Raw genomic sequence first — 144,179 nt, 5'->3', positions numbered from 1 at the left:
GTAGACCCCAGGAGATCTCTGGTTTTGGTGTTCCCGAGGCTTTACAGTCCACTTTCAAGTCTTTGCCAAACGGTATTTGCTTCTTCCTATCGAGCTTAGACTCTATTTTGGCTGGCTTCATTGATACTGTGACCCTCATAAGCTGAAGATCGTCCCCAATTGTGCTTCGGGCTACACAGGTATACACTCCAGCATCTTTATCACTTACTGAGTTAACAGCAAGAGTTCCATTATCCAAGACTTGAATTCTGTTACCCATCCTGGAAAAATGCATGACAGATATTAGCAGATTACAACAAAATAATAAGCAGAAATTTGAGATCAAGTTCTTAAATTAAATATTTCACCAGTATTTACTTTGTGAAAATTATACATTTAGTTTTGTTTTTGCAAAGTTACAAGATTTGTTTTTGTAAAGCTTTGTTTTTGCAAGTTCCCTAACATTAAAATATCCAAAAAGGTTTGACTTTTGTATATTTTTACCTTAACTTATGTTTTCTGTACATTCTTTTTTTTTGGCTGTTATATGTATTTATGCAACTTAGTTGAATTTTTTTACCTATGGCCTTGGTCAAGAACAGTTTTAGATGGTAGCTTCCAGATAATTCTTGGTTTTGGGTCTCCCGTTGCTAAACAGTTAAGTCTCAACTGATCCCCATAAGACAACTCTGTCATGGTTTGAGATGTCTTCATTATCTGGGGTGCAGACTCTTGTCTTTCAACTGTCAGAGTCACCACCCTTCGCTCTGAACCGGTAGAGCTGGTTGCAATACATTCATACTTTCCATTTTCTGCTGGAGTCACATTTTTTATGAACAGTGTTCCATTGTCAAACATTGATATCCTTTTTTCACTGGCCTTTTTGTTAGGTCGAACCACCGATCCATCATGTAGGACCCAGTGAATAGTTGGCTGTGGGGTGCCATGGCCTGTGCAAGGCAGCCACAAATTTTGGGTCAAACTAGCTTTCAGCTGTTGACGTTTTTCCTCAACAATCCCTGGTGGTGCTGAAACTACTTGCAGTCGTACTGTAGCTGTATCAGCTCCGGCCGGATTACTGGCAATACATTTGTAATAGCCCATGTCATAAACAGTCACATGTTCAATGACCAGAGTCCCTTCGGAGGATACTGATGCCCTCCCTCTCTCAGTGTTTTGCCCTCTCAGTTGGGTTCTGTTTGCCAAGATCCAAGAAATCACAGGCTTAGGCCGGCCTTCAGCTTTACAATTCATCTCGACTTTGTTTCCTGTATAAGACTTCATCTCTCTCAGTTTTGGCTCTAGGATACGAGAGGGGTAAGCTACCACTGAGAGGGTGACGAGAAGTTTATCTGATCCGTAATCATTTTCAGCAAGACAGAGATACTGGCCGCGGTCCTTTATGTTGACATTCTGGATGGTCAAGGTACCATTGCTCAACACTTCAAACTTGCCCATTGTTTTCTTGATCAGAATTGTATCTCCTAAAGGACAAAAAGACCACAAAACAATGAAACAGTCCCCTCAAAATAATCTGAAATCCAGCCAAAATACTCAAAGAAAACAACTGAACAAACACTGTTGCTAAATACTGTACCTATCTCCATAGTTTTTTTTTTTTTGCAAAGCATTATGACACTTTAAAAATAACAACTTGCTTTAAAATAAATCATTTTCCATACAAAGAATTACTCATTAATGCTTTTAGTCACACCTGAAAAGTGATTTGTCTACATGACTCTGGATGTGTGTTTGTCATGCAGCTGAGAATGTCCTTATTTCTTTGTATTTTTTTTAAGAAAAATTATAACAGAATATGAGATTTAATCATACCTGTGGTTGGAGAGAAGCGTTTCCAGGTTATAACTGGCTGTGGGTTTCCAACAGCCTCACATGGCAGGAAAGCATCTGAGTTAGACAAAGCAGTAAAGCTTGCTGCATTTCCCCCAATTATTCGAGGCTTTCTTGGCATGGGCTTTGCAGTGGGTTTTAGTTGACCATTTCTAGGACTGTTACCTTTATTGACAGTTAAATGATTATAAGCAGAAGAAATGGTTTTGTGAATTTGTTTGCTGTATGGAGAACCAATGTCACGTCCTTTCTCTGCTGTAAAAATGGTAATTGAGTCAAAGGCAGAGGATTTATCTACACTGCCTCTAGCATTATTACGTTTTGTTGTAGCTGGTATCAGTGTAGTAGTAGGGTTATATTTTGATGAGGTCATAAAAGGAGAATTGGCAAATAAACCACTAGACGACCAGTCAGATTCACTATCCAAGTCTGTGTTTTTTGATGTTTGATCAGTAGCAACAGGTAGTGTGTTACTGTTTTTTTTCTTAGATGGTGTGCGCATGGGATTGTTAAAGATAGATTGTTGATGTTGTGTGGTTTCCTCAATTATATTTTTCTTTGTTGTAACATCTGTAGTTGAAGCCACAATTGTCCTAGAATTAACCTTTGTGAGTTCAGGTTTTCTGAAGGGCCTCCTGCCCTGAAAGGGCCTCCTTCTTCGCCCTTGTTGTCGCCTTGTCCCATTAAGCCTTTGTCTGATTCTAGGCAAATTATCAGGTAATCCTCCAGACCCCGATGATAAAGTTTCATCAGGATTTTCAACTGAATGTTGTTGAACAGTAGGAGGAGAAAGTAAAGAAGGTATTTCTAGTGTTGTTTCAGTAGTGGTGGAAGACCTGATGTAATCAGGTGACCTTGTGGTAGTTATAGGATGAAACCTGGGACCTCGGGTTGTAAACTCAAAATCTGCAGATTCTAAACCTTCAAAGTCATCATCTACTGAGCTCTCTTTGCTCTGTGTGCGTATGGGTGGTGGCAGACTCTCAAGTATGGCTGGTGAGTTTGTGCTGGTGCTGTACACAGCAGCAGGGGTTGTGGTCACTGATGTAGTTTGAAGTGTATATGAGGTTTTTGGTGTCATGGATGGTCTCTTTAGCCTGCTCAAAATCATTTCTCTTTCTCCACTTCCAAACAGTCTGTTCCATGGAATTCTTCCACGAATAACCTTAGATGTCTTTGTAGTAGATGTTGTGCTGGTAATTGGTTGAGCTGTTTTCGTAGTAAAAAAATAATCAATTGTAGGGTTGATTTCAGGGGCATCAGCAGATGATATATCCTCATAGGAAACTTGTGAATTAGACTCAGTATGGCTGAAGGGACTCTTTGAAGTGGTGTAGCGATTTGTGTCAAAAGTTGCAGTTTTTTGTGTAGATGCAGGTCTCTCTGTTTTACTTTGAAAGGGATTGGAGGAAGCTGGTGGAGTAATGAGTTGCACCTTAGCAGTCACTGTCTTCTTTTTGTCATCATCACAGTCACAGTCTAAGAAAAGACGAGAATATGCACAAATTTACAGATATATCCGTACAGTAGATAGAGCACATTATCATACACAGGGCACAAACCAAATTGTGGCAGACACTGGAACAACTCACCTGTGGTTAAGTAAACTGAAAGTGGCACAGAAGTGTTTTCTGCCTTCTTTATAGTTGGCTGTTTAAATCTGTTGATGAAGGATTGTATGTCAGTGATCCTGTTAGGTTTTATGATTCTCCTGCGTCCATGAAAGGTCCTCCTGCCGCTTTTTCCTCGGCTGCTCTTATGTGGAATTATACGGATCTGCTGTTGGGAGATTATGGTGGATCCTGCAGGAAGCTGTGGAGATTTTATTGTCTGAGTAGTGTGGAAGGTGATCTTGTCTCGCTGGTTCTCTGTGGTGGCAATTGCTGTGAATGTAGTCTGGCTTTCTGGGTCTGTGTGGATGATGAGCTCCATCGGGCCTGGACCATCATTTATTGGAGTAACATTGGGGTCTGCAGGTAAAGACAGCGTGGATGTCTCTGTCTCTGTAGATTGTTCTCCTGAAAACCTGAGTTGAGTTTCTTGTGCAGTGTCTGTAGTAGAATGTTTCGGAGTGACTGGATCCACATTAGGGTGTATCCTGGTGTGTTTTTCAAGTACATAAAGCTCTGTCTCAACATGACTTGGCTGGTGTATAAATTTAGGGTTTTTTGATGTAGAATCTGACTGCATATATGTTTCTGTTGTTGGTTTATTTGTATTTTCTTTTTTTTCACTCGAAAAAATGTTACGACTGAATCCATTTCTGTCATCAAATTGCTGTACCCTTGTTGCTAAAAATTCTCTTTCTCTTTTCTGTGTGTTTGTTATTGTTTCTGTGGTTGGTTTCACTTCCCATGGCACAACAACAAAATGTTCTTCTTTATGACTTTCCCCAGAGCCGGTTTCATCATCACCTGAAAAAATTGTATGTTTTATCATCTCATTCTTTGCACTAGTCTTTAAACTTGATCCATCATGAGCCTTTTTCATATATTCAGCAAATTTGTGTGGGTCTACTCTTCTGGAAGCTTTATGAAAAACCCTACTACTCCAGATGTGTCTATTACGAACTGTTCCCTTCCTTCTCTGTCCTAGTCTACCTGGAGAACTTTCTCTGCCCTGCGATCTCAGCCTTGGGTAAGGGCGATCTGAGGTGATTGTCTTGGATTCTTGACTAGTTCTCTCAGCTGGACTCGAGGAGGTGAGCTCATTGAGGTCGGCTATATGTTCTGCCAAGCTAGAATCCATCTTTACCTCCATTACCATTCCTGATCCCTCACTGTCCAAAGCTGTTGTAGCATCAATCTTTTCTTTGGAAAGTATCACCTGAGACACAAGCAGGTCAACTCCTAGATAATTAGCAACCAAACACCTGTAAAATCCTCGATCTCTTTCTGTTAACCCTTGAACTAACAGTGTCCCATTTTCAAACATCTTCTTATTCCCTTGAGTCTTCTCTAGCACTGAGTGGTCAGGTAGAATCCATGAAATTGAGACCATAGGACTTCCAAAGGAGCTGCAGTCAAATACAAGATTTTCACCAATTGACTTTGAGATTTGGAGGCCATTAACCTCAAATTCTTCCACATCAGGAGAAAGAACTGTCACTCGAAATATGAGGATATCAGCATCCAGGTAGTTTGTAGCAATGCACCAGTAGAGGCCAGTGTCTGAAGTATCTGCACCTCGAAGAGTTAGCACCCCATCAGCAGAGATTATGATCCTTCTGTCCTGACTCGAATAAGGAGCTCGGATCTTACTTCCATCTGGTAAAATCCACTCTATCAGAGGCTTTGGCTCCCCCTGGATTTCACAGCTTAATTGTGCCACACCACCTAAGTTAAAAAGTAAAAATATAAAAATAAACATTATTGCAGTATAATAAAAGATAATCTTGGAAGTCTAAATTTCTCTGTTTTGAAACCACATTGACACATATTTTCAGAATCGCAGGTTATTTAAATAATAGACAGATGTCATATCGGTGATCAGCTTGTTTACTAAGAATTACTATTTGATTCCCACCTGTAATGACAGCATGCTCAGTCTTGGTTTGATTGTCTCGTTTAATCATGGTCCAGGAATAGCGATCCTTTTTAGATGGTGTGCTTTCAACATGTAGGTTGACTACAGACTGATACTTAATGTGCAGAGCTGAGTAGGTGGTAGTAGTACGGTCAAGCTGGAGGCTCAGTTCCCCCTGCATTAACCATGCAGGAGTGGCTTTAATCTCAGCCTCAATGTTTGTGGTAATATCCTCCTCTCCACCCTTTATCTGGATATATCTGTAGACTATTTGAGGTGTGCTGGACAGCATTAAACCTCTTTCCAGCCTCATAGGAAAGTCACTGTAGGTGGCCAGGATCTGCCATATCTGTTGGATTTGGTCATAGTCAGTGTTACACACCAAATATGTAGTTATGCCAGTGGTAAGCATGGTGACATTGTTTTCTTCTTCAATGGTTTGAGTAAGGCTTTCGAAAGCACTGGGCCTCTGGACGGTGCAGGATAGACTGGCATTGTTGTGAAACTCATCAGCCAGGTTAATTTGTATAGAGCCTAATGGGGCAATAAAATCCTTAGAGGAAACCGGAGTGTAGTCCCCTTCCTCCAGACTTATGTTTTTCTGCTTTAGATGGGGTTCGATCCAGGGTCTGTTACAAGTGAAGGCATCACTGTGGAGCTGGGACACAGATCTGTTGTGGTAAGGGGCAGGATTTTTACAAACAGGACACAGCTGGCCTCTCGGATATCTCCTGTCTTGCTTGCATTTCAGCACACCTGGAAACAATTACCAAGTGGTGTAGAGTTTAGTTGTCTATGGGGAGAAAGAGAACACTTACAGTTTTCACATTCTAGGCCAGCCAAATCAGAACTGGACCTTAAAATATGGGAAACAGGAAAGAATATCTCCATGGTACAAAACAAATGAGTTATGAGTTCACTTTTTTAAAAGCCAAGTCAGAAATAAAAGGTATAACTTTTGTTCTATATCTTTGGCTTTTAAAGACTTGATGAAGAGTTAAATATGTTTTCCTGTTGTAAAGTTGCTTACATCAGTTTAGAAGAAAAATGCCTTGAAAACCATTCAGAAATGTGACCACAAACATCTGTTACATGCCAACTTGGCACTTTGTTTGTATAAATAAATTTGACACAGAATGTGTTGTCAAAGCTTTTAAACATGTTACAGCTAAGCATATCTCCAAATACATCCATACACTACTCACCAGCATGCTTCTGTGCCCACAGTGAGAACCACTTCATACGGCAATCACACTTCCAAGGGTTGCCGTGGAGGAAAAGGTTCTCCAAATGACTGCAGCCTGAGAAAACATCTGCTGGCAGAGTGGTCAAGAGATTGTCTGACAAGTGGATGGTTTTTACTGAGGACACTTTAAAAACCTGGCTGTGTCTCAGTGTGACAAATGTGTCTGCGTGGAGCTGCTGGAGCTGGTTGCCTTCCAGATGGACCAATTGCAACTTAGTTAAGCCGTAGAAAGCCTCTGGGCTGATAAATTCTATGTGGTTGTGGTCCAAGTGAAGTCTCAGTAGACTGTCCAGGCCTTTAAATGTCTCCTTGTGGATTTCTTTTATTCTGTTGTGTGACATCTTTAAGACCTGTGACAAAACAGTTAAAACAAAATGACTATTAAATGAGATCTCAACACATAAAAGGCTTTTTTTCTTACACAATATTATCAGTTGTGTTCCAGTTATTTATCTAAGTCTGGGAAAGTACCAGACGTATGTTGCTTAAAGTAGGTCTTTCCAGTAAATAAATAAAAATGAAAAATCTTACTTTTGCTAGAAAATTCATACAATATTTCTCTTTCTGAAACTGAAGGTCATAGGTTGCATCCATGCCCAAGGGAAATTGAAGACGCTCTATTTTACATTTTCTAGTTTCATGCAGATAAACCTAGTGTTGTCCTCTTTTGCTTATCTTATTTAATTTATTATAATAAAATAAATTTTGATTTGAAACAAAAAAATGCTAGAAATGAATTAAAATATGAGACAGTAAGAGATTTCTCTCTGCCAGTAACATGGATTTCATCCTCATAATACATGTGTGAATGATGTGCTTTCCTATATTTGTGTTATAATGTACAAAATGTTGAACTAAAATACCATATATGAGCTCTGAACTCTGGTAATATGGCTGCAATATGTTTTAGTTTTCCTGTACAATTAAAAGTTTTTCTTTTCAAAAGTGAAAACAAACAAAAACATCATAGTTTTACCTGTAAAGACTTGAGGTCTTTGAAGGTTCTGTCTTCAATATTGTGTATATTGTTGCTGTGCAGCATCAACAGCTCCAAGCTCTCAAGCTCCGAAAGATCAGTTTCTCTCAGGAAAGTTATACCATTGTACCTAATAGCAAAGATATAAAAAGGACATTTCAGCTCAGTTTCATTACTTTCACTTTTGCTGAATGTGTAAAGGTGTCTCAGCAGATGTTAACAAACAACTAAATGTTTTATTTCAAGTCTTAAACACTCATGTAAGGGACTTTAAAACATCTGCTCAGGTTGAGGATGGGCAGTTCCAGTTGGCAAATGATCTACAAAAATAAATAACCCAGCTAAGTCAAGAGTTGAACAGTCATGAGTAAAAGTCTTACATGGCAAAGTGTTGGAGTTATAGATTTTATTGTGTTGTGTATTTGGCCATAGTTTGCCATTTGTATGGTTTTGTGGTTCTGTTATTGTCTTAATTTGGTCTGATCTTGAACTCCCTCAGTCTGTTTGCCAATTTGTTTCGTTCAGTTTTTGTTTTTTTGCTTCTTTTTCACACCAAGGTCATGATTTCTGATCTTCACAATGTGTTATTACTTTTATTTCTTCAGTATATATTGTGTTTTTGTTGTGACTTTTCAAATACTCATTGTTCTTTTGCCTGTTTAGTTTTGGTATTATTTGTCTTGTTTTGGTGTGCTTTATTTCATTTGGTTTATTCTTGTAAATAAAGTCACTGGGTTTCACAACTAGCCTGACTGCTGCCTCCTTGCTTTGCATTTGGGTTCATTCCTCGTCAAAAATCTATCTCTTACATGAAAAAGTACAATCTGTATTACAAGCTTCAGGAAAAGGCTCTGACTTGAACTGTACTACTGTTGAAGTTTTACCTCTCTGACAGGTAACAACAGGCAGGGCGTTACAAAACCACATTGTCCTGAGGGTGTGATTATACTAAAATTAGCTTCAAATTAACTTTAATTTAATTTTAACATTTTTTTACATTTCCTTTTGTATTTGTTTTTCACTTGTATGAACTTGTAAAGCGCACACGTGTTACCAACAGCAGTAGTGTTGCTGGCCTTACCTATTTATGAAATAACATGCCCACTGTTAATTGAACAAAACAGCTAGTCAGTTAGTTTGTAATTATATTTGGCTTGACCATATTTTAGAAAGAAGTCTAATCAGTCTTCAGAACAGATGGGTATTTAAGAGAATAACTTTTTAACCAAAATATTAAAAAATGTTTGACAAGAACAAATCTTTTACCACCGTCAGTCATGTCTAGACATAGTAATTATATAAACAAGATAAAATCTTTTTTTTTTTGTAACAGCCTCACAAGAACTCCAAATAAATTAGTTTAATATAGTCCCTCAGTGCTTGTTTGCACTTGCAAAGGAAAACACAAGAAGCACCTTTCAAGAGTATGCCACGTGCCCACTGATCATGAGTAGTTCTCGAGTGTCTACAGAACAAGAAAGCTCTTTTATTAGAATTGGGAGGTCAGCCACAGTGGCAACATTCTATTAGTTGTTTTAAACAGATGGTCTGGTCAATTTTGAAGTAATGTTGATTTAAATAAACATCAAAAGTTGCTACCTTATTAGTCACAAAATCAGTCATGGAGCACAGAGTGCGAACAAAAGGGCAAGAAGAAAGAGAGGTAGAGACCCGAAGGCCACTGGAGGGTTAAAACAACTCTTCCTCAAAAGTGTCCTTTCAGTGAAAAGGGAAACCACATTACCAAAAATAAAACCTCTACAGTTTTGCATGACACCAATTGTTTAGTTTGCCGCTGTTTTCTTGCAAACTGATACATTCATTAGCCTAGCCTGGATAAAGATTTCTGCCCTTTCCTTCATTCTCCATGCTCTAACTATTAATAACTACTTAACAGAACGTTGCAAAAAAAAAAAAAAAAAGACCAGACTATCCCTTTATCCCAGAGCTTGAATCAGTGTTAACATGTTTGTTAAAATGAAAGTATTTCTTTAAATTGTTAAAACAATAGTTGAAAGTGTTCCACCACTGTAGGAACACTTTGCATAAACATTTTCATTTTCATTTTGGCCCTGTTAACCAAAAATGTAGCAGCTAACAGTAGTTTCTTTGTAATACTGTTATTATTAAGCTACTTGTAGTCTGTGGTTGAAACTATAGCCTTGCTATGCTTTATATAACAGTCAGTGTAATTATTTTTCCTTATAGTTTGCAGGTGTACAATCTCCTAAAAGCTGGAAAATACCTCACCCAAGATTGATTCTTTCCACAGATGGTGAGAAGCGGTCAGGTACCGTGGTCAGGTATTTGAAGGTGCAGTGCACTTCAGCGGGAACATGACAGACGCATGATTTTGGGCATTCGGCGCGCGACAGCTGCACAGCAGTCAGCAACATCAGAACCATCAGCAACCACCCCCGCAGGTATGAAGGTCTGCTGTCACACACACTCATTGTGCACGGGGCACTCATGTGGATGGGGCTTCCGTAAGGGGATACTACACTTTGAGCTGAGCCATTAATGAAACCCACCTGGAGAGAGAGAGAGATGACAAGTTAGTACATTTTCTTCTAAGGTGAAGAATGTTGTTGCATACTTTACCTGAAGGGATAGGTCAGATCATTTAAAGCAGTGGTCTCCAATCCTGGTCCTCGAGGGCCTCTATCCTGCATGTGTTACTTGTTTCCCTGCTCCAACACACCTGATTCAGTGGTTAAATCACCTCTTCATGTTCTGCAGAAGCCTGTTAATCACCCATTGATTCAAATCAGGTGTGTTGGAGCAGAGAAACAAAAAAAACCATGCAGGATGGTGGCCCCCCGAGGACCAGGATTGGAGACCACTGATTTAAAGTGACATTCTGTGGAGGGGTTACAAACATCTTATTTGCTGTAGATAGTTCTTTGAAAGACCTCAGTTTGGATAAAGAGTAGTAATTTTGAACCCAACGTATGAGCTAACAGCAAGTCACAGAGGGGTCAAGACCAAAATAGATTGCTGCCATCTTAAAACAACTCTGATAAAAATCAAAATCACAGGAGTTCATGCAAATACTATTTATAAATCTTTAGATTTCTATCAATTTTATATCACACAATTAGTTACATAAAACTTGATGTTTTTATGCACATGCTATAGCAGGAGCAGCAGCTAGATATAGCACTTATCATGTTTTTGCAGAAATAATTCTGTGATGCAAAACTGACCGTTCAGACTAGCCGTTAGTTTGTTATTTCAGTCTGATTTAAGATCTATTTCTCCAAACTGAGGGCTTTTCAAAAAAGCTATCTACAGCAGGTAAAACAACAATTGTTCATAATCTTTACACATAGCAAGAAGCAACAATATTAAAATGACACTGCAAATGTATACTACTGCAGAAAAAAATCACAAATGTAATACTCTTTAAAGTAAAAGCGTGAAAGTATCAATGCCAAAGTGTATTGAAAAATGCTCTAATGACTGTTAATTACTATACCATTGACAAAATTCTCTTTAACGTCTATAAAAGTGAAAAAAGGTTGCTGCAAAGGATTATTGTCATACTGATTATGTTTGTTGTTTTACTGCAAATTGTTGAGATGTTTACAAACAAACCATGTATTTAGGCTTAGATTTTCATATGTTTTCTGTCTACACGTCATGCATTCTAAAGAGCTAACTACAGCTGTTTATATCTGATGACAGAGAAGAGTTGGAAAGTTGCATAAAAAAGAATAAAGTTCAGATGCTTCATTCAGTATATAATCTCCGCACTGCAGTATGTAAACTTAGTTACATTCCAATATGCATCACATTGCTGAAGAATAGAGTATAATTTATGCAGCTGTGAAGTAAATTTAAAGTCAAAAGTTTACATGCACATTGTATGAGAAAGACAAAAATTATATTTATTCGAGACGTTTAACTTCAAAAGAGCATAATGTAGTTTCTCTCACCTTAGCTCCACAGTTGCATGAGGCAGTTTTGCTTTGCATAAATTGATGCAAATATTCCAAAGAAACTGTTTTAGTTCCACAGCCAGTTGCAGCGTTTCTCCAGTTTAATGTTAGATGAGTAGTCCACTGTGTGTGAAAAGCAGATCTGGGACCAGAGTCATTTCAGTGTTGGTGCCTGCAGCTGAGTGCAAACTTCGGTCTCCTCCACCCCCAGCAATCTGCTGTAATACAATCCTGAAACAACTCCAGCTATGAAACGCTCAAGGAGTCGAGTTGCATAAAAAAACACTCATCTGATTGTGTTAATGGCTAATAAAAACACAAAATTACTCCACTGCTTGATTTATTGTGGGGGAAAAAAGAGAATAATCAGCTGCTCACAAGAGTAAAATCTGACACTGAAGAAGTTTTAGAAAAAGGTTATAAAACTGTTTTGGAAAAAAAAGAAGCAAAGATTCATTGAACAATAGAAATGCTTTTGAACAATTTTCAGTTTTTCATTTGCTGCAGGACCTTTCTAATCAGAACTACTTTTTTATTCAGTTTAGATTTTGAAGCTTGCCAGAACCAGATTCTAACCTGATTAAAAACTTCACTTTTCCATGATGGCCAAATGTGTTACAGATGATCTGAACGTCAGATGACTTTCTTCCTTCTTCATAAAAAGGACACTTTACTGTTGTAATTTGTTGTGTTCTTATTTTTTTTTTATAACTACTACAAATAAAGCTGCATTCTTTGCTCATGAGGTGGTGCTTAGCCACTTTTTTAAGAACTGTTTGGCAGGAGCCAAGTTTCTTTGTTGTGTAAACTTTCCCTTCACATTGTTCGATTCCTTGAAATACTCATGTATACAGCCACAAACGATTACGAACAGAAATCACATGACATGAACAACAGACTGGTGTTACACGTCTGTGATGTATTTCTATTTATTTTTTTGATGTCGACTTAGTGTTATAAACAAAATGACCGCACTGTAAATCCCTTGGTTGAGGTTTTCTTATTAATAGAAACAGAAAGTATTGAACAGATAAATACTTCCTCATTCATGTTGAATGAGGCTTGTTTACAGCTGAGTTAGAGGGTTTTTTAATTCATTATTGTCAGTTCTGACTAAATAATAAAGAATAAATAGTCTGTGATACTCAGCAGCTTCTACAAACATTGATGAACTGGTTATGAAACGACTCAAAATGTAGCTTGGTAATAATTTTGTAGCTACATTATGAATCATTACCTTGCAATTTATTGGTCACTATGAAAACAATATAGCTTTTTTTCCCCCTTTTTTTATACATTTGACCAAAAATAATAAACCTTGCTGTTTTAGGCTATTTATAATACGTGGGCTGGTAATTTATCAGCTACTTTAGGCCACAGGCAAGGTTGGGAAGCATGAGCTCTGGCTTGTGTCATTGATGTTTACTTGCACATCTGGGTAACACACCAGCAGATGTTGACAACAACACTTCTTTTCTCTTTTGCTTTTTGTTTTTTTTTCCACACTCTCCTCTCTGACTGAAAAGTAGTCTGGCTTTTTGGAAAGAAAATCAAACAAGATGAAGAGTAGCTAAAGACTAAAAAAGATGGGTTTTTTTCTCACTTTTCTCATTTTTCTCACTCAGAACTTTTTATGAAACTTCTTTTTCCAAATCAAAAAGCGCAGATAAGCATTCATTGTCTTTACATTTAAAGATGGAAAAAAACTCCCCGAATTTCTGGTGACATACATCCAAAACTGTTTGTTGTTTCTCTTTCATTACCAGGCGAGCGTACCACCTCCACCAGCATGTCACAATTCATGATGGAAAAGTAGGAGGAGAACCTAAATGCAGCAGAGGCAGAGGACAAAGGACAGAATAAATTTTAAGGATGGAAAACACAACTAAAGATAATGCAATAGCAGGATTAAAAAAAAATAATAATAAAAATTTACTAAGGCGTAAACTAAACAAGTGCTATGGATGAACAGTCGAGGGAATGATGAATGAACAAATGAAACAGAACAAATGATGATCAAACAACAGCTGAGTGGCAATTAGCAAACAAAAACCAGACATGATGAGACAAAAGTGAACAAAAGATTAGGATGTACCAAAGTAAAACAGGAAATAAAGCTAACAGAACCAAAATAAAGACAAAACCAAAAGTACAATTTCACAAAGAAAAAATAAAAATGACACAAACCTTAAGTCTAAACCCTGTAAACCATCACGTGGTATAAGCTTTTTTATATTAGTCCATGTCATATGGGACATTTTTTGTTATGCAGGAAAGGAAATTCACATCAACATCAAAATTGAATTGTGATGAACAGCAGAACTTACTGGGTAAAGGTCATCACAGATTTTTTTAAACAATATTGCCCTGAAAATTCATGTCACCCCAAATCACATTGTAAATACGATGCCTTGTCTCATTCCCAAACAAGACACTACAAGTCCCAGAGAAAATGTAAGAAGGTGTTGAGTATTATGTGACCTTTTTCGGTCTACGTCAGACATACTTTCTAACTACAACTGCAGTTGAGTGTCTGTGCTCATCTTTCATGACTTATACAAACGGGACCTAATTCAATTATGCAGGATTTTTTTTTCTTACCCCAGTCAAATTGGTTTAATCTGCTAACAGAGCAGAATTTTTCTTTAAGGCAGACACATAGCACAGTTAATTATGTCTTGATCCAAGTCATCATTACGGCAGAGTTAAGCCTCTTGAGATGGAAAATTGCAGTGATAAGAGGATTACAGGGTGGAGGAGAGAAGATGTTGGGACAAGCATAGCTTCCAGCAGGTTTTATGAGAGTGTGCATTGTTATGTGGCTCGAACAATAATGATTTACTTTCTTTGTGAGTCTGCTGATCCAATAAATAAATAAATAAATTAAAACATCTCCAGTCCATTTGCTTTCTTGCCAAAGAAACCATTTCCCTTTTGACTTTAATATAATCCAGACGAGTCATGTTACCCTTCAAGCTGCAATACTTAAAATGCTCTGAGGGTAAAAAAAAAAAAAAAGATGCCCTACTGTTTAATTCCTGTGCTTGCATAAGCATAATTTTAGGAACATAAATTGCTTTTTCTTTGACGTTGATCATTTCTGTCTGCTTTCAGAGTGGGTTACAGAGAGTGTGGATGTTAAAATTCACAGCTAGCTGGTAGGATCTGAGGAATCTGTAGACACATACAGCACTGGCTTCACTGCTTGTTTATGACTGAAGTCTCTTCTCTGTGGGAGGTGACTGACAGGAATGAAGTTGTTCTGAAAAATACCACCTGACACGAGGCCCTTTTTAAGTCGGCATTTCCTGAAAATGTCACTATATCTCTTTCATTGGGCGAATTATTTATCTACCATCTTAACCAATAAAATAGTTCATCTATAGCCTGCCACAGTTAGCTTGCAAATGTGTTTGTAAGTCTGTGCTGCCAGTTTGTTTCACAAAACAGTAAATAAACAAAAGGAGTCTTTTCAACAGTTTATAACTATTAGCATCTCAGTGACTCATTAAGTGAAAAAAAAAAAATACAGAAAAACAGAATTTGAGGTTTGAGTCCACATTTGGAACTTGTGAAAAGGAGGAATTCAAAAATGCAGGCCAAGCAGAAACAGGGACAAACAGCCGGGAGATGTTTGATTTATCTTTGAAGTTAGAAGCAGGAGAAACGAACACTGTTGTGTTCTTAGGTGTACACAGTGAATGCATTTCTGTTCTGTTCTGTTGCTGTTATTACTTCTTGTCACTAGGGTGCATTGCTATGACAGCATAGGGCAGAAGATTGACCGAGGTCTAGCTATTCCAGTACGTTAGTGATGGGAACGGCAGTTCTTTGAAGTGTACTGAATCCCTACAATCAGTTCATTGAAAGGATTCGTTCAAAAGATTTGTTCACCAAATCCTTCAGTTCATGCTATTTATTCGTGCAGTACATGAATAAACAGCGCTACTTCCAGCACAGCACTAAGCAAACGAATCACTGCTTGGTGGTAGTTTGTTGTTTTTGCGAATGCGCGAATCGGCAGTGTGTTAAAGAGTAAGATACAGAAGATACAAGACAAAATCTAATTCTGGATTGATGTCTGGCATAATGGCACAGTTACTGTAATAAAGTTTGTGAGTTTAATCCTATTTTCATTACAACCGCCACAACAAAATTGGGTTTGAGTACTGATTGCTTCAGACAAAGATCTAACCATTGGATGCCAAGTGGATGCAGCAGTTAAAAATGCTGCACAGATGTCACCTGCAAGTACAGTCCCACTTGCACCTGTACAGGCTGTTTATGCTCCAAATTCCCGTTTTCAATGGAAAAGAGGGGCGCGAACAGCTCAAGCACATGCAGCTCCACTCCATGTTAATTTTAAACAGGCAAGTCAAAAAGAGCGATGTCACTGCTTTAGATGTGGGTCAGATACACACCTTGCAAATGACAAAAACTGTTCTGCTGTTTAAGTAAAATGGATAATTGCAAGAAAAAGGAACATCCAAGTATGCAAATTACTTGTGGCTGTTTTAGGAGAAGTGATTGTTCCTGAGTTGGCAATACTGTGCGGTAATGATGTTAAACATATGACTGCAGCGTTTGATAAAATCACATGCCAAATGAAGATCAAAGAACCACAAGGAAAGTCCCAGGTCCTGAACTTAATTGTAGACACTGGAGCTTCTGCAACTATTTTACCAGAAACTGTCTACAAGCAACATTTTGCATTATGCCTATCGGCAGAACCCAAAGTTAAACTAGTCACATATACGAAAGGTGACCTACCTCTCATTGGCTGCCTCCAAGCTACAGCACCTTAGTAAATCAAAACAATAAAGTTCTTGCACCATTCTATATGGTGAAAACTGAACCACCACTACTGGGCCTGGACCTGATTAAAGCACTGCCGATTAACATAATGGGTGGAGAAGTGACTTTCATTAAAGAGGAGGATACAAAAGAACCTTCCACTGACACAAAAACATGCAGGGTGAATAATACTGATTCTGCTTCAGCCCACCGTTTTGGTTGTGTTAAAGGGTTTGTCCACAAAGTTCAAATAAACAACACGGTGTAATCTGTATGCCAAAAACTGCGATGTCTGCCACTCAGCCTACTTTCAGCATCGCTCAAGCACTTACTCCAAACAATCATCCACTGAACCAGTGGACACATTTGAATGGGGGAGTCCTCTAATGGTGGCATGAAAACGCAAAGGAGACTCGATACTTTGCATTGATGTCTGTGAACCTAATAAAAGTGTGACAATGGACTGTCATCCTCTGCCTCTTAATGGGGACTTGTTTACAAAACTGGCTGGTAGCACACATTATAGCCAGATTGATTTAAGCTCAGTTTACCACCAAAAGCCCACCTCCTTTATAATACATTTATGACTGAGTTCCTTTTAGACCTGCTTAAGCACCATAGGCTTAACAAAGCATGACCTCTACTTTTTATTATGAATTATACCTTTTCCTCAGTTTATAAACTTAAAAATAATTTGTGTCTGGAACTGGATTTCAGATAGACACAAATGCACAAAAAAGTTCTGTCTGGGTATTAACTTACACATTGTATATGTTGATGTAAAGTTCAGTGCTTCTGAAAGTTGAGTCACTGTTATTTCTTTTAAACAGTAGTTAAATCTGAAATTTGTAAAAAAAAATAAATTAAAATAAAAAATCAGAAATGCTACAGAGGCTCTCAGAACCATATAATCTGTTTGGCCTTAACGTGGCCATTGCTGATTTATTAACCTGTGCCATTAAATCTGTCAATCAAGCTATTGTTAAGAGTTAAGGACAAAGCAGGATGCAGTTAATAGCAACAAAATGCTGAAGATTTTGATTTAGATCATGCTGCTTGATGAGTTTACGATGGATCTCTGTTTTCCATCTCTGAGAGCTGCAGGATCTTCCCAATGCAATGCGGGTGTTTGAGAATGAGTGTTGAGAAAACACAACCAGATGGTGTTTGCCTCATGAGTAAGAACAGACATTTAAAAAAGACTAGAAGGAGATGCCAAGGTATTTATTTCCTCTCAGTTACCACTTCTTCCATGATGGATACTGCTTTTGCAGAACTCTGTTTGGTTCTGGACAGAGTCTTAGTTGTCAGTTTCTCTTGTTCTCTAGTTTTTCAGATTGTGTTGCTTCATAGTGCATTCTAGGCAAATGAGTCAAGGCTTTTGCTCTGTTTGCTTGCATACACTGATTAAAATGAACAATAATGTTAAAGAAAAACAAACAAAAAACTGAAAAATAACTTTCGTTCAGGATGATTTTGAATAATTTATAGGAAATGCACAATAATTTCAATGTCAGTCACGCTGAATCCTGATGGGTTTTCAAGGTTAATTGAAAATGTTCTGATTTGAAATAAGTTTTGAGGCTCTGCTGATCTTATAAATAATCAGTAATGCAAATAGCTGTTTTAATTACAATAACATTATTTTTTTCCCTTTTTTAACAACTGAAAGATTTGAAGCACATGTTTATCACAATTGTTTTCTTATCTGATTCATTTTGACAACCCAAAAGTTAAATTTTAAACTACAGAGAACAAATAAACCAGAATAGTTTAGGTATTTTCACAAAATATATCAAACCCAGTTATGAGTGCAATATCAAGTTATCTAATAATTAGTTTATGTGACATGCATATGCTAATGTATTCATCAGTTATCATGCTTAGAGACCTGTCATACTTGAGTATTGTTGACGTATGATGTTTGTTCTGCTGATTATGTGCAAAGAGAAGAGAAGGAACAAAATAAACCTGAACATGTGCACAAGCAACCTCCTGATAAACATGGGGTGACTGTATATACAAAAGGTTGCACATATGGGGAAACATAAAGATTTTAATCCACACTCGTCTTTATGAGATGTAGTTTTTGTGCATTCATGTATAATTGTGCAGGTTTTATTGTAGGTTCTTTTTCCATAACATTCTTAAATTGCTCAATTCCGTATGACTTTATCTCGAAATATGAGATTGGAAGCCAAGGATTACAGCCCTGGAGCCTCTCAGGTAATAGATTTATAGTTATAAATTTCCTTTCTGTTCTTTTCACCCCATCTTTGTTCATGCACCCTTGCTTTATTGCTGCCTGGAACTTTTGACTCAGTTTCTGAAATTATGCCAGATATTCTTATTGCACAAAAAAGAAAAAAAACAACAAGCTATTTTTAAAGAAATGTTATTTCCCCTTCACCAGTTTTACTGTATTTGTGTTTCTGCAGAATTGAGCATTCCTTGTTGTCAAGTTGTCACAGTTGGACACTATGAAAAACAGCCTTTTATGTTTATACTTGTGTTGCGTTTTTTGAGGCCGGTGGTTGATGTGCAGCGTGCACCACCATGCATGTGCATGGTAATGTGTCTGACTTCATGCTGGTATGTGTAAACATCCCACAAATACACTCTGTCATTCAGGCGACTTGTAAACTCGTTTGTTTACTGCTTTGTTTATCCATGTGATTGCAATGATCGGGTCACCGTAGCAACCCAGTTCTGGAGCATCAATCTGACGGTGCAGATTCCACAAATCTTTGTCACATTTGAATACAACCAAATCAGATGCAGGCGAGCAATGAAACAAATTACAAACCTACTGAGAAACAAAGTCGCTTATTTGGCTGTTAGTTTCAGCCGATAAATATCCCTTATGAGTTTTTAATTGTTTTATCCTTGTCCTTTGGTGAACTTGAATAAGCACATTGGAGTTACAATATTGTGATTCCCTATACTCCTATAGTTTCAAACTAATTCTGACCCTGAACTAATGTGATTACGGAATTAAGATCACCAAGCCTTTTTTCCCCAGTAAATTTAATAATTGTGTTGAAATGTAATGTATGTAATGTAAACAAAAAATAGTTCCTAACATTTCATTTTGAAGCATTTTATCAGCTGACAAATATAACATGCCAGTAATATTATGTATCCCAAGTAGATTGCATGAACTTCAAGAAATGCATTCTTTATTTAGAATTTTCAAACATCAAATAAACAGGACTAGCTTCTAAATTAAAATTAGAAAAACAAGCGTGTTGGTTTTTTTTTTGTCCCAGAATGACAGTGTACCATATATACTAGTCTACATGTTTAATCTTTCTCCAGTTAAAATAAAAGAGGTGCCCATATTCTATTTGAGAGAAGAACAAAGAACAAAGAGGACAGATTATGTCAGAAACATGTAAACCGGCTGCTATATGACATAAAGATGTAATTACGAGCTTCTCTTTTTGATAATGAGTGGTTTTAATGATCAAAACCACAAAGCCCTCTGGTGTGAACTCAGCAACTTCCTGTCATATGAATCCTTTGTAACTCTTACTGACCCTATGTTGCAGCCACAGGCCTTGTTAACATGAGCTCCAATCAAAAGGTCTTTAATGTAAAGCTAGAAAACAAATGTTGGATGATCCAGAGCTGCAAAAACCCATAAATGCCCTCTTAGCTTTTTTTTTTTTCTTTTTTTTAAATTCCGGTTATTAGTTGATCTATAATAACGACAGTAAACACGTTGCATTTCTTTAGCTCTTTCAGAGGATCTCAGAGTTCTGCTGTTAGTCACATTTCTCTTTCATCTGTGCACCGAAAGCACATGTGAGTTGATTCAGTAAAGAAAAATTGTCAGTAATGAAAACCAGCTTCAGCTTTCTCTCAGTTATGTCAAATTAAGACCACAACAAAAACGTGGGCAATCCAGCACTTTGTAAGATTGAAGAAATTAATTTAAACTAAATGAGCATGTTAAAATGAAAAGCAATGGGGTGTACGTTAGACTGAAAACTGGTTTAGGAACAGTATGGTTCCTTTAGGTTGACACTGCAAATGGAGTAACAAACATAGATAAGTTTTTTTTTTTTTTTAATTTAATTGGACTTTTTTTTTTAACTCTGGATGTACCACCATCCAGTGGACAAATCGTTTGTTGCTGCTCATAATGATTTATTAAATCTCTTTGATTAATCTAGATTTGTTTGATATTTGAATTCTTGGTAAATCAGCTAAGACATAACTCAACTATGAAAGGCTATTCCAAAAATCAGAGTTTTGATTTAAAATCTTCAGGATTTAAGTTGAACTTTTATTATTTTAGATATTTGCTGAAACGGATAATTTCCGTGAACTATTAATGTAAAACAATGAAACAAGAATTCCTTGAAGGAATGCATATCTCCCACCACCTGGCATGCCAAAGTTTTAAACAAAGATTGTGCCCATCCTGCTCCTTTGAGAATATGTGTTGGAGATAACTCTCAGTTACTACCATTCTACGATTGACCTCAATAACTGTAAAAGTGAGTTACAGACAGCATTGTGTTTGCTAATTATGATTAGCTGTGGCGGCCATCTTGAATAGAGCTCACTCCAAAAGTTAATCACTTGTAGATGTACATCTAATGACTGAATGAATCATCAGAAAGAAAACAGAAGTATGTTTCTGTAAGTGTAAAGGTTTTAAAGAGTTTAAAGTTGATACTAAATTAAATTCAAATTTTGATTTAGTTCAGAAATCTTCACAAAGAATCATCCACCTGTACATTAAATCAGCCCTTCACAGTCAGAGACCCCACAGGGACTCTGATGATGCCAGAAACACAGAATCAAACATGTGGCTCAGTGAGCTCATTCAGACCCATGAGAGTCTGTTTTATCTGTATTCTTTGTACTCGCCAAGGAACAAATCTAAGGGCTTTGTACATCCAGAAATCTGGAAATGTGCAAAGTTGGGGGAGATGAGTCAGACTGTCGTCCTCTCTGAACTTCTTCACCTAGCTGAAACATAATCTGCTCAGACATTCAGCAAACAGGTTATTATGAGTCACCCTGCTGCACCTTTCAGCTCTGGAAGTGACAGAAAAACATCAATTAACAGCAAACACAAACTTCCACGATTCCATTTGCATATGAAAACCTCAATTTTCTTCAAATACAATGAGTTTGTGAAGGATTAAAATGAATGAAATATACTGGACTGCAACTTTGCAAGTTTGTGTTGTTGATTTAAAGAGGAAAACAACATTTTTAGAGCAAATTCATTCGTGAAATGGGTTCTCGCTGAAATACTGAGCCTGGAAGACATCCTGGAATTGGAAAAGGAAGGAAAATGTGTCAAAATATTTCATGGCTGTCTGTTTTTCTTCCCATATACCTTGAAAAGCAAAATATAATTTGTCCCAGGGGAGTAATTCTGCAAAACACTCACCTTGTCAGTAAGTCATGGCTTCGGCAAGCGAAACAACTCAAACATTTTTTTGGTCCATGCTGGGAATTTTGCAGTTTTGGTGAATTTAGATTAGCTGAATGTCATTATACTTACTTTCACTGTGTTCTTGCAGTATATAATTGACTATAGTCTGCAACATTTAAATCACAGACAAGAGAAATTTTACTAAAGGAAGAGTGAAACTAGAAAACTGAACTAGCAGAAAATGCATTTTCTTCTTTGTGTCTAAGCCATGTAGTTTTAGCTCTTTGGTGTTAATACCTTCGAAACTATTTTGAATTTATACTTAAATACATAAAATCCCCTTTTTTATTTCAGAAAGACTTTGACATGTGCACAAAACAAAGTCTGGGTACTGGAGACATTAGAATTTTTTTATTTTTATTTTGCTAAATGTCTACGTTTTGTGATGTTTTCTTAACCAGAAGACATTTCTGTTTGGGAGTCTGTATCTATGTAGGATATATCTTACGTGTCAGTAACATATTGACTGTGATTCAAAGGTTTCTGACATCATTTAAGGCTGATTTACACACATATTTGATCTTTCACCTCCAGGGGTTAGCTAAACAGAGCACCATTCAGTTTCAGGGACCTTAAGTGATTCTGCAGACCTGGAAGTCTGAATGAGTTAAGATCATGAGGCTGAAAACTGCTGCAGTTCACATACAGTAGCACTGAAACAAGTTGAATAAAACATAAGATGCATTTTGAAAATTTGGCAACTCCATCCTCATGAATTAACATTTTACTTTTTTAAATGTCTGACTGTCCGATGAATGCACTTGTTGAAACTAAAATGTCATGTTGGAAAGTAAAAAAGAATACATTACTTCGGTGAAACTGACAGGAGACTGATCCGTTTAAAAATGTTGTCTAATACACACCCTGAAACTGAGCGAGAAGATGCTGGGTGTTGTGTTCCTGTCACTGAATGACCTTGTTTATCCAACGTGCATCCATGTGGGATTCAAGAGTAGAAAAGAGAAACTGTGCTGAATATTCTGAAGCGCCTCACCTGATCTGCATCCTGGTGGTATTATTTGCGCCTTTAGGCTTTTCATGTGAATTGTTTCAGATAAATAATGCACTCTGAGCTCTTCTAGGAAAACAACAAAGACCCAAACAGATGGCGAGACAGTCGTAAAGATGATCTACTACTTTCTATATTAACATCAAGACATGATTTCTTCTAACCTTCATTAAATCTGACTATTACTAGTAACAAGTTTTACCTTTGGAGATGCAGGGATTTGTCTGTAAAGCTGGAATATTATATAGAGTGGGTGCATTAAGCTGCTGCAGCAGTTGGTTTAGGACAGAGCACCATCTGCTGGAGGGTACTTCAATAACTACAAAAAGACAGATTTGTCATCTTAGAAAAACTGTGTAAATTAGAACAGTTTAATACATTTTTTTAAATTATAGCTTTTATACCAAAAGGCAAGAACTTAAATAGGACTAAAACATATAACAGGCTAGAAGTTGTTGTGAAGAGTGGAATCTGTTTATTGCACTACTTGATCATCAAATATTATTTGATCTTGATCAAAGTCACTGGGCCAGGCAATGTGCTTCAACTAATAATCCAAGAAATTAGTGGATAATTCTGCCTTTATTGAACCCATACAATAAACATTCCAAGTGCCTTTGGATTTAATAACCAATGAAACCTCCTTCGGCTGCAATAATCTTCCTTAAGTGCTTCCAGTGGAGGTGGATGCACAAAGTTCAGGAGGAATGTTGGACTCCTTTTTATAACAGAACTGAACTTCAGCTCAGTCTCATCCTCAACATGTCTGTGTTTCTGCTGTGAACTATTTTGCACTGGTTTTCAACCTGTTTGGGTTACTCCTGGATGCTTTGTTTTGGTCAAATGTTATTTTTCCTGTCAAGAATAATTGCAGTGATCTTTTTACTTTGCTTTTTTGATTTAAGGAAATCTTCAAGTCAAGGGTTTCACGTAAGAAAAAAAATACATTCTCTTTGACTTCACCTGCACTTCTTAGCATCCTAAACTCAAATGCTAAACTTGGTAAACCTAGCTATTTAAAAAAAAAATGGCACAAAGGCTGTTTGCTTAAGGTGTTTTTATGACCAACTGTTGGTTCAGGTAAAAGTGACCCATATAAAAAACTGCAGGTGGAATATCTGCTTTAGCTGTCTTCCACCCAACTAATGTGGCTAAATCCTCAATCCTATCTGTTTCCTAATCTAAACTAGTCATTTTACTACCTAAACTGCAAATAAACAACAACTGAAAACAAAAATAAAAGCAAAATGTTTCATGCAGTCTTATCATTTAGCATTCCTTCAAACGACTCTGTTGGAGTTTTTTAAAACATGCATCCATGTTGCTACTGAGAAACATGTTTGTACCATGCTTAACGGTAAAGATCAACAATTATTAGGACATTTAGGGTGAAGAGCTCATAAATCATACCTGCTACAGCATCCACTTGTTTAGTATGCTGACTTTAGCAGGACTTAAGACATACTTAAGTGCTTAAATATGGCATCTCAGAGCCAGAGCAGGTAGTGTGTCTCTGGACTCTTGTTTGAATGTGGAGTTGATGCACATGTAACCAAAATCATTAATAATTATCAGAGTTTCAGCTCTACTCAAACAAAGGCACCATAAAACAGCCATTATTGGATTAAGATGGTTTGTTTCTAGGACATTTATTGCTGGTATAGGTCATCTTTCCCAATATTGTAATTGTAAGCAAACATGCTTGGGTGCCTTTGTGTCTGGTGATAACAAAGAGGAACTTTATGTGGTAACGGGGTGAGAGGCCAACATTCCTTATGAAATTTGTGTTACATAGGCAACAACTGATAAAGAGCTTACCATCTGCTGTTTCCTGCACCCAGTCCCATGATCATGAGATAGAATAATAAATCTAAAGATTCCTCCAGGTGTTTTGGTCTCAAACACCCGAGAATAGGTCATGATGAACTTTAACTCCTAAAATTGCTAATGAAATGCTCAATTTGTCTCATAGAAAGCACAAAAAAAAAAATCAAAGTTCAAATGTTTCATATATAAAACAAAGTGAACTAAACAACAATTACTTAGATTTTAGACAACAGAAAACGTCTAATAAATAAATTCATTATTGGTTGTTCTGAGCTGCAATATTTTATCAGGAAACAGAACCGATTAGCTCCTTAGAATGACAGAAGATAAAAAATCCATGTGACTATTGTTGACTCATTAAATTAGAGAAGATCAATTAAAGATAATTGAGTTTTATTCAGCTGTTCTCCTGTTTTGTTACACAAATCTAACTTCAGCAGGCTATACTTTTTACCAGTATAGCAATAAATTGTGCATCTAAAACCAATATTAAAGCTATGCTACAGATCTTTTAAAGTGGGGTTCTATGGAAAAGTTGCAAACAATGAATATCTTATCTATTGCACATAGCTTTTTGGTTTTAAATGGTAAATGGCTCGCACTCGTATAGCACTTTATCTAGTCCAAGGACCCCAGTGCATTTTACACTATATTCAGTCACATTCACCCATTCATCCTCACATTCACACACTGATGGTGGTGAGCTACATTGTAGCCACAACTGCCCTGGGGCAGACTGACAGAAGTGAGGCTGCCATCACACCAGCGATGCCGAAACCTCTGACCACCACCAGTAGGCAAGGCAGGTGAAGTGTCTTACCCAAGGACACAATGGCTGAAACAGACAGAGCAGGGGCTCAAACCGGAAACAGGACAAAACCCTTCCTCCTGAGCCACTGCAGCAGTCCACTTTAGTCTTGACCCTGCTCAGAGTTGCTGTGAGCGAGTCACTTTTGTGAAAATTAAACTCAATTTCTACAAACTGAAGCTGTTTGCAGATATATAGCAGGTGAGATATTTTTCATAACCTTTCACCAGAACCCCATTTCAAAAGATTTGAACAATTACATTCAGAGTCACACTTGCATCAATAAATCTGTCATTCCCACTTTATTAAGGCTGTGGTTTCTGGTTTAGGTATTTGGCACACTTCACTGCTGTGGATCTTTCAGACCTGACAATAAAGACCTTTCTTTTAGGAGCTTACAATGAAGGGAAATTTATATTATGCAAAAAAAAAAAAGAAAAAGAATTTTTGTTTTTATTAATGTGAGTAATCACTTGCCTTGGGCTCTGACTCCCAATAACATCTTATAATTACCTTCACTTAACACATTACTTAATTGTGTTGTGCGATATTAAAAATGTCAAGCGTTTCAAAACCTTTCAAAGTTTTTTTTCAAACTTTATTTTCATACATGAAAGGTGGACTGATCACCTATAACATTATGACCACTGACAGGTAAACTGCAACAAATCTGTTCATGTTAACACACATTTTCTTAGTGATAAAACCCCCCTACATTCTGCTAATCACATAGTGGTCTGATATTTGGCACCTACTGGTGCATTTCTTCAGAGCAGTCAGTCTCCCCACGTGACAACACCCTCCAAAAATGCACCAACTGAATAACTTGATGTCAGTGGTACAAGCTCTGAAGTTTTCTATTACAAATTAAGTTGGATTTACAGAACTGTGCAAATGTTTTAGCTTTAGGAGGTGTTGATTTTTTTTTTTTTTTAAATCAACAGAGGGGTGTCTTGCTTCCTGTCTGAAAACATTGTTTTGAAAACTTGATCTTGTTGTAATGATGTGTCTCATCTTCTGTTATGTTGTAGATTTTATCATTTGGCAAAGACAGATATTCGAGGTTATTGGCCAGAGGGGATTTATCTTATTCCACTGTGTTTCTTATAGAAACAAATGATGTTTTTGCTTGTGTGTGCGCGTGTGTGTGCCTTTTTTATGTTGTCTCCACCCAGAGACTTATCTTAATTAATCTAATAGTACACACATGAAATCATTTTATGAGGTTTGTCTTCAGATTTTAGGATATTTAATGATAAAGTATTAGATGGAGCTGTGGTGGCTCGATGGTCAGTGCTGCAGTCTTGTAATCCTGAGGCGGCTGGTTTGAGCCCAGGTTGTGTCAGGAAGGGCATCCGGTGTAAAACCAAATATTTTGTGTGAAGTTAGCCGAAAGAAAAACAACAACCATGATAAAATATTACTTTTAGCCATTTCTCATCTTTGCATTTTTGTAAATATGAGATCATTTGACCTCGTTTTTATTCATCAGTTTCTATTCCATGTTTCTTTTTTCTCTATCTACATCATTTTGTTGGTGTAATTTAGGTGGTGGGAAGAAGCTGCATTTTACTGAGAAAAATTAATAAATTTAAATAGCTTAAGCAATTAAGATTCTATAGATTACTTTGTTTTTGTCAAAAGTAACTGCACCCATAGCTGGTTCAAGTAATCACCATACCATCTCTTGTTTCTTAATAATTATATCAAAAGTTTCTTTTTTTCCCACTCATATCAGCCTGAATTAGCAGTCTAACTTTGCTTTAGCAGGGGGGCTCTGCAAAAAAGTTTAAATGTTTGCAGCTCCCTCTCATTACTGGCAGGAGAGGTCTGGAATGAGTTTCCTAATCATAAGAATTTGAGCTGCCTTTGTAGATATCCTAATCTCAATAATATGTGTTGCAGAAAGGAATGAAATGCATCCTGTCTGGAACATTTGTATGTTTGGATTTACGTCGGATTAAACAAAGAATTTAATGGATGAACACATTTCCACCCACTCCTGTGCACAGACTCCTTGTTTCTGTCTTCAGACCTTTTCATATCTGCTTGAGTTATCACACTCAGCAGGGGGCTGTGCTGCCACGTGCCGCAGCACTGCACAGCATGTCTGTATGTGGATGAAGACAGCATCCCCACCCACTCGTCCTCTGACACCAGTTCTCCCCGCTAACGAGTCACAAAGACTGAAGAGAGCTCTGTGAAAGATTTACAAGCAGGCAGAGGTGGTTATCCTCAGAAGCTGAGGGAAAGCTGGTGGTTGGAGGCAAATCGGAGGGAGGGAATTCCGAGGAGAATCCCTAAGTGTCTGAAGTATGATTTTGCATTCATAGAAGAGATTTAGTATTCTGCTGCTCAGCAGTAAGCAGTCTCACAGAGGCAGATTTTTGCAGATTACATCTCTATCTCGGTTAAGTTTGATGGCTGGTAGAGGGAAACACTTCCCTGATCCAAACCACCAACCAATTCCAACTTTCAACTTGGTGGAAAGAAAGTTTTAACAGGTCATTACACAGAGGTTAACTCTCGGTCACGTGGAGACATGTGGTTGAGGATTCGGAGGTGAAGCATGCAGAAAAATCGGACTACTGTACAGCACACAATTTATCTAATTCACTTAAAACCCAGTAAACCAGAGAGGCCAGAGAGCTTTAGGGTTTGCCACTTACTAGCAATGCACCTGAAACCATTAAAGATAACAGTTTACTGGGGAAATCTTAAACTACCCCTTTGTTTTTTTATTATATTCTTTTCAATAATGCTAAATAACCCAGTGGCACAGTTTAAAGAAACAGTGAATTTAAGTGAAGTTTTTTTTTACATGTATTGGTGCACCGGTTGATGTTGACAACCTGGCTTAGAATAAAACACCCCGAAAGTAGAACCCCACAGGGCTTCCGAAACTGATATGAATGCCATTTCATGTTTTTTGCTTGACCTGCCACATGACACTTGAAACATATCTAAACTGTAGACTCACATCTCGATGAACCTGTTTGACCTAAACAAAACAACTGAGGTCATGGCTTGCACCTCTTTCAAAAAGTAAATGTACAACCTCTTTAATGGCAATCTGCTCAGGTTACAGGTAATTCTTCCTGCAGCGTTCGAAACGCGTCAGAGTCAAATTGCTTTTGCCTGTCAGTCCAGCCGGGGAATACGACACCAAACGTATAATTAGCTTGAGCTGCCTTGCGACCGCAGCTATTTATCTGCACTTTATCTGCTGTCACTGTTAAGTCAGGAGTCAGGGATACTGACATCTTCTCTTTCAAATCAGCATGAGTCACTTAAACCAGAAAAATCACAGGAGCAACTGCAGGTCAGTAACAGTATCTACTGCATGATTGCATTGGGCGCTCTGCTCTGGAATAACATTTCTTGAAAAAAAAAATCAAAGACCAAATTAAGGACTTTTATACATATTTACTAAGAAATATATATATTTTTTAAAAAGAGCATTTATGCCCAAAGTTTTTATTACTTTGTACAACTCATTCAGCATAAAGAGGGGCCTCTAGCCCCCTCTTGTTGTGGCCTAAAGATACTGCAACTTAACAGAATGTTAACTTTACACAAGCACACTAACAAAAGCATGTTAGATCCAGCACTGTCACAGAGAAAAAAAAAACATAAATTAAAACACCAACAGATTTTTAAAAACTCTGGTTTCTGGTGGATCCGTGTAGACAGGAAATCCGTAGTTTTTCAAAAACGATGGATTTCATGCATGCCCACTATCCCTTTGTGCCCCAGAAACCCAAGCAAATTTGTTGCCATTTTTACTGTTCCTTCCCTGCTTCATCTTGAACTTGTTGCTGTCAGACTCTGGATTTTGATCATGTGCAGAAATGGTCAACAACTGAGAGGAAACTGTAAATAGTATAAAAAAATAAAAATAAAAAAATGGGGGCAAATCTTTATGCAAGCAGGTTCTTTGCCCGTAATTTGACTTGTTGGTAATATGAACGGCGTGGCATGGATCTGTCAGCTTTTAAGACTGTGTGGATGGAGAAAAAAATATAATAAGGAAAAAAAAAATAATTCGAAGTAATGCACATAGCCTGAAAGTCCCATGAGCCACGCGCTCCAGAAGTAGACTTGTGGGAATTGTTTATTAATTTTTGCCATTTAGGTCAGTAATAATTGTGTAGGTTTAAAATAGTTGTTGACGACTGTTGCTTTAAAATTGCTAATGACTTACCATCATGATGCAGGATATTCTGGTAAAGAGTGATAATCTTCAAGGGACAGTTTCTGAAAATTAAAATAAAAAAATAGACAATGACTAGTCTAAAGAAGGCATATTCAGCCATTAATGAGAAACATATTCAAGGTTTAGATGCGCCTGGGTTTGTTTAGACTGGGCTGTAATGTTTCAGCCCTGTCTCACGCGCAGGAGTGCAATTACGCGATCAGGAAGCACCTGTGGGGGAACAGCCTGAGGGCCAAGGTGGGACGGCTGCTGCCTCGTGAAGGCGCCAAACGTGCGCGCGCGCGCACGCTCCCTCCACACAGCGGTTCGTTCTGCCGCTCCACGAGACGGACATGCTGCGCGGCAGGCGCACAGACATCGACGGCGCAGAAAAAAACGCTCCGAATATGCTCACCGATAACCATCAAATGACACCAAACCACGTGCCGGAAGATTTAACTCGCCTGGGCGCAGACACCGCTCTGAGCTGTGTGCGCGCGCGCGCCGGACTGACTTGGTAACAAGTGCAACTCTTTAACAGTCCGTCCGTGTTCGGACCCCGCAGACCCACTGGCTGTAAAATGAGGTTGGGAAGCATCATTCTATTCGTCGCGCTCTGCTCCTTGACCGCTTATTATATTTATGAACCAATTCCGGAGGAGATAGAGGAGAGATGGAAACTCATGCTGACCAATTCGTTCTTCAGGACTCTCAGTCACCTGGTAAGACAAAACTTTACTTTTGTCTGTTTTTTGTTGCCCTACTAGTGTGGATATTTACCTCTGTGCAGACACTTTGTGTTTTCCTTCAGGCTTATTTACTTTATAAATAAGGTTTAAAGTTTTATTTTAAGAAGTAACATGTTCAAAGTGGCATTTCTAATGTTTGTTCTGTCGAAACAGGTAAGAATACAGGTTGAACTTTGTTTTTTGCTGATGTAGATATACATGCTGGTTACACCAGATTATGTCAGATGCTAATCCATGAGTTGTATAGTCCTGCTCACCTGTTCTAGTTATAGATCCTATTAAAGAACTCACCTCAGTGTATGAGCATTAGATGCCTGTGCTTTGCTGAACATGATGGTGCAGCAAATACAGCTTTGAGTTGGAAAGTTGTTGTGCTTTAGATCATTTGGCACAAGTTGGGCTTTGCTGTCCGTCTTGATCAAAAGCTTTTTAAGCCATGCAGCGGCTCAAAATGTTACAGCTGTTTCTAACAAAGCTGAACAAAGAAACATGAAGTCACGGCTGCCTCAATCATAACTTTATCTGATTTGATTTTGAGTGATGTTTTTGATGATTGTAATGATTCTACTGATGTTTTTATGATGTAAAGCACTTGGAATGCCTTGCTGCTGAAATGTGCTGTACAAATACATTTTTACTTACTTACTTACTTATTCTAGATTAATATGAACCCCTTTGAGACCCTATATCAGTAAATGGGAAGCCACCAGGGAGAAGCTGTGGTGCATTTACAAAAAGCTCCCTTTCGTGTGATGTAGCGACTGATAAATGTCCTCTTATATTAACCTCTGAATATCCAATTGATTTGACTGGATCCTGTTCTATGAGTCGTATTTCTATTTATGCTTAACCAAACCATCAGATCACTGCCTTTGAAACTGGAGGAATGCAGCAGTATTGTTTTTTTTTTTCAGACCTAAGGACCAGATGACTGCGATGAGTTTGTTGGGGTCACAGTAAAAGTGGATCAGCTGATTGGGTCATCCCCCCCTTTTTTTTTTTTCTAAATAAACCTTCAGTTGTGATTTCTCAATCTAGATAACCTTAGGGGAGCAGCTGACATTCTGTTAAGCAACATTCATGTGACTATTAGTGTTTTCTATTTGCATTTTAGACCTTTCTGTGTTGCAAATAAACTGTTGTTCACATCGACTGTTTTCATCAGATAAACTGGATTGCAGCTTTTTTTTTTTTTTTAATATTTAGTTATAAAATGACAAAATCTATAAGACGATCCGGTCCACCTTACATCCTTTCTGTTTCCCCTCTCCAGGCAGACCTGAGTGAATTAGTGGGCCTGAAGGACTACATGGATGTAATGTATGTCATTACTCTGATAGAAAAGGTCGTACCTGTGTCCGATGAACATGTCAAGGTGACAGAAGAAAGGTTTGACGGAGTGGAGGTGGTGCTGTACCAGCCAAAGCACCAAGGTGGTGATGCTGATCTCCGGAGAGCCGTCATTTACCTGCACGGTGGAGGGTGGTGTCTGGGGAGTTCCCGTAAGTTCGCAAAGTCACTTCTGCGTTATTATGGTGAACCACAGCTCTGAGTTTTACAGGGAGATGACTCGATAAGCAACATGTAGAAAAGAATCTTGCATCGGTGGTGTCACATTCATATAAGCTGATTATGTTCTTTCAGGACTGCATGAATCTGTTACCTGGGGTCGTTTTTATTCCTTTAAAATCACGTATTTATAATCTGCTTGTTTTTTACAGGGATGAGTCCATATGATCTCCTGGCAAGAAACATTGTCACTAAGCTGAATGCAGTAGTTCTGTCTGTAGAGTAAGTATTAATAATAATTTACAGCTTTTTGCACAAACATTTATGTCAAAATACTTTTGCTCACAAAACGGCAAGTTGAAAGCATTACATGTGCTGAATGTGGGTGTATAAAGGGTCTTATTGAGCTACAAATCTTCCTCCTTTTTACTTTCTGCCTGCCTTCTTTCCGTTAAACATGAACCCTCCAGTTATCTGCAGGCTAGATTAAAGTGATAGTACAGATCTTTTGAAGTTCTGAACAGTTAATATCTTACCTGTTGTAGATAGCTTTTGGAATAGTCTCAGTTTGGATAAAAATATTTTTTCTGATCAGATTCTCAAGGTAATGGCTTGTTGGATTAAGTCAAGATCTAAGTGGATTTGCTTGTGAACACTGTTTTATAAGCATTTATGTTATTGTTATTTTGCAATACATGTTTTATTCTGGTAGATATATTATGATATTCCTGCCAGAAGTGCTGCTGGCTGCAGTGGACGTGCCAAAGCTAGTTGCGCTTGCAAATAATCATAGAATTCAAGGTGCATTTAAAGCAAAAACACTCTCCAATGTCATCAGTAATTATTAAATTTTTCTCCAAATATTTCATTGTCCATCCCTACTGTAAATTAAAGTATAAGACTATTTGCACAAACTGCTATGAAATGTTTGATAATGGAGTTTTTAGGGGGCAAAAATGCACTTTTGCCTGGACCTCATTTGGAAAGATCTGAACTATCCTTTTTCAAAGCGATGAAAGCTGCTCACATAGATGACAAGTTTACATTTCAGACCCAAGGTTTCTCAATCACAGCGACTCATTAACCTTCCCATTGTTGAGTCTGAGTGCCTCAGTCTCTGGTTGTGCTCATATGTTTTATTACCTGATCTGGATGAGCTGAGTTCCTGTCTGCATTCTGCCCGAGTTTCAGACACGTTCAACAAGCTCAGCATTTGTAGACCTGACACCAACAGGACATAAATCAGTGGGAGACAAAATTTCAGTGAATATCAAGATGAGATATATATTATACAGCCAACTTTCAGCAGTTTCTGTAATATAAAAAATAAATTATTTTTTATGTTTCTATAGAAATAGAAATAATGATTGAATCAATTGTTTATTGAATTTTACAAAATACAATCAGTGTTTTTATTTTAAATTTTAATGATATCATGCTAATACTGTCCACTGGCTAATTTTATATAAAAATGACACCTTTTTTAATCATCTTTTAAAACAAAATAACCTTTGAAAGAATAACTTTGCCCATTATAAAAAAAAAAACATTGTTTAATCAGTCTTTGAAGTTTAAGTTATGCTTTAGTTTACAATCAGTTCTAACCTTGAATATGATGATCATCATCATGTTTATGTTTCTGGGCTCAAACTGTTGTCTGTACACAAACCTTCAAAGCTGGTTTCATTTATGCCTCAGCTGTAATCTTTTGTCTTTGTCAGGTACCGCCTTGCCCCCGCTCACCACTTCCCTGTGCCGTATGAAGACGTTTACCGTGTGGTCAAACATTTTCTCCAGAAGGGGGTGCTGGCTCAGTACTCCGTGGACCCGGAGCGTGTCGCCGTGTCGGGGGACAGCGCTGGAGGGAACCTTGCAGCTGCCGTCTCCCAGCAGGTACTAATTTATTTAGGCTTTAAAAGAAAACAAGTCACCTGTATTTTACTGGTTCACATAAAATGATATTAGCACAAGATGTCAAGAGACAATGAGCATGTATTTGAAAAAGAACATTGTGTTTCCTGGAGCCACAGGATTGTTTATTCTTTGCTTTTACGAGTGATCAGCAGCCATTTCTCAGATTTGACAATGTTATAAAAACTTTTATGTCTATTTTAAAATTGCTGGCTGCTCTTAAATAACATAGATGTGCTGTTTGTCAGTGTTTAACTCTCAGAAAGTAAATTTGTCATGACCCTGGCTTGAAAAGAAACCTCTCAGTTCAAATATTTGTCTTCAAAGGATTTAAATTGGAGTCGATATGTTCCTGATAAGGTGGTTGCCGAATCAATATAACAACGGTAAAAACAATTATGAAACCTATGATGATGAAAGGAGTTCTTTCTATGACAATGCAGAAGAAAAAAATCTTCCTATTGTGTGCAGTTCTGGGTAATAAAGTATATTCTGAATGTTTCACCTTCCTAGTAAAGTTTGCACACAGCAGTTTAGTCTCCAGCATTGCTGATAAAGCATTTTAGCTATGCTACAACTTAATAGTGCAAAGAGAGGGTTTTTTTTATTTTATTTTAGGGACGCGTAAAAATAGAATTACAGAAACCCCAGTGCACCAAATTAACTATGATATGTCAAGTGGAAGTGCTCTTTTAGAGTCCTTTGGCACTCGGTTGCCATTTCCACAGCAATCAGACCATTATGTTATCATCAATATTTAGAGAAATAAAAAATAAAAAATTGGTAATAAAGCATTAAATATCTGTTTTGGTGCACTTACTCTCACTTCACATTATGCGGTTGGTGCCAAAGAGAAGTCTAAAAAGTTGTATTTCCATTTTAGAGGCTGGTATTTCAACACATGAGCTCTGTGGAGGCTCATAAAACGAGAGGGGAGAACTCTCAGCGGTGCGGTGGACAACAGGCGCATGAAGAGATAAAATGAGGGCTCAAAGAATAATCCTTAGCAGGGCAGGGAGTTCTGAAGATAATCTCTTTGGAATTTAATTTTGTAATAGTGATCTGGGTGGGTGTTTTGGTGAATTCTCAGATACTTTCCCTGACCTTTGGTACAGTTCATACAAACATGTTGCTTGTGTTTTACCGCGTTCATGTGTAACTAAAGTAGAGCTGAAAGCGCTAATCAAATTATCATCCTAATGCAATTATTTTAGATCATACATGGAACGAGAATCTAATATGACACCGCAGGCAAGCAAACTGATGTAAGAGAGTTTGCTGGTTCCTGTGAAAACTAGTGAAACAAGTCATCCAAAAGCAGTGCTGTTAATAAATACTAACCCAAACAACTCAAGACCTTGGAGACTAATACTGTTCTCCAAATCAGACTAGATGCTCGTTGGTCTTTCAAAGTTCACATACCAGCCTCATTTTGGTAAGAACAATTCCCTCCATCACCTTTACGTTCCATAAAGCAAATACACATCTGGGCTCCACAGCTACAACAGCAGAGGGTCTTTAACTTTAATACGAACCAGTTGAGGCTGCTTGGTGAGGAATGAAAACGACCCCTTTGGATCTGCACTACTCTTAATGGTAATATACCTGCAGATTGCAAAGTACTGTGCATAAGTTTTGAGTCAGCTGCCATTTTTGTCTTTAGGAGTCTCTTTGTAGATGCAAAAATAATGTTTTTGCCTGTTACTGACACTACTGCATGACACAGGTTAAGACCAGTTAATCTCTTCAACGGGGTGAAATCTTCTAAAAGATTATAGGTCAACATTATGTAGCACATGGAACAGAGAGACTAATTCCTCTGAAAGTGGTCAATCAAAAATAATGCAGGGTTTGTTCTAAAAACATGTGAAACAAGAAAAAATAGACAAAATAAGTCCTAAACTTTTTCTTAAGACTTTGAATGATGAAAAAAGCGTACAGAAGAGAGTGAAGAAATGTCGACTGGTTTGAGACTTTTTGCACAGTTCTGTAACTGATGCTGAAAAAAAGTTTAAGCAAAGATCTTGTGCAGTCTAGTAGCATGAGGAGTATGTGTTGGAACTAAAACTCTCAGCCACTACCACATCGAATTTTAGTTGATTCTCAGCACCAGAATTATTTTATCTTCTCTATTTTGTCCTAAAAACCTCTAAAAATTGGTTTATCAATGACCATCCAGCCAGTACAACATAGTTCAGAACCTTTTGTTGAAAACTATGCTGACAGCTATTTGTTTTTGTTGCTGAGAATCATCAGACTAATTTAAGTTAACTTTGGAATATTACCATGCTTTCAGTTTCTTTTTGAAATGGCACCAAACTATTTCTGTCCTTTTTCATAGTTGCAAAAAGAGCCTGTACAGCAGATCAAGTTAAAGGCCCAGGCACTTCTTTACCCCGTGCTGCAGGCTCTAGACCTCAACACGCCGTCATACCAACAGAATCAGGACATGCCCATTCTGCCACGCACCCTCATGGTTCGATTCTGGAGTGAGTATTTCACTAGAGACAAGGCCTTGTTCAGAGCCATGATGGCCAACACCCACAACAGTCCCGAGTCTTCCAGGCTGCTCAAGTTTGTCAACTGGAGCGCCTTTTTACCAGAAACGTACCATAAAGAGTACAACTACAGTGCTCCTGCAGTGGCACAAGGAGCCGGAGGGGAGGCAGCTGGTATGGATGGACCTTCTCGGTCTTTCTCTGACCCGAGGGCATCCCCCCTGTTAGTTCCCGATGCAGATTTATTCCCTCTGCCCAAGGCCTACGTCCTGACATGCGAGTACGATGTTCTCAGAGATGACGGGATCATGTACGTTACACGGCTCCGCGCCGCTGGAGTCGAGGTGACGCACGAACACTACGACACGGGATTTCACGGAGCTCTGATGTTCACCGTGTGGCCAACTGACTTTCTGATTGCTCGTCGCATGACAGACAACTATATCAAATGGCTCAAAGAAAACTTGTAAAAACTCTAGACTACATTTAGCTTTCCAGTGGCACTGATGTTCGGTCGTGTGCAAATGTTAAACTTTTTCTGATGTATGTCTTTGGCTATGCTCATTTTTGTATGTAAATATACTTAGTTTCTTTCTTTTTCAACTCATGCATTTTGCTACATACAGTAAATACAACCAAAAAATTGGATTTATCCTCCTAAGACCCAAACTCTTGCTTGGCATGCATTTTAAAATTCTCTTTGCTATTTGGAGTGATTGGGATGTAATGTGAATCAAGGAATACTAAACAAAATGTGATGTCCACATATGTGGACGCCAGGTTCTGGGAGGTAATACCATCTTTTTATTAGGTTGCTTGAGCACAAGACAATACATTTTTCATCATCCCAGCATTGTGTTTACAAGCAGTTTTTTTTTTTTTTTTGTAAAAATCTAACTGTAGACTTTTGTTATAGAAGTATGAATAAGATGAAGTTTAGCAAGTTTAGTTTGTGCTGTAAATTGCTTCCACCACAGGACCTCATTGACCCAGTACTCATTGTACCATTTCTGGCACCAGCAGGATGTCAAATGACCCCTTCAGGCATTTAAAGAATAATCATAAGTCTTTGTAAAGCAGGGAAGGATTTTTGGCCAGAGTCAGCATTTATCACAACGTTCCACTCTTGTTGAAACAGAAGATTTTTTTTTGGGAAGAGCTTAACTAACATCAAGTCATACTTTTTGATTGCAAATCAAAGATTGGCAAACGGAAGCAATATTTGATGAGACTTCTTTGCCTTCTAATCATAACAAATCAATGAAATTTGATTAAATACATTCCAACCCAATAGTCCTAATAAATAAAATGGACTGCATGTTTTTGTTAAAGTTAGATGAGTTTTATGTAGTTATATGGTAAAGAGAGGTCTAGTTTTTATGAAGGGGTTTGGTTAAAAACAAAGCTTTGGAGGTTTATCTTTACCACTAGCTTTAAATATGTTGACTCCCAGAAATTACTTTTGTTTGGACAAAATATTGGTGTATATTGAGGTTTATGTTTATATTTACCAAAATATTTCATTTCAGACCAGCTGGCGGCATATAGACCAAGACAAATTTCTAGCTAAATCTTGAAATTTGTAGCTTAGAACAGAATAAACATAAGATCATCTCAGATTTGTGTATTTCAGACTAATCTGTTTGTTTCAGTCAGCCGAAAAACATCTTGATGATGTTTTGAAAAAAAATGTTTAAATTAATCGTATTTTATGAAAGTTTATTGGTTTAATTTTTTGTTTTTTGTCAATGAATGAAATCGCCCTTCTGCTTTTCTCATTAAACCCAGTCTCATTTGACTTCATTTTAAGATTTCATGTTACATTACAATAAAATGACTTGACCTTTTGCTGCTGATTAACTGCATTTTAAGCACATTTTATTTACTGAGAGCATCCCATATTATAACAGAAGATTAGATGTTTCCTGTTATGGCGAATACAGCAAGAAAACAATATCCTAAATGGATGGATTCAGGCTTGTCTATTTGGTGAGTGTTGGATAATTTGAGGGATCACGACAAAGGTGAGTACAGTTAATGGCCAAACATAAAACAGACTTTGCACCAAAATCTACCCCTAAACACATTCCCTACCCAAGAGGTTAAAAAGAGCATGCTGAAAAGCTGTATAAATGCAGAATACATATACTAGATTACTTGAAAAGCAGTATTTATCAGGAGACGATAAAAACGGTCATGCCGGGGATTGGTGGTGGTGTGGTGGATGGATGACCCTAATGCTGTCTGGCAGAAGAAGCAGGAGATAAGACCAAAGTATTTGGACTATTATGTGTCATTTGATGCCTTTCATGCCAGAGTTTTAAACTAAGATCATCTTATGATAAGAAATGAAGGAGTGGGAGCCATTTTAGTGAAACCTTGAAAGTAACGTTATGCACAATCTCACACAACATCGCAAGATCTCCCTTGACCTGTTGGTGCTCGGAGGAGTATGTGTATCTCCAAATTTTACTCATTTATGGCTATTTTGGTGATGGCTAAGTTTGGTTAGTCGCGGTAGCCATGTTCTATGGGTTTAACTCTAAAATCATTCACTTACAGATGCATCCAATGAGTACTTTCTGAGATTTTTATTAAAATCTGTCTCGTGGATCATGAAATATTTTAACAGATGAAACAAACACTCACACAGACTAGAGCAGAGGTGTCAAACTCCAGGTCTCGAGGGCTGCTGTCCTAGAGGTTTAAGTTTTTCTGCTCCAAAACACCTGATTCAAATGGTTTAATCACCTCCTCATCAAATCATCAAGTTCTCCAGGAGCATGGCAACAAGTCATCCATTTGAAGCAGGTGTTTTAAAGCAAGAACACATCTAGAACATGCAGGAGAGCGGCCCCCGAGGAATGGAGTTTGACACCCCTGGACTAGAGCAAAAACAATATCAAAGATCTGGCAATAAAATAAGAGCATGTAGGTGATGTTACGGTTAAGTGAATGTAGGTAAGCTGATTGGAAACGAGGAGCAGGAGTTGAAATGGTAAGCTAAACAGAAGATTATCTAAGTACATTTGAAGAAGGATGGATTAGTAGTTAATTTGGACTAATCTTATTAGAATATCACCTAAAATGTATCGTAGTACTGTGGGTTTTTTGTTTTTTTTTTCCCTTTTTGGCCTATATGCTTTTTATTATGAAACTTTTCACACAAATAACATGATCTAAAATTTCATCTTGGCTGCTTCTTTTTGCTTAATCCATGTGAGAAGCCTAACTCAATGCTTTGATGAACCTAGATTTGTCTTGACATGATGAAAAGCAAGCATGAAATCTTGTTTGCTTTACAAAGCTCTGTAACAAGAACTCAGAGCTTTAGCTGTCATCAAAAATCAATAAGGGCTCTTTCTCTTTGCTGCAACAAAAACATGTTTTTGTATAGAGCATAAAATCTAAAAGTATTTCTTTTTATTGCTGAACTTTAGGGAAGGGGAAAAAGTGCTAATAAGTAAAAGTCAAAAGCTGCCAAAACAAAGGAGTTATGCAGCTAAAGTTGTATAACATTCCCTGGTATGAGACACAGTTTGCAAAAACATGCCTACCAATCAGTTAAATCCCTATAATCCTCTGTTCTGAGCCATTCATCCATGTTTAGGTCTTGGCTGAAGTCCTGACACTTCAGTTGAAATCACACAAAACTCTTCTAAAAACACGGAGGAGCTTTTTTTAAAAAACAAAACAAGGAAATATGCTGACTCACTTTAAAACATAATCAATATTTCACTTCAACAAGCAAGTACACATAGATGGTGAACAAATTCACTTTTATTTCTCCAGTGATTAAATACAATATTGTGAATACCAGAAATACCAGAATAATAGGGGTGAGGTAATCAGATTACAAAAAAATATTGCTAAGTAACTATTCATCATTATCATTTGACTAAATTTCATGACACTGTTTAAACGTTTCCTGAACATTTGGCAGAAAACTTCACTTTTTGGTTTTATTCTCAGGACTTCTATAGCAAACAGCATGATGTTTTGTTGCGCTGCACATCATTTCATTTCACCGTGTACTGTGTCTATAGCTGAAATGACAAATAAACCAGACCTGACTGGAAGTGAAGTAAAGTAAATATGTTTTGATGAAAAGGGAGAGTAAACACCAAAACCGAGGCGCAAATGGCCCAGAAAACAAGAATAAAAGGTAACGCTTGTCGAGCTGTCACTCATAAACAGAATAACAAAGAAAGCGTTCAGGGTGATTGAGGTCCTGCTCACAAACTGCAGTTTTCTTGTGTTTTGACCCCTTTTTTTCCAGTTTCTCAAATTCAAAATGCAAATATATGGAAAGTCTGTATCCTTAAGGCACAGTATAAAATTTTATTGCAGTTAAAGTAGTGACAATATGAAGAGAGAAACTGTTAAACAATCAGATGTCTAACATTTGTTAAATAAAATGACATAATTCTTTGACTGATTTATCACAGCTGCTAGATTAGATATGTTGCAATGCTATTGTTGAGTAGCAAAACCAAATTTTTACCCTAAATCTAGTCAAGTCAATGATAATGGGTTGCTAATGGTGGTTTCTGACTCACAGATAACAAAATGTCATCTAAAATAACAGGACTAAATCACATTGCAGTTTTTTTCGCAAATCTTTCCACATTTAATAAAAAAGGAACAATCTGCATGTTAGTTTATGATGTTACTTTAAAAGTGATACAGTTTAGTATTATTTAAAAATTTACAATTGTTTAAGGAACCACGAGATTCATAAACACACTTCATTCATTTGCTGATAAAAATGATAACTCCTTTTTTACCAGCTGATAGGACAAACAACAGGTTCAAACACAGTACATATTCGATGGCTTTTACTTTTATACATATATAGTTAAATGTGCATCAATAAAAATACATTATACAGTATATTTTAAAAGTATAAAAGTTAAGACACATAGGTAAAAAACTGCATAGAAAGCTGTACACATGGTGATATATTAACATGCTGGTTCGTATCAATTTTTGTGGGGTTTTGTGGAAAAGCTATGAGCAGTGAACATCTTACCTGTTGTATATCTCTTTGAATCTGAAGCTGTTTGAGGAGCTAACGGCTAGTCCAAATTCAACCAAAATTTAAAAATTAAGGTGGACTGCTGCTTTCCTAAAGCAACTACAATAACAAAGTACTTTTGTTTTTTTTGTAACGTTCTTTTATAAATCTTTCCATTGCTGTCAGTTTTGCACATCACGATTATTTCTGCCTGAAGTGCCCCAAGCTGCACTGAAAGTGCTACAGCCAGCTACTGCTGCTAATTTACATTTCCAAAGAGCCACAGAGTTTTATGTAAATAATCATCCGTCCACCTATTCATTCGTCATCCTTCCATTAATCCGCCACTGCTCCATTGTAATAATCATGTAATGAAAGATTAACAGTAGTGTAAAGATTTATGAAACCTCATTCGCACAAATCAATAGAGATATAGTTTTAATTATGGCTATTTTCAGATGCCAGTAATCCACTTTGGTCTTGGTCCCATTTGGACTAGCCATTAACTGATCAATATGGCCAAAATTATACTCTAAAAATGAGCTTGTTCAAAGAGCTATATACAATAGTTAAGACAGTAAATGTTCACAAGCTCTTCACAAAATCACTTTATTGCAGGAGTCAGGCTGATTCTCTGCTCAGCTCTTTGCTTCTGACCATCTTTCTGAGTTTGGACATCAGAAGCGTTCTGAACTTGTCGCCCATGAGGAAATAAAAGACCGGGTTAATAACGCTGTGTAAAAAGGCCCACGGACGGGTCAAGATATATGCGGCCTTTATGTTCATCTTTGTACACGGCTGTAGTCCTGACCACGGCTGCCAAGAGGCAACTCTGACATTTCTCAGCACATGGTAGGGAGTGTAGAGAACCAGAAACATGACTGTGGCTGATGTGACGACTCTGAGAGGCCTTTTGTAGGATTTCTGGCACTGAACAGCTCTTTCCTTCTCATGAAGAAGATGTGCAATTTGTTGGGAAAACATGCACAGCACAAGCAGAGGGACAATGTATCCAGTCAGGGTTAATCCCAAGGTGTAACCGAGTGGATTGATGCTCCCTTTTAGGCTACCAAAATCCTTGCAATGGCTCCGGCTCTGGTTCTGGTTCTTTAAGTCTTTGATCATCAGTCCCACCATTGGAGCAACTTCCACGTTGACGGCAAGCCAACTCAGCACGGTCATAACTATGGCTATGCGGGGCCTGAGCAGGCAGTGGTTCCTCATTGGATGTTTAATGAGCAGGAAACGGTCCATGCTGAGCAAGACCATGAAGAGGATGGAGGAGTAAAGGTTGACGTGCAGAATGTAGCGGTTGATGACGCAAATGTAAGGATTGGTTACTTTGCTGTCATTTGCATAGAGGTAGGAGAGTTGTGGCAGAGTGCAGAGAAAAACAAGGTCGGAGAATGCCAGGTTAAAAATGTAAACATTACAGCTCTGCCACTCCCTCAGGCAAAACATGTAACCGAGTATGACCAGCAGGTTGCCAGGCAAACCAAGACAGAACTCCACGGCGTAAAATGGAGACAGGTAGTATCTCTCCAGCACTTTGTCTATCCCCGTGCAGTTGAGCGGCTGCCCCAAAGAAGTGTGAAGACATGAGAAAATACAAGAAGAAGAAGAAAAAGAAGAGGATGGAATCATAAGTAAGGAGACAAAGAGAGAGAGAAAAAGAAAGACAGGTGAGTCATGGTTAAAACAAATTATTTTCAACTGTAACAAAAAGCTTTTCTATCAGCAAATTATGTACAAATGTCAAAATCACAGATTTCCACTTTAAATAAAACATAGATTATTGATTATTCTGAAAACAAGACTTACCATGGTGCGTTTTTAGTAGTTTCTGGTGCTGTAAGAAAGAGTGCGACCATGAGCCAGTGGCGCCACTATTTGTACACTGGAAACAGTAAACAGAGAACTGAAGGTAATACAGCCTCAGCTACGAACATCCGACCATTAGAGCCCTTCCTTTTATGGTTATATCACACTCTAGCGTCCACTGTAATTTGTATTTACAGTCTACAGATTACACCCATACAAACTTAATGTCATGGTTTATTTAAATTTCTTCTTTATTTAACTCCATTACTGTCTTGTTTAAATGCTCTTTATTTTGTTGCTACATATAAGCTATCAAAAACACTTTAATGTAAATCTTTTTACATCATCACAAAGCACACATGATTACCTTTAGCTGCATACAGACTGCAAGGGTATAATCTCATTTATAAAATCTCTTTCTTAAGGTATGCATTTCAACTTTACTCTGACTTCTGTTCAAATTTGATGAAAAAAAAAAAAATCCTTACCTGAAAGGAGTATAGGAGTAATCTTACAAAGATGCAGCGTCCTCTAGAGATTATTTTGGCTTCTGACGATACTTCTCTAACTGCAAAGGATCATACAGGATTTTTTTTTTTTTTTTTTGCTTTTTTGGTTCCTGTTCTGAAATAACCAGTGATGTATTTCCCAATCTTCAGCTTGTGGTTTTTATACACAGCTTCACAGACCTTTTTTTTTTTTGTGCAGCATCAGCTCAGTACTTATTTAGTTTGTTGGCTTACTTATTTATCTGAAGTGTAGTTTGTACGGTCTTCACACTTTATCATTTCTGTTTCACAACCAACTCTTACTTAAATGAGATGGTTGATAGGATATATATGATCATACTGAATCATCTGCTTTTTCACTTCCTGTGGTTAAATTAATATTTTCCTGTTTACACTTCTAAGTGCAGGCTTACTCACACATAGAGTGTCTACACAAAGTAAAGGTGACACAGATCGCTGTAAACACAAACTATTTGTGCCCACAGACCGTCTCTATGTTGAACAAATATGCTCAATACGCATTGTGCACCATTTAACCACACACAGATAATAATATATCATGTGCAGACTCCAACCTTAACTCTCTATTCAAAGCAGTCTGTGTTTACTTATGTCTTCTGTGTACTGTGTATTCTCATGTCTAGCTTACTCGTGTTCACATAGGTTTAGTTTTCTCCATACATAAGTTCAGTAATCAGTTTTTTTTTATTCATGCAATATGTTCATGTGCAATATGTGCTTAGAAGTACAAGAGCAGGTGAAACCAGAGTCAAATTCCTTGTATGTGAAACACATATTTGGCCAAACAAACCTGATTCTGATTATAAGTCAGCAGTGCCCTAAAGATTGAAACTCCAATCCTTTTTCAAGCATCTCACTCTGACACAAAAGCTGCTTCCTCTTTTTTTTCTTTAATTAAACATACATATAAAACAGCTTCAGTATGTGCTGATTTTTTAAGCTACACTACACTTACTCTACTTTCTGTTCCTTAGACTTCACGATGGTTTGCAAAGCCTTGAGTCTAAACTGCTATGCTATAGGGAGTGTATTTTGCAAGAATTCAAGATGACAGAGGAAAGTTTAATCCTGCTTGTTATGGATTTGTCATTTCTATAAGTGGGAATTTGTGTTTTATGCAAAACAACAACGACAATAAAAATCAAACCTAAAAAAATGTAATTTACACAAGTTTTTGAATTTTAAAACGTCTTTTAAATCCCATATGGCCTAAAAATCAACTTGTAAGGTAAATGTATGCTTTTCCGTAGGCAAACAAATTGTGAGACGGTTGTTTGATCAAGTCCAAGTGATAATATGTGAGGTACATACAGTAGGTTGGAGTATTTACTATACACCATCATTTGCTTTGTGTAGTAATACTGTATGAAAAATCCCCCTCTGCATTTAGGACTCATATTTGCTCTCCACTCCAATCAGAACACACACACACACACACACACACAAATGGCAGAGTTTTGTTCTGCGGTAAGCATGGTTACAAGTCAAAACTACCTCTGACTAGCAACTAATTTATCTTCAGAAGTAGCTGGGTTAATTATTATTATTTTATTTTTATTATCCTTTATTTAACCAGGCAGATAGGATCACAGGAAGGTTGGGGCCTGAAGGCAGCCTAAGATAAAATGATGAACTCACATTTGTGTTGAGTATGGTGTAAACCATTACGTAAGTGTAAACGATTGTTTTAAGTTTCCATATCACTCAAGTTACGAACAGTTCAGCTGTTCCAGGTAATGTTTTTCCCCTCACCCAATCACATTTAACAGTGTCCTAGCTGGATGGGTGAAAGACTATTTCCAAATGATTAAAAACCTTAACGAACCACATTTATAATCTCACATCTCACATTGCTGCTGAGCAGTTTTGACACTCTTGTTTGGAAAATGTTACTTCAGTCTTCAGGCTTGTGTGGCCTCATTTATGTCTAGTTCTTGTGGATGCTTCCACATTTGTTTATATGTATCTGAAGTCTGAACTTTTGTTGAGTCATTGTAAAACCATCCTTTTCTGCTTACTGTTATGAGATCTGGAATAAGATGCTGGACGGACCGCTATGTTGTTGCAGGGGAAGAACAAATGAAGCATTTAATGGCCAGCTGAAAAGAGCAAAACTAAAACAGCTGTAGAAGCATTAAACAGGCGCGGCTCTTAAAATCAACTGAAAATCCTTCATTAAGACAAAACAGGAAGTGAGGAAATAACAACACTTGTTTGGTGGTAAACTAAATAAACATGGCTGACTGAGCTACTGAAGGAACTAATGACAGATGAACCCCATAAACCAGATGTTTCTTTAGCTAACCAAGAAAAGAAAGTAAAAAGAGAGCAGGAAACAGTGCAATTTTCATTTAAGAAATGAATTACAAAAGTACATGAGGAAATCTGAAGCAAAAAGTTACTAAACAAAAGATTTTTTTTTAGGAAAATGCAGTGAGATGACTGGGTGCTTAATGTCTGTTGAAATTTGTTGAAGTCGAAACTGAATTGTTAAAGTAACAATGATCAGAGCGAAAGCTAAAATGAGCAAAACAAAAGCTAAACCCTAGATTTAGCAAAGCAGTACGTATAAGCTAAAACGCAGAAAACACACTAAAAGCTAAAACCTGAAAAACAGTAGCTAAATAAAACACGAAGCAAGTAGGCAAAAGAAGCTTTCAAAGAGCACAATGTTTTTCAAGGATTAAGTTCTCCATTTCAATGAAAAGAAAATTGTACATAAAATTAAATATTTAAAAATGATATGAATACATGAATTGAATGATACATGAACTGTTAAAAAAGCTGAAATATGCTGAAGCAGTTACAGTCCAGAAAACTAGGAAGAAACTATTAACAGGAAACCAATAGTGTGAATACTGACTCATTCACACCAAAATTCAAAGAAGAACTGATATTTATCAGTTGTTCTGTTGTAGATTCTCTGGTGTGATTGGGATCAATTCTCAATAACAGAACCCTAAAGGGACTCCCCAAGATGGAGAGGCTGAAAAAAAAAAAAAAAAACTTGACTGAGATTTAATCTTGAATGTCAATTTAATTACAAGTAATCCCTAATAATGCGAAAGACTAGTGACTTTTTAAGACTTCTTTCAGTTAAGTCCTACACTAAAAGCTAAGTACAAAAGAGAAACAGGAAAACCTGTTGCTCAACCGCCTTTATCGGCGGTTTCAAGGCCTGCCATATTGTAAGCAGTTTACTGATAACTGCTGCATGCTTACGCATCAAGGTTGCATAAAACAAACAGAATTACTTGTTAGAACCAGTTAAAGCAATTTTTTTAGCTGCACCTATTACGATTCCTGATATGATTTGGCGGCGCTCCGGCCCTCTGTGATGGGCGGAGCCTAGGATCTATGGTGTCAACGATTCCTTTGTTCCGGGCTTCTCGCTGCTTCATCCGTAAGATGTTGTAGAGTCCCAGCGCTGATCTTGTACTGTCTCTGCCTTATTAGAATAAATAGTTAAAATACTAGTTGTTTTGTAGCATCATCTTTAAAGGGTAAATTATCTGAGTTCTCCCGTCTCTGGGATAAAAGGACCTTAAGTGAGCCGAGGGTGGAGCGTCGGCGAAACTTCCCAGCTTCATGATTGCTGCAGATCATCCAAGAAACAATAATAAAAACAAAACAACTGGACTCCTGTTCTGCAGTTGAAGTCGTTTCGCTTCCTGTCCAGAGAGCTCTCTCAGTTCAAAAGACTGGCGAGTGTGCAGTTCCAAGCTTTTCAACTTCATTAGATGTTCCATTATGTAAGCTGGATTCACATGCAAATTAAACTCAGTCCTCTCACAATGGAGGATCCTTGTTTGCCCGGTTACATGTATGAAGGTGTGAATTAGAATGAAAATGACTCGGTCTCAGGCCTATTGCTCTATTGTAGTTTTTCGAAAGCCTAAATCTGAGACGGCCTCCTCCTCTGTTTAACGCTGGTTTCTCTCTTTTTTGACGTAAACGGCTCTGTTCACCTCCCTCTCAAACCATCTGTCTTCTTTGTTTAAATGTGAACATTTTGGTCCTCAACAGAGTGCCCGTTATCCTTGAGGTGTGGGTGGCTCGCATGTGTCGAGCCATGTGTCTGTGGAGAGGCTGTCGAGTTTCTCCAAGATTCACCAGCGTGTTGCAGATTCTCTCTTTCACAGCGTGTTAACGAACGCTTTTTTTTTTCTTCATAAAAACATCTGCTTTTTTTAGAAGCAACAACGCTTGTTGAGTATCAGCATTTTTCCTTTGTTTGAATACTCTTTACTGTAAAGAGCCTAACAAGAAAACAGTTGCTCAACGTTGGTCAGTAACAGGAAGTAACCGATGACTCATAGGAGTTCTTCAAAAAAATTTCACGTGAAGTCCCTGAATAATAATAATAATAATAATTAAATAATAATAAATAATGAACAAGTAAAAGCTATATAGTGTAAAAAGTTTGATGTGGATTCCAGCAGCTATTAGATGAGTTTGAGTTTACAGCAGGAACATTCCCTTTTTAAAATACTTTAAAGTTTATTTAAGTGCTTTAAAAACTTTGGAAACCCAACAACACTTTCTTTGTAAGTGACTGCGCTACCATTTTAACTGAAATAATAATCTTAAACGATTTGTTCTGCTTTAAATACCTTTACAAACTCATTGAAGAATCCAGTGATGTAGCTTCATTAAAGACCTACAGTAGCTGTTAACGTTTAAAGTGGGGTTCTGTGGAAAGGCAATGAACAATTAAAATCTTACCTTGTTCTAAAATGGTCTTTGAACAACTTTTGTTGAATTAAACCAAATAAACTGAATTTAACTGTTTAATTCTGGCCAGACTGACAGAGCTAACAGCTATTTCAAGCAGAACCAGGATGCCGTCTTAGGCCTTAAAAGTTTATTGAGGTTAATGAGCACTAAAGTGATTTTTTCCATGGCCGTCAGTTTTGCGTTACACACTTCTTTCAGCCGAAATATTATTATATTTCTGTTGGAAGGCTACACAAGAATGCTCCAGCTAGCTCTGCTGCTAATTGCCCAGGCAGAAAACCACCAAACTGTTGTTGTGTATATAACCATGTAATGTGAAACTGACAGTGATGTAAAAGTTTAAGAACTGGTGTTTTTTTAGGAACCACTATGAAAGTTTGAGATCAGAAATATTAAAGGGTGGCAGCAATTTATTTAGGTCTTAGCTGTTAGCTGATCCGTCTGGTTTAACTGGTTAAATTAAATGTTATTCCTTCAACAAGTAAGATATTATTTGTTCATAACCTTTGTCAATTCCACTTGAGAACATGTGTACAGTCACTTTAACTTCTTGTATCACGAGTTTAACTGGAGGCGGATTATAGAGTCCAGATCTGATCATTATTGTTTATGAAAATACTCAGTGTGAAGAGCTTTAATTTAGTCATTTAAACTGAATGTTTTATATGGTGATGTTTTTAGTTTTTTGCTACTAATAAACTAAAATATTTCTCAGTACAGCCCATTAAGCGTTTATATTATGGACTACATATCTATATTTTATTTTAATTCCATAGTGTTGCTGTCTTGACATCAATCTCATCAAGTACTTTTCCCGGGGCTGCAGAACACACTGTGATTTTAATTGTGTAGATCCTGAAAGGGAGCCTGGAGTGTATTTTGGCAACAAAGACTGCAATGTTTGCTAGTCTTCAGAAAGCACATGATCTACAGCTGAGAAACATGTGAAACACAGTCTTCTTTTAAATCTGGGTCTGTTAGTGGTTTGTTTGGTTTTGTTACTGAGCGATCAAGGGTTATCTCGCAGCAATCCTGTGTATTAATACTGTTCAGATTTGTGCTAGTGGAGGCCAGCAGTGGGGCAAGACTAATTTGATGTTGACTTTGGATGGCTTATGATATTATAGCATCATTTGGTTTAGTTAAGAAAGATTTGACCCTCCTCTTTGACCTTTCCAATGGCCTCTCTTCAAGTTATACAAGTTTAGTGACAAACTTGCTTCTGGTTAAATGAGATATTGTCAAAATTAAAGTCCTAGCATTCCTCAAAAGAATTTTTAGATTAAAGTTTTGGTTAAGATTATCTCATGCTGAGAAATGACTGAGTTATTGCATCCACTGGTTCACGAGATATTTTGCTAAAAAACAAATGGATGAACACACCCACACAAGGAAAAACATTAACATGACGTCGTTTTGTGTCCTATTATCACAAAGTATTAGATAAAATCTGTGCCACGATTTACAATTTAATGTAAAACAACACTGCCCTCTGGTGGTCAAGAAAAATGTTGCAATTTACAGTACTTTTTAAAATTATTATAAATTAAAATTTTACAGTGTTATTGACATTATTATTATTATTATTATTATTATTATTATTATTATTATTATTAATTGTGGTACATGATCTGATCAATTTTAAAAAGAAACTTGAAGAGTAATTGTAGACAATACAATGTTTTCATTGCAGAAATCTAACACAATGAGGAACTGTATGAATATATATATACATGGATGGTGCATGTATGCAGATCATATACTGTAAGTAGTTCAAGAGTAAATTTCATCTACCAACAAGCATCAAGTGAGGCACATTTAATCCAGTAGAGGGCAGTGTGGTCAAAAAGTAAACGTTACAAGTCAAAAACTCCACCTATTTAAAAAATAATAATAATAAAAATTTTATATATATATATATATATATATATATATATATATATATACGGCAAAACACATTATTTTAAATCTCATATTTTATTTCACTGAATAAAATAAATCAGGTGATAGAAGCTTATTAAATGAAACATAAAAATGAAATGAGTGCAAGAAAATGGGGCAAACTGTATCCACTAGTTTTACTTCAATGCTTTCTCTGAGTTGAGCAAACAGTTCTAAATGTAACCTGACATACAGTCACACACACACACAGAAAGAGTGAAACAAGAGGTAGTGAGTGAACTAAAAGAAACCAAAAATCCTTCTGACTGATAAAATTAGAATATATTATTTCACCTGACAACATGAACATCTAACGCCATCCTGCAGTGTGAGTATGCTTCGTATACTGGCCCGTTGTGAGCGAGTGAGTGTTCCCATTAGCCTCTGGAACTTCTGCTGATGTCCTACTTCTGGAAGGTGACACACTTAGAGCTTTATCACTGCAGCGCTGCGCTAATTATCAACACGCTTCACATTTGACAGTGAGTTAACTGGATCACAGTCCGATGTAGTTTGGCTCTTATGAGTTTTTAATCTCTGTCAAACAAGACAAGGAAAAGAAATTTTGAGATTTGATCTTTTTGGTTCAAAACACTAAAGTTAGTAGCATATAGGTTATATTTATAATTCTCTTGTGATGCAATCAAATCATCTAAGCAGTTTTTGTTTTACTTTTCTCACTCATAGTCTGTTTATGTCTTTAGCATCACTTTAGCTTACTTTTAATGTCTTACCCAACTTTACCCTCTTTACTGTTTAAAAATTCCAACAAATCAAAATGCTTGTATAGATTTGAACTGGGTGTTGCTTTAATAACTCATTTGTTGCATTCTCAGGGGGAGGTGAGGGCTTCATCGTGTCCCTTTTCATTCAACCTAAACCCAAAACAAGTGCAACAATCTGATGTACATGTTTTCTCTGCGGCCACTAAAAGTTTCCTTGGGTCAGGTTTGATTAATCTGTGATCATTTGGTCCAAGTGAAACTTAATATTTTTGCTGTCAAAATATGCAAACGTTGTTGCTAAGTTCCCAATGTTGGAACCTCACATTATGAGAGTCTGAATGTGGCTTTTAGAAATTTAAATACATTTAATATTACCATTTATTATTTCTAATAACTGTAAGAAAAGATGCAAACAGTAGTCCTAAATTCATTTAAGAAATAATATCATGGTTGTTGGAGCCGTTTGTGATGTTATTATGCTCTTTGAAAAAAAAAGAGGCTAATTATAGCAGCGTTTGTAGAATAAGCAGATGGATAGAAAGGGGTTGCACATCTCTGCACCTGTTATTATGTGGGTCTAAAGCTGAAAAGTTTGGGAAATTTTATACCTAAGTTACAGCCTCACTTTAGAGACAAAACTAGTCAGGAATACTCTGATTTATGAGTCTGAAGCACTTTATTGTCAGGTTTCCTCAGCTGTTTGGCCAAGTTCAGAAAAAAACACCACAATCTGCATTGAAATACACCATCTGACATCATTAATCTCAGGTCAGATGGTACATTCATTCTGAAAGCACTTACATTTAATTTTCATGGTTAACAGGGTGTTGTGTACATAAACAATGACAAACACCAGCAGAGAGCTTTTGTCAACCTCATTTTCGACCAATAAGATGTATAACCTTGGGTAACTGATACTTGTGAAAAAAAGGGGTTTAGGACAGGTGCAAGGACATTTTACAGATTATTAAATGTGTTAAAATTCAGCCTATTATTCACAAGGATTTAAAACAAGATCCAAAACCAAATTTTTATTAAACCTTTTTATTAAATTGGGCTCCTTCAGACTTATTAAGCTAACTCGTCATATTAACAGGCTTCATGGTATTTTACAGCTGAAACTGACAAAGTAAAGAAGATGTTCTGCCTTTGAAGTAGTGCAGTCTGAAACTCTGGCACGTATTTCTGGATGTGGGTTACAACCAGAAATAAAGTTTGTTATTTTACACCTGTGTGTACAACTCTGTGGTCTGTTTAGTTCTATTTATATCACATGAACTTTGTTGAAATTACATTTTTTTGGTGGACCAAATACCTCAACACTCATTGCTTCATTTTCTATCAATACCAGGGCAAAAGGAAGAAAACAAAACAGAGACAAAAACTCATGTCTGCATTTAACCAGTTTTAAAATGTATGCCATGTCACCACAGCATGACGTGGTAAAAAGAGAAATCAATAATAAAACTCTGCTCTGTGATTACCGTCACTGTCTGATGGCTTCTGTTTCAGAAGTTCTGGGACTTCTATTTAAGTCTACTGGACCTCCACACACACTGAAAGTGATGCTAACAGAGTGTCTTGTGAGTTGAAATGTGATACCAAAGAATTCAGACCATCCATTCGTATGTGACGAGTTGGAAGCGACTGAGTTGTTCCTTTGCAGTATGTAATCATAACCCTGGGACCACCATGTTATCTTGGACGGGGGGAGTCTAGAATTTATAACCCCTTTTTGTATGAAACTGCCTTTTCTTTACCTTTTTTTTGGTTTTGTATTCTTTGATATATTATAGATTAATTTCATTTTCTGTCACAGCTCTTCCAGAAGCTTGTTTTACATGTGCTGCTGGTGTTTGCTGCGTCAGGCTACCTCAGACTTACTGATATGATTGCCTCTGCTGTATACAGGGACAAATAGATTCAAAACCGTTGTCCGGTCAGCTAAACGCCAACCAGTCACTGGACACGCTGCAGAGCTAAGACTTCGCAGCCTCAGCGGGATCTAATATTGAACCCCGTCCATGTTTTCCCATCAGCCTCTAATAGCCAGCTCTCAGGGTCATTGGAGCACAACTAATGTCAAGCTGTGCTTATATCCAGACACTGCGCTAAGCTCATACAAACTCCCTGCTTTAATGCTGCCCTGCTATGTCTGAGGCACAAAGTAGATTTTCAGATAAGGCTACCTGATAAGGCTTTTCAGTACTTTCTCATACAGTGAACTGTCAGAGATGCAAGAAGCAGCTGCCGTCTTTGACTTTCCATCAAACAGTAGCTTTTGCAGATTTTGCCACAAGCTACACAACTCGTTTCCCGCTTTGCAATCGACGCAGCAACATCTGGGTATAATTTTGCCCGATCATGATTTGAGATCATGTGCCAGGTGGCAGTTGTATGTGTTCTCTGCAGGAGTTCATTTCCAAGCACCTTCACACGCACTTACGGCACACACCTCGGGGCCTTTGCAAAGGCTTCTCTGGTTTCATGACTGGCATCACCAGGTTTTTACGGATGAGAGCATTACTGCAGTGAACAGAAAAATAATAGTCCTCCTGTTCTGAGTCTTGAGTTGATGACATCATAGCGCTGCTGACGGGGAACCTGGGAGCTGTGAAACAGGTTCCATTATGTGGAGCACATTGTAATACGCTCACTGAGAAAAACAAAGTTAAGTACTCAGATGGAGTGGTGGGAATGAAATGAAACTGCATGGGTTGAAAGGTCATGTGACTGAATTGCATTGATCACAATATCAGAGAAAAGGGAGTTGGCAGTACAGGCACACTGCTGGTCGCATGTCAGTGGAGTGTGGCACACCCTCAGGCCTGGATACGAGGGGTGATTTGGTGGGGAACAGGGTTGTATAGTTGTTGTAATCACCCTTGCAGCAGTATGATCCAAAACTGTTGTAAATGAACCTTTGAGACCTGAAGAATTGGCATTGGGTTGAAGATCACCTCCAAGCTGATCCCACACAAGCTCAACTAAGGAAAGTTTGATGGACCTGGCTGATCATGGGAAGGCCTCAACATAGATGCACGTGGATCAGTGTTTTATTGTTGAAAGACTCTAACAGGGTGCTGTCTCAGGAAGGGTAAGCAGGATGTCACTGATGTAGCATTGTGCTGTCAGGGTCTTCTGAATCACAACCAGAGGTGACTTGAAGTTATCCCCTATGGCTCCTTACACCATGATGTCAGGAGTAACACTCGTGTGTCTCTCCACTGCATTAGTAGTGCCCAGGCCTCCCTTGAAAAACAGATCTGTGATCTCAATGGGACTTGGCTGGTTAAATAAAGGTTAATAAATTAGTAGGATTGGTGTTCTCTTCTAGACGCTGCTTTGTGCGCACACAATGGTCATCTGGGGTTAAGAGGAGTTGAGATTTATCGCTGAACATGATATAAGACCACTTGTCATCAAGTCATGCCGCCAGTTATGACCCCACTCCAAACTGAGCCCCTTTCTGCTCTGATGTTAGTGATAACCTACCCATAAAATAAAGAAACATTACTGTGGCTGATGCAAGTCGTCGAGACATGGAATGATGTAAAGGGTCTAATATCTGTGCCTGGATGGCAGACCTAGATGTCATGGAGTTCTGTAATTCTTGGGGCACAATACAAAAGTCCTCTCTTGGTGTTATTTATTTTGGATGATCAGAACTGTCATGTGTGGGAGCCCTTATATACCCATCATTTCCAACATCAGGCACCTGTGGACATCCCACAATGCCACCAGGCAGCTTCATGCAAACTCACAGTGTGATCCCTCTACAAAATGCTGGCAATGGAGACTAAAGCATCTACAAGGCATGTTGTGTGTCAGTTTTGACTGACTGTTGGACACTCATGCAACTGCCTGATAACACTTTTGTTCCACTCATGATGCCATACCCTCTGTTGTCCGTTTTAGATATGTCAGTTCTTTGTAAATTGAAACATTAACATACCCATGGTCTGCATGTGGACCGAATGACATCAAAACCAGATCATTCCTTGATTGTAGTTTAGCCAAAGTTTTGGAGACACTTTGCACTCTGTAAACCTCTGTGGTGAAACATAATTAAGCGGTAAAGTGCATATTACATTTCAGAGGTACTGTGACTCGACATCAGCTCTCATATCATTGAATTACTGTAGGTTTGAACTGGCAGGTCTGATATTGGGTGACCTATAAGCTTTCAGTTTCTTTTTTGTTCTCTTTTACTACTGTTTCTTTTACCACTGTTTCTTTCTGGTTTCAAGATTCTTCTTCTTCTTATGCCTCCTTAGTGGCCTTTGTTTTGCTCCTTCTCTCCTCGCTGCAACAGTCACAAAGAAACACGTGTACGGTTTTGTCAGCTACATTGTTCGGACCAATGGCCTGTCACACGAGCAGCCTCTTAAACACTGTCAAGCTGAGGAGGGGGAAATCCCATAACACGTCTCAAGATCTTTTAGTAGTCTGTCGCCACAAGACATGAGCTTTTGATAGCAGCTCACATGGGAAACATAGCATTTTCATTTGGATCTCTTTCTAAAACACCTGTAAAAGAAAAGAAAAGACATGAATAGCATGATAAACTAATAGCTGATCTGAAAATAAAATCAGCTGAGTTTACAAAATGGTTTCTTACAGCAGCTCAAAATCAGAACGCATCATCATGCCAGAGGTGGAGAATGATGATTTATCTCTATGGGGTCTTTGACTTCCTGGTACTCAGTTGGCCGGGCATTGTTAAAATGATCAACAGTCCTCCAAAATAGCACACCCACAGGAATTTGTCTGGCTCTGCTCAGTTTTATAAAAATAAAGACAGGAAATAGGAGAGTTTCATAGGAGAGAAGCGTAACCACTAAAACGTTAAATATTTGTGCTGTGGACAAGTCGAGTATCCTGTGTGTTTAGATGGGATTTTTAAGAGGAATACAGTGAGAAACATACTGTATACCATCAGTATGTGGAAGTGTTTTTATATTCATCCAAGCAGCACATTCAATATTTGCTTCTTCAACAAAAATCTTCATTTTTTTGTTTCTCTCATATTTTTTGTAGCTTGGTCACTCTGCCCTTCTTTTGTTTTCACTCTCCTGGAGATGATTATAAGTCACGTGATGCAAACATGTCAACTTTGTGCCCCCGCTTCACACAGGCAAGAAACAAAGTCAAATGGTGCACAGTCCCTTATTTCCATTCAGGTTCCTCCTCATCAGATCTCTCAGCATGTAGACAGGGCGTAGGTCTCGCTCGCTGACGTCATGACCCTGTTTGTCTCACGGTGCCTCAGATTTCAGCACCGCAAGTCAGATTAGCCTCATATTGCCTGGCAGACTCTTAGTTCTTCAGTTCTGTTGCACAGCGAGTGGGAGTCTGTGTTGGATATGTGGTCAAAGAGGGATCTAAACTGTGTGTATCTAAATTAGATTTTTGCTCAGATGCAGTTGGAACGAAGCTGCACAGACTCTGTTCTCTCTGTGCTCTTTATTCGCTTTCTAATTCAAAGCACAACCTTGTCTGTTTGAAAATATTCAACCAAGAAAAAAACACTGCTTAGAGTTTTTCACATTTTGAATATTAATGTCTGCCAGATTAGTTGTTTGGGACTGAACTAAAAAAAAAAAAAAAACGTTCTATGGATTATAACAGGGGTATATTATAGAAGAAGAATCTTGAATCATTTTGTTTTTGCTCTTGTGCAGCTCGACATTAGTTATTTTTTTTTCTCTACTTACATTCACAAAAACATTCCAGTAATAAGGTTAAACAAATAATTAATTTTACCATGTTTAATGATAAAATACTTGCAAAACTAATGACAGTGTTGTGAGCTGTGGTGCTTCTTCGTGTTTACTGCTAAATGACAAACGTTATCCCTTCCTACAGCTACATCAGGGAGAAAAATTCCTGGAAAAAGAACAACATATACAACAGTAATCCCTGTCAGTCATATCTTAAGACCTAAATAAGTCAGTGTAAGTCTGTTCCCCTGCAGAGATCCAGCCCTGTGTGGCGTCAACTCTGCAGGCAGTTTTACAAAAATTGTATTTTCTTTGTTGCTTCCCTGGAACAATCATTCACCTCCTACTCTCTTCCTCGTTCACTTGCAGCTATTTTTTCCCCCCACATCTGGTTTGCCTTTTTTATGCCCAGATGCTGCCGTGGTTATTATAATGTTCTTTTTTTAAAACTTTTGAATTAACCTCTATGACCTCAATTCTAAGCACAGGGATGTAAAGAGATTTGCTCCCTGGTGCCACTTTTTAAACTTTGAATACTAAAGTGAGCAGAAGATGAAGTGAACTGCAAAGAACTGCTCATGTAAAAATGGAACATTTTTTAATTTTTATGTAAGATTTGCATATTATTTATGCTTTGTGAGAAATGAATTTAAGGACTGAAGCATCATTTCAAAAGCCGCACACCTCATTCGAGTATTTAGCAGAATCTGACTTAAAGATGTGTGATTTTATTTAGAGCTAAGGTTTGTTCAGAACTTGTAACCATAGTTACTTGTTTAACAGCTTGAAAGATTGTAGAAGCAAAGTCAAGAATCCCGATTGGCTCCAGAACATTTCTCCCAGAAGATGGAGCAGATTCTGGAGTGGAGACGTATGATCCTGTGATTCGGTGTGTGACCATCTGCTCCGACAGAACTTTCATGGAAACACCATCAGAAAACTGACCTTAAAAACAGGCATCAATAACATCAACATCAAAACAAGCCTTGATGCTATCATAAAGGAAGCCATTTGGATGACGAAGTTATAAAAGTACTTTTGACCATTTTCTGTGGAAAAGATGAAAGTTGAAGAAGGATGGAAAATAGAACAGGCCAGTAATCTCAATGACCCCACAGAATTCTGAGTAGGCTAAAGATGCCACCGCTACTATATGCCTCTTACAATTTTCTAACCTGTGGTCAAAAGGCAGATCATTTTTCCAGTGAAACAAACTTTTTGCTGGGAGAAATGGTGAAAATCTCTCAAACAGTAACTGAAATACTCTCAGCTGCAACAAAAAGGGTTCACAGGCTATGATATTTGCCAAAGGGGTTGAAGCATTTTCCCTGTGGGCTTTCCAAACATTTGCTCAGGGCTTTTCCTTTTTTTTAAATGTTCATACTGTAAAAGATAGAAACCGAAACATAATTTAGGTTAAAAACATATTTGAACTTTAGCTCACTGCCCTTGTTGAAAAATGAGGTCATAGGTTAGCTTTTAACATAAGCTGAGCGTGGAGTTCAACTTGTGGTGCCACTGTGTGCTCAGGTACTGTACAGCCTGGGGCTTATTTATGTCTGCAGCATTCAGCCTGTAAAAAATCAATTATCTTGTTATTTCACATTTAACACATAAGCTAAAGCTGTAGCTTAAAATCATTTTAGCGAGAGCTTCCAAGGAAAAGTTATGAACAATTACTTGTTGTATATAGCTTTTTGAATGGATTCACTTTGGAGAAATAGGGTTTAATTCTGACCGGAATAACAAATTATTGGCTGGTCTGAATGTGGCAAAGACCAAAGTGGGTCCCTTTAAAACATCTAAAGTTTAAAATTCATAATAGGTCACGCAAACACAATGTCAAAAAGCAAAAACAAAAAAATAACATTCCAGCAGAAATAATATGATACTTTTGCTGCACATGAAGTTTTACACCTAGCTGCAGCTGCTATTTGTGCTTGCAAATAACTAATAAAGAGTCCACGTAAATAACAGTGTTATGCTAAATTGACAGTGATATAAAGATTTATGAACTAGCATTTATCTGAACTGCCATAATTTTTTTCTAAATAGGAGAAGTTAAAGACGCCAGCAATCCACATTGGACTTGTCCCACTTGAGTTAGCCGTTAGCTTGGTCATTCTGGTCAAAATTAAACTCTAATATAAATGGAGGTTGTTCTACGAGTTTTCTACAACAAGCAAAACATTAATTGTTCATAATCTTTTTAGAAAAACTCACTTTAAAAAAATCTGAACTATCTGTTTAAGCTTTTTTATGCTTTTGTCCTGTGACTGAGTAAACACTTGCACATCAGAATACCAAACGAATCAGACTAGCCCTGATTATTTTATTTGCATGGTTTTTATGATGTTTTTCCTACTTTCTTTCTTTTTTTTCTCTTAGGTTGCTTTTGTTGTAGCACACACACCTGGATTCCTTTGAAAGTCTGCTCTGAAAGCACAGTGATGACAGATCTGCTGCGGATAGGCAACATGAAGCACAGAAGATAAAAATAGTCGAAAAAGTGCAGGGATTTTTGATCTGATTCTAAAAAAACATCTCTATAATAACCTGAGAATTGATATTCATGGAAAAGGAATTCTAAAGCAACCCAGCACGGACAACACAAGTTAGATTTTGCCTAACAGATCTCAGTCTTTTTTTACTTTTGTCATTTTTCCTGCTATCACTTTTTGGGGCAGAGATCTCCCACCTAAGCCTTTTCGTTGGTCTGCTGACTCTACAAACAGCTTTGCAGCATTCCTGAGCAGGAGTCACGTCTCCTCCTCACCTCTGCGTACACATAACACCTTAGCTTTCAGAATCTCCGATGTACGGTTTACAGAAACCTCCCTGGAACGTCCTCGCCCCTCTCTTGCTTTGGTCTGTGTTTAACCACAAGCCCCCACACGCTGCAGCCTTATTCTGTCCTGCTCTGGGTTTTTTTTTTTTTTTTATCTGTTCTGTGTAAACAGTGTGCACATGTACAAGTGTGTGCATGGTCAGCCACATTCTGTGTTTATATGAGTGGGGATGGAAGCATGCTGGTGGTTGAAGCATTGTAAACACGTCTTGAACGGATGTCTGGGTGTGTGATGTCATCCCCCTGAGCTCCCCGGGCCAAGTTCAACACGCCACACATGCAAACAGCAACAAGGGTCACAGAAAAACACATGACCAAAAACAGACAATCCAACATTGGCTCTTGCATCAGTAGTCTGGAGCAAACATCATTAAGCTAAGAACCGTGACTAGCGGAGCAAAGAATTGAGTTAGCCTGGACAGTCAGCTTTCATCTAGACTCATTAGCTCACAGCTCATTCTTAGGCCTGACGCACAACCGTCCCCCCCTCAACCTTTTCTTCTTCTTCTTCTTCTTCTTCTTCATTGGTTTGTAGTTTCCTTCTTCCCTCCTTGTGTCTACATCATCTTCTCCTCTCTCTTGTACACAAAAAAGGAAAAAAAAACAAAACACTATAGACTCTGCATAGTGGAATGATTACTTGTGAGCTGGTGCTGTGGCAGACGGGTTTCAAGTCAGTGACTCACTGTGAGCAATTGGTAACGACTGAGAGATTGAGCTGTAGTCAAGAAGCAGAGTGCTTGGCAGCCTCTCTTACATCGAATGGGACAAAGGCAGACAAGTATTCTGCTGGTTGGCTGGTCCGTCTTACAAGGCTGTGTTCGGGGACAACATTTGTTTGTCTTGTGAAGTTAATGAACCAAGTTTGAGAAGCCAGCGCAGCCTTCTTTTCTTCATGTCTTTTTTTCTCCCAATGCACACACTGTATGAATACGCATGTACTGGCATTACTTCGACATAGGCAAACAACAAATGCATGCACACTCTGTTTGTGTGTACATGAATAATTCAAGGGCCGTACAGTAATCTCAGAGCTCACCGAGAGGCTGTGAGGATTTTCGATCAGAAACAAAAATATGTGAAAAATGATTTAGATTGTTTATTATTTCATACCTCTGTAAATAAACTTATTGTATTAAGTAAAAATGGGAAAGAAAGCGGAGAACATTTTTCTACTTGCTAGTTTTAGCAAGAATTTGATTTTACCAACAGCCTCCAATCCACTATGTCCAACAAACAAACAGCAAGATACATAAAGGTTAATAGACAACCTGACAAAGAACTAAGAAAAAACAATGAAGATATGTGCTGAGAATCGTGATAACTGCGTGTCAACAGGTGTGCTGATTACTAATGGGTTAAAGGTGGTGTGAAAGAAGCTGGAAACAAGGACTGGAGAGGACAGCTGGTGGAATAAGCATAAAAAACAGGACAAAATTCAACTAAACAGCCAAATTGTCAAACCCATAACAAAACATAAGAAACTCAAAGAAAGATCAACATAAAAAACTCCACAAATACCCAAATTATGACATATTGATCATCTAAAAATCATCTAAAAGTAAAATATTTTAGATTGTACTCAAATTTCTTTGCCAAGCACTCAACGTACCTGACTGTTAAAACAGGTTAAAGATTATTTTACCACATTTTATAGTCAGTCCTATTCATTTTGCTTTTCAAAGAGCTCAGCTGTGACTTTGACTTAAATTCTGTGTGGTATTATAATGATTTAAGCTGTTCTTTTTCACTCTTAATTCAATGCTTGTTTTACTTCAGTCAAATCAGAACTGTGCTCACTAGCACACATGGATTCCCCGAGGCGGTATGGGTAGGGTAGTCCCTCAGACTCTGTGTCTCAGGGTGGGTCTGAGCTCTACGCTGCCTGTTGGTGTTCTAAGGGGATTGGATATGCTCTGCTAATGCTATTAGTGCTGCAGCTGGGGATTACTGTCTCCCAAGGAAAAGAGGGGAAAAGAGTGTAAAAAGTGAAACATCATTGATTTGCAAGTTTGTGCAGATAATCAAGAGAAGCGGGGGAATGATAAAGGATATTCATTGAACACAACAGAAATATAAATGAATGAATAAATAAATAAATAACAGTTCTTTTTAATTTCCTTTCGGCTGTTACACAACTCCAGGGATTCGTGTTAATTGCTCAATTAAGATGTCCAGCACCTTTATGAATTATGTTTAGCAACAGAAAAGATGCACAGTACACTAGATTTTTGTTTCAGAGATTAAATCTGATTAAAAAACGAAATTGAAACACAAGAAGAGGACAATATTTTCTTAAAGTCCAATAAAGTACTAAAGGAATAATTCAGACCTTTTGAATTGGAGTTCCAGGGGTGCTATTTGTATTTGCAAACAGCTATCAGAGTCTGTATATAACTGTGTAAAGGGAAACTGACAGCTGTGTGAAAGTTTTTAAAAAGTAAATCACTATGCTTCTTTTTAGATTGGCATTATTTCAAGATGGTGCCCATTCATTTCAGGCTTGGCCCTGCTCAGTCCAATCAGAATCAAACTCTTTTTTTTTTCTAAATTGAGGCTGTTCAAACAGTTATCTACATTAGGTAAGACATTAATTGTTTTTACTCCACATCAGGGGTGTGATATGTAAATGCTTTAAGGAAAATACTGACAAAGCAAACTTATATTGAAAAGACAGCAACTGAAAAAACAACAACAAAACAGCACTCTTTTGTACATTTGTAAGAAGTTGCTTCTGGCAAATATATTGCATTTATCTTTTAAATAGATAAAGAAATTGCTTTTTATGTATTCAGTTGAATAATTTACATCAAACCTTTTTTAACCAAACACCATATGAGACTGTGTTAGATTTTGACTTGATGGTTTTGCGCTTTATAAAGATTTCATGTATTCCAAACTACCTGGTGAGTCTGATTAATGCTTTCACAAACAGCACAGTTGTGTTACATCTGAAAACGGATTGACTCTTTGGTCAGTGTGAACATCCAGTGGCTGCAGTGGAGTATAGAAAACACAAGGAACACATTTAACCTCTTGTACCAAGAAAAATATGAGTTGAGCTGTTTTACAGAACACGAACTTTGTGTTTATTCACCCAAAGGATGCTAGAGACACATTTTAAGGTCAGATACAAGATTACAATGACCTTTTGACTCAAATAAAACTGAATCTGAAATGCTTTACAGGAACATCTGTAGTGGCACAAAAGGATCGAGTTTGTTCAGCAAAGAAAACAGTTTCTGTCTGAAGAAAACAGTTTCTTCTTCTTTCCCCTCCATCCATTTTCTTCTGCTTGTTGCAGAGGCAACAAGTTCAGGAGGGAAACCCAGACACCCCTCTTCCCAGCAACACTCTTCAGCTCCTCCTGGGGGGTCCCAAGGTGTTCCTGTGTCAGCAGGGATATGTAATCCTTTGAGCGAATTTTGGGTCTGCCTCACGATTTCCTCGCAGTGGGATGTGCCTGAAAAACCTCTGACACCTTCATTATTGCTGTAAAGTCCCCCATCCATTGATCCTTTCCCCACCTCATCCTACCACCATGTGAACTATCCTCCCAAGCACTTGAACTCCTCCACTTGAAACAGAGACTCACAGTTTCTCCGGTTAGGTGTTAATGCCATATTATATTATTTAATGTCAACAGAAGTGAACAGAAGTCAGCCTCCCTGCTAACTTGTTGTGATGGGGCAGAATTTGATTTGTTGAGTGTAAAAGGTAAATACTTCTATATCCAGATGCCATTTAACTGTGCATGTATTGAACTTGTCCTCTAAGTTGATTCCAGGCAATTTATTTTGTCCATTTTACCAAAGGTTGTCTGTACAAACTCCCCCAAATAGGTGAAAATGTGGCACTGAATGGACAACTAAAACTCATTTCCTTATTAGGCCTTTGTCTTCAAGAAGCTGTTGACAGCACATTCAAACAAGTGAGCATGCTCTGTTTGGTCTATTTGTCTTCTTTTTAAAACATCATATCATTTCTGTGTATAGAAGTCCTGCTCCTCAGACCCTCTTTGGGTCTTTTTTTTGTATATAATTGCTGACAAACACAACAAACATCCCAAATTTATGTTGAGCGTTAGTCCCTGCATATTAATCCAATACATCATAAAAAGACCAATGCTGTTAAATTTCTAATTTTATGCAACTTCACTAGGCTGTTTTTTTTTGCTAACATTCAACATTCCTCCTACAAATAATAAATGTAAGCTCATAAATGACTAATTTAATGACGTAATCTTGAAAAACTTCAGAATTTAGCAACTCAATTTTAAACATAGAAAATACATTCTTTTACTTAGAGCTTGATGTTGCCTGTCACATACTGTAAGTTTACTGTAAGTTGCTTTGTGCATAATTCATCTTTTGTTATAAAATCTTTTTATGATTTAGATTAGATTTTTGTATGAAGTGGCAGGTACACACAGGGTCTATACAGTACAGGGATATTGAATCCTGACAGCTGAACAGAGTTTCTGTAGGTCAGCACCTTTTTTTTCTCTCCTTCTCAGAGTAATCTGGTGTCTTTTTCACAAGCTAAAGCAAACATATGGACTAGTAAAGTGTTTGTAGTGCGAAGACATGATCTTCTCTGCCCACCAGTACATTTATAAACCAACCCCCTAAAGAGCAGCGTGTGCCTTCAGGGAACAAAATTCTGACTTTGAATTATGAAACAAGTAATGAAGAACTGTTCTAAATCATTAAACACTCCCTGCACCACATTTGATAGATGACATATCTTTATGAATGTATGCACATGTGTGTTACATGCTGAGGACTTGCGTTCAATGCCAAAATCACTGAACTCTTTTTTAAAGTGTAATCAGACAGAAAGGGTTGCTTTTTAATTTTTTTTTCACTTAATTTATTTTACAATTTTTCCTTGGGATAATTCTGGGTAATTCTTTTAAAGGTTCGGTTTTGCCAGTAAAATTTCTAAAGCAATATAAGTTGATCATACGAGCTTTATATTTTCACGGAACCACATTTCAAAATACCAAAACGGCCCCTTTAATTTTTACATATGCATTTCTAAATGACTGTATAAGCCAATTTGTTTGCAAAAGTGTGGGCATTCTCTTTGGCTAAAGCTTTCCTAGTATGTCTCAAGTATACCAGGAAAATAACAGTTCTTTTGTTTTCTTTTTACTTTCCAGCCCTTCACCCTTCTGTCTTACAGCTCCAGAATCGTTTCTAATGTTTAACAGACTCTTCAATATTCATTACCTCACATTATCTCCCTCCTAATGTCTCACACATTTCTACATCTTTCCACTAGCCATGATGAGCCCAGAGACTGCTCTTATGAATATTTACGAACAGCATGTTACCATGGGAAATCTGCTGAGATTTGTTCACTCCCACTATGTTTACTGTGGATGCACGCATACTTCTGTGGAATTTAAACTGCATTTGTGTGTGTGTGTGTGTTGTTTTTCCAGTATTCTGCTCCTCGAGGCAGCCTCAGGTATTAGATCAAACCCCTGAGAAACCCCAGTGTTATCTGAGATGTCAAGACCTCCCACGTCTTATACGTTATGTACTGTACTCCACATACAAAGTGTTTTAGCTTCCCCATAAGTCAGTTTTCCTCACTTCTCATCTACACTTTTGTAGACTTAAAAACTGTTTTTACAGGATTACTCTTTAACTGTGCTCCACAATGTCCTCACAACTGTTTTTTTAACTATAAGGGCAGATATTTTCGTTGTGTCCCTATTTTACCTGTTAAAATATCTAAACACTTACAATATAACTTCAACATTAATGTAAGAACTCCTTGAAGTTCCTGTACTGTTCATGAGTTGATGATATGCCACATTTTAGAACAGACATATGATTTGTGTCAACAAGTGGTTGACAAACAAGTTGTTGATTTTCTGTTGTGTGGCTTTCTGATCACTTGTTTAAAAGTTAATGATCAAAAACACATTGTGTACTATTAAAAAATAGTACACAATAATTTCACAATTATAATGTTTTTGTGTGTTTAATCAGACTGCACACATATTGTTTCTGCAAAGATTTACAGAAGATTCACTGATCCAAACTTCGAATGGGAAGAAACTGTTTAGTGCAGTGATCATCAACTGGTGGCCCACCGGCCATGTCTGGCCTGCGAGTTCACTTCATTCGGCTCGGGAAGAAATAAAAACAATATTAAACCAAATGCAATTCAACAGACTAATCAGTTCACTCATCCACGGCATGTGATCAGGTGCCCCTTAATATGACACTCAGCCTGCCATGGTGATCTGGCTGTTTAGCTCAGATAGAAGCTCTGGGGGAAGTGTTAAAACACAGAAGACTTGTGTGTGAGTCCAGCTTTCAGGCTGCTTATTCTTCTTGATAATCTTGGCTTACTGCATTAGTTAACTTTCATAAGAGTTTTTTTTTGGCAGTTGTAACAGGAGTGCTGCTTCATGTCTGTGCCTCATGTAGCTTGTAAAAAAAACATGGTTATTGATGCTTTCCTTCAGGCAATAATGTTGTGTAACTCGAAACTCTCATGTTAGTTACTTCTGTGGTTATTTTTATATATTCATGTGCATGTGTTTGTTTGTCTGTTAGCAACATACATCATGAATCAGTGGGCGGACTTCCTTGAAACTCTCAGAAAGTAATCAATGGATGTGCCACCACAACTTTGAGTCAACCTGATTCAAGATGACCACCACAGCAAATTGATTTTAGCAAAAAGAAAAATGTCTATATCTTAGTCAGTTTTACAGATATTGAGCTAGAATTTGGTGTGGTAGTTGCCGACAGTCATCCCCAAAACATGAATGGGGCACTAATAAGTTGTGCAAAATCTTTGGCATACAAGGCGATATGCATTCTTTCAAGGAACGACGTTTCCCAGCAATTAACAGGGCAAGTAAGAAATAAATTTCTCCATCAAAACAGAAAAAGTGAAGCCTTTGAAAAAAAAAAGAATCAACAACAACTGCAGGGCAAATGTCACTTACTTACAGCAACCATTTTTTTCTTTTAATAAAAGAGGCCATTCAAAATTTACCTGGAAAGACGTCTCATTATATACTGGCCCCACGCTGTCTGATTGGAGCCAATTTAACAGATGACCCCTGCTTCATACGGCCATTTTGCGCATCTAAATTGGTCCCAAATTGGATCCCTGTTTAATGCATTTTAAAAACCTCTTTTTGATTCATTAGCTTCAACTTTCATCAGAGAAGCTGACTTGAAGGTTTGATTGATGTTGTGTGGTGAAAGTTTTTCCAGCTCACAATTACGACTTTTAACATTTCTCTACAAGCATCTATTTAGACTGTTAATAATCAACCCTTTTCCAGTAAAAATACATCTAGTTTCTGTTTTTTAGGCCATAAAGTGAATTAAATGCAACTCAACACCTTTGCCTCCAGCTGCACCCTTGGATCCATAACCAAATTAGCCCCACTCTCTACCTCTGATTACCTCCCTGCTGCTTGACCCCAGCTAACCTTTGACTTTGCTCAAACACAGTAAAAAAAAAGTAGCTGCAATCAATAACATGAAGCCCTCAGGGTGACTGCTTAATCAAAAAACTAATTAAGTGTTGCTGCGTTGGACAGAGCTTGTTCCTGATCACCAACTCGGAGAAGATTGGCTCGCCAGGTTCGTTGAAAATGAAACCCATGTCTGAGATAAAGTGTCTGAACACAAAGGAAGATACTCATCTTTTTGGTCATGAAATGTCTCCTTGCATTTAAAAATAATAATTTCACGTACATGTTAACATGATTATAAACACGATGACTTTCATTGATAAGGTTAGGTTAAATGTGACAACCTTTTGCCATCCTCTTGGTTTTATTTAGAAACAGTAGGTTGTATTTATATAGTAGGTAGGTTTATCTTTGAGTGATTATTAAATTTCTTTGCACACTCTACAAATTATTCATTTTGCTTAATCTTGTTCCACTGGCAATAAGAAAAGAGTGCGATGCCTGATTTAATTTTAGCGTGACTAATAGAACTCTAAAATGACATAAGGTCTCTTGATTATCGTTAGCACGATACTGAGAGGAAGGTTGAGAGTCTGCATCTGAGAAATTATTAAAGAGAATTCAGTCCTGTGATGCTTGGAGATTCTGTTTGGTGTGAGACCTTCTGTGCAGAAACATACTGATTAGAACATGGACATGAACCCCTCACCAGTTCCAACTCCAGCCCTCTTTTTAAAGATAAGGGACAATCTGTTTAAAAATAAATGGGTTTTTTTCAGCACACACTGTACAAAACGATGTCATGATCAACTACATAGACTGCACAGAAAATGTGTGAAAAAGCAAGCCAAAGTTTATAAAAATTATTTGAAAGAACTTGAGAAAACCTGAAAAAAAATACTGATCAAGATCACTTTGAAAGTACACAAGAAAGTCCGGCTCCTTGGATTCAAAGTTGAAAATTAAAGTCCTGGGATTCCTCGAAGGAATGCATATCGCCTGCTGCTGTTCATACCAGAGTTTTAAACTAAGATCTTTTTGGGTTTGGAAATGATGAATTTATAGCCAGTTTGGCGAATAACGTTATGCGCAGTCTCCTGTGATTTTGCAAGATCTGATCATGCTTGAAGTATAGTCAGTTTTGTTTTGGCTAAGGTCAAAAAGCTGGTGGGGCCATCATGAACTGGTTTCAAGTTGTTGATCTTCATCCAATGATTACTTTCTGAGAGCTTCTTTAAAAACAGTTCAGTGGTTCATGAGATATTCTGTTAACAAACAAACAGAGCTGACGTCAAAAGTTAATGCCAACATTTTTTACAAAGATGTTTCCCAATTTGTAAAGCTCAAACTATGTGTTGGGAATGACTCTCGGCTACTATCATACCAAATGTTAGCTAATTATTTGTCAAATTTACCAAGAGTCATTTTTATGTGGACCAATGACATTTAGCTGTGGTGGCCATCTTGAATTGGGATGGCTTCAAAAGGTTTTTAGTTGTAGATCCAATGGTGAATTTCTGAAAGCTTCTATAAAATCTGTCCAGTGGTTCTTGAGTTATTTATTTAGTTATTTATTTATATTTACCTATTTGGTTTGTCATTTTTGGGTTTGCTAAAATAGATAATCTTTAATCATCCGTTGTAGATATACATCTAATGATTGCTTTCTGTGAGTTTCATTAAAAATCTGTCCACTGACTCATGAGATATTTTGCTAACTCTACAGACAAACAAGCACACACACAAACAGGCAAAAAACCTTATTGCCTTTTGGCTTTTTAATAAAACAGGCAGCAGGTAAAATGAACCTTTTACACTTTTTGTCTTCATTTATATGTTTTATGCGATATGGAAGACATCAGTTACAATAAAACTGCTTGTGTTTTAGTAAGAATTCTTTTGTGCATCCATGATGATTATTTCTCATTACAAAGCCAAACTCAGATCTACCAACTGCCAGCTTTCTAACAAAGAAACATGTTTAGTTGTTCCAGTTTCTGAACTTCCTCCGTGATTGTGAATGTGCTGTAACAGTTCTCCTTTTACTGACACTAGTCTGCACTTGTCTATTTGAACACACACTGTGTTGGAAGTTCAGGTAGGTTTCATTTTGACCAAAGCTGCACTGACCTTTGCAAGCTCTGCTTGTGAGGGGTACAGGTTGTGCAAAAGAAACCTGTAACCATATGGTAATCAGTGGGGGTTGTTGAAACTGCTGCATCATACAATTACCCATATATCAATGCTAAATTGAGTCTATAGGCTTGTGAAAACACTTCTGATCATCACAAAATATCTGAAAACGATTGCTTTTTAAAAAATAAGTCTTTATCATTATATTATTTCTTACAGTCTCATATTTTTGCCAAATAATTCTACGCAAAAAAATAAACATGAACAACTTGAGATTAAAGTTCAGTAAATGCACTCCTTTAAATCAAAATACACTTAGGTCTACTACCAGTAAAGATTATTAGATAAATGCATTATGACACTACAGCTGTGCTTTAAAAAAATACCCAAATTTAGACGAACAAAAGTCGGAAGGCTGTAATAATTACAGCAACAGTCCCGCCACCATCATTATGCATCAGCCTAATCAATGGTCATTGCGCTTAAGGGGGGCTGGTGTGTCATTAATGAATAGTTCCAATAAGTGGTGTTTTTTTGTGTATGTGTGTGCATGTGTGTGGGGGTGTGTTTGTGTGTGGGTGTGCGACGGTGTGCATGTGTGAGTAGTTAATGTTAACGTCACTAATGAGTAGCTGAGACACATGGAGCCTGTGGACACCTGCTACTGCCATTAGTCCCAAAGAGCAGACTAATCACACTGGCTCTCAAATTTGAGCAAGTTATTCAGTGTCCCTCAGATTCAAGAACCCTTCATTAAAGGAACCACACGAGTGTTCGGCAGCAATACCAGCTGACGTATGCTTCTTCTAGAAATAAAAATAGATGGGAAAATCCTGTCTTATTGATCTAATTCAAGAGCACCAACCATCTGGAAGAGCTGCCTAAATTTAGGGAGCCTTCTTTATAAACTTAAGGTAGGATCTCACTGGCTAGGAAGTGTTGGAGGCCAGTTAACAACTCAAAATTATTAACAACAGATAAAGTGTATCCTGAGAGTTTGTGACCAAGTGACCAGAAAGCCGTGCAACCAATGTTTTGCTGGGCCAGTTTTTGAAAATAATGGCTTCTTTTTGCAAAATTGTATTTTAAGCCATGCACATTAGTTTGTTGTGCACCTCACACCCACCTCAGCACCCTTTGTACCCATCTTAGCAGCTGCCCCCATATTTATGATTTTATCTATGGGGAAACACTTTTGAAATGAGGAATGCAGATTTGGACCATTATTTTAATAATCATTTATTATGTGCATGGTTAGAGCTGGACATTCGGAGCACAAATGCAAGTTACGCAATATTTACAATTGAGCTGCAGCCCAGTTAGATACAACCTTTAATGACTGAAGTAGACTAAGGCTGAACTGGAAATCTTAGTTTATCGAATATCCCTTATCAACTGTATAAATGAATTTCATTTTGGGCATTTCTAGCTTCAAAACTATAAAGTTACATAATGTTTTTTTAAATCTAAATGAGTGTAACTACAAGTGTCTCAGCAAGTATGAACACACTACAACCTGTTGCCTTTTATGTTATTCACACACCCTTTTGTTTCCTTTGCCAATCTGACTGAATCATCCTCACAACAATTTCAAAAATCAATCCTAAGTGAATCCCAGTCCTTACCTGTTCCTATGACTACTGGAAAGACAGAGAACTGAGTGTGAATGCAGTTGTGTTCTACTACTGTACTGTATGTAATATGCATAAATTAAAAATTGTTAGGGTCAGATTGGACCTGGAGTCTGTAAGACTGAAAGAATTGGGGAACAGATACGGCTCATATTGTCAGGAAAAACCCGGCAGGAAGGAACAGGGGACTGAGAGCTGGAGGTTACTGGTGCTGCAGGTGCTCTGCAGGTTTCAGCCGTGATTTGCTGATTTGCAAGGCCTGAAGAAAAACCACGACCTCCCACCCACTCTATCGCCATGGGATATGCTAAAGAGGAGATCTCATCCTCTTTAATCATCATTCACTTTTGTGTATATCTGACTGTCTCCCTCTATTTCTGCTCTTTTTATTGTCCACCACCTAAGGCTATAATGTTTTTGCCCATATCTGTGTGTGTGTTTGTTTGTCTGCAGCTTTAGCAAAATATCTCATGACCCAGTGGAAGGACTTTAAAACTTGCAGAAAATAATCATTGTATGTACCTCTACAACTGATTAACTTTTGAAACCAACCAAAATGATTAGCCAACTGACCAAAGAAAACACAAAATGAACCACAAAACGGATTGTATTGAAACTTTCAGAAAATAATCATCGGATTAACACCTACAACTCGTTAACATTTGGAGGCAATCCAATTCAAGATGGCTGCTACAGCTAATCAACATTAGCCAACACAGAAATGGCTATAAATCAGCCACTTTTACAAATAATGAGGTGAAATATGAAGTGGTGGTAGCTGAGTGTCATTTACAACTCATAGGTTGAGTGAGAAATCTTGTGTTATCACATGCGATTACACAGAGCGTTATTTTTAAGGTTTGACCAAAATGCTTGATGACCACTCATTTTCCAACACAAGATAAAACTATGGGTGACATGCATTTTTAATGCTAGGCCTTTAATTTTGGTTTTGGCAACATTTTCTATTTGACAATCTCTTTAACTTCTACTATATGACTGTTCATCAACCCACTAACCAACCTGCAGTCACGAAAACTGAACTAGTGACACCACCAGCCAGGTGCTGTCAGTGTCCCACCAAGCATAAATGAGCACATGACAAATTCATTTATATAGTCAGTTTAGCTCAACTTCCTTTATTAGAAATGGTTCTCACAGGAGTTTTATCACAGGGCTGCAGGCCTAAGTGGACAGGCTGTAGCAATGGAGAAGAGGAAAGAAACTATGAAAAAGGGAACCAAAGCCTACTTCCTGTAACTATTACAGCAACAAACAGACAAGCAGGAGCTCAGAGAGGCATCTGCCTGCACACAAACAGCCAGCATCTGTGTCTATCTCTGTTCTTTTTGTCTCTTTATCTCAGGAGATAGAAGCAACAGTTGGAGATCACGTCCTCATTAGTGTCACTGCATATCTATGCCTGCTGCCTGAATATATCGATTTAATAGATACTTTGTAAAACATTGTTTTATATATATATATATATATATATATGATTTAAACAGAATACACATAAAAAAGCCTGATAGGAGCAAAGAGGGAGAGAGGGAGGCTGTTGCCATGGCAGCTGAAGCCGCTGCAGTCGTCATCACAAGGCTTCTTCTGCATCGTGCTTGCGTTACCGTGTGTGCGCGCGTGTGTGTGTGAGTTTGCCCTCCTCTCTCCAGACAGGAGGTGAGGACATCCCCCCTCTAACACCGTGCCAGCAGTGAGAGAGAGGAGGAGAGACAGAGAGAGCGAAACCCCATAATGCACTGCACGCTGCAGGGCTGAAGTCGTGCAGATTCATCAGTTCCTGTTTGAAGGGGTTGTGTCTGTTAATATATATTTGTGTGTGTGTGTGAGAGCGTGCACACACCCGTGGAGACAGACCGAGAGCAGGAGGAATACAGACACGCAGGCAGGTAAGACGGCTTTGCTCTGACCGTACAGGACGGCTGCTGTTTTTACAAGATGATCTGTTTCTGTGTGTGTCTCTGCCCAGCGAGAGGAGGAGGAAGAGAGCAGAGAGTCGCTTTATTCAGCTCCACACAGATGCCACGGTGTTATTAATATTTGACATGTTATGATTCTGACAACTTCCTTGCCTGTTGCTAGAGACAGCGTTCTTTTCTTTCCACTCAAAAGCAAGCATCTCAACTGAAAACAGTGGACATACATGTCAAATATCTGTGAGTTTGTGTCTGTCACAGTTGTTTCGGAGTTTTTGTTTCTTCCCTTATTGCAGATGCTGCTTAACTGTTGGAAAATTTGCATGTGCCGGGAGGTTTTGCATATGCCAAAGTGACAAAACCTGTTTTAAACTCAGAGTAACTTTTAGTGAGACAGTAATTCGGGAGTGGAATTGAACTGTGTGTGTAATTCTGAACTTTTCAGGTCAAAGAGAATTTGGTTGAATTTTGGTTTCATACGTTTAATTACATTAATTATTATAGAAATTTAAATATATGCCTCTTTTACCCAGTCAAAAAAAAATGAGAAGAAAAGACAGTTTAATTTAGGTTATGACAGAAATGCTTTATGAGGCTAGCATGAGTTAAGTTGCACAACCAGCAGTTTGTTCCACCACATGAAATCATGTGCTAAAAGGAAACTATTTCCTATTTTTGCTTTATCTATATGACACCAGAGTGAACTAAAAGCGCACCATCTCTGTTATGGGTCATTTTGTGGTTTAATTGCCACTGAGGCTCCTGACCATATCATTTGCACCAGAGAAACAAACGGGCTGGGAAGTGCAATTGCAGCATATGTGCAGGGCAGGGACCCTTAACTTTCATTACTCCAAGACTCAGATGAGAAATTTCAGGCTCATTCTCTGGAACTGTGTTGTAAAATTATATTTAAACGCGGTAATGTGTAGGCTTTTAGTGGAAAAAAACGGAAGCTTGTGGATTTTAAATTGAATCATTTTTCTAAAAAAAGGTACGATTTAAATGGGATAAACTGAAAAAAATTGGAAACATACATATTACTGTCTAAGAATCTAGTATTTAAACAGAATACTGTTCAAAGTATTTTGTTTATGTCACTTTTATCAACAAAACGTCTCAAAGGAGCTTTTGAGATGTTTGTATCTTGCACCTTTGACAAAGTGTTTTATGTCGATCTGGGGAAGCTGCTTATACGGAACACTTTAACAGACAAGGCAAAGAGCTTTTGTCATCTGGGAAATAAAGGAAAAAAAATCTATGCTGCAGATCAGACAGAAAAAAAGTCTTTTGAATATTCATTTTGTCAACGTTTAACACAGAGAGAGCATCTCCCCTGCAGAAACCCACCTGTCAAAAATCAAAATGGAGAACCTCCTCTTTTTCATTACAAATTCTTTTATGAAGAGCCTCCCTCCACAGTGTCACTTATCTACTAATAGAATTATTCACCAGAAACCTATGCGACAGTAGTATCTACGTATATCCCTGGCTGGGCTCTGTATTCAGTGTGTCTGTGTTCAAAGCAGAGATGTTCAAAGTGTGCATGTGTGTGTGAGGCTGTATAGTCCCCTCAGTATCTGTGTTTTTGAGGGATGCTGTAAGTAAAAAAGGAGAAATTTATAGCTGTTTTTAGTTAAAGGCTTCCAAAAACAATTGTAAAGAAGATTGAGCACAAGCAGGTCCAGAGTAAATCCAGCATTTTTTAAAGAAACAAGGGTCCTACAATGCAATATAATTTTTGTTACAATATAATATAACACAGTAAATGCAATTTAATTTGATGTGAGACAACAAAACAATATATTAGAATACAATGTGTTATAGAACACTTCAATATAACACTAAGACTATAAATACAATGTTATGCAATGCAACATGATACAGAACAATATGATATGATACAGTATACTACAATGCCATTTGATGGGATGTAATACAATACAATACAAAATACAATATGATGTGATACAATATATTATGATGCATTTTGAGGAGATGTAATGCAATACAATACAATACAGTACAATCCAATACAATATGACAAAGGACCATTTGATACAATGCAATACCCTGCAACACAATACAATTTTATACAGCACAGTTTGATGAGACACAACCCAATATGATTAGATCAGATGCAATACACAGTACAAGGTCAAAATGTGATTTGATGCCTTGAGATACAATAAAACACAATCTGATATATTTTATTGCCCCTTTGGAGAAATTTGCCTGGTCTTAATGCTATCCCAATAGATGCACAATTACCATTTTAAACAACATGCAAATGCTGTATAAAAAAAGAGACACCGATCATGTCACCATGTTTTCAATGATGACTTTTAATGCCAAATATGCAGTTTTTACATGTTTTAACAATGTTCTTCTGCTGGTTTGCTGCTGTTTTCCACATATTGGAGGTTTAAATGTGTTGGCTGTAGAACATAAAGCTGTTCAGTTGCACGGCATAGACACAGACACTCTGCACAATCACATATTTATGATTAGAGACTGAAGATGAGAACTTAGACCTGCAGTGAGTATTGAAAACCTGGCAGACCAAAACCAGGGGTCCCTGTTGGAATTTTCCACTGTGTTAGATCTGTGAGGTCCTCTGGTGCAACTTCTTTTGCTCTTGGTCCAGCTCTGGCTTGGATTAGCAGAAAAGATCAGAGGTAATATATAAACCCAGATCTCCCTATCTTACTGGCTCTGTCTTTGTTCTTTTTTTTTTTCTTTAACAATTTTTACTTCATTCCTGCTTTTAATGATGTGGAACACAGGGGACATATGTTCAGAAGTCCCTGACTTTGTTTTGATATGATCAGAATGAGGGACACTGACTCAAGTCAGAGAGCGGCGCCTAACAAAAAAATCTTTCGTTCTCTCCTCCATACAGAGACATCAGCAAGGCAGTGAGCAGGCTCCTTAGTGTGCATTAAATTATCTGCAGTTGCAGCAATTATCTGGAAGTCCGAAACCTTTCATTGTGCCTTGATTCTTTATTGAAAGTCTCCCTCTTTAGACAAAAAGCCTGTGAATAACTTTTATTCAGGAACACAATTTAAAAAGCAAATAATATAAATTTATATGGACATGGTTTTTAAACTTCTATAATATTTTTAAATAATACAGTACAAAAATAGAGAGTTTGTGCAGCTTTCTTTTAAATGTGTCAATATTTCTTTTCCAAGGAAGTTTTTATTTTTAAAGTAAAAAAAAAATGTATTCTTATGAGCTTCAGAACAAATTTGTTGTTGATTAGTTGGAAAATAAGGTTTTACTTCTCTTATTCACCATTCTGTTCAATGCAATTCCACTCCGACAATTTAAACTAATTCTAAATGAAGCAGTATTTGAACAAAACTAAGTCTGGAGACTAGGTTTTAGTGAGTTTAAGCCTGAAAAAAGTGATAAAAAATTATCTTTGATTAGGAACACTAAGATTGATAGCTCTAGGTTTTTGAGTTGCCTGCTTTTACTGGCAAAAGCATTTACTGATTTATGCAGGGTATCTAATGCAGGTTCCAGTAAATTACTTAAACATGAAAAGATATGATGTTTGCCAAAACATTGTTGCCATTTCTTGCTCTTTTAGGTATATTTTTTATTTATTTATTTTTCAGTCTTGCTTACACATGGAAGTAGTGTTTTAAACCTATCATTTTTCTTTTTTTAAAATCAGTTTCAGCATAAAAATGTTGAAACGCCACCCATTTTTTTGTGTTAAGTGGTCAAAATACACCCTTCTGAAAACAATGATGTCATAGCCTCACTTCTAATCTAATCTATGACACCAGTGGTTCTCCTATTCTTGTGTTTATCTCTTTCATCCAACGTGAAACTTTCATGTGCAATCGTCACGCCTTGTTTCCTGTTTCTGGTGTATTTTCATGGCAGCGTTACTGCGCCACATTCAGTCCTGGCATAGTTACTACAGCATTTTCAGTGTTTCTGTGTGAATTAAGACTTTTTCAGAAACTGTGCTGTGTTTCCAAGGATGCTTTTTAGAAGTGACAAATAAAAAACACTGTTATTGAAAAACTGCATTACCACGTGGACAAGGCCTTGTCAAGTCTATCCAACATGAACACAATTGGGGACACTGGATCCTGTTAATAGTTCAGCAAAGTTCTCCAAAGCAGCTGCAGGACCTTTTTTGGGCACGAGAGAATGACTTGCCAGTTCTGAAATCGAAATTCCACACAAGCAGCCTCTGTGGCGTGTCGTTTTGGCTCTATGAACGAACTGATAAATATTTATAGAAGCTGGAGCTAAACATTAACACGTAGGGCAGCTCAAAGATTCATCATAGGTGCTCCTGAGGGCAGGCTGCAGGCTGCTGTTCAATCAACACCTTTCTGTTAGACTCTTCCACACACACAAACACACAATCGCTCGCACACAAAAGCCGATACAGTGATAAATTCCAAACAACCTGATATATTGCAGACACCAGCCGACGATGTGGCTCTGACTCACTCGGTAACACCCACCCGACATACACGCGCACACCTCGACAAGCACAACACCACACATTCACAGATGCACATACACATGCACCTGACGTAGTGTTTGATGGAGTTAGACGCCATGGCAACAGAGCTGTGACTCTTGGTGTCCTGTGAGTGGACTGAAGCTGTGGAGGAGGGAGGAAAATACCAGCCAGCGCAGCTTCTCAAGAGCAGCTATTATTCTTCCCAACCTGAACCTTTTCTCTCCATTCTCTTGCTGTCTTTTCACTACCACCGCAGCCTGTAATATTCCTTCTGTTTCTCTTTAAGTGTGTTGTGAAGGCACTGGCTTGAAAAAGGCAGAAGAGAGTTCAGCAGGCCCAAGTTTATAAAGCCACTGATTGTGCAGAATCATCAGAGGGAGTTGCGCTGATGCTCGCAGGCAGAACCAGGAAGTCCTCCACCTTTTGTGTGGTCTCACTTGCAGCATCTCCCCGTTTCAATCACGAAAACGAAACGCTCTAACTCCTCGCTTCTCCAATCACTTTCAGCTTTTTTATTCGTGTGAGTTTGTTTTCTTATTCACCTTCTTCCTCTGTCAGTCATGTTTTAAAGATAAATAAGTGGGCATTCAGGTGCACAGATTTCACATCCATAAAGATTTACGGCCTGCAGACAGATGGTGGAGAGAGACATGGAACTGTGTAGAAGAGCTGCAGAGTTTTTTGGTCTCCGGGTTGCATTTTCACGGTCTGACTGTCAGCATTTGTTAACATACAACCATCACAAACAGATGCACACACAAACACTTTCTCACACAGTGTGAAACTGGGTGGCTGTTGACAGTAAAAGTTTGTCCGTTCCCCTACATTACGTTACCCTCCCCTCTTTTTTTTTTTTTTTTTTTGTGTCCGATCCAAGTGTGAGCTGTGAAAGGTGAACTCGCAGCCTGTTGTGGATAAATTATGTGTGACATGTTTAGCTGTGCAGCCTTATATGGAGCCTGGTGTGGCTGAATACAGTATAGCTCTGCCAGAAGGGAAGGAAGGAGGGAGGGAAGGCGGAAAAGGAGGAGGAGGAAGGAGGAGGAGGAAGGAAAAAAGAGGCAGGGTAGGGTAAAGCGAAGGAAAAAAGGAAGAAGGAGGAGGAAGGAGGGGAGGCAGTGACAGAGGGAGTGAAAAGAGAGGACTGCTGTGAAGCAAGCATGAGGTTTTCGCTTTCCATTCTCCCCTCAGCAGCAGTCAGATGAGTCCTTGCAGAGATACAGTAAGTCTTTGCTGTTTACTCTGATTATGTGTTTAAAGTTACGTCCAATTTGTGTTTATTTAAGCACATAAGTCGGTTAGCTATCCTTATTTTTTCTTCTTTATTTGTGAATTTTAAGTGTTTGACAGACTTTTATAGCTACTGTTTTACTGCCGTTGACTGGTAGTTTGAGTTGCTACTGTTAAAAGACAACAGAATAGGAACATTAGGGTATAAGGTTCTGCAAAAAAAGAAAGCAGAGTCATGCACAAAGACAGCACTGATATATATTCATTTTTCTGGAAAACGTATCCTTCACTCTCTCTTTGACTCAGCTGGTTTCCTTTTGTTAACACTAAAGCTAAATGCATTTATAGAAGAATAAAATAAAAATATAACAGAAACAGTCCGTTTCATTCCCACACATTTGAAAAGCTTCACGCTCCTCCTGTATAACAGCAAGACGACTGGTGTTTATACTTCAGCTGCCCTCAGGAAATGATTCAAAGTCCAGCGTCACTCAAGCCCTCTGTTTTAGTCTGACATACTTACTTGAGGGTACACACAAGCAAAACAAAGGAAAAAAATCTAAAAAAAAGTATATTGCAAAAACATAACTCAGGAATATAAGATGAGCAACAGGCTGTGGCCAAAAAGTTGTATTAAAAAATGATAAAATAAAACAAAGATTTTGCCACATTTATCTTTTTTGTAAAAAGATGTGGAAAAGTGGATCAAGGAGGTAATGAACCTGTCAAAAGGTCCTAAATTGCACAGTAGCTGCTCATAGAACATGAACTAAACCAGTGGTTTTCAAACTTTTAATGCTGCCCCCACTTTAGAGGGAGGAAATTTTCCAGGCGCCCCTCGGCTCAACAAGACTAAAACAAAATGAAAAAGTTAATGTCTCAAAATGATATGTTTAAAATTAAAAAATGAAAAAAAAAACCCTCAAGATTTACATAATTCTTTTATTTTTCTCTTTGTATATTATTGTGCTAATTTAAAAAAGAGTTTTTGTGACGTTTTGTCTCCAGATTGTTCTTTTAAGCTGAGCTTTTTTAAAATGAAGAACAGTCAAACAAGTTTGCTAACTGCACTTTGCTAGAACAGTAACAAAACACTGCTCCATCAGCCCCTGACTTTTCAGAAATAGAAATAAAATAAATCGAGCAATCACTTTTAGAACTAGTTCGCACTCTATTTCAGTCATATCATCAGCTGGTTTATATGCCAGATGTCCTGCTCAGATTTACCCATCTCAACCATCAATCAGTCTGACCATTCATCCCTGATTTAAGTTGACACCTCCTCCAGTCGGCAAACTTTTACTCCAACAAAGAGAGTGAAACCCTTGTTTGTCTTCGGTTCCATCCGGATTGTGCATCGTTTAAAAAATTGGTGGACCCACTCTCCACACTGAGCAGCATATGGTCCGTCCATCTCATCACTATGGAAACCCAGTTTGTGTAACACAAGAGGCTGCAGCAATGTCTAAAGTTTAATTCCACCAAAACCCTTTTTAGAACCAAAAATAAATAAAACTACCTAGAAGCATTCGGAAAGCACAAACCTCCGCCAAAGCCGTAGGGGTCATTAAAAAATTCACGGATCTGCTGACTGCTGCTTCCATTCTTTGCTATTTTTCTTTTCTTGCTGGAACTTATAATTAAAGGTGTGTCTGACTTTCAGCCTCTTAGACGTGCCTGACCTTTGTCTTTATTTAATAATCTTTTTAAAGGTTTAGTTAAAGAACATTCAAACACATATTCACATCTCTTTGACCGTTTTTACAATGTGAGTTGGCACAGTTGGTAATTTTTGTTTAGACACTCTTAGTAAAATTTCTGTGAGTTAAATCTCAATGCAGAGTATTGCTGAGAGACAGTTTTTTTTTCTTCTGCTAAAGGAAAGAATTTAGATTAGAAGTCTGTAGCTCTATTGTCAAGGCAATCAAGAAAGACTCAGAAAACTGAATTTTCTAAAAGAAGACATCATGTTTGAGTGGCAATGGAGCTGTGTGGGTGGCCCACCCACTTATATGTATGTTGGCGAAAGCACATTAAGTATTCGTTTTACCCAAACAAGATACATTCCTGTAGTTTAAGGTGTTGTATGTGATGTTATTTATCAAGCTGATGGTGCGTTACACATTGCTTTTATCTATACGCTCTCCGCTGTTTTGTCTACACACTCTTCTCAGCCTCTAATCTCAACACCTCTCTTTCTTTTTCACAGTTTTACACTCTCACGCATCCTGCCTTTGTCTCTCTCTGCAGCTTTCTGTCTCATTCTTTGTCTTTAAGGGTTCATTATGGTTCACTCTTTGTTTCTATCCGTGTGTCTGGCTGAAAAACAAAAATCCCTCTGCAGATCAGAGAAAGCAGACCTACAAGGTCATTAGAGTATAGGACAGGAGGAGCATCACGTGACCCGGACTAAACAAATGCCTATGGGGGAAGAAAGGGATCGTATTAAAGAAGAGGATAAAATCTCAGCTGCATTTGACATAGTTAATTAAAAAAAGAAATATGGGTTTATATATGTTTCTTTAGTAAATGTGCCCTCATTTTATTTTTTTTTAATTTATTCCTCATATTCTGTCCTGTGGAAGTGATGTCATCTCCCTGCTGTCCTCAGGAGCCACAGGGCAGTCTGTCGAATGCAAATGAACGCTGCGTTTGTAAGAAAGAAAAAAAAAAATCCATGACATGAGCACAGTCTTAGTCAGATTTTTTTTTTTTTCAATTATCAAAGAAAAAGAAAATGGGGCGGTTGCTCTAATGTCAAGGTGACAGCAGTGGAACGTGACATGGAGTGCCCAGCCTCAGCCATTCGACACGGCGTGAAAGCAGCAGATGGACAGTCGCTCAGACAAGTGGTTTCGGGAGTCCTACGAGGCTATTTGGCGAGTGGCAAAATCACAAGGAGTTAGTCAATGGTGTATGATTGCTGTTTTCTCTGCAGTCTGCAGAGCTGTCACCGGACTAATGCACACTAGTGGAAGATGTAATCTATAGTAAATACAGTTGGCTCCACGGAGGAGCCCTCTGTGATTTCCACAGATTAAGGTGTCAAACTGAATTCACTGGTCACAGACATCTGAAGAGGACAGATTATCCCCCCATTTGGCTGAATGTTATTCTGATGACAAGTAGGAGATTCTGCACTTTATGTGCAAAAATTGAAAAGCCACAGATTTTTTTTCTTTCAGGGAACATCCACCGCTTTTGTAATTTTTTTATTTGATCTGAGAAGAAAATTACTGGCTTTAATATTTTTCATTTAATGAGCATGATGATCTTTATGCTTCACATAAATGGCTGAAAAACATTAAAGCCTTTTAGATTCTAATCAGAAAAGAAAATCTTGCTGTTACTGTCAAGGATTTTCCATAGCTCAAAATATTCTTATCTTGCTGTAGTCATTCTCCATCTCTCTGTCTGAAACCTTCCCCTCTCTGTGCTCCCGTCTCATTATTCCCTGAATATCTCCACTCTGTTTTTCACAGGCCGTGCCACTTGTGCCTCCCTTCTGTCTCCCTGTCTGTCCTCCCTCCTGACACTGTCTTTCTCCTTTTTTGTTTACATAATTGCATTATTCATTACCACATGTTTGTCCAGGTAGATATGTGTCTGTGCATCAGAGTAGGGCAGACAGAGTTAAAGGGATAGTTTAGATCTTTTGAAGTGGGGCTTTGTGGAAAGGTTATAAACAGTTAGTATCTTACCTGTCGCAGATAGCTCTTTGAACCAGCTTAGTTTGGAAAATAGAGGTCAGTTCTATGGGTGCTCAGTTGCCTTGCAGTAAAACTGTGAAGTTTGATGTTCTCCTTGTTTGTGGTTTTTTCATGGTACTCTGGTTTTCTAGAACAGTCCACAAACATTTATGTTCGTTTAATACTCTAAATTGTCCCTAATTGTGAGAATGAATGGTTGGCTGACTCTATATGGCCATCTGTTGGACTGGTGGCCTTTTTAGGGTTTAGGAGTTTGCAGAATCAAGTGATAGCAGCAACTAGTTGTAGCACTCTCAATGCCTGCAGGAATGTCTTATTATTTTTGTAAGATTATCTGTGTAATTCTAAACTGGTTGTGACGTAAAGGTTTATAAAATAGTATTTGCATAAACTGCTGTGAAACTTTTGAGGCTGTAGTTGTTTTAAGATGGCAGTAATCTACTTTGGTTTTGGCCCTGCTTGTTAGCTTGTCAGTCAAGTCAGAAATAAACTCTATTTCTTCAAACTGAGGTTGTTCAAAAAGCTATCGTCAACAGGTAAGATATTAATTGTTCATGAACTTTACACAGAAGGCAACTTCAAAAGATCTGAACTATTTATATGTATGAAAGGAATGACTGCATGTGTGTGTGTGTTTGGAGTGTGTGTGTGTGAGAGCGTGTAAAGCTGTTTGCAGTTTTTCATGAGTAATCGTGGCCCTCTGTGTTTGAAATGTCACATGCAGAGGTGGTAAATTTACACTAGAGGTTTTTTTTTGTTGTTGTTTTCTCCAAAGTGAGCATTTTCTCTCTGGCACCATTCCCTCTCCCTTGTTTCTTTAACATCTCAATCACCTGAGCATCGATCAGTCACTGCCTCTCTCTCTCTGCCTGTCTGTCCATCTCACATTCTGTCTTTCTGTCTCTGTGACTCTTTGTCTCTCTTTTTTTTTTAAATCCATTTTTACATCTTTTTCAATCTTCCCACCCATGCTGTTACACACACACACCATCACACACCTCCTCCATTGCTATTCCTGTGAGGAGCAGACTAGTTTGGCAGTGGGCTGCTTTATGTCCATGAACTCAGTGACACCCATACTGCCGCTGCATTACACCACAGCTGCATCACAACAGCCAGGTAGCAACACTGCAGTGAAGGTAGGGGGAGAATGCACCTGCTCGCCCATATGTATGAATGCACATACAAAACATAACATACCATAACTATACCTCCTTCTGTAGCACACACAGATATTTTATCAGCTGTTTAAATATGTGGACTCCAACATCTCTAGTCCACTCTATGCACATAAGGCTCCTTAAACACTCGTGCTGATATCACAGTGCAGACAGCAGACTGCACACGTGCCACTTGACTGCACTCATCGTCTGTCCTCCCCTCTGTTTGTCTTACAGCTGAACGAAGAAGGCATAGAGTTTGTTTATGTGTGAGTGTGAGGTAGATAGAGAGAGCAGATGAGCGATAGCTCTGGATTTGCATACATGCTACACATGTGGTTGTTTTCTGGATAGCAAAGCAGTGTCTGACTTTCCATTTATCTATACGGCTGTGTTTCCTCTTTAGGTAGTGCAGATCTGCCACCTGGGAGGTTTGTGGACAAAAATAATGTGTGTGTAAAAAGGAAAATGATGCATTGAGGTGAAAGATGCCTCAGTGGAAAAAAAAAACCCTAAAAATATGATTATATAGCAGCATTGCTGCCAAATGATCAGCATGTTTGGATCAAATCTCAAGCTTGTCTTAGATGGAACATTTGCTTCAGCCATGCTTGTTGCCTAAACAAGTTATTGAGGTTTGTTAACCTGTGGTAAGGCTAAAAAAATGCATTTTAAAAAACATTTTGCATTTTTACCTCTCATCCACATTTAAACCATGTTTTTAGTAAAAAGAAAAACAAACCTAAACAAAACTAAACAAAAAACATAACAACCAGAATTTAAAAAAACTCTCAAAATGTTTTGGTTTTGACAAAGAACTTTGAGAACTGATGATGTAGCATGCTACTTTCCACATGCCCACTATTGCTTTGTGTGCTAGAAACCACAACAACGAAGACTGTTTTCACAGTGTTTTGTCCTATACCTTGACCATTTTGCCCTAACTCAGTTTCCGTTGAGCTTCAATCATGCTGAAAAGGTTAATGACTGAGAGGAAATTGTAAATGATGACAAAAACAACAACAACAAAAAAAATCCACTTGCCTATAGACAAATTTATCAACCAGAAATCAGACCACCAAGGAATCCACCTCCGACTGTCACTGGTTCCTTATGGAGCCCGCTGAACCTGATGTCATACAGGGTCGGTGATTCAGACAGAAATACTATAACTGTCCTGCTGGAAGTGTTCCACTCTGCATGCAAAATGCTACAGCCAGCTGCTGCTGCAGATGCTGTTCACCCTTGCAAGTAATCACAGAATTCCACGGAAATAGGTGCGTAACGTGAAACTGATGGTGATGATAAAGTTTATAAAATTGTGTTTGCTTGAATTGTTATGCAATGTTTGCAAATAAGGCTGTTTTATGAGGACAGCAATCCACTTTGGTCTTGGTCGCATTCAGACTAGCTGTTAGCTCGTCAATCCAGTCAGAACTCTGTTCTCCAAACTGATGTCATCCAAAGAGCTACCTGCAGCAGATAAGATATTAACTGTTTATAGCTTTCCACAGAACACCACTTTGCGACATCTGAGGTACTGCTTCAAATCAGTGTGTCAGAAGCTATCGCTACAACATGGTCTAAGCTAACTGCTACAGGCTAATTAAGGTGCAATGATGTTCTGATGTCCACGCCTCATTGAAGACTTTGTTTTTCATACATTTTTACCACATGGCTGGGATATGAGGCCTGGCCTGACACCATTAACCATTTGTCCTTGCTTTAAGCGTGGTTTATCCTGTTGCTGTGGCGATGATGACCTTGCAGCACATTACTGTGCGACTGCAGCAGAAGGTGTGAGAACAAGACTGAGATGAGCGACAGCACGACAGGGAGAGACACTGGGCAAATAAAATCAGGACAGCTACTATTAAAAGACGAGCCACGTTCACAGAGCTGTTTATGTCACATGAGACTTGGTGAGCAACTTAGCAAAGGGCCATTAGATTTCTAACAAGAAGACAAACATCAACTGAGAAAAAAAAAAAACATTAAACACTATAAGTGAAGAGCAGTAGAAAGGGAAAACATGCAGGATCAGAGAAAGATGAATGAAGATGATAAATATCAAGATGGTTTCAACAGAGCATCAGCAGTGCTTTAAAAATGCTTTTTATCTTCTTACGTCTCCCTCTGATTCTCTTCTTGTGCTCACCTCAATTTCCCCCTCTGACCACCTGACACCAACATATGCCTTGCACCAACTTATACTAATTACTCCTGTTTGCCTCCCATCACTCTCCCTCTGGCCTCTATCATTTTCTTGTCATCACTTCTGATCTCCTTTACTCTGTTTGCCACTTGCAGACTCCGCTCCCCCCACCCCACCTTTTCCTAATGCTCCTATCGGTATAAAGGGCAGCTCAGGTCATTTATAGATGATACCCTCATCAGCCGGAGATGCGGTGTAATACAAAACGTCCAGCATCTGGTTTTTGCTTCTGCAGTCAGCGCCCTTTAACCTCTCACATTACTGAGTTTCCTTCTCTGCCTCCATCTTTCATTCCTCTTTTTCACTTCTCTTTTTCATATAGCTCATATCCTGTGCACCATCACTTCTTCAGCTGCTGTTTGTTGTGAATAAATTTGATGTAAATTCCAATAATCTACCGTCTCTCTCATTAGCTACATTTCAAATATCCAGACAAAGTATGAACCATAAACTTTCTGCCTAAATAAACAAGTCCTTTTGGTTGCCAGACAGATAATCTGAGGACATGTTAACAAGTCATAGTTGACACTTCAGCTCTTGGGAAATATTGTTTTGAAGGAAACAGTTTCATCTTATTCTCCATTACATTTCCAGTTTTGCTGTCTGTTGTGTGTCATAGGAAAACAGGAGTAGAGAACCAACTGTTTCTCACTCTCTTCCATTTACCTTCTTTCTCTCCTCCAACTTATTTTTCACCAGGAGTCATTTAAGGTGAATAGGTGCCTTAGATCTCTGGCATCTGTTCAATACATTTTTCTCATATTTTCTCTGTATATTTATTTGCTCTCACATTCAGGGCTAAATGTGGCTTCAGTTAACTTTGGAATTCCACATGAGTGATGCCAAACAGCATGCATTAATTTCAGGATTTGCTGCTACTCAAAACACAGAACTATGGAACTGGCATCAATATAAATAAACTACTGGAATATTATTATTTATAGTTATATATACTAAGGTTTGCAATATTTGTTTGTCATTGATGTATTAGTTGTTCTGTCTTTTAGCTGCTCTTTGACATGTAAGGAGATAGTTCAGATGTTTTGAATCAATCAATCAATCAATCAATCAAATTTTATTTGTATAGCACATTTCAGCAGCAAGGCATTTCAAGGTGCTTTACATAATTAAAAAACAAAATAAAAACAGCACGTGACATTGAATAAACAGTAAGAAAGAGAAAAACATCGAAGACATCAAAAACCCGCACTCTAACCCTAATTTAGCCATAACTTGAAGTGAGGATTTGTGTAAAAGTTAATAACAATTAGTATCTGATCTGTATATAATTTTTGAACAACCTCAGTTTAAAGAAACACAGTTTAATTTTAGCTGAATTGATGAGCTAAAGCCTAGTCAGAGCAGGATCAGGAACAAAGTAGATTGTTGCCATTTTAAAGTGGTTCAGGTGAATTCTGTTTTATAAACCTTTACCTTTCCCAGGCAGCACCAGAACTGCTACTGCTAGAAACTACAACACAGCTAGCTTGCAAATAACCATTGTATTCTATGCAATGTGAAACTGACAGAGGTGTAAGGGCTTGTATTATAAAAAAGCCTTTTCATGAACTGTCATGAATTTCTTTGATTTTTTACAACAGCAATTCAATTTGTCCTTGCCCCTCACTCTCCCAAACTATCCATTTGCTCATCAATGCAAGGAGAATAAAACATTTTTTCAACCAAATTTAGACTGTTCAAAGAGTTATCTACAATAGGTAACCTTTCCACAGAAACCCACATCAAAACATCTAAGCTATGACTTAAAAACACAACGTTCAGGATTTGCTGCTACTCAAAGCACAGAAATACGGAACTGACATCAATATAAACAAACTACTGGATGACTATTATTTATAATCAATGTTAAGTTTAGTCAATGTTTATTTCCTGTATATTGTAGTGTTTGTGGTTTTGGTCATATTTTGGATTTAAAAGTAGAGCATTTACTGGTAAAGTCCTTTCTTCTCTGATCAAACTTATTGCCTGGGCTATAGTTTACCTGATGGTATAATAAAATATTCTGCCTCCTGCTATGAGAGTTATGGGGAATGATTACATATATTATTCACAAATACTAAAATGCTTATTGAAGGACACTTTATTTATGTTTCCTCAATGCCAGAGTCATTTCCCGCATTCCATACCCCTTTGTTTCAACCTTCTGTTTTAAGGTAAGCCTTGGTCTCCTCTGTGTTGAACCGTACTGGGTTCACGTTTATTGAATCGGATGTATTCTAACAGAGCTGTTACCATCTTGGAATTGCAAAGGTACAAGTAAAAGTAAAAAAAAAAACGCAACTCCTTTGAGGAAAAAAAGCGTGTCATTGCATTTGGTCATACGGATGAGTTTGTCTTATCAAATTTGTAAGAAACTTCTAGCTTTTAAATTCTTTTTTTTTTTTGCTGTTACTGTGAATAGAGCATTTTCTCTTTCATTTCAGCGGTACTGGATATTCAGTGGGCTTTTGCTCTGATCTCACATTTCCTCCCTGCTTAGACGCATGACCTCAGAAGAAGTAATAGCAGTGCTGTGGTGAGCTGTGTGTGTGTGTGCGTGTGTGTCTGTGTGTTTAACTGTTGACTCACCATCTCTATGCTTCACAAAATCATTTCCAATGAAGTCGCTTTTCTACAGCTCCTCACCCAGAGTTTTGTGTTGAGTTCGCATAATAACTCAGACAAGTGTTGGCCCTATTTATAAAATGTATTCATGCATTAGGAAAATAAATGCTATACAATGCATAACTGGCTTCACAGTTTCACTAAATCTCGTGACTCACAAAATAAAATAGATTTGTTCATTTTTGGATAAAGTGAAAAAGAGGTTTTTAAAGTGAATTAGGGTTTATATAAAGTTAGACTTGATTGCTAATTAAATAAGTGGCTTTGGATTTCTTAAAAAGTTGTAGCCATTTTTTTTGTCTTTACATTTTCCCTACACATCAGTTCATGGTGTTTATTTATACAAAAAAAACTAGTTCAGTAGTAAAACTATCTATTTTCCAAAGAATCCTTTAGGACCTAAAATTATCTTGTTAATTAAAAATGTTTGTTTGCTTGTTTTTAAATACTTTGTAATTATTCTGTAAGCGTTTTATTCGCATGCAAAACCATACATTTAGGCTTGAGTGGATCAACAGAGACCAGACTAAGCAGGAATCCTCAGGATATGAGTAAAAACAGGTGATGTAAAACATTTTGCCAGAACTAAACTTCCATTGTAAAGGAAGCTGCCTCGGCCTGTTCCTCATGTACACACAACAACACACTCATACTTCCAAAAATATCAGCTTTGGATTAGTAAAGTAGTTCACAGTGTCAAGACCAAATATGCAGTCAATTTTTAACCAATAATTTTAATTTCATTTGTTCTCCTTTTCCACTCACTATTATTCCTGACTTTATTTTTGAAATTGCTAGATCCACACTGCAAAATTAGTCAACAGTTTAAAAGTTTCATTCATTCTGCATGATTGTAAATATCTAGCTTGATTAATGTGTTTCAAACAAATTTTGTCATTAAAAACTGATTCATATCAGACATGCACAAGTTGTATTATAAACTCTTACCCGCTAAGTCAGATTTTGGATGCTTTTATTTCTTTATCAAAAAATGTCTGAAAGCCTCCAAAGTTTAAACCTTTATTAACTTAACTTTATTAGAAGGTTGAACGATTTTCCTTTGTTTTGTTTTTAAAATAGACCTCAGTTTTCAAAGCTACTGAACTACTGAATTCACTCTTCAACAAATTGCAAACTGAAGTAAGACATATTTGTGAACATTTGTGAGTGTTTAACTGCAGCAGGGCAGCTCTTTGCCTTGTGCTTTCTCAGACTGTTTGCTTTAGCTGTTTCTGGACATGCTCAGTTGCATCACTTTAGGTATATAATTACTGCTGTCACCATAAAAGGCAAGCAATTATGTAATTGCCTGTGTCTGTGTGTCTGTGCTTGCTTGTTTGTCTGTCTGTTAGCAAAATATTTCATGAACCCCTGGACAAATTTTAATGAAACTCCTAGAAAATAATCATTGCATGTACATCTATAACTGATAACTTTTAGGGTCAACCTGATTCAAGATGGCCACCACAACTAATCAACCTTAGGAAACACAAAAGTAAATAAACTTTGTCAATTTTACAGATATTAAGTTAAAACCTGGTGTGGTACTATCTGAGAGTCACCCACAACACATATTTCAAGCACTAAAAGTTGCACAGATCTTTGTTTAAAATTCTGACATGCAACTGTTGGCAGGTGATATGCACTGGTGATATGGTGATATGCAAACAAAGATTTTAAATCAGAAAAAAAAGCAAAACAACTTTTTAGTTTGTTAGTTTTTATGATTTGACCAAACAAGCTGGTTACATGTTTTTAAGACTGATATTCACAGCTTTAATTATATTCAAGACCAAGTGCTCATCAGAGGTAAGGACATATCAAGCTGGTTGGTCAGGTTTAGTTATTAGGCACACAACCTGTCTTTTCTTCAACCTGACTCAGCATCTGTTCTAAGAATTTGAGGGTTTGACTCATTCAGATGAGAAGCGTTTTCCACCAAAGTGCTTCACTTCAGATTTATACCTTTTCATAGAAACACTTCTGTTTAGTCATAGTCCATAAAATTATTGTAGCATGTTTTTTTTCTTAGAGGAGGTGGAGATTTGGAGCATTAAAAGTTATTTACTTTTTTGTCAGTATAATAACCCAAAAATGCTAATTTGAATTTTATGAAACCTGGAGAGTTGAAACTTAGGCAAATAATTTTTCATTTGTCTCTGTCGTGGATCTGGATCACTTCCATTAGAACTTGCAAAATACTGCAGAACATTTTGATGAATTTCATTTATCTGTGTTTGCATTTTTTAGAGCTTTGCAGCTGTTGAATGTTTATATTTCTCACCAGCACCAAAACACAAATTTAACACTGTTTTTGTAAGCCCAGCACACACAAAGCCGCTTGCATTAACATTTAGCCTATGCTAAAATCACGACCACCTGTAGGCTTTTATCACAGAGTGTACCTTACTGTGGATGCATGTTTTGCATAAAAATAATAAAAAACAACTACCAGCCATTTACAGACCTTTTATTTAAACAGTAATGCATATTGTTAAATGAATGTACCATTCAAATCACTTGTAACCCTTATTATGTTGATACCTTCTGTGCACATTTTCATTGTACATTTCTGTATTAAGTTAAACAAGAATTAATCAGATAGATAATGAAAAAAATCCCTGCTGGGTAATAGTAATTATGGACAATCTTACAACAATATAGACGAAGAGTATCAGGTGACCTGCACACCTGGAAGCAGAGTAACTTGAATCACATTAGCCTGTGAATATCAACAAACTCATTTTAAAGTTGTGCACAGATTTCAGTATGATTAACTGCTTTATATAGTATAAAAATCATTGTAGCAGATTCACAAAAAGCCCGTCTTTAGAGTGACGTGGAAGTGATGTAACCACATGGCTCAGGTGGTAAATTGGTCATCTTTCAATCAGAAGCTTATCAGCTTTACACCCAGCCTCTTGACTTCTTAGAAAAAAAGTGCTGCATTTATGTACAGTGCAAACATATAATAAAAAGCTCCAGTAATTGTTTGTGTGCTAAACTCTTAAAGTCTGCAGATTTTTGTGTTGTGATTTCTGGGTTTATGTTGCTGTTATTTTTTGGCATCTTCTCACTATGTTTTTCATAATTTGCCACTTTGGTGGTTCTGTGTTTGGTTCTGTTGAGATCATTTTTATTTAGTTCTTTTGCTCTTTCATCATGCTCACTATTCTTGTATTATTGGTCTGTTTGCTCGTTTGCTTTTAGCTATTCTTGTTTTTTTCTTTACACATGGTTTTAGTTTTATAATTACATCATTTACTTTGTGTAAGTCATCATCTAACCTCAGTGTAAATACTCCATTTGGGTTACATTTGTTCTCTGAACTTAACTTGTTGTTCATTCCATGTAATGCTGAGTTAGACATTAAGTTGTTGTTTTCTTGTATACATTCATTTTTATATAACTGCACATTAATTCTAGTTATGAAAAAAAGCTTATTTACATCACCTCACTGCCTCCAAACTGTCTAACTGCAGTTGGATTCTCCAGTAATATGACAAATGAGAAACATATTGGAAATCCTTTGTAGAACTTGAATTTGGTTAAAACATGAAACATGCACATATAAACCAATTCTAGACAGTTTTGGGAATCTTCAAAGATCAAGGATAGGGTTAGGGTCTCTTTAGGGTTTAAGGGACTAGGGCTTTTTGCCTCAGGGCTAGGGTTAGGGTCCCCTAATTGTTTGAGGGGTTAGGGCCTTTTGGCTCAGGGCTAGGGTTAGGGTCTCCTTAGGGTTTAAGGGATTAGGGCCTTTTGGACCAGGGCTAGGGTTAGGGTCTCCTTAGGGTTTAAAAAATTAGGGCTTTTTGCCTCAGGGCTAGGGTTAGGATCTCCTCATGGTTTGAGGGGTTAGGGCCTTTTGGCCCAGGGCTAGGGTTAGGGCCTCCTTAGGGTTTAAATGCATAAAAGTCATTGGCATTTATTATTATTATGATTTAGAACAGCATTTGCAAACTGTCTGCATTTTTCATCTTTTGCTTAAAATGTTTCTCTTGGTATTTTTAAGTCACCATTAGTAATTTGCTGTTCAATTGTTTCGCACCTTGGTCGTGTTATCTTTCCCTTTTTTCTATCTTTAAGTGGAAGTTGAACAAGAGAATAAAAATTAAAACATTTTAAAAATTGTTTCCATGAAAAGTTTTGTATTTTCATGCACCATTTTGTGTGTTTTTGAATATGTATGTGCCTCTTGACCTTCTCCACTGACCTTTTTTCTCTGCTTCTTCACAGAGAAGTGCCTTCATTTGCTGACCCTTGTGGCTGTTTGGCTCCACTGAAGCCGCCTGCGCCTCTGTGCCTGTCCATGTCGGCCAGAGCTGCCAGCCACACCGGGAGCACCAGGACTGCCACGACTGCCAGCCACATCTACTGAGGCTGTCTCAACACCACTGACACTACCTCCCCTCCCATCTCCCCACTCCCTCCCTCCCTCCCTCCTGCTCTGTCTGCCAGCAAGACCTTTCTCCATCCATGCCACTCAAGCCTCCTCTGCGGAGGCCGAACACTTCCCACTTCTCTGCAGACAGATCCTGATACTGAAGACAAACAGCTTTTATCGGCTCCTCTGAGCGGAAGAAAATTGTTTCATTGCTGTCCCCTCCACCGGCCTTCTCCTCTGTCTTCACATCCCCCCCTCTTTCAGCCCTGCATTCTTTCATCATGGGCCAGCTTGATCGATAATGTGTTTTGCCGTTCGTCTCATCTGACAGTTCGGCTGACAAGAGAGCAAATTGAGAGAACTGGTGTGGTGTGTGTGTGTTTGTAAGCGTGAGATTACAAAACAAAGCACTGTGGTCTTCACCGGCCGTGGCCCTGGGTGACGGGCTCTGAAGGATTCCTACTTAAGCCACAAACAGACACTTAGAATGGGCCGCAGGTGGTAGGTGAGTCCAAGGCCTCATAGGCTTCATTCTGATCAGAACCTTGGGACAAAAACCACTGAAGCCTGGCCCTTTTCCCATGTCCTTTATTTATTCTTTCTCAGCTTTTGTCCCAGTGTTATTAGAAAAATACAGACACACATATTACTCAGTTTGTTGGATATTTCCTCTTCTGAATCGACCGCTCCTGGCTGGTTTGAAATGGCTGTGAATGTGACACCAATCCGAGACACAAAGTGGCTGACGCTGGAGGTGTGTCGAGAATTCCAGAGAGGAACTTGTTCCCGTCCAGACAACGAATGCAAGTTTGCCCACCCTGCCAAGAGCTGTCAAGTGGAAAATGGCAGAGTCATTGCTTGTTTTGACTCACTCAAGGTGAGTATGATAAACACCTGTGACGTTCATTCATTGCTCCTCTGGTTTCTCCTTTTGTAACATCATCTAAGGTTTTGAAGTGCAAGACCTGGTTAAATCTTTAGAATAACTACATTTGGCAATTTACACATTAAGGCAGAATTCATCTGGGGCTTTTTACTGGAAAACAGTCAGTTGTTACATTGAGGAAAGATGAAGTTAAGCCTTGGCAAAATAAATGAGTACATAGCAGTATAACTACTTTTAGGAGTGTGTATGTGTGTCTCAGTAAGCTGAGATGAGGCTGTGATCACACAAACATCTGTGATTCAGACTCACAGTTTCCTTTGGAAGGACACAACTTCAGTGCTGGACTGTTGGTTGGCACATTCCGAAAGAGCCTGGGTGACCGTCACATCAACAGGCTGAATAAGAAACAGAAGTAGGACAGCATACTGTGAATTTCACATTTGTATGTTGACTATATGTCTGTCTGTGTTATTTTGAGGTCACGCTGCACAGTGGGGTGTTCTCAGAGGGCTCTGTAATTTGCCGTCTATTTTTGCCCTGGCACTGAGACAACACACTCCCACCATGCAGCTCCTCTCAGAGACGGGGGAAGAAAAATCAAACAGCACAGAGGATAGAAGGAGTTAGGGAAAATGGAATGGACTGGGCTGAGAAGTTAGGAAAAATAAAGAAATACACATATATTAGGAGCCTTGATCCAGATTGTTGAGTGTGGAAAAGGCACACAGCTTGTTAGAGGGTCTATATATTACTTTTAGACTGTTTGTGTTTGGTTTTGATTCAAACTTTTATATTAATTCACAGTGGGTTCGAATTGTATGCTCACTGTAAATCTTGTGGCTGTGTATGTCAACACCCTACTCTCGTGTAAAACTGTTTATATGATGCTAAACTGTTGGAGGGCTGTATAGTAGAGCATGTTTTATATTGATTGTGGCTTTCATTTTGACTCAGGCTTCCTTTTGGGGCTGTGTAACTATAAAACATTTGCAATGAGTGTTTCTGATCAGTTTTGGCTGAAGAGCTCATGTAGTTATGGTAACAACACTGTCACTATTTTAATTTTGTGTGACGGCATGCAAAGGCTGCCGCGGAGAACCAGAGTTCATCACAAGCCAGTTGATTTGATTAAAAAAAATAAAGCAGCTTTGGACAAATCAGTAGCAGCAACACACAAAGTTTGAACCATTTTTATTGCAATTTAAAAGCAACTCACCCAAACCGATCAAAGTTACCTCAAAGCAATGGTTTAGACTTTTTGAAATCTGGTTTTGCAACAAGATTATGAAAAATCAATGTCTTAGCTGTTGTAGATAATTTGTTGAATAACCTCAGTTTTTTAAAAAAGGGTACAATTTTTCCTAGACTGTCGAGCTAACAACTTAGTTTGATTGGGGCCTAAAATTTATGTGGTCTAAACCATGGTTATACAAAACCTACATTGCTATGCCAAATGCCTGAGCATATTTAAAAACATAAATTTATTATGTTCAAGGTTTTTTTTTAACATGTAAATAATGAGTGACATTTAATATTAAAGTTGAATCCACTGACATGTATGTTCAGGAAACATAACGTGCCTTATCTATTTATTTATTTTTGGCAGACTGTGTTGTCAGCTGAAGGGCATATTTATGTGCACTATTTAAAGCAATTTAGATGTTACAGCAAAACAAAGTTAAGAAGAGGCAGAAATGAAAAGACATAACTCCTCCATGTTTTTCTTGTCACACCATGTTTGTTCTGCCTTGCCACAACCACTAAATTCAGCCAACAATTTATGATGCTGGTTGAATTTTGAATTCAGTTCACACATGGCTGTTCTGGTTGGTGTTGATTTACAACTGTCCCAGCAGCATTACTCTTTGGCTGCTGACTCACAATCAAGGATTGATTTGGAATCATTAATTTGGCCGCTTTTTCGTTTTCTACTTCAGCCAGGACTCAAGCAGTTCAGCAGCTCTGGCCCTCAGTGGTTCGGTCAGCCATGGCAGACACGTGAGAAATATGTTGTTGTTTTATTGCCCCAGACCACACATTTCTTCAAAGCAATCAAAATGTTTGTTTGCTTACTTGAGGAATGAACATTGTGTCAACTTGAGATAAATACTTTTTTTTTTTACATCAGTGAATCAAAAGGGAAGAAAGTACCTTTTCACATTTTAAACTTCTTCAATCAATCAACAAGTGAAAATAATAGTATCAAAGATTCTAAACTAAAGTTTCTTAAATATATATCCCATTTTTTCATGTGCACAACATATATATATATATATATATATATATATATATTTGTAGTGTAACGGTTGAGGTTCAGAGAAAAAAAATACACATGTATGTTTACATGTTTCTGTGTTATATGTATCTTTCCATCACTGTTGTCAAAGTTACAAAGTTATTGCAATCTTAGGTTAAACAATTTTTATATCAAAATTAATATTTATAAATAAAATTCTGAACCACAGCTTATTCCAGCCAATCAGTTATTTGTCAAAACAAATCAGAAAGTAGAAATTACCCTATACTTTTTCAACCGGTGACATTCATTTTGCCACCAAACTTACAGCAGCCAATATAGCAAACAACACGCAAAACTAAAGTTAGTATCTCACTGGACTGTGACTGCTGGTGACAATTTGTCTCTCAAAATAGTCACATATTCATTGTGGGCATTTTAGGACTATCTCAAACTTATCTGAATTTTTCCACTAGCATCTCCAACCATCTCAGGAGCACTAGAATTGTATTTTGACACCTGTTCGGGAGCTCTCCTCTGACAGAAAACATGTGCAGGTCTAAAAATAAGAAGACACACCAACAATAAATAAATATTGTTAAATAATGGGTACAAATCTGCCTATCTTCATTTCAAAAGTGTACTCCAGTAGATTAAACCGTAAACATGGGGACGGCTGCCAAGTTGGGTACAAAGTAGGCAGAGGCCAGCATGATGTGGGTGGAGGTGGGCAACAAAACAATGTGCAAAGCCTAGAATAAAGTTTTGCAAGATGAGCATATAAACATAAAATAGACCATAAGTTTCAAAAACCTGGCCGCGCAAAGCACAGCTACATGGTTTGCTGGTCGCTTGGTTGGAAACCACCAGAATTCAGTGAAACTGCAACAGAATATCTGTCTATTTCCCCACAATTTTCTTGACATTTTGAGTCGTCAACTTGTTTCCAACAATAAAGTAAAATACTACCTTGTGAAGCATTATGCTAAACTTGTGGCAGGAGCACCAGATGACAGCAACTGACCTGGCTGGGAAGTGGAAGTTCATCCGCTACCTTAGCTATCACGGTCCTTTTTGAATTAACAACTGCTGTAACGTGTGACACAAGCTTCAATGCACAGCTGAAAGCAACTGTGTGTCACCCTCTGGCAAACTAACAAGTTATAATTACTATAAATTGTAATTTTTCAGCAAATTGTGCATCTTGGTGTAACTTTTAGCTAACAATGTGAACAAACAATTGGACAAGTGTACCTAATAAAGTGGTAGGTGAGGGTACATTAGATTAAATGAGTGGAGCTTAGGCAACATGCACATACAAATGCCTCACAAACTTTACATTGTTGTCTTAGCATTCAGTTTTTTGATGTGTTGGATACAGCAATGTAATTAAAGTCAATGGAAACATTTTGATCAAGTGGGCTGGAATATTTCCGGATCCAACTGCTTGTTCTTTGTGTTTTGCACATGTCCTGTATTTTGTCTCCCATCTGATTGCGGAGCAGAGTGTTATCCAGTGTAACTGGAGACCACAGCTGGCAGTCACTCAAGAAGTTCAGGCTGCCACTTATCTAGGTTTATACCTGAGGCTGGTTTTATTTTTGTTAAACAAGTATTATTACAGTTATGGGCAGTTTGGTTGGAACACCAATGACGTGGGCTGGTTTGGTTGGTTCAGGTAAGACAGGGATGGATAAGGGTAGTTGCTGGGGCGTTGTATGGATCATGAAATCAGACAGCCAGACTGAGCTGGAGAGAATGGGAGCTGTCGCGGCAGGGAATGTGCGAGGAAGCATAGCACTTTGCACAGAGCCCTTCCCTGCTCTCTGTGCCAGGGCATTCCACAGTCCACCTCCCATCCCTGCCTTCATGACAGAATGATAGATCTGCTTATCTGCACATAAATTCATAACACATATCTGGGCTTGGAGACAGGGGCAAAGGGATGAGGGAAGGACAATCAGGAGGATGAGGAGGAAAAAAAGGGATGTTGGTAAACGTGGCTTTCCACCACGAACAATTTGTCACACCAGCTGTCCTTCATTGAATATGCAAAGCACAGCAGCAAAGGAAAGCAGTGCCTATAGCATGAGAAACAGAAAAGAAAAGTAGCTTTCTACCTTTTTTCATTCTCTCTGTCTCTTTGTATTCAAAGTTTTGCTAAGATTTATTGCACATCCTTTAATAAAAGTGCTTATGTTTTAATCATCAGCATGCTTACAGGGTCAAACAAGGGAAAAGGGGAAAAAAGAGATTTTTTTTCTTTCTTTTAACTCAGCTTAATATGTCTTTTTTCTCTCATTCTCATTTCTAACCCACTGGTGTATTTCCCAGACAGCTTTCTCTAAGCTTTCCAGAGCTCCGGCTTCTCATGATGTCCTTAAATGATCACACAATGTTTTTTGTTTGTTTTTTTAGTTTTCAGATTTACGCTCCTTGAGAATTATTTTAAAGTAATGTAAATGTTTGTAATGTTCTGTAGATCATATGTAGAAATTCAAAATGGTTTTTGTAGGATTTTATTTTGTTACAATGTTGACATTAAGAGATATTCTGAATATTTTAAACTAGAAGTTTGAAAGAAAATTATGTTCTGGGAATTAAGGTGAAGTGCAAATTGTTCATTTGACTAGAATTCTTCCTTGTCCTCTAACTTTTAATCAAGACCGTATTCTTCCCAAAAAAAGTTGATTAAATTTGCACATTTTAAAATGCAAATGCAAAGTACCCACTCCAAAATTAGTCAGAACATTTCTAGTGAGGTAAAATAAATATTTAAAATATTGTAGAATAAATAACTTTAACTTACACAGAATTTATTTTAGTGCTCTTGATGCCTATGGGTACTACATTGCCTTTCACTATCCCGTAATTTAATTAGTGCTTCTGTTCACTTTAATGAGCTCACAGTTTTTCGCTTTTTGGTGTGTTGTGCAATATTTAAATCAGAATTTAGTCTTTTGTAGTTGAGTTTAAACATAACATGAAGTCTTCTGGGCTTTTTATGTGTATACACGTTTTTTAGGAAAATAAATAAAAACAATAAAACAAAGAGAAAACAGATAATAAATCATTGTTTAAGTGAAATTTAAGACAATTTCACTTCTTTTTCCATATATTGTATCTTTCAGCATGGCTTATGTTTTCACTGAATTATTATAAAAGTGACCTCTGATGTTGGATTTTAAGAAGTGAATCAAATAGCAGGTGAAGGTGTTTGAAAGGGTGTTAAAAGTCACTAATCTCACACTAAATTAATTCTCTTTCTCCTCTCTTTCTTGTGAAATTAGAGCATGTTGAGGTCAAAACTGGCACATTCTCAAAGAGCAGCATGTTGAGTAAGAAATAAGATCTCATCTGTTGTAAATAGTTCTCCGAACAACCTTAGTTTGGAGAAATAAAAGTTTAATTCTGATGTTCAAATGGCGCATTTACCGCAGAGATATTGTAATATTTCTGATAGAATAATCATATAATGAGATAGCTGACATCGCAGTTTGAACAATATGCCAGTAATTATGTTTGAGTTGTGATATATTAAAGTTTTTATCATTAATTGTTTCTAAGATTTGCTCTCACTTATTCATTTTCTCTACCTGTCTAACCCATGGGTCACAGGAGGAAGGTGTCGTCTCCAGCTGTTAATGGGCAAGAATTTGGGTACACCTCGAACCCAGGAACTGCTAGTCCAGAAACACACAACACAACCATCTACACTCACACCTTAGATCGATTTAGAATACTGTAGACATTCTTGGTTAGCAACAGTGCTAACCACCGTGCAGCTGTCTGTGATTCGGTCTCTTCATTTTGGGTCAAACGAGAGTCATTGGTGTGAAAAAACATGGCTGTCTCATTATTCCAAAATGTATGGCTGTAGGAAAAATTCCATACACCAAGAGAATATTGAGGACAAGAGCCAAGATTCATAATTGCTAAAAAAATAAATTAAAAAAATGCTTGTTTGAGGATAACATAAATGTAACATAAAGAAGTCAATGTCAGAAACCCTTTTAAAATAAAGTCCAAAACAAATTGCCACAAAGAGAGAAAAAAAGTACATTGCATTATATTTTGTTGTACTCCTGTGTATCATAAATCCTTTAATAGTTAATTAGGCTCAAGCTCCCTGACAAAAAAAAGAATGAAATTTAGAAGGCAGTTTTGAATTTTTAAAATACTTGTTTGGCTAGAAATTGGTAGCAAAGGTCTAGTTTTGACCAGAGCTTCTTCATGTGTCATGAATCAGATGTTTCATCTTCACAGATTTAAAGTTATTATGTTACAGCAGTTCATTGAGACAGAATTAGAAAAGCCAAAATTATATATATATATTTTCTTCCAAATTCCAAACGATATATAAATATTTACTGTAATATAAGAAAAACAAGTGTCTAGTTTGTTGGAAAAGTTCATTACATTCTAAATTACAACTGACATACTTTTCTTGTAAAACTTCATTTGTTAACGCAATGTTAAATTTAAAAAACACAAATTTTGCCAAAAGGTTGTGCATAAGTGACCTTTGCCATCCATTCTCAGAAAAATAAAAAAATAAAAATTATTCTTTTTTGTTGTCCTTTGATAACATTACATAAATATGAAGTTACTTCTCAGCTCAAAACATGCAAAGTTCACTTTAACTAGGAGTGAGTATTTATGTTTTTTAAGCATTCAACTCACATGCAGAGACACACAGACTTAGTCACTCAGTAAATGTATATGGTATGCTTCAGAGATTTTGAAAAAAAATAAATAGAAACACATGACTGCAAGAGAGAGAGAGAATTGGGAAAGCTAAGAGACAACAGAAGAAAAGGTGACGTAATGTATATTGAGATAATAGTCCCAGCACAAAACAGCGTGCCAGTCTGTGCAAGCAGAGGGTTGCAATATACTGGATGAGAACTCAAACTGAGTTAATCGGCTCTGTATCTGTATTCCACTGTCATGCTCCTGCTCTCATCCTCTCCTCTCATTACCTCTGTTAATCTATTTTTACTCAACCTATCCTCCAACCAAATGCTCTCCCGTCCTCTTTTTCTCTCTTCCAGGCATTTCACGCGCTTTCATTTCCATTTTACTTAAGGTGCTTTACATATATATATATATATATATATAAATTAAATGTTAGGGGAGGCTTTTGTTTTTCTCAGCTTTTTTTCTACTGCTGTTAACAATCAGTGGGAAACATTGATATTGTATTGATAAATACTCTGTTTACGCCTAAAGAGGTTTTTTTTTTACAGCTTCTGTTTTACACAGCATTTTTTAAAAGCCAAATGTAAATTATTTAGGAATAATTTGTAAGTAGAGTGTAGTTGGATCAGTCTGCTGATGTTTTGCGGCACACAGTACATGCCTGGGCAGAGTGTAAGCACTTGTATGCAGACCAGCAAAACAAAAGTAGTTTCTGTTTCAGGGAGGAGATCAGCCACTTTTCACACCTACATGAGTCATCAGAAAAGGAAATTTACAAAGATACATACATTTTATTAAAAATTTAAAGTATTTTACCAGCAACTTTGCTTGCCAAAATTTTCCCTACTATAATAACCATGTCAGCAGAGTAAAAACTGTAGAATTTACGATGAAATACCAGCAGGTGCATTTGCCGTCATTGTAAAATAAAATTTACAATGGCAATGTATGACAGTACAATAAAGGTTGTTGAATTTGGAGTAAAATACCAGCAACTGTGGTTGCCAGAGTTTCATTATAACAAACACAATAATAATACATTCTTTTTATTTTGCACTATTTTTATTGAAGTTGTTCTGACAGTACATGAGCTTCTCCGTTTGCCGTCATTAGGTCACCATTTTTTTTTACCAATGCACATATATAGAGCTAGCAAACAGTACAGACTATTTATTATTTGAACTAAAGCATGAACAGAATCACATGTGCATCCTCTTCATATTTTGGATTCGACAAAGAAACCACAAAACTTGTTTCCAATTGTGTCAGGGTTGATTGTCCCCCTAAATGTGGATTCCATTTTTATTATTGTGAAAAACATTTCACAAACAGAGGGAGAGCCTGTTATTTCCTCTGACTTTAATCTGAAGAGGTCGCTGACATAATCAACATAATTTTTTTTAAATTTCACCTAAATCTGAGCATTTCTGTGTCAGCTGGTTTACTGGAAGAATAGCGTTTTAAAAAGAAACAGAAGGTCTTTTCAAATTAAGTCAAACTGGTCTGGTTTGTTAAACTCATTACATCCCATCTGCTGCAAATACTCATCACATTTGTGAGTTGTCCTTTCTCCTAAATCACATTAAATGTAAATCAAAGCAAATACGTCTCTTTAGAAGCTCAGTTTGTGCCATCATAAAGCTCTAATTCGTTGCTTAACCATACAAATAAGGCCAAGTTTTGACAAACATCACCACTGTAAAGAATACTTTCAAGATTTTAATGTTGTTTTTGCTGGGTTTTGTTTTTAATTCAGCCTCTCTGTAATCCTTGCTATTGTGCACTTTTTCAAATTTTAGATAAAAAAATTAAAGTTATTTATCAACAAAAAAAGAGCTTTCCATAGGGAACATCAATAAGTTTAATTTATTTATGTTTTTATTTTTATGCTGGTGTAGATTTGCAGTGATCAAAGAAATTGTAATACTCCATCTTCCTATTATATATATATATATATATATATATATATATATATATATATATGCCTCGTGTTTCTATGGCATATTAGGATAAATGGCTATAGGAAAAGTTATATCACCTCTTTTTGTATTGGATACTACATATACTTACATTGCATTGAATTATTTTAAATAGCAAACACATAAAGTGTATTTTTGTAGCCTTACTTCAGTTAATCTTAACAATTAAAAGTACTGAGCTAGCATAAAAAAAATCACCTTATTTGGTTTACTATTTATTAAGACAATGTTTATGTACATAAATAGAATGTGTTGTTATTGCCCAAAAAATACTTTTAAAATTAGTAGGTGTTCTGTTATTCTTGTCCAGCTCTGTGCAAATTTATTCACAAAACTCAAAAAAATTCAAAAAAAAAATTTGCTCTAACCAAACGAGATATACGATATTTGTTAGCTCACCCCTCTCGTCCCACACAGGACATTATGTAAAAGTCTTTTATTAGCATGTTGCTATGAGGGAAGCAGTGAACACACAGCCGGCAGCTATTAACTTTGTCTGAAGCGTCTCCTCCAAATGTCTCTGTCCTCAGAGAGGCCATCATTTCTACATCCATTTGTGGATACGCTGCATCAGCATGGAGTCACACACAAACACACACATCCATCTTTAGACATGCTGTATCAGCATGGAGATGTGACACAACACCAGTGCCAAAAAACATACAAGGGCATTGAGAAGTGGCTTCCCAACACATGCAGTCATCCTTTTTTTTTCCAGCCTTCATTCTAAAATTTGAGCCCTAATTTTGCTCAGCTCATCTGAACCCTTCCATAAGCATAACCGATGTCTGTATATGTTAACATCTATGTGTGTTTTCTCACAAGGCTGAAGGGCCTTGTAATTTCAGACAGTCTGAAGGTGATATCAGCATCTCTGCATGCTGAGTCGTGATGTCCCATCGCTACGCTGTTCCTGCTGCTACTGCTGCTGTGAACAGAATATCTAATCAGTGATGGTCTGATCCATTCCTGTTTATCATCTCACTTGACTAACTTCCTGTCTGTCTCCATGTGCAGCGATCACCCTTCCCACCTTTGTTTTAACTCGCCATCCTCTTATTGCTTTTAAAGCTCACTATTTATAATTTTCTAATGCAGCAAAATAAACAGTTGAATCTGACTGGATTAAGTAAGGTGTGAGGAGAAATGAAGAAACCTGGAGAACATTAATCACCCCAGGACAGGGAGTTGTCTGCCAACTCACATTCCAGCTTTCACAGTTTGGCAGCCTGTAATTTTTTTTCTTCTTTTCCCCTTCTTTCTGTCACTGACTTTATCCTCCTCATCTGATTTCAGGAATTCAGACATTATGTATTCAGCTGCCCGACGATCAATCATTCACTTTCAACCTGAGGTGCATGAGTAGCGAAATCAACACATAAACACTAGCTCTCTCCTACACAGTGACACGAAGACTGAACTCGATGAAACAGAATCATTCGTTTTCAGTTTAGAATGGTTATCATATTAAAACTGGTTAAGGTGCCCTGTTCAAACTGTGAAATCTGACTGGATAGGTTAGATTAGATCATACTGTTGTGAAGAAACACTTATTATAGTCATTTAAATTCAAAAACCTGTCTATAATTTGAGCCTGCTTATCCTCAGCAATAGGAAAAATTGGCCTCAGCTGCATAATTTACCAATTTTTCAACTCTAAATAAAGCAAGGTGATTCCAGATTTATTGTTTGCCTGATGTAATGATAAATTACATAAGTTTGGACTGAGTTTGAATCATATTTTCTTGTTTTTGACAGAGATTTGCTGAACAAATTAATAGCTTATAAACAAAGTGTCAGATACTAAAAAAGAAAATCGGTGACGTTACCAAGAATGAGGAACGTACTTAAAGATACAGCTTGATTATTAAAACTATATTAACAGCAGATGCATACATACATTAAAGTATTAGACCATATTTTATGTTAGATTTCTAATTTGTTCTGCCAAACAATCTCAGCTCCCAAGGGGGGCAAAATAAGTAAGGTTCAACATGGTATGATTACTGTTTCTGCGTCTGTCATCAAAGTGTTTGTTGTTTTATTTTTTCCCCCCGCAGTTATAAACATGCATTCATGAATGTAGTCATTGCCCCCATCACTCACTCCTTTAATTAGAAAATAATCAGAGTTGGATGAGAGCTTCATTAAATCTCGTCCTTGAGAGCCATCAGCCACGAACACAGAAGTGGGATATTTATCACGCTTATGAAAAGAACTCAGATGCCTCCTCTTACTTTGTTTTCTCTGTGAGGGGACTCAACATCGGTTGGAGGACAGAATTTGCAGAGGCAGACAGGGGAAGGATCAACAGACGAAGCCAAAGAAAAGAACTGTTTTAATGAAAGGGGAATAAAAAGAGAGAGAAGGGAGGAAGTACGAAAAGTCAAACAGTATAAAAAGGTGGATGAAAAAGACAGGATTGTTAATTAACAAAAAAATAAATTGTTAGCAGCATTTTGTCTTCAGGGAATATTGACCCATCATGGTCGTTTCAGAGCTGATGTTTTTTCCTTCTTTCAGCATGTGCTTTCTTTCCACCTCCATGTTTCTCTTTAAAACCAAACACATCATCAACCCCAAATCACGTCACCTGGAACATCCACTTGTTGCTACCACTCTGACTCATGCAAGGCTGGAACAGAAGAGCTGTAAAATGACCCGATGAGCTAATGCTGTTTGCGGAAATGCCTCCATCTTTAATTGCATTATCACAATATTAGATATGAAGCAAAGAACATGATCCCCTCAGAGACACCGAGCAGATTAACACCACTGTGAAACAGACTGTACAGCAATGGATTGAAGGAGATTAAAAGAGTGATAGATGGTGAAAGAGTGATAGATGGATGCGAAGACATGTATTGGTGTAGCATGGACAGTGATGGACAGATGGATAGGAAGGCACTGCTGATATAAGCCATATGGATGGAGAGAAGTAATAACAGAGGGGCAGTATGGGAGTAAATGGAAGTCATGTCAGTCATCAGTTATAAATATTCAAGATTGAATAATATTGCTCTATTGTTAAAGTGCATGTTGGAGGAGTTGCTGATGGTTAATGAGATTCCTCAAAAGGCTGTAGGTCAATCACAGTGATTTGAGGCTGGGCCCGAAGGGCTAAATCAGTGATGTTGTGTTGGTTCTGTCTCACCACAGCTGGCTCTCTGTTACCACATCAGTGTGATTTTTAGTCCCGACTGGACAATATATTCCAAACATAGGATCTAAATGACACATATTGCTAACTCAAAGGGATAGTTCGGATGTTTTAAAGTGGGGGTTTTGTGGAAAAGCTATGAACAAAAAATGCCTTACCTGTTGTAGATAGATCTTTGAATGTCCTCCATTTGAAATAAAAAATAGAGTATAATTCTGACCAAATTGAGGAGCAAATGCTTAATCTGAGCAAGGTCATTTAGGACTGCTGCCATTTTAAAACAACTCCAGTCTCAAAGGTTTTTTAGTGGTTGCGACTAATTTTATAAATTTTTCCATCACCGTCAATTTCACATTAAATAGACTTCTGGGGATATTTACAAATGCAAAATAGTGACAGCAGCAGCTAGCGGTAGCACTTCTACTGCAGCCTTTGGCAGTTCTGGCAATAATAACATAATGGTTTTGCTGGAATTATGTTTACTGTAATGCAAAATTGGTAACAATGTAAAGGTTTTTCAAATACGGTCTGCTTAACTGCTCTGAATTTTCTTTAAAATTAGAATTGTTTTAAGATACCAACAACCCACTTTGGTTTTGATTCTGCCTAAATTAGCCATTAGCTTGTCCAGTCATACTTAAACTCTAATGTTATATCTACAACAGATAAGAGATTAATTGTTACATTTTCACAGAAATCTAAATAAAATATCTGATCTTTTTAATTTTTTAACTAAATTAGTTTGTCTGTTTAAGTTGATTTTGTAGTTGGCGGTCTGTCAAAAGGTGAATACATTGGTCAAAAGAAGGCAATAACCCTGGCTACTGATTTTCCACTCCTTGCTCAAGTGGTACAAGCCCATTTTAATCGATTTGGATCGATGTGGATGAGTGAGTAGCCAGAAGGTGCTGCTTGGAGACGGGCTGTTGGCCATCTGCATTGTTGCACTCTATTTGTGTTAGAGGTCATTAAAACACACCGCTGTCATGTGTCTTTACATGATATACTAGACTAAGGAAATATATCTCAAGCCTTTAAATTACACAGTAAGTGTTTTTGTTCTTCCTGTCTGCCTCTTTTGTGTATCGTTGTGGAAACATCTCCGCTGAGAACTATTCTGCAGTCAAGAAGCCAAGGTTGTAATCATGACACATTATTCAGAGAAAATCATTCTTTTATTCAAATGGTGATGATGGGAAAACAAAATTTGTCTTTTTCTGTCACATAATTTGAAATCTAGTACTTCAATTTGACTATTTTCATCTTGCTGGTGATACAAAGCTGTAATTATTCATATTTCCTTTAGATCCATGTTGCAACATTCAAAACAGTGTACAGTGGAAGCAGAAAGAAAAAAAAATGTCCACTCTTCTTGTGTGAGTGCTTGCGGTGGGTTTACCATTACTTTATGGGGTAATGGATGCTAATCCTCTCTTATCTGCTTTAACCTCAAGGCAATGACACTCTCTACAGCGGCAGCCTTTGTCGAGAGAGAATTGGAGCGTGTGTGTTTGTGTCTGTGTGTGTACGAAAGAAAAGATGTCTCCACTAGCATTGAGAAACTTTCTCTTTTTTTCTGTTTCGTGGAAGCTTCAGGGCGCGGTCTTATGATTATCTGCCACGTCCCCCTGTGATTCATCAGAAGTAAAAACTCAATAAAACATTCCAGCCCTCTGACTCTGCGCTATCTGATCCAGACTCATTTCATCAGGAGGGTAAAAGGAAAAAAAGCCATTTGATACTGAATTTCTCCGCAGGTCATTATATCAAAGAGGCACGTTAATCATTTTTTTGTGCTCCTGAGCAGCTGTGTCTGTTGTTTGTCTCCACAAATGCAGTTTTCACTAACCGAGGGCAGCATCTTTGCCTTTTGCCAAAAGCATCTTTTGTTTTCATTTTCGAAACACTTTGGGTATTCGTTAAAGTTCACAGCACAAATCAAAGGCAGCTGATGGTCTTTGTCAGCTTTTGTTCATTTACAAGGACATTGTTTTTTCTTCTTTCCCTACACTTTAACTTTCTCTAGTCTCTAAATCGAGATACACAGAAGCAATCTAACAAATCTCTTTCTTGACAAACATTTATTGACAGTGACTGCAAATAAGTGATGCACAAGATATCCACCAATGAATAAATACATGTTAAAAACATTATAAATATTTTCCTGCAGCTATACATCTGCAGCATATAAGTTACAATGAAGGGCGGAAAATAATTAGGCCTAAAAGCTGTTGAATTCATTGTGCCCACTCACTCTTCCTCCACTCAGGCAGTTTTAAATTGGTCTGCTTTGTGCCTGCCTCTTTAGCCAAAGTAGTGAATGGGAGATAAAACTGAATTAGACTATACTTTGAAGATCGTGAATAGAGAATGGTGAAGCTGAGAGTGAAGCACAGATAAAGGCAGCAAGAAAAAGATGAATGGATAGAAGACAGAGGAAGAGGGTTAATTGAAAGAGAAAGAAGGGAGAAGGGTCAAATCTCAGGGGCTGTGGGGTGGCCTCTCTCCAGCTCTCTCCTACTTTGTTTTTACATGTGAGTGTAAATGTGCGATGGTCTGTGTGTGTTTCTGTCTGAGGGGAGGTGGTGTTGTAGACCTAATGAGGATAAAGCTAATTAGAGACTGCCTTGCTCAACTCCACAGCGGCAATCTCGCTGGACCCACAGCAGCTCTTACCTCTTCTACTGCAGCTGCCAGCGAGGGAAAACATACTACAGAGGCTTTTTTCGTTTCAACTTTTTTTCATTCTTGCTTTAAAGGAGACTTTACAAGCAGAAGGAAAAACTCTTTGCTATGTGATGGCAGGCAGGTCAGCAAAAGGAGTACAGTGAGCAAAGATAAAAAAAAGACTGCTGCTGACTTGGTGACTTTGACATTGTGTTTAATCCCTTTAGTTTTTGCCATCTTTATTTCTCAAAGCTTTGGGCTGACCATTCCTTTCACTTTCAGAGCAGGCAGTAGCATATCCTGATTTCTCCACACCCGATGGTGCTTAATAATCACATGATATGCAGGCCTACATGCTATGGCCCAATTCCAGCATCTGCCCCCGTCCTATGGCTCGCACATTGTGTAATAAGTCGGAGCAGGAGACTGACTTAACCATAGTGTTGTGATAACACTTATTCCTCAAATATCCGTCCAGTAAGTGACTCAGAGGGTGCAATCTCTGTCTTAGTGTGGTGGTTTGAAGCCTAAAACTGGATTCATGTAATCACAGCCAATGGGAGAAAACTTCAGATACCATATTGTATTGTATCGTATTTCCCATTATTCAGACTTTGGGGTGTTTGCACACTTTACAAGATGGAATAAGTTGGTCAGTATAAACTGACTAACATTATAGTTAGCTGTATCAGTCAGTTGCTCATTGAAGTGGTTAAATTTTTTTTAAATCCTTTGTATTCTGTGTTTTATTCTGTTTAAGTGAGCTAATAATGTATATTAGAATTTATATTTTTGAGAGAGTTGTTTGTCTTTGTTTCAGCAATACAACCAGTAGTTTGAATAGCTGCTTTATTTACTGCTTTGTTCATTTACTCATAATTAGTCTAAACTGTACATGTTGAAATACTAAAGCTCTCAGAGATTTATTCAATCAAGTCAGATAATTACATCATTTGACTAGCAGTACTCATAGTTTAGAATAAACATCCTTATATTACATAAATTGTTTTGCATGGTAAGTAGAACAAAAAGCACTCCAAAAAAATAGGTTGCATTAATTTGACAAAATATTTTTTGTTCCTGGAAAATATTTCAAAGACGTCAAAAACATGTCAAAACTGCAAATAAGAATTTTTTAACTGACTAAACATTTCATGCTAAGAAAATAAAAACATTTAACAAGTTTGTAGATAAATAGGAATCAGGTCAAAGGTATGAGGTACAAATAAAAACTGAGTGTCTGAGAAAAGAGTTTCTGGAAGGTAAATGTGCAAACATCTTTTAGTAAAATTCAAAAAACCTTGGGGTTTTGTTGTGTACAGTATTTAATATCATTAAGAGAAAACGGCTTTGCGCTTGAACTTACTTGAAAAGAGCTCAGAGAAAGGGAAAAGGTGTCCAATGCTGTGATGAATCAACATGAGAAATTCTTGTATGACAATTATAATTTCTTACTCATTCAAGCTAAGAAAAAAAATATTATTACTATTATTATTAATAATAATAATAACAGCCAATTCATTGTTAGCAGACATTTTAAAAGCCATCAATAGTTAGCTGCGTATCTGCAAAGTTGGCTTTAACCTTAACTGGTATGCTTGGGTTTTGGAGCAACAAAATGCCTTTTTCATTCAATGTTTTATTAATTTCAGCAAAACAATGCACACATTGATTCTTCAGGGACTAAAATAGCAAAGTTCCACGATGCAAATGCTAAATAAGCATGGCAGCAAGCCAAACCTGTAATGCAATGACACGCTCAGAATTCAGCTGTGGCAAAACTGTACCAAAGATGTTTAGCAGCTGACAACATATTTCACTCAAGGAACAGTATGTTGTTGTGAATGGCAAAGTATAAAGATGCAACACACATACTTTTTCCTTTTCAGTGCCAAATGACAGCAAGTTTCAAGTTTGTGAGATAAAGGTTAGAGTCATCAACATGATGGCAGAGAATTTTTGGTAACGTGTCTAGCCCATATATTAACTTAACAAGCTACCTTTTATTCCAACCATGTAAGCTATTTTCAGCATTTCATTATTTGCATTTGTACCATTTCTTACCTCCTGAGACCCAAGCTTTTGTTCGGTGTGCATTTTTTTCAATGCAATGACCTCGAATGAGGACACAGGGTATCAGGAGGTTAAATAAATTAAGCCTTTGAAGGATTTTCTCAATTACTTTTTTTTGTTTTTTCAGTAAAATCACATTAAGCAGCATGCCAACATTTTGGAATTGTACAAAACATTTAGTTTTATTCAGAATACTGTTTTGTGCAATTTTAATAAACAACCAACAATAATGCTGTAGAAGGAAACATAATGAAGAGGCATCTAAAAGTGGATCACAAACCCAGAAGATTTCAGTTCATCAGTGGTGGAGTGATGTCATCGGTCATTATGGATAATGATTTTGTCCCATCATTAGCTTACTAACGATTTTGTACCCTCACCCACCCAAACCATGCTAACACTGCCGGGCTAAGTAGTGCTGTTGGGGGCTGTAATTGGTCTTTTGGCTAATTGAGCACTATAGCTAAAAGCTTCCTTCAGACTTCGTGTCATTCGTGACGTGTATATATGAGCTTTACTGTCTGGTGCAGCAATCGTCAGTGTATGTATCAGCTGTTTTGTCCCAGTTATTGTTTCTACACTGCAGTTGTGATTCTTCTGTCCGCAGATCTATCTTTGTCGTCCCAGAGGCTTATCTCTCTGTTCACCTAAATGAGATTTTTAAGGTCATTAACTGATCCAGGCTAATATACTAATGCACCAGGGGTGTTCCAGATTTGATAAACGATTGGAAAGAGATAATGAGGCTTATATAGACGTCTGGTATTAGCACAGTGAGAAAAAGAAGAGAAAGAAAGAAAACATGTTTATCACTGGCAAGCTGCATGATTGGCCAATAGTTTATGGTTGGGGTGTGTTGCTTTATAAAAACCAAGCTATATTAGAGTGTGTGTGTGTGTGTGTGTGTTGATGTTATTGGCCTGTCTGGCAGCACTCTCAGTCCTCAGACAGGCTGGTCTTTGTGCCGTGTCTGATGTCATAATTTGTCTGACGTACTCTTGCCAACAGGAACCTTTGGTCAGGAAATCACATGGTCGTGTTTGTGTGTGTGTGAGTGCACACACTCATGCTTGTGTATTCGCATCACATGCACTCATCCAGACGGCGCTTTCTTGATTGAAGGTTGTCTTTGGGAGCAGGTCGGTGAGAGAGTGCTGTTGGGAGTGAATTAATAATGCATGAGGGTTTGGGATTGCGTGTGTCCGTCCGGACTTCTGCAGTTGTCACACTGGTCACGGTGTAAACGATGCGGCTGCAGCCAGCTCGGACACTCTGACGACAGAGAGAGAGAGAGAGAGAGAGAGAGAGAGAGAGAATGTAGTAACAATCAGAAGAGCTGGATTTTAGTCAGAAGTAGAAGCACTTGGAGAGCGCAATATTCCACCAAGTCCGTAGGGTCATTAAAAGATTGTAGGATCCTTATCATGAAAGACGAACGGACGAAGAGCAGACACTACCAAAAACAAAACCTCCTTGGCAGAGGTAATTCATTTTAGATGAGTAGAATAGAAGATCATTTTTGCATCAGTGGGAGATTATGGGAGTGAACATGCAGAAAACCTCAAGTAAAAAGCAATGTGTCTTTCCATCCTTTCTGAAGGTATATTATCAGTGACAGTGCTGAAATCACCTGCACAGACTTTTTTGATTAAAATGAATAAGAGAAACCCACTCTGTATTTGTGCATCTATCTACGCCTCTCCTCCCCATCCCACTACCACCACCTCCTTTCTACCACTGGAGTTCTTGTCTCTCCCTCATTTTGGTGATACTTAAGCTGGACTTTTAATGTGCTGTGTTTGTAACACAAAAGATTAATATCAGCCTGCAAAAGTTATGAATTGTCGCCTGTAAAGAAATATGTTGTCTATGTTTATATCTCCATATTTAACAAAACTACATCAAACTTTGATGTTAAGATCTTACAAAATTGCACTTTAAAACAAAAAGGGGGTTATTATTATTATATTATTGTTGTTGTTATTATTATTATTTAAAGCTATAAATACATTTTTGCTGAAAAGAGCTTCTTGTCAAATCAACATTAACTAAAATAAGTGTTAATTGTCTCGTATAGATGTCTGCACTCAGCCTTCAGGACATTTGCAGTGACAGCATTTAAACTGTCCCATGCAGACCTTTAAACTATTGCGTACAGCTACAAGATCGTAGAGAGTGATGTGTTTCAATAATGTGACATTTAAAGAGTGCCAATACAGTTTAAGTGTTTTTAATGTTTTGTAGAACTGTGGGAGACTGCAAACTCTGTGTGAAAATGTGCATTTGTTACTATGGGCAGCTCTCTGCCATTCACACATTCATGTAGTTTGGTTGTAAAAATCCTCTGGTTAAACTACAAATTGTTTTTCTTTATTTAGCATTTTTGATGTAAGTGACACACATTTAGAATTATTATCAGTCAGCATTTGAATCAGGTGATTGTGGAAAGAGCTGTGGAAAGATCATAAATAAATAATATTTAAGTACTAACATTAAGCTTTTTATATTTCTTATTCTCATCCCTTTCAGTCTTTTTATTTTATTTTCATCAAGTGTTTGTATAAGAAACAGGGCTGCTATAAATGTTAAAAAGTGGTGATCATATCTAGAGCAGGCTGGTGTCAAAATGTTTCGACATATAACATATGGTGTGTTGTGGGCTTTAAAAATAATTATTGGAATTGACTGCATCTGTCTCGGACTAAGTATGTGCGCTAAAACAAGATATGGCTCAAGTCACAGTATATGGTATTACCATATAAGGAGTTTTTTCCATATACAGGCAACCTAGAGAGGAAGAAACAGACAGAAAGGAGACAAGCTGATAAGACAAGGCAACAAGACGATGAAGCGTTTGGGAGAATGCATGAAAGACAGACGCGAGTACTCCTTAGGCATATTAACGTGTCAGCGGAGGACGGGAAGACAGGTGAAGGCGGGACAGAGTCAACTCGAGTAAAGTCTGGTTGTCACACACTTCACCCTGAGGAGCGCTGCTTTGGATCAGACAGGCCCACCATTAACCTCAACTGACACTGTTTAGACAGAGGAGGAAAAAAAAGAGCTGACAAAAATTGCAGAAAAAAAATCCACAACTTTACCAACATAGGCAATAATTGGCAAAGACTGCAGGATCATTCAAGATTACATCTTCAGACAAGAACACTGGAACTGATAACTGGGAACACCGTTGAGGGCTATGGAGCTTTCTGATTGCAGTAAAATAAAGATCTAATCTTAATATTAGTTGTTTGATCCATCCATTTTCTTTACCCACTTTTCCATGCATGGGTCACAGGGGAGCTAGTGTCTGTCTCCAGTGGTCATTGTCCGAAAAATGGGGTACACCCTGAACAAGTCACCTGTCCATTACAGGGCCATACAGAGACAAATAAGACAAACAACCATTCATACTCTCAGTCACACCTGATGGAAATTTAGAGTTACCACTAATATAGAAAATAATATATTTGGAACATATCAGAAAATTAAATATCTGAAAGGCTGAATGCCATTGACTGCACTGATATAAAAACACTCTGAAACTGAAAATTAAAGCACAGACCCAAAACAGCATTTATAAAAAATAATGTCAGTGAACATACGGTACCATAAAAACACAGCCATCTCTTCTTGTGGCTTGACAAATCAACAAATGAAATTCCTTTTAGAATTCATTCACGTTAATAGTCTGCCTTGTTTTCAACAGAGTTAAAAATTTTAAAAAACAGCTGTTGTGGTTGTATAAAATACATTACTGTGGTTTTATTTGTACTTGTATGAAAAGATCAATATTGTTTGTTTGTTTGTGAAACCATTTAAATCTGACCTATGATAAAACATCTCCTAAACTCAAAGGATGAACCGATCATGTGTTGTCACATAACAGACAACTTAGCAAAGAACCAATTTTCAGTCGGACCTTTTGGCTCTTTGTCACTAGAAGGCTCTCAGAAAAAGCAGAATTTGTTCCCAGTTCTACAGCTGAATCTATAAAAGCTACTAAAGATAGCACAGTTTGACAGAAAAATAGTGTTTTAGCTCCAACGAGGTGATTTCCAAAGAGCTATTAGCTGAAAACTTGGCATACAGTCGATGATCAACTGAGAGATGATACGTCTCTCCAGTCCTGTGTCAGGTCGTTGCTGTTTTCTTTTTGTTTTTGTTCTGTTTTTTAAAAGACATAACTTTCAGATTCTGTTCAGCTGCTGAAGAAACTTTGTTTATTTTTTTTAGACCTGACAACTCTTTTCTTTTTTCGTTCTCCACTTTACATTTTTATGCACAAACTGGGCAATATGCTGTTACGGTCAGCTATAAGGAGTGAAAATGAGAAAAAAGCAACCAAAGTCCATAGGAAAACTTTGAAAGACCTTCAGAAAGCCTGAAGAACTACTGATTGAGACTACTGTGAATAATTACAAAAAGGTCTGACTCCTTGGAAGCAAAATTTAAAAAAAAAAAAATAGATGCATTTTAAAAGTTTTGCACTGTTATGAAACAGAAAAGATTTGATTCTAAAATGGCCAGCCATTATTACAAAACAATCCAAAAAAGACCTTTGATTTTTTTTTCTCATTTTTCTATTTCACCTCAAAGACATTCCTTTTCTGCTTGATATTTTTTCTCATTTTGTTCAAATTGCACTTATGGTCTGCATGCAGTTGTTTTGCAACTTGTTCCCAGTGCAGATTGTCAAACGGTATGAGTGTAGAAAACCTGTTGAATTTTACAATTCAGAATGCACTTGAAAAGTAAGTCCAGGAGTTCTGTGTAATAATGAGCCGTGTACGGTATGGCCACAGCTGATCAGACAGACAAACCCTTTCTGGAGATGACATACTTGAGTTCAGTCAGCCAGGGGGAATGTACTCTGAAAATCAAAAGACATTAACCAATTAGCTCTGATCAATAATCACAGCCACACAGGGATGAGCCAGGCTCAGAGTGCTGTTAATGTGTGCCTCTAGGCCAGGAGGCAGGCTGCGAATACTATTCCTTTCAGCTCCCAGCCAATGAAAATGTTGGAAATACTGTTGACATGCTGCAGCTCTCCAATGCACTGTCTCCGCCGCTGTAGCCAGGCAGAACGGCCTGCAAGAGGAAATCCAAGGTGTACAGAGAGAGAGAGAGAGAGAGAGTGTGAGGAATGAAAGAAGAATTGGAGGCTGTATGTGTTAGGCTGTGAAAGCAGGTGTTATAGTGGGTCGCAGTGAGCAGCAGGTAATCTCACTGAGATAAGCAGGAGTATGACAGCCAGCCTTTAATTCCTCATGAGAGGTGGCACTGTGGCGTTATCACAGAGCTGCTCCCAAATCCTTTTTGGAAATAGATTTATAGAAAGCAGTAATGGTAAAGAGTGGACAGAGGATGCATTTTGATGAGGTTGGCAAAGAGGAGAAAGCAGCAGCACTGGTGTTCCGCACATTTTATCCATGAACATACACAGATCACACCACTCCACTGCTCTGTAGTTAGGATGAGGAGCATAGGGAGCTCAGGGTGTCAGAGCGATTGAAGTGAAAGGAAGGGAATAACAAGAGAGGGGGGAGTAAAGAAAAGAGGAGGAGACATCTAAGATATTACACCTATCTTAGGGGGTGTTTGAAGGAGCAGGCATTATGAGAGTGTAAATTACACTCTGTCCTCTTCCCCTCAGGCTGCCGGCTGCTGGATGAATATAATCACCCACAGCAGCAAGCGCCCAGACACACACACACACACACACACACACCCCACACATACGCACACTCTTCTCTGTCTATAGACACTAGCATAATATTTGATCACGATAATGTCTGAATGTTTGCTACTGGCACAGAAGTCTCCAATCATGTATCGATCCAGCGTCAGTTCTCCAGCCTGTTTCTTCCTGAAATGATTTCAAATATTGACACATAACTCATTTGGTTCATTTTGGAGGCAATTGATGGTCATTCATGCAGTTTTTGTAAAACATCCAGCATCAAGTCAGTTGGCCTCAAAGGTGGGATAACAAGATTTCTGATATAATTCTTCTTTGGAAATAAATCAATAAAGCATAGCGAGTATTTTTTTCTGTTTTCTTTTTCTTCCTGTTTGATTTCACATCTTACATAACTGCAAAGAGATATACTTCATCTTTTGGATGTTCTAAAATTTAAAATCTTTTTTTGAATCTTTAAGATATTTTCTCATAGTATTTGTGATCCGGTCAAACAATAAATCAATATAATAAATGTATAATAAATATTTTAAAAACATAATTTAGTAATAATTATCCAATAACTTACTTTGGTCTTGACCCCACTCTGGTCAAATTTAAATTCTATTTCTGTGTCATATATTTCTGTAGTAAAGCAAGAAAACGTTTTCTGTGTTGTAGGCCAGAAAAGTGTGTGTGTGTGTGTTTGTGTGTCAAGGGTGTAAACTTATTTGATTCTTTACAACAGTAGGGCTGGCAGGCCCAGATGTAAGGCATCTAAGGTCAGCTCACTCTAAATAGAAGTGCAACAACTTGAGTCAAGCCTCATTACTTCTTTACATTAGACTGCAGTTAATTTTAAAAAAAAAAGTATTCTAATCCACCACTTTTCTCCCTTTATCTTCCCACTCTTCCTCCTTCCTGACTTCTTCCACTTTGTCCTGCACTTCCACTTCATCAGGGCCGCTGTTCTAGGGAGAACTGCAAGTACCTGCATCCTCCTCCTCACCTAAAGACGCAGCTGGAGATCAACGGCAGGAACAACCTCATTCAGCAGAAAAACATGGCAATGCTGGCACAGCAAATGCAGCTCGCCAACGCCATGATCCCTGGCACACAGTTACAACCGGTGGTGAGTAGTTCAAGAGTACAAGGCACTTCCAGATTATGAGGTTTTAATATTCACACAATAAATGTCTAGAGTTGTTGATTTGAGGACAATTCAGTTCTTCCTTTTTTTTTTTTAATTTGATACATGTTTAAGCATTTTGAAGTTGCACTTTAGAAAAAGTGGATGGAACCATCAACAAAACAACAATAAAAAAAACTTTGCAAAACACATTTTCACAGTCATGTAAAGTTTTTGCTATTTTCCAAATCCAGCTGGTGATAACAGCTGTTGCAAATATTTTTTTTTTACTTTTCTACATTTTGCTTGCATGACTAATTCGGTTATTTCAATTCTAGAAAGTAAACTAGTTCACCTTGATAAAAGAATAATCACTATGTACCCAATTTAAACAAAACTGCACAACTTTTTCCATTTTCTACCATTTTTGGTCAAAAGAAAATTTTGTTTGTGTCCTCATCGCACAGTTTTTTTTTATTGTTAGTGATCATGACTCTGTTTGGTAAAGCCATTTGAGTTATATTCTACAATATTGCCTCCTGCCAACAATGTGCTGTCTTGTTTAATAGAGGGAAAACCTTTGAGTTTGATCCAGATCTGCTTGATAAATTGAAAAAAACATCAGTGTTATGACAAACTAGAGGCAGAGTCGCAGTTTTGATTAAAAAAGGCTCTTGATCTTAACAGATTTCAGTCAGGCCTCTTGACAACAGTAAGGAGACTAAGGCTACGTTCACACTGCAGCTCTTAACGCTCAATTCAGAATTATTGCTCAAATCTTTTATTTTTGTTTGTTTTGCATGGTCATTTTAAATGCAACCTCCATCAGACTGCAGTGGGAACAGTTTCCAGTTCACAAAATGGCCCACATGCACATAAGAAGATATGACATCACACTCCGCACGCTAAGTTCACAAATGTAAATATGGACGCTGCGATTGTTAGCATGCATGTATTGATTTTGATGTTGCTGTCCAATCTGGGCCCACTGTACATCCAATTGGTAAAAGATAAAAGAAGACGAAGAAGAAAAAGAACACAAATACTAACACTGACCTTATTTGGAGTTGTGGCTGCTACCTCTGTGCAGAGGCATGTGTGGATGAAGAGTCGGAGCCAAGAGTGGTGGGACTTTGATGTGAGGGACCTCAGTCCTTTCATCCGACCTAAAAGTCAGATGAAATGCGACATAAACGTTCACACTGCTTTTAAAAATATCAGCTAGATCCAGCTTAGTACTACATACGGAAAAGACCTGGGTGTAAAGACTGGATTCGTCACGTTCACATTGCCATGGAAAAATTCCAATATGTGTCACGTAGGGGGAAAAAAATCGGAATTGGGTTGCATTTGCCTGCAGTGTGAACATAGCCTAAATATATTTCACAGTTCATCCAAATGTACAGAGCTCAGCTTCTCAGACTTCAATCTGTGAGAGAAAATAAATCGAGCATTATTTGAGTTCAGTGAAAAAGGAAAGTTGGACAAATTTTTCCTCCTGGGATCAATAACTTCTAAATAAACTGCTGTTAAAGCACAAGCTTTAACACCCTGCTACAACAACCAAAACGTGGACAATGCTACAACCTTTTGTAATCATAGCTCTTTGTACTGTGAAGTGAACAAATAATATTTGTGTCTATGTGGATTTGACTGTTAGATGAGAACTCGAGAATTTTTACAAAGTATGAAAACCCAAGTATAAAAAAATTGCTACATTACGATGTGCATGTTTTTGATTTAACCGGAGACATGCATTTTTGGTACACGTGTCTTGTGTCATGTTAGTGTCAGTACTAATTATGGTAATGAATATAGTCTAAAATTGTTATATTGGTCTCCAGCCAGTGTTATGCTGACCTCGGTTTCTCCATTTAATCTACTCCTAAATCTGAACAAATTATTATTTAAACTGAAGGAACAAATTTTCCTGACCTCTGTTTTTATTTCTGCATCTGGCATTCACTGAGCTCCGTACAATATCATGGATACTTGAACAAACTAACTACAATTATTATTTTTTTTTCTCCTTTTATTCAAAGTCCAAACCAAAGACAATACCTCTCAAGGGTAGGAGCTAATTACAGTCAACATTAAAGAATCACATTATCGTGATGCGCTTGTAAGGGTGCCCAAAGATTGTTTCTAAGACTTCATCAAATTTCTGACACTTGGTGGTCAGTCCTGAAATCATTCTCCTGCCTTCTCCTCTGTCCTCTATTTTTAATTGAGAAAAACGATAAACAGAGAAACTGCATTTTCTGCTCTTACATCCCTGCTGAAAGTTATTGAAGAGTGAAATTTTAATTGCATAGTTAAAGTTAAAATCAGCAACACAGTAGCTAAAATCTAAAGTTAGCAACACAATAACTAAAAACTATAAGGAGCATAAAAGGACAAAAATAAAGCAAGAGTAAGTTGAATTCAATTTTAGAGAGCAGTATTTTTGAAGGAACTAATGTGAACTCAATATTTTCCATGGGGATCTTTTTTGTAAATAAAGTTAAATGATTTAGAAGTATAAAAGTCACAAATACTAAAAGTCTGAGCCAAACATTTTCATATTTGATTGGTTAAAAATGCTCAAAGTATGCAAAAGTAGTTTGATTGCAAAAAGCACATGGAAGAAACTATAAAACGGAAAAAAGTGTTCACGTCCGGATGCATTTATTCAAATGTGCACCTATCCAATGCTTGTCCGCTATATCTGAGAAACAGCTGAAAGGTTCAGTGAGAAGAACAATTCATCGCAGGATTTGAAAAAGCGAAAGATCTTTTTGGAGCTGCTGAGCCCATCCTTTCTGTTTGTGTCACAGGGAGAAAGTAAAGTAAAGAGAGCAGGGGGGAAACAGGCTGACAGAGAAGGACACAGCAGCAGAAGAAAGGGAGGCAGGAGGAGATAAAGGGGCAGAGTAAAGTGAAGGTGATAGGACGACAGCAGACCTTTAGACCTGGCCTACAAAGAAAAGTTAAAAAAAAGAGCATGTTGTATTTAAAGGGAACAAAAGATGTCTCTGGGTAGAAGCCTCTTTCAAAAATGAGACCTTCCTCCTCTATCCCTTCCTAGTGTATTTAGTTTCCTGCCTTCGTCTCTGCTTTCTGGATTAGTTTTTTTTCTGCTACTCTCCTACATCTGTCCCTCATCCCACATGTGTGTAAAAAGGAGTGCTTTCATTTCACGCATGGAACTGTACAGAGGAGTGAGGCAATAGGGGTCCAGTGCGTCTGGCTGTGAATGATGGTGTTCATATAACTTTTTATTAGAGTCATCAACGGCAGACACTTCACATTATACAGTTACAGTTCTGTATTACTTCATTTATTCATGTACAAAAAAAAAGAACTTCATAAATGGTAATTAGTGTAATATTTGGTTTAGACACTTTATGAAAATAAGAGCAATGAATCCATGAAGACTGCAGTGCTAATGCAAAATTAGACACATTTTGATGCTAGAAAAAAAAGAAGAATACATGCTTTTCATCTGCAAATCGCAAAATCTTCCAATCTGAGTTTGTCCTTACGCTTTATACTTTTAAATAAATAAATTCAGTCAGTTTTAGCCCCTTCTTGTTTAGTTTGTTGTTGTTTTTTTATTTATGTAACAATATTCTGTTTTAACTCAGGGCCATTACAGAATAAGCTTGTTACAACAGAATTGAGTTGTAAAATCAAAATTTGCACTAAACTGTATCACATTACTATGAATGTCAAAACAAATTACTGGCGGAAAATGTGTTGAGAGATCATTTGTTATCCAAATGGGAAATTAGATTTAAGACTCTAACAAAACTCACACTCTGTTTAACACTTTTGAATTTGTTGCCGTACTGTAGAAACAAATCAAGTAAACAGCGATTCCCAAAAAGGCCTGAAGCGAGGTCACAACTTTTTACAGCATGATATCACTGCATTGTTAAAATCATCTGACTGTGTGAGAGTTTTCAATGACATCATGTCTCTCCAATCTCAACCTTGAGCTACAAATTACTCAAATTGATATCTGAGCCACTAAATGTGCCTTTTTTGGAGCAATTTGAATAATTCTTCAGATGTTTCACTTTTAAAGAACGGGAGAGAAATTACAATGTTCAAAACCACATTTTTGAAAATACTTTACAAAACAGAGCAGTGAGGAGGTCTTCAGAGGAATGTAGCTGTCCCGTTCAGGCTGCTCTATTACTCACTTTGTCGTCTTGGCGGGGGCTCAAGAGACAACTCTCAGTCTGGGGCTGAGGTCGGGAACGTGCAAGGAAAACTTGCAGTCCGCTATGTCAGCTTATACACGCTTCAGCCTCCCTTTTGGAGATCTGCAGAAGAAGATGTAAGGTGGATGTTTTCCCCTGTTAAAGTCCAGTGCAGCACAAACAGGCAGTGAAATGTCTCCCACGTAGCACGGATGCACAGTTTGACATCTCTCATCATTACTGCTGTTGTTTGTGTGATCTCTTGTATATGAAGCGCATGATTGTGTCTGATGAAAGAGAGGAGGTGACACAGCATACTAACGAAAGCTCTCGTTTTACTATTAGTACAAGCAGAAGTCAAGCAACCATGAATAAAGATATATTGGTTTTCCACGTGTTAGGCTGCTAATGGTCTATTTTTGCCATCCGCTGTCTCTCCACAGCCACAGCTGGTTTCTTTTCTTTGCTGAAGAAAACTGCATGCAATATTTTTTCTCAATCAACTGTTATTTCAATCATTAAAAAAAATAGTTTGGTTTTCGAACAGTCAATATTTTACCTGTTTTAGATAGCTCTTTGAACATCTTCATTTTGAAGAAATAGCAATTATTTTTGAGAGGACAGGCAAGCTAATCTGCAGGTCTTAGCTAGTCTGAGCAGGGCTGAAACCAATGTGGATTTCTGCCATTTTAAAACAACTCCACTCTAACAAATTTTATATAAATTAACAAAACCACTTTTTTGCAAACCTTCAACAGTCAGCTTTGCATTGCAGCACTGCAGTTATCCACATAGGCGTCTCATTATTTACATTGAAGATGGTTAAGGTGTGAGGTCTAATATTAAAAATAATCTAAGTAAAACACATATTACAAAAAAAAAAATTGTGGAGTTGGCAGAGAAAAGTACAAGCCTTGCAGTATGATTGCAAAGACGAGCCCTTTTTTAGGCTGCCTTCACATAAAGTGAGCCAGCCACATCCTGTGATGAAGTGAGCTTTCATTAATTAAAGCCGGCATCGTGGGGCCATGTAACTCAGCAGCATTGACATGGAACACAGTGCATGAAATGTGTGTCGGACATCTCCTGTTCTTAATCCAGCAGGCAGCTGGTCGAGCTGTCTGTCATCACTACATGACACAACAAGACACAATGCTGGTTTGGCCTTTAATATATCAACAGTTACAGCTCTGTTACTACATTGCTTAGTGGATCAGAGGTGTAACGATAGCAGGCTGACTTCAATTCCCAAAGTCTTTTTTTCCGAAGTGACATTGTAATGGGAAGATGGCATCTCAGGCTCATCTTGAAAGGGTTTTGTTGGAAAGGACTTTTTTGATACAGAAACATAAGGCAGTACCAAACATCCAAAGTTACAGTTGTTTGTGAAAATTTTCCCAAAGTTTATAAAATAGCTTTCACGTGAACGGTTATCAATTTTCTTAACACTGGAGTTGCCCAAAGACAGCAGCAATCCACTTTCTCTTAGCTTCTTAATCCAGTCAAATTATTTCTTTAAACTGGTCATTTAGAAAGCTATCGCCAAATTTGTTCATAACCTTTCCACAGAATCCAACTACAAAAAAAAAAATACTAATTGTTTCTTTGTGTAAGTCATTATTGTGAGTTCATTTTGGGGGTTGAATTTTGACCAACTTTTAATGTGCTTGTGCTCTGCAGCCCATGTTTTCAGTCACACCCAGCCTTGCCACCAATGCCAATGCTGCTGCAGCAGCAGCCGCTGCGTTTAACCCCTACCTTGGCCCCGTGTCGCCTGGCCTGATGCCTGCTGACATCTTGCCCAGTGCACCTGTACTGGTCACCAGCAACCCCAGCGTTCCTGTACCTGCTGCTGCTGCTGCACAGAAACTCATGAGGACAGACAGACTGGAGGTGAGAAACACATTTGCACACATAGCTAATGACCACAAAAGAAAGAAAGAAATAAAGGATAAAAAAATATCATACTGTTGATCACACAGATCAACACTATGCATAAATATTTTGTCAGTTTAAATTAAGTCACATATTTACAAAAAAAAATGAATTACAAACTTCCAGTAAATGCTGCATCCCCTTCCTCCTCCAGATCCCTTTTCATAGCAGCACAGACAGACTGCTTTGAAATGAGGAGTGTGTCAATTTGAATATTAAAAGCATGGCTTAGGAAGTCCTGCCTCAACGGTTTCTGTTTGTAGATTTTAATTATGTGTTTGGTATACCGTTTCTGTCACAGCAACTACATATCATTAGCATAACTCAGTCATTACCAAGACATAAGCAAAGAGAGCATGACAGTAATGAGATTATTGCTCTACCAACATTACCCATGTCACTTTCATTAACAAGCAGGAAACAACATGGTTTGGCACAAATTCTAGTTGTTTTATTAAAAACAGATGCTTTTTTTGTCTTTTCTTTCTTCTATGACAACAATATTCATTTGAAACCTGATGCGTGCCCCCTCCTCTTGCTTGCTAATTGGACAGTAAGTCAGTCTCATCCATTATGTAGCTGCGCTCGGGAAACACTTGCAGCGGAGTAATGGGGAAATCGTTGGAGGCAGGCAGGAGGCGTGTGAGAACGTTGGGGAGGTTACATTTAACTTGTAATGTTTGGTCGCTGGGTAATTAATGGGGGTGAGGCTGAGTAAGTCACTAGATGTGGTGAATGAGGGAACAACATGCAGCGCGAGAGAATGGGTCAATGACGGGAAAGAGAAATGGAAGTGGGGGAGATCGGAAATCAATTTGCAGACCTGTTGTGGTCATCAGAGGAGGGTTGGGGCAAGCGCAGACAAAAAAAAAAAGACAACAGGAACAAAGGAAACAGCAGTGATTGGATTTCATAGAGGAAGTAGTGTTTGGAAATAATTGCTGGCAAGAGGTTGTTAGAAGTGTTTCTTGATTCAAACTGAGGAATAAAAAAGTGGTCCAAAGATTGGGCATTTGGAATCAAAGTCTTGAAGGCAAGTAGAGAATGTGAAATATTTATGAACCTAATGCAACAATAATCTGCTCAACGGTTGTTTGTCCACTCAAGCCTCGTGATTAACGGTCTTTATTTGGAAAAGTTAAATCACATCTCTTCCCCCCTCCATTTTGGAACAAAGTTTGCTTGAAATATCTCAAAGAGAAGTGCCTCTCATATTTTAGTTTGTAGTGTGTGTCGTTCAAAGTAAACATAGCAGGAATTCTGTGGACTGACACACAGACCAGTCAGTTGATAAGTTATGGACCGCTTTCTCGAAGCTGACAGAGGTTCCTATTTTAGAAGACAATCCTGCTGACTGTTTCATTTAGAAATATCTTCTGTTCCATTTGTTTGTTTGTTTTTTTAGTTATCTACAGCAAGCTGTAACATCTCTGCATGCGTTCAATCACATGTTGCTTTATCTGCAGCCATGGTGATGTAAATGTCCCAAAGGGACAAGTTGCCATGGAGACAGAAACATGGTTAAAAGGCCCCTTTGGTTGTTTGTCCAGTGAATTACTTTTACTGGTTTAACTTCTGCTAATGTATAACTGTTAAGAAATGTGCAGGGGTGCACACCTGCAGCCCTGAACATTTAATTGCCGCCATTTAATCTTGTCTTGCTTGTCTAATTTTTTGTCAGCCACGCTCACCTCCGTCTCCTCCATCCCCATCTGTCAGTCCTTTTCTCTTTATTCATCAACCACGCTAATATCTTCTGTTCTTTCTCCCTCCCTCACCCAACTCACTAACATCTGCCTGACAACAATGCAGTCTCTCTCTTAAAAAGAAGAAGGAAAAAAAAGGCTACTAGCATCGGTAGTATGGGAAGCAGCTGTGGGAAATAAATATGTTCACGTGTGGCTTCATGTTTGTTTGTGAATGCATACCTAAAGAAAGACAGGTTGAGAGATAGTCCCAGCCTGTTCCTCATGCTGATCGGTGATGGTGGCTGATCGGCTGTCGAGTCAGGTGCAGAGATTGTGTGTAGGTAACAGCGTTGATGGTTTTTTTGTCTAGCAGCTGTTTCTCTTCAAATCAGATTTTGCATGAAGACAGTGAGACCAGTAAAAGGACCTGCTGGCTAAATGGCATGTTCTGTCGCAGTAGCTGATATGTCAGTGCAACTCAACATGAAATTACAAGTGGATGTTGGAAGTTCTTCTTTAGGGTCAGATTTGGTCTTGTGGGGGGAAAAAATGCTGCCTCATTAATGATGTGTACCCAGATTGTGAGTGTATTTGTGTTATTTATTATGTGTGTACTGATTATTGCATCAGCTAAAGCCTCCCTTGAGGGTAACCAGCCTCTTATTTCCCGTGAGCCTCACTTAAACAATACAATCATACTGAAGCAATTACTTTCCTCCTCAGCTTGCTACTGTTCATGCAGGTGCTGCCCCCTTCTGTCTGACTCATAAAAGACAACAACCGCGCTCATTTATTTAAATAATGGATTCATGTTGTGTGATTGATGAAACTGTAAATGCTAGTTAAAATCTGTTCGGCTTATCAATTTAGCAGTAATGGCCAAATCTGTCATGAAGATTGGTTGGCTCTGTCTGGTGCAGTAGTTGTTAGGTTCTGGAATGATTCAACAGATTGAGTCGTTCATTAAATGTGAAGTAAAGTGAACAGTAACTTAATTATTTGTGTCTAAGTTCAGTGTTTATGTGTAGCCGTGGAAGCAAATGTGTGTGTCGGGTTCAGGGTCAGTTTCTTACCATTCTGTTTGTGACCCAGGTATGCCGGGAATATCAGCGAGGTAACTGCACACGTGGGGAGAACGACTGTCGCTTTGCCCACCCGGCAGACAGCACTATGATTGACACCAATGACAACACAGTCACTGTGTGCATGGACTACATAAAGGGCCGCTGTTCGAGGGAGAAGTGCAAATACTTTCACCCTCCAGCTCACCTGCAGGCCAAAATCAAAGCAGCCCAACACCAAGTCAACCAGGCTGCAGCAGCTGCGGCCTTGGTAGGTATCTGTCCACAGATTACACCACCACGACCAGCTCCAGCAACGAGCCATCTTAAACAAATAAAATATCACACATTCAAGTCTCCATTGTACTTACTCTTTTTAGCTTTGACTTACTAGATAGTCAGTGGGCTTTCATAGCAGCAGGCTGTAGTATCCATGCAAGTATGACTGAGCCTTCTGCTCCTCCTTTTTGCTTGTTTTGCTGCTTTGTTAGTTGTGTAATTTGCTGTTCACAGTCAATATTTAGCCTGCACTAATTTTTTTTTTTTTTTTGCTGAGAAGACAACTGTGTAGAGACCACTGTTGAGTTTAATCTTTTTCCTGCAATGCAGTGATTTGTCTCTCTAGGGACACATTAAGGTTTTGCTCAGCTAAGTGCTGTAGATGACATTGTGGAGCAGGTAATCCAGAAAGGAGGATTAGCTTGATCCTGGGTAACCCTTTTAAATGAGATTATTTAACAAAGCTAAACTAGGAATATTATAAAATCTTCATCCTAACTATAAAAGTGGAGACAAGATTTGTCGTTTTTATTGCTAGCCAGCGACTCTGTTACAAAGCTAGCATGTATTGAAAGCAAGAAATAATGGTCATCAAACCAATTTAGGAACGAGGCTACAGATATAAAGACATGCTGAATGTAGTTAAGGCAAACCAGTTAATGCTAGTTAACCCCTACTCAAAGCCAGTATGTATTGTTTAGTTCTTTTGGTTGTCTTTATTTCTCATTACAGTGTTTTACCTAAGTCTAAAGCTCAACATCTAATATCAAACAAAGACCAGTGATCATAGCAGGAAATCTTGGCTTTGATATCTGGAAAACAGATGGGTTTATTGCAGGCTCAGAAAAGCTAACTCTTCCTCCCAAAAGCTCAAAAGTAGTCTTTGGTCAATCAGGTTAGCATGCTATCATAGCATTTTGTTTATAGAAGAACTACTTTAATTGAACTGAATACATGTGGCTACATGACTAATCTTCCTTCCTGGACCAGAGCACTGTTTAAACTGAAGTTATAATTAATGAAACTGAATTTTCCTCTAATTTTCCTCATAATAATGGCGTCAAGCACCAGAATTCTTTTCAGTAACCCTATGTGCATGCCCTAGTCTTGTAAGTGGTGTATATTGCATTCCAATGATTTTGTTTTTGTTTTTTTTTGTTTCTTTGTTTTGTTTGTTTGTTTTTCAACCCACACTGCACTGCTGCCCCCATGATGCACCTCCGCTTGCTGGTTTATGTTATTGCGCTTGAACCCATTGGCCCATTGCCATCATGTGCTCGCTGCCTGCTAATTAAGACTCAGTCGGCTGTCAAATCACTGAAGCGACCCCTCGACGCAACTTTTGACCTGGTACTATGACCTTTCACCTTTTAGCTTGGCATGTAGCCGTGGTGTGATACATATACTTGTGAACTATGTAATTAATTAACTAAACTGAGGAAACACTTAGAGGTGATGACTGGATTACAGAAAAAAAATTATGAAGCTTCCTTTGGAATACTGATTTTAAGACACCAGATTCTAAAATATGAGACTGATTTAAATGAGAAACTCATTCAGTTCATCACCTTATGTGATTCTTCAAAATGATTCATAGGCAATATTTTATTGTCTAATAACATACTGTATGGTAGTCTTTGCATGGTTTCGGCCTTTCCCATATTGCATGAGTAATTGTTGAAGAGGTGTCATGACAATGGTAAAATCGCTTATAGTGTATTATTATCATGGAGCTGGAAGTGCAGCTTTCTCTAACTACATCAGCTCTATTAATGGTCCAACAATCAGTTCATCTTTTATTATCAGGGTTAAAAGTTCATCAAAAGTTTATCAAAGTTCTTTTTAAAGGAGTCAGGCTTTATTCTGCAAAACAAGTCATTTACATACTGTAGCTATGAAAATTATAGAGTATTGTATTTTACAATTACACTATGGATTGTTATTGCTGTGTCTAGCTAGACAGAGGTCCTGTTTTGTCAGCTAGCTTCAGTTTGCAGCTCTGACAATAATGTGGTTCACTGTTATCTGTAGAAGCATTATTGAAGGGAGGATTTGTGTCCTAATGGGATTTATTGTTCTCTCTGTTGTGAATGTCACTGGTGCCATCTTTTTGTTTTCCTCTCACCCCCATCCTTTATGTTGGTGTTGTCCCCTTATCAGGGGCTCCCTCCTGTCTTGCCTCCTTTACCAAAGAGACCTGCACTTGAAAAAGCCAACGGTGCCAACTCTATGTTCAACGCTGGTGTATTCCAGTACCAACAGGCCCTGGCCAACATGCAGTTTCAGCAGCAGGCTGCCTTCATACCATCAGGTAAGATCTTGTTCTTCTTCAACCCATCCAGTACTGCCTGTTACATGTTTTTCACTCAGCTTGGTAATGTTTTGCTATCACAGAGAATGGCTGAATGTCCTTTTTTTATGTGAAACGTGCACGCAGTGGATTGTATGTACAGCATGGATGTAGGTTTGGTAGCAGTAGCAGCATAAATTGAAGTTTTTTCTCAGGGATCTGTTCTAGGGACTGTTTTGTACAAATCCAAGTCTTTAACATATCATCTTCACAAGTCATAGTGTGATAAAAACAGTCCTGCAGTCCCATCAAGCACCACCCATCAAATAATTAGGGCAGCCAAAGGGTGTGCATGTTAAACCAGATAAGGAACAGATGTCAACATTTGATAGAAAAGATTTTTTGGGAAAAGATCTGTTGGGAACTCTTAAAGTGTCATTTCAGAAGTTAGCAGGATGCATCCTCTTCATACAGAGTGAGAATTACCCCCCTGGTGTATGGATATGTGCATATATACGATGCTCAAAGACACATAAACACGAACAGCTTATTTGAAGTAGTCTTCTTAGGGCACTGCAGAGTCATCTTACACTGTGGCCAATATTCTCATCTGACATCCTAAGAATAGCCTGCCATCGATTCCCTGCAGTTCCTCATATGTCTCACTCTATTGGGCTGTCAGGTCACTACAAGACACTTAGGGGACTCAAAAAGGAGGTCATTCAAATGTTTCATGGTGCAAACAGCTGCTCTGCGGCTGAAGGGGAATGAGGCCACATCTTGTATTTAATTTGCATTTATTGGATCAGATGAACAAGTCTGACTATTGCTTGAGTTATTATCTCTGATCATCAATATTAACAAAAGTTAATGTATCAAGTAAGTTAAATTATGTGGAGGATCATTTGTTTATATCCAGGTCAAAATTCAGTTTTGTCTAACTCTGTAACACTCTTTTTGATTTTGTTTTTCCCTCCACCTCTCATTCACTCCAATCCCTGCTGCAATGCATGATGGGCAGGCTCGATATTGTGCATGACACCTGCAACAAGTGTTGGTAGGTGCAAGCTTTCCTTAATGACTATCTTTGTAGTTTCTTCTGTCTTGTTTGACTCACCATATAATAAAAGCACATTTTTCACTTGGCAAAATTAGACTTAATTAAAACGGCACATTTGACCTCTTTATGTCCGATAAAACTGCAAATCTTATCATTGAATTTAGTTTTGTACTTCCATCAGGAGGCTTTATTTTACTGTAGCCATCAGTGCATCTTTGAGATACAGAATGTTCCTCCTTTTAGCTCTGCCACAGGTTTGTCAGTAACCTAATGCTTGTTGCAGTGCAAAATCCCCAGCTTCATTATATCTCCATCTCAGGCTCTCTAACCTCTGGAGCATCTCATTTAACTGTCTGGTTATATAAGCAATATAAACATGAGTAGTTATTATTTGTAGCAAAAACAGTAGAAGAGATTGCTGTTGCTACAATATGTATGTAGTTATTTTCACAAACCTTTCTTAGCATTTAGCTACCCTTCACTTATTTATTTTGTACTTCCTCCTGTTCAAGGTTGTTGAGGATCTGAAGCCTATTTCAGCTGTCATAAGAAGCTATGAATAGGTCACCAATTAATCACAGGACCTCATTTTTAAATATTCCCTCTGAAATTTATTCTTGTTATTTTTTCACCTCCACAGCTGTCCTGTCTGGGTTTTTTTTTTTTTTTTTTTACTCAAATTGATAATCTGGTTGGAACAGCAGACAGTTTGGTGGTGTGGTCATTAACACTGCCGCCACAAAGCCAGGAGTTTACTTGTGCAAATGTTTACTGGGGCCATTCTGTTTGTTTGTTGCCCATGTGCCAAAGTGGGCTTTCTTTGGGTTATGCGGTGTCCTCTGACAGTTTGAAAAGTTTCCTGTTACAATAAGTGGTAACTCACTCATGATAGTATGCATCCAAAGCTCCACCTAGTGATCCTCAGCAAATAGGGAAAATGAATTATATATATATATATATATAAAACGTTTATTCATTGGCTGCTGTGGTGTATTTGATATAANATATATATATATATATATATATATATATATATATATATATATATATATATATATATTTAAAAAAAACAGACCAACAGCCTTCAAACTTTTACAAACTAAAAACTGCTCTCATGTTTATTAGCATTCTATATACATACAGACATGAAAATGAAGTGAAAAACCTGTAAAGCTTTAAATCTTCTCCTTCTCAACTGCCTGTGTGATCTTTTCCTCAAGTGCCCATGATGCACGGTGCTTCTCCAGCCACTGTGTCTGCAGCCACCACATCTGCCACAAGTGTTCCCTTTGCAACAGCAACAGCCAATCAGGTTTGCTCCTCTACTGCCTCCTTTCACTCTTTCTCACATCTGGTTTCAAATCAGACTTTTATGTCTTTGCTAATTACATTGCCGTGGCTCTTAATGAAAAATGCATGAAATGAGAACAAGGCCCATTTCTGATCTTTGTTAGTTAGCCTGGCCATTGGTGATTACACACATGATCGCCATGGTTATCTTTATTATCGGTTTTATTTATTATTAGTTTATTTATTAAGCGCTCTTTGTCCTTGTGTCATCTGATCCATCTGTTTATTTCTCTCTGTCTTCATTATGACCCACTCTGTTTCTCTTTTCTCCTCTCAATCAGATTCCAATAATATCTGCAGACCATCTGACTAGTCACAAGTATGTGACCCAGATGTAGGAATCTCAGTCAGAACAGTATGTACAGCCCCTGTTCCTGCATCACACATACACAATGCAGTATCCTACTCATCAAAAGTTTTAATCTAAATAAAATGTTTATTTAGGCTGTTGACTATTGCAGAATACTAAAAATATTTGCTGAAAGATAGATTAGAAAATGTATCTGTATTGAGCAATTACATCACAGCATATTGTATTGTGGGTAGCGTTCACCATGTTGTTTGACAGGCCTTTTGAGTACAAACCTAAGATGAATATGAATACCAGATTAGATAAAATTAAGTTCAGGGTTTCCTAAAAAGATGAACTAAACAAGAAGAACAAAGTGATCATACTGAGTCACTGCAAGTGACCTTTTTTAAAAATAAACACATGCAAAACAAAATTTTAAAATTGCATTTCTTAAAACATGCATTTTGCCTGCCACTTAGCATGCCTGTTAGCACTCAGAGTATGTGATGGAGATGCCTCCAAGTTACTTAATCAGTTGTAAATGTACATCCAATGGTTACTTTCTGAAAGTTTCATTTAAATCTGTCCACTGGTTTGTGAAACATTTTGCTAAGGGTCAAACAAAATATTCCTCAAGGACTAGGACTCAGTTTTGGTTCAGTGGTAGAGTGCCGTGCTTATCTACCATTTGGAATATAAAGGGTAAATCCCCAATTTGCCATTTGTTGAAGTCTGTTTGGGCAAGACGCTGAAGCCCTCGATTGTCCCAGTAGGTCTTATTAGGTCTTGCTTAGGATAGAAGAGTATAATGAGTGCTACACAGCTGAAGGGCAACAACCTTCTAAAATACAAAGGAGAGCTAAATGTTACTGATCAGTTTTCAAAAGTCAGGATCTTAAGTCTGATGAAGACACAATAGTGTCAAAGCATTAATCAGTTTATGGTTGCACAATAAAAGCAGAATAAATGATCCGCAAACTCCAGCCCTCCTTTGTGTTATGTAATGAAAGTTCTGCTTATATTCTGTTTGCCTAAAATAATGAAAAAAATAATAATTTTCACAGTGTTATATCATCAATAATTCATTAGAATTCCTTCTTGTTTTATTTTCTAAAATTTCATACTTCACTGCACAACTTGCCTGGGTGGTTACAGTCAATATTCTGACTGGAAACATAATAATTAGCGGTTTGTTTAGTTGTCTGTTATCAATGTCATTGTCTGATGATTGAATTATCACTGATTTTACCACACCAAATAAAATAAATAAATAAATGAATAAAGAAACACACACAATGTCAACCAAATGTTTTACAGAGTCTGACCTTTTCTATCGCATCTAATTTGTTGCATTTTGTGAACTGCAGGTTAAACTGGAGCATGCTGGTGTTGAGTACAAGATTAGCAGTCATCCCTCATGGAAATGAGATCAAGAGAGGAACGGAAAACCAAATTTGAACTGGTTTGGAATATATCTGCATGTTAACAGAGGAGGAACAGTTTGTCCGAAAGGTTTTCATGTGAAGTTCATGCACAGTATCACACAACAACAGAAAAGAAGCGTCATTGCATTAAAGACTGCCTTTTGTTCTGCAGAGGCAACTAACCTTTATTCACCAGACACATTTTGAATGTCAGCGAAAGATAAATGTGTTAAGCAGTCGCCAGGAAAGCCGACTGAATTGGTACATCCATTGACCAAGAATCATGAGTTGTGTAGTTTGTTTTTTCATTGGTTGTTGGTCTTTGACCTAAATGTGTCCATTTGTTTACACAGAGGTGCACCTTGTATTTCAGTTGAGGTAAAAAAAAACAGACAAACAAAAAAAATAATAATAATCTGACTGAATCATATGCATGCACACTGATTTCTTTGTTTTATTTTAACAGTGATAAGGGAATTTACCTGAGTGTACTCAGAAGCAAAATAGCAACTGAATGTCTGTGAGGTGTCTTTCAAACCTTTGTAGCCTATCTTTCTGTGTCTTAAGCACATGTCTCTAACCTTGCAGACATCCCTGTAAAGTGCCATACAGCCAACAAAAAATATACATGAACGGTATTCAACCAGTTTTACAAGTGTTAAACTCAACAATTCCCTTTAATAGGTGCATGTTCTTTCTTGGACAGCATGTATTGTCCAACCTCATGACCTGTGTTTCCCATTAGCACCACTAAAATTAGATAAAGGTCCCCAAATTCTCCTACTGATTGAATAGCTTATCTGTACTGTTTTCTTTAACTTTGTTGTTGATGTCAGTTGTTTAGACATGAAATGACTGGATCTGTACTAACCGAGAGCTGTCTATGATAAAAAGTCACAAGTTGTGTGGGAGTTTTTGGCCTTTGTGAGAGACCAAATACTCTATCTGTGATGAGGATGGGATGATGAAGAGCTTTGTAGCCACAGGTGGGCATGGGCTGGTATGATTGAGATTCCAATGGGATTAAAACCTTGAGCAAAAATACCACGGTTTTACAGTCTTGCAGTAATAAATAAAATTCAAATTAAAAAACAAATATACTACTTCTATCCCTGCTGCTGCTAAAATAATATTCCAGTGCTGCAATGTAGAGACAAAAGACATAATGAATACCTTTAGAAATTAATTTTCATGAAATTATATATATTATTTCATGACATCAAAACTTGTTTTCTCGATTATTTTGACCTAGAAATCCTAGTTTTGTTGTAAAAACTGGAAATGATTTCAAAATCGCATCTGAAATCAGGACAGTCAACTGATTTAAGCTGAAAATGCCTCAAGAAGGAACATCTATCAGTAAATGATAAAACAGCTCCATGTGCACAAGGGTGTAAGCAAAAATATAGAAATAATACCAGCTAAATGTGGCCCTCCTTTGATAGTCAAGCAATAACAGTTTGTGTTTTTCTCCCTAAAAGAATTTACAAATGACCCGGGGAAAAACAGATGGTTTCTACTCCTTTAGCCATTCTAAGCAGCTGACTTAAAGCTCTCAGCAAACAATGTGGAGGAAAGGGTGTCTATTCAGTACACCACTAGAGAAAGCCTTGTACTGTTTGTGACATATCATTAAAAAACCTTTTAAAAAATATAAAAGTTCGATTGGTATGACAGAAAGTTTTAAACTGTGACTTATTAAAACTGTGGTATACCTTAAACCGGAAACCAGCTCATGTCAAGCCACAGGATGATCAGTCTGACTCTAAACTGCTCTGAGATCAAACTGTAATGTCATTGAATTAAAAAAAAAATTCAAAATGTAGGGAGGAACAGCATAACAAATAACGTTGGTAGTTTTGACACTGTGACTTTTAAAACTGGCCTATGCAGAGGGTGATCAGTTTGAATCTAAACTGCTGTGGAACTATGTCATTAAACAAAAAAAAAAAACAAAATCATAGGAACAGCATGACAGAAAACTTTGGTAGTTTAGACAACCCGACTTTTAAAACCATAGTACACCTTAAAACCGGCCCATGCCTAGTCATGAGATGATCAGTCTGAGTTTAAGCTGCTGTGAGGTCGAATTAAAATGTCATTTCATAAAAAATCTTAAAACCAGAGGAACAGCATGACAGATCATTCCAGTAGTTTTGACACTGTGGTTCATCTTAAAACTGACCCATGCCTAGCCACAGGGTGATCAGTCTGTTTCTAAACTGCTGTGAGATCAAACTGAAAATCTGCAAAGGAACTGCTGACGGAGATGTGATTGGCAAGGCATGAATAGTGTTTTGTTTGTATGGTTATGCATATTTTAAGGCAGGTTGTCTGAGAAGATTTAGTGTAGTGTATATATAGTTCAACATATTTAAAAAGTATCTGTTTAATACCTGAGAACTGTTTTTTCAGATAGCCAAAGTTTTTTTGTGTCACTGTTAATAGGTGTTATGGGTAGTCTAGAGGGGCTGAATTTTACTAATGCCCAGAGAAGGTTTGGGTGTGTAGAGTAGATCTCTCGAACTCTTTGTTTCTGTCGTGTTCTGAGTGCTCTTGATTGGTGGATTCAATAATTTGTGGATAGTACAGGTTAAAGTGGGAAAAATAATAAACGATTGTATTACTCATCCAAAGCCTTAGAATGTACCATCGGGTCAGCACAATGCAACATGCCATTTTAAACCATACGGCTGCCTAATTCACGCCATATTAACACTCATGGAGCACTATGTGATTGTCATTTTTGTGTCAGTGTTTTCTTTACATTTCGGTTTCGGTTTTTTCTTTCCTGAACAAGGAGCGTTTGATTTTATTTTGTTTGGAAAATACTTTGATATTAGTTCTTTGTTTTTTTTTTAGTTTGCTTATGATATTTATCTTTACAATAATGAATATAAGGTACAGTGTGTGTTTGTGTGTTCTTCATCCACAGTTTCTTGAAATTCCATGTTATGTTACTTTTAGTATGGTTATGATTGTACACTCAATATTTTCTACGTTATGCATATTGTTGAACTGTATGCATATTGTTCATTTCTCTAGTCTTTTTTGTGTTCTTTGAACAAAGATGTTTTATATGAGTATCTAACAGTAATGAAACAATAGAACAGAGAGGCTGAGTTGTCACTGTGGCAACTACCGCCAATACCTGAATAATATTTTAATGATTGTAAGGTTTGTAACTAGTCCTATAAGAAAAAAAAGCTATTATAAAAATATAATTCTTAGATGTTTAGAGTAAAGATGTTATTTTCTACTGTATCCATTTCAAATAATAACTATTGTTTTAATATTTCTACTCTCCCTGGAAATCGGGCCATGTTGGAAAACAAGCTGCATATTTAATCACTTTTATGGGCGTTGCTGGCAGGGTGAAGGTGAACGTGGTGAGTAGGGAACTGAGACTCTGCACTCATCTCTAACTTTGCCAACTGCAAACAACAAGGGTGGGGTGGGAAATACTGAAGAGATACAGGTGATGAAGGTTGACTTTTTTGCACTTCTGTACATAGTCAAAAAAGAGAGAATCATGTATATTGAGATCTTATTTTGAATAAAAAAAATAATGTCTATAATGACAAGGAATTTTGCTAGGACAACAAAAATAATTCTTTTGAAAGGCTGAACAAAATTGCTTGCATTTAAAGGGCACTGAGTTCTCACTCTCCTACCCCTTTCAGAAAAAAGGCCAAGTGTTGCTCTTCTTTTTTGTCAGCAGCTTGTAGTTTGCCAGGTAACCTTCCGGAGGAGGCGTCCACTACCCTCCAGTGCAAGAGCCTGACTGGGTTTGTTTGGTCTCTTAAAGGGATTGTTCAGATCTTTGGAAGTGGGGATCTTTAGAAGACGTATAAACAGTTAACATCTTACCTGCTGTAGATAGCTCTTTGACCTCAATTCAGACAATTTATTAAGAATGTTGTTGCGGTTGATATGAATGCAGTTTCATAAACTTTTACGCAGCCATCAGTTTTATTTACATGATTCTTTCAGCAGATTGACTCTTTCAGACGTGTACCAGGCTGCACCACAAGTGCTACCACTAGCTGCTGCCGCCGCAATTTGTGCTGGCAAATAATCCCAGAATTCTGTATGTGACTGTGTGACGTGGATGGCGGCGATCTGCTTTGGTTTTGGCCTCACTCAGAATAGCTGTCAGCTCATCCATGAGTCAGAATTTAACTCTGTTTCTCAAATCTAAGGTTCTTCAAAGAGCTGTCTTCAACAGGTTAGACAATAATTGTTCATAGCTGTTCTACAGAACCTTGCTTCAAAATAAATCTGAAATATTGCTTTAACCTGCCTGCGCGACAGGTGTGTTTCATGGCCACGCCCTCAAAGGCCCCACCAATCACAACACGTCCTGTCTCTTTACCTTACTTGGAGAGGAATGCATGTTCAAACAATACATACAGTATATTGTTCGAAAAAAAATCACAACACAGTACTATTGAATAAGAAAACATTTACACAGAAAGATGTATTTACAGTATACAATATTCTATCAATGTAATGGAATAAAATATATATAAAAATACAAAAATAGAATAGTGGTTTATATAATAAAAAAAGATTCCAGAGACTATACTCACTAAGGTTTCACCACTTGGAGAGTTAAAATACATGCAACACAAACACCATAGCTATAGGTAATTTCTTTATGTTTATGTAAGCTGTGCTTCTAGGAGATGAAATTGACCCAACCGGAAAGTAATTCAACATCAGACAGAATTTAAAAGGAACCCCGACTAATAAGACTTAATATTCTTAAGTAGTTGAACTAAAGCTTTTTCAAGTCATCTAAAACATCATTATTTAAAAAAATAAAAAGAACATTATTATCTATTCACCATTATTGTATGTGTGCAAAACATTTAGAATCAAGGATGATGTTTTATGGCGTTTACCATTTAAAAAAAAAATGCATTCGTTATGTTTGCAGTGTCCATAATGCAAAAGATTATGTAAAGTAAGTTAGCAGATTTTTACTAGATAACAAAAAAACCAAAACAGCTGTGTTTATGAAATGTCTACCTTATTAAATTTGATACATTTTTTCACCCAAGGATAAAGGGAGAAAGCTCATGGGAGCATTTTGTTGTTGTCATTTTCATCACTTACAAAAATCTGTTGTGCCTGTTTTTATGTCCTACCTTGTTTTTAAGTACTGTCAAATTGACAAGCAAGCCCTTTTTTACATATGCAAATATAAATAACTCTACTCAGTAATGTAATGCAGCAATATTTTCACCTCTGCGCCCTACTTTTGTACGCCATTCTAGCCAGAAATTCCCAAAACAGACTCAAATCCCCAGACAGACACATAAATCACTGGCAAAGTCAGAAACACAAAAAATATACAGTTCACATGAAGGCAAAATTTTACTTATGTCCTGAATTAAAAGCAATTAGTTAACGTTGTTCACCTCTTCTCAGCTTTATGCACCCTTAAAAAAATAAGGTTCAATTATTTACTAGCTGTATGTAATATGCTTTAAGGGTTGTTGTTTTTTTGCATAAATTAAAGTTTTTAACGATATAATTAAAACATCTGATGTCAATAAAAAAATATGCACAATTTTTTTTTTATTGCAAAAAGAGAAAAACAATTTTTATTGAAGTTTAAACTGTTTGGACACAAAAATTAGTACAGAAAGCAGAAAAAAACCCACTAAAAACAGAATATGTTTTCAGATTTTGCTTGTTGATGATGCATTTATTAAAACTATGACATATTTCTGCACCCTACATGCAAGAACAGAGGCTACATTTAAAATCAAAAAAATGACCTGCAATGGCCTAATGAGATATTGTGCAGAACTGAACAACCCTAATTTACATTATGTACAAGACATGCACTCGTGCTTTGACTGTCAAGAAAACTTTCAGTCATGGTTGCAGTTTTGTTAATACTATTTTTTTTACCATAACCGATTTTCCAACACATCAGTACTGAGCTGTTTGGCCTTGAACTGAACTCGTCCATGAATCTTTACTCACCCCAGCTTGAAACTGTCCTCGGTCAAAGCAAATTCTCCTTCATTTTGTTGCAATTGCTTTGAACATCTGAAAATGAAAAGCAAAGTTACTCTTTTAGCAATGAAAATAAGGTGTTCGCCCTCACTTTCACACTTCTTTATATTGGTCTGCATTTTCAATAAGGCCTTCGTTGTTTTATCGCTGCATTCAGTGCACTTGGGTTCAAAGTGAAGCTGACTGGAAGCCAAGTTTACATCACTGTACGGATCAGACACTGATGTTGTTCTTAGCCATCTCATGGTTTATTCATAGCAGACTGTGATAGGAAAAAATTCTCTAATAATATAAAAGCAAACATATTTTGAATTGTTTTAATATCTATTTGGCCAATGCTAATGTTTATCTAATAAGCCATACAAGTCCCATTAGTCAGGGTTCCTAAAACTGACTGAAAAACCGCTGTGTGGTTTGATGAAAAAGTCATTAGAATTCAATTTTATCCTGATATTTTCAGTCATTATTTTCATTTTTTACAAGCACAGACGCTTATATTTAAGAGATAATGTAAACGGAACTCTGTTTTTTATTATTTGTTGTTTGTTTTTTCTGCTTGTAGTGCTGAGATGATGTATTCTGTCTTCTGCTGCAGTTTGTTTCTGCTTGTTTTTCTGTCCCAGGCCCCTTGAAAGAATGTGTTATGCTGCATGCTGGTTTGTCTTCAAAGCACCTGAATGATTTGTATCGATTGCAACAGTCTAAAGCCATAAAATTTAATCATCAGAATGAAATGTGAGAAGAAGTGACAAGCGGGTGGTGCTTTCTGAAGCCGAGAGACGTGTTTTGCTTGGTTTTATTAACTACAGAATCATGCGCTAATTAAAGGCGTGAAGTGTAGTTAACAGAACTTTTGAAAGAGCCGTCCCAACTTTGCAGGTTCTGTGTAGTTAAAGGAAAAGTCTTTGAGAATTTTTTTTTCACGGGGCCTGTGTTGCTATATATTCTTGCTGTTATGAAGTAAAAAAAAAAAAATGAAATAAAATTTACAACTGAGGAAGACTTTTTTTCAACGTGTCATTTCCTTTTCTTAATGCAACTTACAGAACTTCTCTCTGAATTAATAAATACTTCAGCCATTTTTCAACACAATTTACTTTCTGTAGAGAATTTAAGGCACAATTAGTAATGTTTATATGATAGATCTTCTCAAATGGGGTTCTGTGGAAAGGTTGTGAACTCTTAATATCTTACAGGTTGTAGAAAGCTCTTTGAATGACCTCGGTTTGGAGAAACTGAAATGTTTGATTTTGACCAGATTGACAAGCTAGTTCAACCGGAGCCAAGACTAAAGTGAATTGATGCCATCTAAAAACAAGTACATTCTCAAAAACTTCATAAACATTCATGTGAATCCTTTTTGGTTGTTATATATAAGTCTTTTCACTGCCTTTAAAAAAAGATGACATTCCTGCTGAAAGTGCTGCTGCTGCTGTCTGCTCTTGAGAATAAATAAAAACGTCTTTGTAAACAGCCATGTCAAATGAAAATGACAGCAATTTAGTTTATAAAATAGTGTTTACAGAAACCACTGTTACATTTTGAGACTGGCAGCAGCCAGACCAGCTGTCAGTCAAGTCAGAACTGAAGTTTATTTCTCCAAACTGTGGTCATTCGAAGAGCTATCTACAACAGGTAAGACATTTACTGCTCATACCCTTTCCACAGAGCCCCTCTTCAGAAGTGTGCTATTTTTCTTTGCCGACCTTAAACTAGAAAGGATTGAACATTGTGAAACTGTTAACGGGTTCAATAACAATCATCAGCTAATGACTACAGGCCTCAGGGTCAGCTGTTCTTATGCTCTAACATGATTACACTACAAAAAGTTACAAACTAGACTGGAAAACATCTGATAGGAAAATGCCAACAGATTCTGCATATTTCTGTTTAATACATCATACGTCATGTCAAAATTTAACTTTACCTAAAATTGTAGATGATTATAGGATCAGCACATAAATCATGACTTCTGACAATAAGCCAGCACGTTTGTGAGATTAATAAATATGTTTTTTACAGGTAAAGATGCACCACAGTGGATGCTACAAGCTGCTATGAACACTATAAGACATTATTTGTTATTCAAATGCTCTTGGTAATTCAGAGGTTTAAGTGTTTTGTTTACTCTAGAGTAACTATTGTAATTAATTTATGGTTTCATTGGTCTGAAATGTTTCAGGCTTATTGCTAATTTTCCCAGTGCTCTCTAAAAACCTCATTCTGATTGTGGTATTCATTAAAACCTTATTTGAGATAACTCCATGCATGATGCATCACATTGTCCTGACCAGTGAAGTTTCTAATAAGGAGCAAAGATTTTAATTGAGATAGAGATGCAATCCCCATTTATTGAAGCAGCGCAGCAACAGGTTGATAAAATCTGAACCTGATTTAGTTTTGATGTTTTAGAAAGAAGTAAATTAAAGTGTTAGGAATCAGTTGAAATCCTGAGGTCATCGTCTCAGTCCGTCAGTAAAAAAATTAACACATTTTAAACTTAACTAAGGTCCTATAAAAGTGACTTGAGTTACTTTTCTCACAGTTTTACGTTTGTCATGAAAAGAAATGATTGATTATCCAAAATATGTTTTAAAGCTTGATGTATTTGTTCAGTTTGTTAAAAGGGGGTCTGATGCATGAAAAGAGACTGTGCTGATTCTTCCGTACGGCCACTTGATGGCACCATTTATTTATAAATTTGAGTTCAGTTCAGTAACAAAAGAACATAAGGCAGAAAATTGGGATGTTGCAAATTTCACATTTCTGGACAGTCTTGCCAATAAATTGCTAAACTTCTCTCAATCTAAACAAAATCTATATTAAAACAAATTATTCCAAATCACTTCAAATAGTATGGTTGTGAGAGCTTGAAGATTTTTTTTTTTATTATTTAAGGAGAGTTCTGTGGCAAGGTTAAGAACAAAATCTCCCTGTTGCAAATAGCTCCACTAATTCTGTTCCTCAATTTGGAGAAATAGATTTTAATTCAGACAAGAATCGGAATCTTAAATGAGCTCCAGTCTTAAAGGATTCATAGTGGTTTATGCAAATACTATTTTAGAAAACTCTACAATGCCATATATTTCACATTGCACAATTATTCTGGCAAAAATAATACAATATTCCCATTTGAAATGTCTCAGGCTGCACAGGAAGTGCTACAGCCAGCTGCTGCCACCTTCATATGTGCTTGCAAAGAACCAGAGAATTCTATGTATATGACTGCAATGCAAAATAGACTATATCGATTTATAAAACAGTGTTTACAGACACTGACACAAAATTTCAGAGAGTTATCTAATTTTTGTCTTGGCTTTTGCTCTGACTAGCCATTAACTCATCAATTGAGTTAAACTCAATTAAATAGGATAAAATATATGCATATTCACATTAGGTTTTTAATCCAATTTGTTTCTAGTTTGATAAACTCAATTTGATTTTTCAACTGGTTACAAAGAAAAAAATTTGATTGATCTTTTTCATTATTAAACACTGGTTCACATTTTAGAAGCTTTTTAGTTACATTTGTTTTTGCACCAAATATTTTTTTCAAAAATCAATTAATAAACTGTAAGCACAATAATGACAAACAAACATAAAAATTCTTAAAATTCCAGCTGGCTGAAATCCAATGCAATGTAATTTTATAATTAAAATAAATGTCAACATCTTTTTTTCCCCCCTTGGTAATCATCATTTGTTTTCTCTTGATTCTTCTCCTAATTAAAATGCTTTTATGAATAAAACTGAAATTAAATGTTCTAAAATCAATGAAAATTGTAGAGGGCCATTTTCTTTTAATTTCCCACTTTGCTTGATTGTATTTTCTAGGCTGTTTTAAACTGTTTTGGCTTTCCCCCTCCATTCTCTCAGTAATAACTCTTTTTCCTTTGCCTTCTCAGATCCCCCACTCTTCTTTCTCCTTTTCTTTCATGTCTCTGTCCACAGGCTTTGCAGCAGAATATGTCCTGCAGAGGCTTAATGAAGCAGTTCTGATCCAATAATGTCAGCTCCTGCGGCCTGCCTCGCAGAGTATGATGTACGACCCGGAGATGGCGTTGCATCATGAACCTCACTTACCACTGCCCTCTCAACATGTCCAGCTTATCAATCAGGCTCTTTTAAACTAAAGACAGGCTAAACAATGTGTGTGTGGGCATTTTATTCTGGGGGAGCGTTTAGCCAAGATTTTCTAGGGGGAAAAAAAAACCCGATATGTTGCTCTCTGAGCGCTCTGTGTTACTTAGCATACAATAAGTATCTTTTAATGAATTACCTCTCAGGGGAGAAAAAAAATGCTAAGAAAAGCCATAGAAATTAAAACACCACTAAAAATGAGTGAAAATGCAGCTAGAACTGTAATGTCTGCTCCATTCAGTGGGAAGATAAGCAGCTGACTTTAATGCTTTAAATATAAAAGCCTAGCATTCCTTAAGGGAAACACATATCACCCGTTGCCTGAGTTTAAAGCTAAATTTGTTCTGTGATGAGAGGGGACAAAGTTATGGCCAATTTCATCCAACCTTGTAAATAGCATTATGCACAATCTCATGTGATATTGCAAGAAAACGGGTTGAGGACGGCTCTTAGCTGCTTCCACACTAAAATTAGCTCAACATTTGTAAAATTGAATGTGATAGCTATTTTTGTGTTGGCCAAGGTCAATTAGTTGAGATGACCACCTTGAATTGAGTTGACTCCAAGAAAAAAAAAATGTTAATGAACTGCAGATGTTCATCTAATGATTACAGTTTCATTAAAATATACCCAGTGGTTCATAAACCATGTTGTTGACAAACAGACATGCTCGAGGGCATCATTTATTGCCAATCTATGTGTTTTGAATTAGTCATCTTGAATTGGGTTATTTCTGATACTTAATCAGCAGATCTACACCAAATGATTATGATCTGAAACTGTTGACGCCAATAGTTAATGGCAAAGTTTTAAAAGCAGATCTTGTGTGATTAGTTAGTACCCAACGTATGTGTTTGGAATGACTCAGCTACGAGCACACAAACCGTCTGAGCTAAAGCCATTTTCGTGTGTGCTGACTCACTTAGCTCCGACGACCATCTTAAATGGGTTTGACTCCAATAGTCAATCAGTTGTAAATGTACATCGAGTGATTACTTTGTGTTTCATTCTAAATCTGTCCACTGGTTCATGAGCTATTTTGCTAACAGTGCCGACAAACAAACATGCACACAAACAGGCAAAACAAACATTATTGTCCCTTTGCCTTTGGCGGCAGGAGGTAATGACTCCATGTTGTGCTCTGACCTCATTATGAAGGAGATAATTGAAAGTACAGGGAGCAGGAAAGGTGCGAAACAACAACAAAAGCCAAATGACAGATCACATTGAATAATGAGTCTTTAAATCACTTTAGTTCCTTTTGATGTAGGAGTGTGTCAATGGATTAGTTTCCCTTGAGATCAGAGATAAACACCAGATGAAAGA

At 37.5% G+C, this 144,179-nt stretch overlaps 4 protein-coding genes and 1 long non-coding RNA gene across 15 annotated transcripts in view; 2 read left to right on the top strand and 3 right to left on the bottom strand.

Annotated features, from left to right (window-relative positions):
* igsf10 (immunoglobulin superfamily, member 10) overlaps positions 1 to 11,737 on the bottom strand; it is a 19,895-nt gene extending 8,158 nt beyond the window's left edge. Inside the window, exons 1-9 of the mRNA XM_017424761.3 lie at positions 11,516 to 11,737; positions 9,828 to 10,108; positions 7,578 to 7,707; positions 6,561 to 6,951; positions 5,356 to 6,111; positions 3,423 to 5,165; positions 1,813 to 3,309; positions 560 to 1,463; positions 1 to 260 (exon numbers count right to left, since the gene is read on the bottom strand). The exon at positions 1 to 260 is cut by the window's left edge and continues 110 nt beyond it. Of these exons, the coding sequence (XP_017280250.1) occupies positions 1 to 260; positions 560 to 1,463; positions 1,813 to 3,309; positions 3,423 to 5,165; positions 5,356 to 6,111; positions 6,561 to 6,951; positions 7,578 to 7,707; positions 9,828 to 10,108; positions 11,516 to 11,554 (6,001 nt within the window). The 5' untranslated portion in view covers positions 11,555 to 11,737. The remainder of the gene's footprint in view (positions 261 to 559; positions 1,464 to 1,812; positions 3,310 to 3,422; positions 5,166 to 5,355; positions 6,112 to 6,560; positions 6,952 to 7,577; positions 7,708 to 9,827; positions 10,109 to 11,515) is intronic.
* A 16,843-nt stretch (positions 11,738 to 28,580) lies between these two features.
* Positions 28,581 to 29,948, bottom strand: LOC119616826. Its single transcript, XR_005232877.1, has 3 exons — positions 29,841 to 29,948; positions 29,619 to 29,671; positions 28,581 to 29,414 (listed from the first exon to the last, which is right to left on the bottom strand). It is a non-coding gene; the product is annotated as an uncharacterized LOC119616826 (long non-coding RNA).
* Positions 29,928 to 38,141, top strand: aadac (arylacetamide deacetylase). Of its 2 annotated transcripts, none has more exons than XM_025007721.2 (5): positions 29,928 to 30,331; positions 31,632 to 31,791; positions 32,080 to 32,149; positions 33,589 to 33,760; positions 36,120 to 38,141. In XM_025007721.2, exons 1-5 carry the CDS (start codon positions 30,191 to 30,193, stop codon positions 36,744 to 36,746), a joined length of 1,170 nt encoding a protein of 389 aa, XP_024863489.1. In that variant the 5' UTR covers positions 29,928 to 30,190; the 3' UTR covers positions 36,747 to 38,141. The 2 variants fall into 2 exon arrangements, with proteins under 2 accessions (XP_024863489.1, XP_017280123.1); XM_017424634.3 differs by having other exon boundaries at positions 29,930 to 30,331; positions 31,632 to 31,860.
* A 1,904-nt stretch (positions 38,142 to 40,045) lies between these two features.
* On the bottom strand, positions 40,046 to 43,746 carry LOC108240912 (succinate receptor 1). 2 transcript variants are annotated; one of them, XM_017424708.3, is made up of 3 exons: positions 43,603 to 43,746; positions 43,115 to 43,190; positions 40,046 to 42,868 (listed from the first exon to the last, which is right to left on the bottom strand). In XM_017424708.3, exons 2-3 carry the CDS (start codon positions 43,115 to 43,117, stop codon positions 41,915 to 41,917), a joined length of 957 nt encoding a protein of 318 aa, XP_017280197.1. In that variant the 5' UTR covers positions 43,118 to 43,190; positions 43,603 to 43,746; the 3' UTR covers positions 40,046 to 41,914. The 2 variants fall into 2 exon arrangements, with proteins under 2 accessions (XP_017280197.1, XP_024863481.1); XM_025007713.2 differs by having other exon boundaries at positions 43,115 to 43,142; positions 43,603 to 43,704.
* A 28,861-nt stretch (positions 43,747 to 72,607) lies between these two features.
* On the top strand, positions 72,608 to 139,705 carry LOC108240931 (muscleblind-like protein 1). Of its 9 annotated transcripts, none has more exons than XM_017424729.3 (11): positions 72,608 to 72,745; positions 92,453 to 93,477; positions 116,947 to 117,117; positions 122,982 to 123,194; positions 126,017 to 126,256; positions 127,561 to 127,614; positions 128,425 to 128,575; positions 129,576 to 129,611; positions 130,835 to 130,926; positions 131,246 to 131,319; positions 132,624 to 139,705. In XM_017424729.3, the coding sequence occupies exons 2-10, from the start codon at positions 93,304 to 93,306 to the stop codon at positions 131,300 to 131,302; spliced, it is 1,188 nt and encodes a 395-aa protein (XP_017280218.1). In that variant the 5' UTR covers positions 72,608 to 72,745; positions 92,453 to 93,303; the 3' UTR covers positions 131,303 to 131,319; positions 132,624 to 139,705. The 9 variants fall into 9 exon arrangements, with proteins under 9 accessions (XP_017280218.1, XP_017280219.1, XP_017280217.1 ...); XM_017424730.3 differs by lacking the exon at positions 72,608 to 72,745 and adding an exon at positions 78,344 to 78,495 and having other exon boundaries at positions 128,458 to 128,575; XM_017424728.3 differs by lacking the exon at positions 72,608 to 72,745 and adding an exon at positions 78,344 to 78,495.
* Positions 139,706 to 144,179: the final 4,474 nt, after the last annotated feature.

The sequence above is a fragment of the Kryptolebias marmoratus genome, linkage group LG2 (genome assembly GCF_001649575.2).
Source record: "Kryptolebias marmoratus isolate JLee-2015 linkage group LG2, ASM164957v2, whole genome shotgun sequence".
Lineage (NCBI taxonomy): Eukaryota > Metazoa > Chordata > Actinopteri > Cyprinodontiformes > Rivulidae > Kryptolebias > Kryptolebias marmoratus.
This window is presented reverse-complemented; position numbering and strand designations above follow the sequence as displayed.

Coding starts and splice junctions, on each gene's coding strand:
- aadac (XM_017424634.3), top strand. CDS start 30,191: ATGAGGTTGGGAAGCATCATTCTATTCGTCGCGCTCTGCTCCTTGACC. Junction 30,332..31,631: donor TCAGGACTCTCAGTCACCTG/GTAAGACAAAAC, acceptor TCCCCTCTCCAG/GCAGACCTGAGTGAATTAGT. Junction 31,861..32,079: donor GTGGTGTCTGGGGAGTTCCC/GTAAGTTCGCAA, acceptor TGTTTTTTACAG/GGATGAGTCCATATGATCTC.
- LOC108240931 (XM_017424729.3), top strand. CDS start 93,304: ATGGCTGTGAATGTGACACCAATCCGAGACACAAAGTGGCTGACGCTG. Junction 127,615..128,424: donor TCGACGCAACTTTTGACCTG/GTACTATGACCT, acceptor TCCCCTTATCAG/GGGCTCCCTCCTGTCTTGCC. Junction 130,927..131,245: donor CAACAGCAACAGCCAATCAG/GTTTGCTCCTCT, acceptor CCTCTCAATCAG/ATTCCAATAATATCTGCAGA.